The sequence below is a fragment of the Colletotrichum karsti genome, assembly GCF_011947395.1.
Source record: "Colletotrichum karsti strain CkLH20 chromosome Unknown Scaffold8, whole genome shotgun sequence".
Lineage (NCBI taxonomy): Eukaryota > Fungi > Ascomycota > Sordariomycetes > Glomerellales > Glomerellaceae > Colletotrichum > Colletotrichum karsti.
Window position 1 is genome coordinate 1096744 of NW_024065908.1, and position 105846 is coordinate 1202589.

The 105846-nt window shown below is 53.2% G+C and overlaps 35 protein-coding genes across 35 annotated transcripts; 18 read left to right on the forward strand and 17 right to left on the reverse strand.

The window, feature by feature from the left end:
• Positions 1-1261: 1261 nt before the first annotated feature.
• Positions 1262-2292, reverse strand: CkaCkLH20_03451 (uridylate kinase; the record flags this gene model as incomplete). The annotated part of the gene is made up of 2 exons (XM_038886170.1): positions 1262-1923; positions 2079-2292. The coding sequence occupies 2 exons, from the start codon at positions 2290-2292 to the stop codon at positions 1262-1264; spliced, it is 876 nt and encodes a 291-aa protein (XP_038748679.1).
• A 903-nt stretch (positions 2293-3195) lies between these two features.
• On the forward strand, positions 3196-4786 carry CkaCkLH20_03452 (protein disulfide isomerase; the record flags this gene model as incomplete). The annotated part of the gene is made up of 2 exons (XM_038886171.1): positions 3196-3325; positions 3387-4786. 2 exons carry the CDS (start codon positions 3196-3198, stop codon positions 4784-4786), a joined length of 1530 nt encoding a protein of 509 aa, XP_038748680.1.
• A 564-nt stretch (positions 4787-5350) lies between these two features.
• CkaCkLH20_03453 (uncharacterized protein) lies at positions 5351-6884 on the reverse strand (the record flags this gene model as incomplete). The annotated part of the gene is made up of 2 exons (XM_038886172.1): positions 5351-6630; positions 6686-6884. The coding sequence occupies 2 exons, from the start codon at positions 6882-6884 to the stop codon at positions 5351-5353; spliced, it is 1479 nt and encodes a 492-aa protein (XP_038748681.1).
• A 2355-nt stretch (positions 6885-9239) lies between these two features.
• Positions 9240-10074, forward strand: CkaCkLH20_03454 (uncharacterized protein; the record flags this gene model as incomplete). Its single annotated transcript, XM_038886173.1, has 2 exons — positions 9240-9650; positions 9724-10074. 2 exons carry the CDS (start codon positions 9240-9242, stop codon positions 10072-10074), a joined length of 762 nt encoding a protein of 253 aa, XP_038748682.1.
• A 597-nt stretch (positions 10075-10671) lies between these two features.
• On the forward strand, positions 10672-12243 carry CkaCkLH20_03455 (Beta-glucosidase 1B; the record flags this gene model as incomplete). Its single annotated transcript, XM_038886174.1, has 3 exons — positions 10672-10913; positions 10972-11444; positions 11507-12243. The coding sequence occupies 3 exons, from the start codon at positions 10672-10674 to the stop codon at positions 12241-12243; spliced, it is 1452 nt and encodes a 483-aa protein (XP_038748683.1).
• A 333-nt stretch (positions 12244-12576) lies between these two features.
• On the reverse strand, positions 12577-14243 carry CkaCkLH20_03456 (uncharacterized protein; the record flags this gene model as incomplete). The annotated part of the gene is made up of 3 exons (XM_038886175.1): positions 12577-12933; positions 12991-13365; positions 13419-14243. 3 exons carry the CDS (start codon positions 14241-14243, stop codon positions 12577-12579), a joined length of 1557 nt encoding a protein of 518 aa, XP_038748684.1.
• An 877-nt stretch (positions 14244-15120) lies between these two features.
• CkaCkLH20_03457 (putative EXS family protein) lies at positions 15121-16391 on the forward strand (the record flags this gene model as incomplete). The annotated part of the gene is made up of 2 exons (XM_038886176.1): positions 15121-15211; positions 15262-16391. The coding sequence occupies 2 exons, from the start codon at positions 15121-15123 to the stop codon at positions 16389-16391; spliced, it is 1221 nt and encodes a 406-aa protein (XP_038748685.1).
• A 286-nt stretch (positions 16392-16677) lies between these two features.
• On the reverse strand, positions 16678-18201 carry CkaCkLH20_03458 (glycolipid 2-alpha-mannosyltransferase; the record flags this gene model as incomplete). The annotated part of the gene is made up of 4 exons (XM_038886177.1): positions 16678-16739; positions 16847-17000; positions 17186-17624; positions 17681-18201. The coding sequence occupies 4 exons, from the start codon at positions 18199-18201 to the stop codon at positions 16678-16680; spliced, it is 1176 nt and encodes a 391-aa protein (XP_038748686.1).
• A 1959-nt stretch (positions 18202-20160) lies between these two features.
• On the reverse strand, positions 20161-22013 carry CkaCkLH20_03459 (uncharacterized protein; the record flags this gene model as incomplete). Its single annotated transcript, XM_038886178.1, has 8 exons — positions 20161-20542; positions 20596-20740; positions 20796-20944; positions 21001-21272; positions 21321-21413; positions 21471-21691; positions 21749-21925; positions 21974-22013. The coding sequence occupies 8 exons, from the start codon at positions 22011-22013 to the stop codon at positions 20161-20163; spliced, it is 1479 nt and encodes a 492-aa protein (XP_038748687.1).
• Positions 22014-23338: 1325 nt separating this feature from the next.
• On the reverse strand, positions 23339-24792 carry CkaCkLH20_03460 (FAD binding domain protein; the record flags this gene model as incomplete). The annotated part of the gene is made up of 3 exons (XM_038886179.1): positions 23339-23926; positions 23990-24594; positions 24657-24792. The coding sequence occupies 3 exons, from the start codon at positions 24790-24792 to the stop codon at positions 23339-23341; spliced, it is 1329 nt and encodes a 442-aa protein (XP_038748688.1).
• A 444-nt stretch (positions 24793-25236) lies between these two features.
• Positions 25237-26439, forward strand: CkaCkLH20_03461 (uncharacterized protein; the record flags this gene model as incomplete). The annotated part of the gene is made up of 1 exon (XM_038886180.1): positions 25237-26439. The coding sequence occupies one exon, from the start codon at positions 25237-25239 to the stop codon at positions 26437-26439; it is 1203 nt and encodes a 400-aa protein (XP_038748689.1).
• A 626-nt stretch (positions 26440-27065) lies between these two features.
• CkaCkLH20_03462 (mannitol 1-phosphate dehydrogenase) lies at positions 27066-28340 on the reverse strand (the record flags this gene model as incomplete). The annotated part of the gene is made up of 1 exon (XM_038886181.1): positions 27066-28340. The coding sequence occupies one exon, from the start codon at positions 28338-28340 to the stop codon at positions 27066-27068; it is 1275 nt and encodes a 424-aa protein (XP_038748690.1).
• A 915-nt stretch (positions 28341-29255) lies between these two features.
• On the forward strand, positions 29256-30851 carry CkaCkLH20_03463 (cytochrome p450; the record flags this gene model as incomplete). Its single annotated transcript, XM_038886182.1, has 7 exons — positions 29256-29330; positions 29380-29464; positions 29527-29589; positions 29792-29922; positions 29988-30315; positions 30386-30756; positions 30807-30851. The coding sequence occupies 7 exons, from the start codon at positions 29256-29258 to the stop codon at positions 30849-30851; spliced, it is 1098 nt and encodes a 365-aa protein (XP_038748691.1).
• Positions 30852-31224: 373 nt separating this feature from the next.
• Positions 31225-32019, reverse strand: CkaCkLH20_03464 (short-chain dehydrogenase; the record flags this gene model as incomplete). Its single annotated transcript, XM_038886183.1, has 1 exon — positions 31225-32019. One exon carries the CDS (start codon positions 32017-32019, stop codon positions 31225-31227), a length of 795 nt encoding a protein of 264 aa, XP_038748692.1.
• Positions 32020-32506: 487 nt separating this feature from the next.
• Positions 32507-33653, reverse strand: CkaCkLH20_03465 (trihydroxytoluene oxygenase; the record flags this gene model as incomplete). Its single annotated transcript, XM_038886184.1, has 3 exons — positions 32507-32705; positions 32765-32943; positions 33003-33653. The coding sequence occupies 3 exons, from the start codon at positions 33651-33653 to the stop codon at positions 32507-32509; spliced, it is 1029 nt and encodes a 342-aa protein (XP_038748693.1).
• Positions 33654-34059: 406 nt separating this feature from the next.
• Positions 34060-35014, forward strand: CkaCkLH20_03466 (fumarylacetoacetate hydrolase; the record flags this gene model as incomplete). The annotated part of the gene is made up of 3 exons (XM_038886185.1): positions 34060-34230; positions 34286-34363; positions 34427-35014. 3 exons carry the CDS (start codon positions 34060-34062, stop codon positions 35012-35014), a joined length of 837 nt encoding a protein of 278 aa, XP_038748694.1.
• Positions 35015-35576: 562 nt separating this feature from the next.
• CkaCkLH20_03467 (amidohydrolase) lies at positions 35577-37306 on the forward strand (the record flags this gene model as incomplete). Its single annotated transcript, XM_038886186.1, has 4 exons — positions 35577-35871; positions 35925-36080; positions 36153-36461; positions 36531-37306. The coding sequence occupies 4 exons, from the start codon at positions 35577-35579 to the stop codon at positions 37304-37306; spliced, it is 1536 nt and encodes a 511-aa protein (XP_038748695.1).
• Positions 37307-37646: 340 nt separating this feature from the next.
• CkaCkLH20_03468 (2-amino-3-carboxymuconate-6-semialdehyde decarboxylase) lies at positions 37647-39844 on the forward strand (the record flags this gene model as incomplete). Its single annotated transcript, XM_038886187.1, has 2 exons — positions 37647-38636; positions 38975-39844. The coding sequence occupies 2 exons, from the start codon at positions 37647-37649 to the stop codon at positions 39842-39844; spliced, it is 1860 nt and encodes a 619-aa protein (XP_038748696.1).
• Positions 39845-39968: 124 nt separating this feature from the next.
• On the reverse strand, positions 39969-40989 carry CkaCkLH20_03469 (C6 transcription factor; the record flags this gene model as incomplete). Its single annotated transcript, XM_038886188.1, has 2 exons — positions 39969-40661; positions 40720-40989. The coding sequence occupies 2 exons, from the start codon at positions 40987-40989 to the stop codon at positions 39969-39971; spliced, it is 963 nt and encodes a 320-aa protein (XP_038748697.1).
• A 7554-nt stretch (positions 40990-48543) lies between these two features.
• On the reverse strand, positions 48544-49260 carry CkaCkLH20_03470 (uncharacterized protein; the record flags this gene model as incomplete). Its single annotated transcript, XM_038886189.1, has 1 exon — positions 48544-49260. One exon carries the CDS (start codon positions 49258-49260, stop codon positions 48544-48546), a length of 717 nt encoding a protein of 238 aa, XP_038748698.1.
• Positions 49261-49753: 493 nt separating this feature from the next.
• On the forward strand, positions 49754-50393 carry CkaCkLH20_03471 (uncharacterized protein; the record flags this gene model as incomplete). Its single annotated transcript, XM_038886190.1, has 2 exons — positions 49754-49898; positions 50002-50393. The coding sequence occupies 2 exons, from the start codon at positions 49754-49756 to the stop codon at positions 50391-50393; spliced, it is 537 nt and encodes a 178-aa protein (XP_038748699.1).
• Positions 50394-51189: 796 nt separating this feature from the next.
• CkaCkLH20_03472 (cytochrome p450) lies at positions 51190-52984 on the forward strand (the record flags this gene model as incomplete). Its single annotated transcript, XM_038886191.1, has 3 exons — positions 51190-51603; positions 51689-52672; positions 52742-52984. The coding sequence occupies 3 exons, from the start codon at positions 51190-51192 to the stop codon at positions 52982-52984; spliced, it is 1641 nt and encodes a 546-aa protein (XP_038748700.1).
• A 472-nt stretch (positions 52985-53456) lies between these two features.
• On the reverse strand, positions 53457-54831 carry CkaCkLH20_03473 (rieske domain-containing protein; the record flags this gene model as incomplete). Its single annotated transcript, XM_038886192.1, has 4 exons — positions 53457-53892; positions 53964-54136; positions 54197-54495; positions 54552-54831. The coding sequence occupies 4 exons, from the start codon at positions 54829-54831 to the stop codon at positions 53457-53459; spliced, it is 1188 nt and encodes a 395-aa protein (XP_038748701.1).
• Positions 54832-56996: 2165 nt separating this feature from the next.
• CkaCkLH20_03474 (uncharacterized protein) lies at positions 56997-58127 on the forward strand (the record flags this gene model as incomplete). The annotated part of the gene is made up of 1 exon (XM_038886193.1): positions 56997-58127. One exon carries the CDS (start codon positions 56997-56999, stop codon positions 58125-58127), a length of 1131 nt encoding a protein of 376 aa, XP_038748702.1.
• Positions 58128-59614: 1487 nt separating this feature from the next.
• Positions 59615-61398, forward strand: CkaCkLH20_03475 (NUDIX domain-containing protein; the record flags this gene model as incomplete). Its single annotated transcript, XM_038886194.1, has 3 exons — positions 59615-59995; positions 60359-60575; positions 60677-61398. 3 exons carry the CDS (start codon positions 59615-59617, stop codon positions 61396-61398), a joined length of 1320 nt encoding a protein of 439 aa, XP_038748703.1.
• A 379-nt stretch (positions 61399-61777) lies between these two features.
• CkaCkLH20_03476 lies at positions 61778-62941 on the reverse strand (the record flags this gene model as incomplete). Its single annotated transcript, XM_038886195.1, has 4 exons — positions 61778-61895; positions 62014-62101; positions 62459-62642; positions 62828-62941. 4 exons carry the CDS (start codon positions 62939-62941, stop codon positions 61778-61780), a joined length of 504 nt encoding a protein of 167 aa, XP_038748704.1.
• A 1562-nt stretch (positions 62942-64503) lies between these two features.
• CkaCkLH20_03477 (uncharacterized protein) lies at positions 64504-65190 on the forward strand (the record flags this gene model as incomplete). The annotated part of the gene is made up of 3 exons (XM_038886196.1): positions 64504-64535; positions 64621-64696; positions 64756-65190. The coding sequence occupies 3 exons, from the start codon at positions 64504-64506 to the stop codon at positions 65188-65190; spliced, it is 543 nt and encodes a 180-aa protein (XP_038748705.1).
• A 257-nt stretch (positions 65191-65447) lies between these two features.
• CkaCkLH20_03478 (fumarylacetoacetate hydrolase) lies at positions 65448-66288 on the reverse strand (the record flags this gene model as incomplete). Its single annotated transcript, XM_038886197.1, has 3 exons — positions 65448-65875; positions 65929-66140; positions 66203-66288. The coding sequence occupies 3 exons, from the start codon at positions 66286-66288 to the stop codon at positions 65448-65450; spliced, it is 726 nt and encodes a 241-aa protein (XP_038748706.1).
• Positions 66289-67464: 1176 nt separating this feature from the next.
• Positions 67465-74091, forward strand: CkaCkLH20_03479 (g-protein beta wd-40 repeats containing; the record flags this gene model as incomplete). Its single annotated transcript, XM_038886198.1, has 4 exons — positions 67465-68455; positions 71824-72082; positions 73230-73326; positions 73510-74091. The coding sequence occupies 4 exons, from the start codon at positions 67465-67467 to the stop codon at positions 74089-74091; spliced, it is 1929 nt and encodes a 642-aa protein (XP_038748707.1).
• A 2869-nt stretch (positions 74092-76960) lies between these two features.
• CkaCkLH20_03480 (uncharacterized protein) lies at positions 76961-77760 on the forward strand (the record flags this gene model as incomplete). The annotated part of the gene is made up of 3 exons (XM_038886199.1): positions 76961-77022; positions 77151-77270; positions 77418-77760. The coding sequence occupies 3 exons, from the start codon at positions 76961-76963 to the stop codon at positions 77758-77760; spliced, it is 525 nt and encodes a 174-aa protein (XP_038748708.1).
• Positions 77761-80868: 3108 nt separating this feature from the next.
• Positions 80869-82530, forward strand: CkaCkLH20_03481 (uncharacterized protein; the record flags this gene model as incomplete). Its single annotated transcript, XM_038886200.1, has 2 exons — positions 80869-81059; positions 81108-82530. 2 exons carry the CDS (start codon positions 80869-80871, stop codon positions 82528-82530), a joined length of 1614 nt encoding a protein of 537 aa, XP_038748709.1.
• Positions 82531-86064: 3534 nt separating this feature from the next.
• CkaCkLH20_03482 (PCI domain-containing protein) lies at positions 86065-87487 on the reverse strand (the record flags this gene model as incomplete). The annotated part of the gene is made up of 2 exons (XM_038886201.1): positions 86065-86860; positions 86922-87487. 2 exons carry the CDS (start codon positions 87485-87487, stop codon positions 86065-86067), a joined length of 1362 nt encoding a protein of 453 aa, XP_038748710.1.
• A 1007-nt stretch (positions 87488-88494) lies between these two features.
• Positions 88495-90772, reverse strand: CkaCkLH20_03483 (uncharacterized protein; the record flags this gene model as incomplete). Its single annotated transcript, XM_038886202.1, has 5 exons — positions 88495-88970; positions 89023-89392; positions 89443-90035; positions 90091-90661; positions 90728-90772. 5 exons carry the CDS (start codon positions 90770-90772, stop codon positions 88495-88497), a joined length of 2055 nt encoding a protein of 684 aa, XP_038748711.1.
• Positions 90773-93258: 2486 nt separating this feature from the next.
• On the reverse strand, positions 93259-97070 carry CkaCkLH20_03484 (PH domain-containing protein; the record flags this gene model as incomplete). The annotated part of the gene is made up of 6 exons (XM_038886203.1): positions 93259-94561; positions 94609-95977; positions 96033-96099; positions 96153-96536; positions 96636-96769; positions 96962-97070. 6 exons carry the CDS (start codon positions 97068-97070, stop codon positions 93259-93261), a joined length of 3366 nt encoding a protein of 1121 aa, XP_038748712.1.
• Positions 97071-101096: 4026 nt separating this feature from the next.
• CkaCkLH20_03485 (uncharacterized protein) lies at positions 101097-105315 on the forward strand (the record flags this gene model as incomplete). Its single annotated transcript, XM_038886204.1, has 3 exons — positions 101097-103694; positions 103744-104325; positions 104383-105315. The coding sequence occupies 3 exons, from the start codon at positions 101097-101099 to the stop codon at positions 105313-105315; spliced, it is 4113 nt and encodes a 1370-aa protein (XP_038748713.1).
• Positions 105316-105846: the final 531 nt, after the last annotated feature.

Sequence of the window (105846 nt, forward strand, 5' to 3'; positions counted from 1 at the left end):
TTCCGGAAGACGGATGCCTTGCATCGATCCGCAGCTGCAGTTGGCCAGGTATTCCACTGTCCACCAACACAAACAAAAGTCCACAAGTGAGAGCGCAGCATCGCGAGGCAAACGCCGGCCGCCTTCCCGTTGGACCCTGGAACGACGGGTGAGGCTGGGAGGATTTTTACGTATCGAAGTCCCAGAGTCGCGCGGCATGTTGGGTGGCTGGAGCTGGAGAGCTGGACGGAAGCCACCTCCACCTTCACACAGGGTCCCATCGGACTCGTGAGCGAGCGCGCCAGATGCGGTCAATGATCAGCTCCACGGTAGCATCGCCGCTGGATCCCCCAGCCGGTAGGGTAGCTTGGCGGGTGGTGGAGAACCGGATCCTTAAAGGCGAAGACAGAAGATTGATGGGTCCATGGATGCACCTTGTGGCCAGAACGGCAGGCAGAGAGCTTTTGGAACGGTGTCCTCAGGAAAGCTTGCCCCCGAACAGATGCGGAGCCATGGAAGCCCATTGTTAGTTGTGTCTGGAGAGTGTAAGCGATAGAATGAGAAAGGCAAGAGCAGATGACACAGCGAGATCACAAATCAACTCAACACATATTTTGTCAGCGCTGTTGGTTTGGTCTCTGGGCCTGGGTGAAGAAGCCCCCAGAGACACACACTGCGCAAAGTTGGGACGGGCTGAGGGGAAGCTGTGCCATCCAACGATGCGTGTCTCAGAGAAAACCGCCCAGACGCAAGGCGGAATGTGCAGAATAGGGGCCCAGCCAACATTCAAAGGCATGGCAATGGCAGTGGCCACGCATAACAGTGTGGGTTCGAGCGTTTGTCTTTGGATGAAGCACGCGGTCGACTTGATTGACAATCAACTCCAACAGAGCTTAGCGTCGACTTACCCACTACTAAGGCAGACGGCCCGGAAGCAGGACAGGCACGGAGGTATTGAATAATTTGCCGAGCAGCTGGCGTCTATTCGTAGTTTAGCGAGTTGGATACCTACTTGCGTTCCTTCGGCAGTGACGCAACTCCTCAGCTCACCTCAGGCCAGGCTGGCTTGATAATGATTACCTACCGACTTTCAGGGGGGGTCTCTACTCGGCTTTCGAGCAACACCGTGCAACTAGCAAGCAAGGATGTTTTTATGTTCCGAGCCTTTTTTGGTTTATTTAGGTAACTTAGTAATAGTACAACTCTATGTATACAACCGTCTTCCATCAGCAGGTATCTATCTTCTAACATCCAGTGTAAAAGTCTCTCCAGGCCCTCAGACTCAGAATCCGAGTCTCTTGGAGAGCTCAGAGCGGGTCTTGGCGTACACATCCGTCGGCGACGGCGTGGCATCGAGCTTGACGACACGGCCCTCCTTCTCGAAGTAATCGACGACCGGCATCGAAGTCTCGACAAAGGTGCGGAAACGCTTGCGAATGCTCTCGGCATTGTCGTCGGCGCGGCCGCTCGTCTTGCCGCGCTCCAGCAGGCGGCTTTCCATGACGGCCTCGGGGCAGTCGTAGAAGAGGACCAGCTTGGCCGGGCACACCGTCTCCTCGAACTTGACGGCCTGGTCCATCTTGCGCGGGAAGCCGTCGATCAGGAAACGCTTGTTGCCGGACTCCTTGATGGTGGCCGTCATGGCGTTCTCGAGCAGCTGGACCGTGACCTCCATGGGCACGATCAGGCCGTCCTTGATGTAGTCCTTGATCAGCTGGCCGAACTGGGAGCCGGGGCGGTCCTGCTCGGCGCGCAGTAGGTCACCGGCCGAGAGGTGGGTGAAGCCGTAGTCGGAGACGAGCTTGGCGCATTGCGTGCCCTTGCCGGCGCCGGGGCCGCCGAGGACAAAGAGGACGGTGACTTCATCGGGGGAGAAGGTCGGGGTGGATTTCGTAGGGGAGGGGAGCTGCTTGGAAGCTTCGGGGGCTGGGAGGGATGCCATATCTGTAAGGGAAAGCGATTATCAGTATACTTGATGTTTTCTTGGTAGGTTTCGAAGTGAAGATGACAGAAGTTGCAGCTGTCGTTGGGCTGTGGTCGTTGCATAATAAAGGACGCATAATTGTTAGGGACGATAATTGGCGGCTGCTATAACTCACCGGCTCTCTGGTCAACAAGAAGCTTGTAAGCACCGGATCCGACGGCGACGACGGCAAGGAAGGGCCAGAACTTGACACCGGAGGGCTTCTTCGGGGGTTCGGTAGAGTAAGCACGACGCGCCGGGAATCGCTGCTGGAACTTGGAAACAACAGATCGCGAAGAGAAAGCGCGGGTGGAAGCCCGAGAGAGCAGGCGCGGTGTGATTGGATGCATGATGGTGACGTTCTCTGGTGTTCTTCCTTCCGAAACCTGGTGACGGGACCTTTGAAAGGTAGGCGCGTGTATTCGTCCTAAAGTTTTTGGGGGACACGGCAACGGGAGAGAGAGCCAGCACGCACTTCGGTCGCGGTAGGTATCCAATTCCTCAAGGCACTCCCAGGTCCTGCTAGCCAGCTGGATGTGGATACCTATTCGGTTACTCTGAATGGTCGGTTTCGCCAATCAATTGAAGCGGGCAGAAAAGAACGTTGGGGGAGTACCTGAATAGGTAGGGAGTGGCCGGTTTGCCCCTCACGCAATGGAGGGAGAGCACGGGTTGCTTATGGGTTGGGGTAAGTACCGAGAAACCCCCAATCCGTACCTTTTGGACCTTTTCGCCGTTACATCATGCTTCAGGTACATTGCCGATACCAAGTTAAACACCAAAAGGAGGGGCGTCCCCTAATACGCCAATCCACACAGACACTGCAGCCGCCTTAGTGAATGCATGAGCTGACTGCTGCGGTTCCTGGAAAAAGGGACACCTGTTCTCAATTGCCCTTGGTTTAGAAATCCGAAATCTTTCTCCAGAACCTCCACCTCCTACTTAAGAGAGAGCCTTTCCCATTCACTAACCGCTGGAGCTCGACTTGTCCACCTCTCCTCCTCAAGCGTGAATTTTTCTTTCTTCACTGTTCAAGGATATTTCTTCCGGTCAAGAAAGGTAAGACCCTCCTTCTGCCATCCCAAGCTCAACACCTGAAGCCCCCCACTATCGTCGACACCAGAGCAAACGGTCGCAGACAACAGCTATCGCGAAGCTGCCGACTGCCTTGCCCATTTCGCCACATTTCTTTTATCTGTCGTCAACCGACTCGCCATTCACAGAAAGCTAACATCACCTGCCGCAGGGTCAAAATGTTCTGCAAGCGCGTTGCCATGGGCCTGTTGGCCGCCGCTGCCGCGGTTTCCGCCAGCGATGTCACCCAGTTGAAGAAGGATGACTTCAACGACTTCATCAAGACCAACGACCTTGTCCTTGCTGAGTGTAAGCACCTTCCTGCCATCACATCTTTTAGATCCCACAGAAGCTAACTCCTCGCCACCAGTCTTCGCTCCCTGGTGCGGTCACTGCAAGGCCCTCGCCCCCGAATACGAGGAGGCCGCCACCTCCCTCAAGGAGAAGAACATCAAGCTCGTCAAGGTCGACTGCACTGAGGAGGCCGACCTCTGCCAGGAGTACGGCGTTGAGGGCTACCCCACCCTCAAGGTCTTCCGTGGCCCCGAGAGCGTCTCCCCCTACTCCGGCCAGCGCAAGGCTGCTGCCATCACTTCCTACATGGTCAAGCAGTCCCTGCCTGCCGTCTCTCTCCTGACCAAGGACACCCTCGAGGAGTTCAAGACCGCCGACAAGGTCGTTCTCGTTGCCTACATCGACGCCTCTGACAAGGCCTCCAACGAGACCTTCACCAAGGTCGCCGACAAGCTCCGCGACACCTACCTCTTCGGTGGCATCAACGATGCCGCTGTTGCCGAGGCTGAGGGCGTCAAGGCCCCCGCCATCGTCCTCTACAAGTCTTTCGACGAGGGCAAGGCCACCTTCACTGACAAGTTCGACGCTGAGGCCATTGAGACCTTCGCTCAGACCGCCGCCACCCCCTTGATCGGTGAGGTCGGCCCCGAGACCTACTCCGGCTACATGTCTGCCGGCATTCCCCTCGCCTACATCTTCGCCGAGACCCCCGAGGAGCGTGAGGAGCTTGGCAAGGACCTCAAGCCCATCGCCGAGAAGTACCGCGGCAAGATCAACTTCGCCACCATCGACGCTAAGGCGTTCGGTGCCCACGCCGGCAACCTCAACCTCAAGACCGACAAGTTCCCGTCGTTCGCCATCCAGGAGACTGTTAAGAACCAGAAGTTCCCCTTCGACCAGGACAAGAAGATTACTCACGACGGCATCGCCAAGTTCGTCGAGGACTTCTCCAGCGGCAAGATCGAGCCCAGCATCAAGTCTGAGCCCATCCCTGAGTCTCAGGACGGCCCCGTCACCATCGTTGTCGCCAAGAACTACGAGGAGATTGTCCTTGATGACAAGAAGGATGTCTTGATCGAGTTCTACGCTCCCTGGTGCGGTCACTGCAAGGCTCTGGCCCCCAAGTACGACCAGCTTGGTGAGCTCTACGCCAAGTCCGAGTTCAAGGACAAGGTTGTCATCGCCAAGGTTGACGCCACTACCAACGATGTTCCCGATGAGATCCAGGGCTTCCCCACCATCAAGCTCTACCCCGCCGGTGCCAAGAAGGACGCCGTCACCTACTCCGGCTCCCGCTCTATTGAGGACCTCATTGAGTTCGTCAAGGAGAACGGCAAGTACAAGGCTGAGGTCTCCGTCAAGGAGGAGGGCGCCGAGGAGAGCCAGGCCGCTCCTGCTGCCACCGAGTCTGAGAAGAAGGAGAAGGCCAAGGAGACCAAGGAGGCCAAGAAGGATGACGACCACGATGAGTTGTAAAAGGTTTTTCTGGGTTCACAAATGAAATGATACTTTGGGACATCCCTCGGGATTGGGATTATATACCTCTTGCGCGTTAGGTCTACTCTTTGCATTACGGATGCGGGTAAATTGAAGTTATGACATTTATGTAAACGAACGTCACTGTCCTTCGTGTGTACACCCCTGAACCTTTCTACTAAAGGTATCTTTTATGAACCTTTACTAAGTAAGCTAACGCGACTTAACACATGCAGGATCATCAACGTGCCCTTTGCTAACCTTGTGTCTAATGAGACTAGATTCTTGATAGGCTATGGCATGGAGGAATACCGAGTCGTACACTGACAGCACCCGGAGTATCGCATCGTCCGCATGGAGATGAAAAGAGTCGGTCTTGGTAATTGACTATGGAATAAAACGAACGATCTACGTCTAACAATTCTACTTCACTTATACGACCTATCGTCATACGTCATTCGTAAAGAGCGTCCAGCATTTCTCAAATATCCTCCTTCGTAAACCAATTTGCTGATCTTATCCAGATACCCAGTTTCACACCGCCCACGAGACAATGCCAGTATCTCAAGAGTCAAAGATGGCACCATAAGCTGGGATTCCTCGCGACATCATCCCAAACACAACCATCTCGGTCACCTTGGGGTTCGAAATCACATACACCGCCTCGGCATTGGACGCCCGAACAAGCTTGTATGTCTCAAGGACGATGTCCGGGTGCCCGCGCTCCGTCGTATTCCAGATGACGGCCTCCGGGTCGGCCTTGCGCACCGCCGCGACGACCTTGTCGCCGTAAGTCTTCTGCGGGTTCCTCGTGCTCCAGAGGACCCGCCGCGGCGTCACGTCCGCGAACAGCAGCGACAGGCACGGCCCGATGCCCGACCCCGTGGCCACGACGACGATCTGCCGGAAGACGCGCGAGGTGTACAGCAGGCCGTGCAGGGGCGCGCCGCGGATCCAGAGCCTGCGCTCCGCGGGCTTGGAGATCTGCTTCTTGGTCCAGTCGCCCGCGTTGCTGACGACGATGCTGAAGCCGTTGATCTCGCCCGACTCGGCGTCCACGTCCGGCACCGTCGCGAAGGCGTGCCACTCCGTCAGCGGCCTGTCGCTGATCTTGAGCCCGTAGAAGGGCTGCATCGTCCGGTACTTGAAGTGCAGCCGCGTCGCGTGGTCGCTCAGCTTCTCCGGGTAGACCTTGACGCGGCGGAGGCGGGACCAGGAGGCGACGGAGCACGAGGTCGAGACGCAGATGAACCAGAAGTTGGGGGATGTGAGGAGGACGCGGCCGACGGTGGTGGAGTCCTCGCGGGCGGTGACGCGGGCGGCGAAGATGTTGTGCGTCCAGAAGTTGGCGAGGGCGACCCAGCCGGCGAAGCGGTGGAAGGCCTCGAAGTAGTCGTGGAAGCGGCGGCGGATGTTGGGGTGGGCGGAGGTGAGGATGACGAGGAACATGCCGACGAGGACCCAGCTGCAGATCATGTCGACCCTGATGTCGTTGTGGGGGTCCGCGACGTACTCCTTGGTCACCAGGACGGTGTAGAGGATGTACCAGACGACGGCGGCGGTGCCGGCGCCGCTGTGGCAGCCGCCGTAGTGGAAGACCTTTGCGAGGCGCTTGCGGACGGAGAGGGGCCAGGAGTGCGGGACGAGTGTGAAGATCTCGTAGACCAGGTTGACCCATTCTTCCTGGCGGAAGAGGAGGGAGGTCATGAGGTTTGCGGAGGCGGCGTTGCCGACAGTCTTTGGTCTGGGGTTGCCGTCGGCTTGGGCGACGAGGGCGACGAAGACGGCGAGGTTGATTGTGAAGATTGTTGCGAAGGTCTTTCTGTATGAAGAGGCGTACTTGTCTGTGGACATGTGTGAGTATCGTTCTTGGTGTGTTGGGTGGAATTCAGCACTTACACCGGAACTTGCGACTGAACTCGCTGCCGGTCTGGTCTGGAAGTTTCCAGCGGTCTGATGGTGAGGTAGAGCGAGACGTCTCCGAGGTTGATGCCACTGTTGAGGGAGACAAGACGCCCTCGGATTTGACGACACTCTTCTCTTCAGGTTTGCCTTGCGGGCTCTCCATCGAGACACTCTTCTCGTCTTGTGAAGTCATGATGAAAGGCTCAGTATCTTGTACCGTAAGCTTGATATGCTCAGAAAGATGCTGACAGTATACAGACTCAGTTGTATCCGAACTCAACTCAGGGTGTCTTATATATCCCTTTTCAAGCTGTCTTCAAGCTGTCAACTCCAAGCCAGACGATACAGCCATCGAAACTGCCGGCCTTCCTCAACACTCCAGGTCGATCTTCAACTTCTTGCGGAAGGCCATCTGCAAAGAGTCGATCCCAGATGCCTTCCGCTCTCGAATACTACGTCTGTCGTGATAACAAGGTCGACTTCGGGGCCTTGGTGCATGTCTAAGCCCGCTTTAACATGCACACTGATGAAGAAAGGGGGTCAACGACGGGCTGGCGAGAGCTGCCCTCGAGGCCGTGGTCGTGGCCACTATTCTCGTTCCAGTGTGAGCCTCCGATGCAAAAGGACGGTGACCATGGCAGACGTACAGCTAGGTGTTACGGCATTATCTCCATGTGCTCGACTTCCTAAAGAGGACCCTGATGCCAAGAATGACGACAGCAGCTGTAGTGCAACTCATCTGGAGGATCTGATAATCAGTTACAGGCATGTTCACTATGGATGTTGAGTCGTTACTCACATAGTGAAATATGTTTTCTTGCGATGAGATCCTGCTTAATGCTGTAATTTGGGTATCATGATGCCGGGCAGTCCTGTCGTCGTTGTGCTTCCATGGCGCAAGACGGTGGTCGAAATTGATGATTTGGAATTTATGCAACTCTTTCGTGATCTTTGATAATTCTTGTACAATATGAAGAAAACAGAGTTGCCAAGTTGCCTTCCTCAAAAGAATGGTTGAGATAGGAACTTTTTTTTGGCCTGTTGCAACGCCATATGCGGAAGGTGGGTAGGTGGCCGGCCGCTTGAAACGCGGCGAAGGGCCGGCCAGGTCCGCAGGTCTGCCGTCTCCAGGCCGAAGAGGTACGTATTCTTGCTTTTTTACATTACAAAAAGCACGCGGCGATATTTCCGTTCTGGTTGAAATGTCCTTTGGAGATCCACCTCCCAGCCATCGTGGTGTGCAGGGTGAGTTCACGATGGTTTGCACATGTCAACAACACATCCCACGCCCAAAGTGGGGGTCTCATGCGGCTGGAGATGCGTTGTCGTTTTTGACGGCCATCTTCATCACGATTGGAAGGTCATAGTCGTCCTGGATGGTCGTTGACGTGCCTCTTCTGCCAGTATGTTCTGGGATGTTGGGGACCAGGGAAGCTCGCGACTCAACTTTGGTAGAGCCACTGGCTGCGTCCGAACTTATCATGTACTCAGACTCCTTCTCTTTCATTGTGCTCAATGACAAGATATGGCAACCCTCTTGCCTCATTCTCTTCTGCTCTACTTCTGACTTTTGTTGGGACCGGATGCCCCCCGCAGGACGAGGAAGCCCTGTCGGTGCACCCACGGACATGTCCTCGCGCAGACTCTCGACTGACGTGCTATCCGACGATGACGTCCGATGTTGCAGTCAAATGGAGCCTATAGTATCACATCCACGATCATGTCCTGACCAAAGAAATGAAGCAGTGTATCCTGAGATTCTGTTGTCGAGAAGCCTTCTTACATCGCCGAGTCTGCTGTCCACCACCGTTCAAGCGGGTAGCCCAGCATCAACTCATGTAATGAACTTTGTGTTGGGCTGTCAGAAGAAAGCTCAGCCCAAAGATCTGAGCTTCAGATCCGGCGGCTGACAGAATCAGCCCTAAGAAGCTTACTCACATTTACATGATCCAAGCTAGCCGTCTTCCCGGTTAAGCTTGATTCGTAGTCTGGAGCTTAGACACCAATACCCGCTTTCATGTTAGATCTAGGCCGTGACTTTCTCGCAATGGCCTGCCACTTAAACCAGGCACACCACATATTGCCTTAGCTTCCCACACTTCGCGGTAGCCTGAAGCTATTCACATGGTGTTGGATCTTAAGAGCCCGTCAGCCCACAACCCACGACGCAACGACCCACTCGTGGACCCTGGCAAACCTTCAGCGTTCTTCAAGCAACACCGCATTATTGGAAGCAAATGCTTCTTATTCGTGCGTGAGTTTACGACTGGAGCCTTTCAGGGGTCTACGTTCGGTTAAGTGCTTACCTTAGGTCTGACTGTACCCTCAGATTTTATGGATTATGAATACAGGAGCAGAGAATTGTTGATTTGTCAACTCGGACTTTGATCTTATATAAAATTACCACAAGACCCTGTGATCTTAATCACGAAGATTCCCACTGAGCCCATCCCGCAAGCAATCTTCCACAAGCATTTTCCCGAGGACAACTGCTATCTACCAACTCGATTTCAAGACGTTCAACAACCTCGCCATATAACCCACAACTATGTCTTCCAAGCCCGTCATCGTGCTTACGCCCGGAGCATGGCACTCTCCGGAATGCTTCAAGGTGATCCGGGAGGAGCTGCATCGGAGAGGATGGGAAACCAGAGCCACGACGAATGTGTCGGTCGGTTCCGAGCCTCCGACGAAGGGCATGTATGACGATGCCGCCTCCGCTCGTGCGGTCATAGAGGAGCTCGCGGACCAGGGCAGACAAGTTGTCCTCGTCGCGCATTCGTACGGCGGCGTCGTCGGTGCCGAGGCCGTGAAGGGTCTCGGATACAAGCAGCGCGCCGCAGAGGGCAATACCGGCGGCGTCATTGTGATGCTGTACGTGGCTGCGTTCGTTGCTCCGGTTGGAGCCAGTATCTGGAACTTGACCAGGAACGAGAAACAGTCGTGGATGAGAATCGAGGTAGGATCCCGAGCTTGTCCCGAAGACAAACTCTCTGATAGAACTCTGAAATTTCTAACCTCAAAAATTTCAGGACGGCAAGATCCTCGTCGAGAATCCCGAGGAGGTGTTCTACGCGGACGTCGCCCCTGAAATCACGGCCAGCTGCCTTGAGATTCTCCAGCACACAACCACCAAGTCCTTCGAGGAGGGCGTGACGTACGAGCCGTGGCACGACATTCCCTGCGCATACCTCGCCTGCGAGGACGACCAGGCGATCCCGTTCTTTGCTCAGGAGATGATGTCGCAGGCGTTGGGACCGGATGCGCTGAAGGTTACTTTTAAGTCTTCGCACTCGCCGTTTTTATCGCAGGTCTCGGAGACGGCTGATGTTATTGAGCGGGTTGTGAAGAACGGGCTTGAGGCCATCGAGGCCAAGGTATAGGACATAACAGTATGATGTCTCTGTTCCTTGGAGAATGGCATTTAGCGGTAGTCAGCCTCAAAGCCTATTGATGGTATTGGAAAGGTATATGTCGTCTTATACCTCCTTAACAGCTTCTGGGCAAGTCAATACAAGCGGAAGAAGCTACTCAAAGATTACAAGTATTCAGTATCAATTCAAATCTTGTTTCCCAATGTCACTGCTTCCACCGGAAAAACTTGCTGAATCGAGCAACGCCGGAGCTCCTCACACACCCGCCGGAACAGTTAGACAAGCCTATTGATTCAGATATTCGGTGATTCGAAACTTGGCCACAGGCTCAAATGGGTCGAAGTTTCTATGATCATAATACGGAGGAATTGAGGGGGCGGGGTGCCTCCTTAACGCAACTCCGACTTCTTCCTGGGAGTGCTGATCATACACGGTGAGGATCCTTTCCGGCGGGAATATGTATCTTGCTCGATTATTTAAATACGTTTTTATCATGCTTTGAATTACAATCTTTCGTTGGAAATCATCCAAATGTAAGTTAATTTTGAGACTGGTTATTCTCAGTAACCTGTGCAAACCCAAGCAAGACTTTCGTCGACCACAGAAATGTATCCAACACTACCTAAAGACTTCATCTGGGGCTTCGGCACCGCAAGCTACCAAGTCGAGGGTGCCGTCGAAGAAGATAGAAGAGGTCTTTCTACCTGGGACGTCTTCTGCGAGAAGTCCGGCAAAATTGCAGACGGTTCTTCCGGAGAGTTCGCCTGCGACACTTATCATCGGACCACAGAAGATATCGCCCTGCTCAAGTCTTACAACGTCAAAGCCTACAGGTTTTCTGTTTCTTGGTAAGCATTGATGGCAACAAGTACGGAATTTCCGAACAAACGTTCATCTGAATCACAGGTCAAGAGTCATTCCGTCGGGAGGCCGCGACGACCCCGTCAACGAAAAGGGGTTGCGATACTACATTGATCTCGTCGACCAACTCGTCGCAGCCGGTATCCAGCCCGTCGTCACGCTTCATCAGTGGGATCCTCCGCAAGCCCTTCACGAAAGATACGGAGGCCCCTTGAACAAGCATGAATTCGTCGCCGACTTTGCCCGCTATGCCAGGCTCATGTTCACCTCGCTCGGGTCCAAGGTCAAGATCTGGATGACCATCACTGAGCCACTGCAGATAGCCATCAACGGCTACAACAAGGGCATACATGCGCCTGGCAGGTCCAGTGACAGATCTGTCTCGGAAGAAGGAGACAGTAGTCGCGAGTGCTGGATCGTGGGTCACAGCCTGCTCTTGGCGCATGCGACGGCTGTCAAGATCTACAGGGAAGAGTTCCAAGAAGAGGACGGTGGTGAGATAGGCATCACTCTCTATGGTTCGTGATATTATTCACTGGTGAGGCAAACGTTTGAGCCAGAGAAGCTGACTACCCTCCAGGTGAATGGGGCGAACCTTGGGACTCCGATGACGAACGGGATCACCATGCCAGAGACCGCTTTCTCGACTTTGGCCTGCCGTGGTTCGCCGACCCTATATACCACGGCCATTATCCGCAGTCGATGAGAGACCAGCTAGGAAACCGTTTGCCTTCCTTCACACCCGAAGAGGTCGACCTCGTCAAGGGAAGCAACGACTTCTTCGGCCTCGACTACTACACCTCCGCTTTCGTGAAGCACCGAGACGCTCCGCCTACCCCTGAAGACTACAGCGGGAATGTTGAACGGCTCCAGGAGAACAGCAAGGGAGAGTCCATTGGTCCCGAGACGGAGAGTCCCTGGCTGCGGTCTCATCCGGATGGTCTCCGGAAGCTTTTGAACTTCATCAGCGACAGGTACGGTCACTGCAAGATCTATGTGGCTGAGAATGGGACCAGCGTCAAGGGGGAGGATGATTTGCCGTTGGAGGAAGCGTTGGAGGACGACTTCAGGTGCGAATTTTACCGTGCGCACGTTGACGCGCTTGTGAAGGCGAGGGTGGAGGATAGCGTTGATGTGAGGATGTATATGGCTTGGAGCTTTCTGGACAACTTTGAGTGGGCTGACGGGTATCGGGTCCGGTTTGGAGTGACGTATGTTGACTTCAAGAACGGGAGGACGAGGTACCCCAAGAAGAGCGCCAAGGTTCTGCGAGAGCTCTTCGCAGGACTTTTAGCTGGTGGCTCCAGCAACGACTAGAAGATAGAGCTCAGTATCACACGCGGTTGACGTATTATGCATTCAGATGCTAGCTCATGGAAGAAGCCCTTCATGATATTGCCTGATACCGCTGCTTGTCGCTTTGTTGAGGGCCTCGAGATATGGGTCATAGATCTCTATGGACTTGATGTCTAGCTTTATTTTTCTCCCTTCATCGATATCTTTCTGGGTTTACTGAGTACAGATTTGTAGGCCAACTTCCATTCAGTAGTCCTTGTCTGACAGAACGCTTATTCCCAATTTATCCGATTCCTATGTTCGTGCGGTGAACCCGGGTGTCACCAGTGTTCACGCAGAATAAGTCCAGGGTTCTCACGCCGTTGAAACGTCAAGCCGCAGACCACTCGTGGTAGCATCGGCTACACTTGTTGTGGGAGAGACGCCAGACCTCCGGGAGTCAAGCTCCACACCGGACCCTGTGGAGTCTTGAGCCCGGACAACGCCGTGGTGACGGGGCTTCAGCCGTTGTAGATAATGGCCCAAGCCCTTCAACGGAGGGCGATGGAAGGCTTCTTGAATGTTCTCCAATGACCGGCCGCGCGTCTCAGGCATGTAAGCTGCGAGAACGGCGGTTGTTCCAAAGGCCAGACCGCCAAAGAGGAAGTACGCTCCGAACGCGGACTTGTCGAGGAGAATGGGCGTAATCATAGCAACAAGCCAGTTGCAGAGCTAGGTTCGTTTATTAGTAAGACCCGGTCGAACTGTGTCACAAGGATTGGGACCTACAAAGCTAACGCCAGTGGCGAGGCAGTTTGCCGCGGCTCGAGTGTTGCCTGGCTGGATCTCGCTCGCATATATCTTGCCGACAATGCCCCACGTTGCGCAGTATGTAAGGCCAAACGTGAAGACAGACACGATGACGATCCATCGGGCAGCGCCGTAGGGGTGGACAACCCCAGCCGCGTACAATATGCCCATCAAGAGCATGCAGCTTGTGAGACCTACTCCTCCCGAGATGGCCGAAGTTCGTCGACCCCACTTGTCAGCGAACAAGAATGCAGGGACGGAAATGGCCAGCATTAGAATCGCGGATAGCCCCGAGGCCAAGAAGGCAGCCGTTTCCCCGGGAAGTCCAGCTCGTGAGAACAAAATGGGTGCGTACTGTATAGGTAGTCTTAGCATGTGACTGGAGAATGGTGATGGGGTAGTCTTACGTATATAACGCCATCAATTCCAGACAGTTGAACCATTCCGAGGATGAAGAGAGCCAAGACCGTTCTCGCGCGATAGCCTCTTCTGAACAAGAGTGTGAAGCTTTGCCAATGCGACAAACTTAGGCGCTGCTCTGATTGTGATGAGGATAGGAAGTCTCTCTCAGCTTCGGCCGTGGAGAACTCGAGCCTCTCCAGAGCACGCATAGCATCCGCTCTTCTACCATGAAGCAGCAGCCATCTCGGTGACTCGGGTAGGACGAGGCAGGTCAGGCTGAACATGACAGCACAGACGCCCTGGACAACGTATGGCAATCGCCATGCCAAGCTCGAGTCAACGTAGACGGTGCCGTACGCGACAAAGTAACCAAGGCAGACCCCCGCCGTCGACATGAATTGCGGCAGCCCAGCCAGCGTTCCTCTTGATTTGGCGGGGGCAATCTCACAGATGTAGACACTCATGTTGCCCAAGAACACACCCTCGCCGAGACCCGCCAGGGCCCGGCCGAAGAGGAAGTGAGGTAGAGTATAGGCGCTTCCTTGCAGCAGCACTCCGATTCCGAATAGAACAGCGCCGGCGAGGTTCATTTTCAACCGACCGAACTTGTCTGCGAGATGACCCGTGAGCATGGACGGGACCGCGCCCGTCAGCATGATGAGCGAGACGGTGAAACCGACAAGAAAGGGACTCAGGGAGCCGATTGACTTCTCGAACTGGGACATTGCCATGATGGCACCGATGGAACCGGTGTCGAGGCCATTCGCCAGCCCACCGAGTGAGATGGACACTGAGGCGATGACATATTTCGGGATGTGCTTTCGGAACATTGCTGGAAACAGCAAACAACAACTTGTTTCCCAATAATTTTAGTTGTTGGAACCAAGTTCGAGTGACCCAGTAGACAGGACAAAAACCCGCCTCTTTATACCATGCAAGTTGGTTTGCTAGCCATGTGCAGACTTCTGCAAGGCAAATGCAGTGTATGCGACTCGGTTCACTTGAATGGCCGATATGCCAGTACCCCGCAGGTCAACGGGCGTTTTCTAGAAGAACCGAAGTCCCATCAGCCATTGAAATGGTGGTCAGAAAGGCTCTCCAAGCCAGCAGCCACCGCCGATCTGGAGGGTTATCATGCAGGATCGAGATGGGGGTTGACAGCTTGGTAAGCGTCGGTGAGCCTCGGTGAAGCTCCTCCACATTGCGTATCCCACGCCTGTATGGAACATCTTTTGCGCCTGTTGTTACTCCAGCTCAATACCTGAGACATGGCAGACTGTGTTAAATCCAGGAGCGGTTTCAGTTCTGGAAAGACTGGGCATCATTCAACAGCTTCAATCGTCGTTGACGAGTCAAAATTAGATTGAAATTAAGTTGTTGCACATAGCAAATGATTACCCAACGCTAATTAATTGAGTGGACGTCATCCAGCAGAGGTACGTAAGATCTCATCTGCACGGACCATGTGCCACGATAAGATAAGCCGGGGGACAATTCTACTCCTGAACTGGACACGGCGCAGTCTCTCTCCCTCAGCTCGGAGTTGAAGCCCTCGTGATACACTTCCCACCGAGGAGAACCATTTTTTTTTCAAGACGTATGAAGTTTTCTTGAGTTCCCGTCGTTCCTTTTGATCTACTTTTGGCTCCCTAGAGCCCGCCCTTCCTTCCCGTTTTTCGATGCCTTTTCTCTTTCTCACCAAACGCCATGGACGGTGATCCGAAAGTCGAGTCGGAGCTCGACTCCTTCAGCTTGACTTTTCCTCTTCCCTATCGCATTGGCTTCATTATTGTACTGGGTAGGTCGCCAACAAACCGTGATCAAGAAACGAAGCTGATAATAGGATAGCCGTTTGGGGCTGGGGTGCCAACCTCCACTACCTTCACAAGGTCAAAATCGACGTGCCGACCTTGATTCGATACCCTACTCGATCCTCCCCGACAGAAGCGGCGCACCACCTCTCGACGTACCGCCTTGCGACCGTCCTCTCCACCGTCTTCTTCCTCTCGATCTCGACGTTCTGGATCTTCACCCGCCACACCCCCTCCCTCGTCATCGAGTATGACTGGCTACCGATGACCTACTTCGTCGCCCTCGCAGCCATATTCTTCGTTCCGATTCGCAGCTTCTCCCACGGCGGACGGTCGCGGTTTCTCGCGACACTGAAGCGCGTGAGCATCGGAGGCCTGGCGCAAGCTCAGGATGGCAAGTTTGGGGACATCCTGCTTGCCGATGTGTTGACGAGTTACTCGAAGATCTTGGGAGACCTCTACGTCGTCCTCTGCATGTTCTTCACCCCGTCTGGTTCGTCTACCGCACGACCAGACCGCAACTGCGGTGGCACGGTTCTTGTACCCCTCATCATGGCTGTACCTTTCGCCATCCGATTCCGCCAGTGTATCATCGAATATCTGCGAGTACGAAACGCGCCCTACAAGGAGTCGGTCGGTTGGGGAGGACAGCATCTGGCCAACGCTGGCAAGTATGCGACGGCGTTCCCCGTCATTATACTCAGCGCACTGCAAAGAAGTGTGCCGACCGACAAACCCGCGCCCGGCCTGAACAGAGCGTGGTTGGTCGCAGTGATGGTCAATTCTTTCTACTCGTGGTACTGGGATGTGGCCAAGGATTGGGACTTGACGCTCTTCTCATCGGCGCGCGAACGTAACAACCCTGAACATCCTTTTGGACTGCGCCGACGACTCGTATTCCAGCAGCCTATCATCTACTACGGCGTCATTGTGATGGACTTGATGCTACGATGCACGTGGACTGTCAAGCTGAGTGCGAACTTGGACAAGTTCACAGATTTTGAGAGCTCCATTTTCTTGCTTCAGTCTCTTGAGGTGTTCCGAAGATGGGTGTGGATCTTCTTCCGAGTCGAGACCGAATGGCTTAGGAACAACACGTCGGGACTCGCGGTTGATGACATCTTGCTGGGAGATTACCAGGGCAAGTACGATTCCGACGAAGATTAGGGGCCGGGCGAGCCCCTTTGATGAGAAAGATATTGTAATGTACGTGTGTGATTAGGGATGTCTGGAGTTATTGGCCTAGACGGAAGAGCGGTTAAAACCAGCGATCTGGTGCAGGTTCTGTTGGAGTTTGGCTCAATTGACTGAGTCTATAGATTTCTTCGACCAAATTCAATATGTCTACATATGGACATGTATGCCTTATGTTACATGGGGTATCTTCCTCTGAGCCTTTTTTACCGATGACTCCGGATATTGCAATGTTATCAATCCAAGCACCGGCCTTCTCTCACCTCAAGTCTCGCGTCACAACGACCATGACAGCCATGGGCGTCTTACTGTATTTGGCGCCTTCAACTTGTTTAAGCAGTATCCGTTGTAGTTGCTTCTTTTCCTGCCGTCGCACTCGCATCGGCACCCAATTCCACCATCCATTGGTGGAGAGTATGTAGCATTACCAAGTGCGTGTGAACCTGTCAGCTGGCCTTCGGGCGCATTGGCAGGACACTGGTAGACAATGTCATGTCTGTAGCCAAAGTCTTCGAAATGATGCACTTGGCTGGGGTCGAGAAGCATGCCAACGGCCAGCGAGTGTACAGCGGCGTCACCCCACTAAACGCAACATCAAATCCCTGTTAGCGATCTTGTCCGCTGCGACCTGGGCAATTTGCACTTTGCAGGGGTTTAGAGAGAGAAGCATGAGGAAGGGTAAGTTTCTCCCGCCTTCCAGTCTCAACTCATACTCCTTCCTGCCCACAAGTGCTTGGGAGGATTCTAACGTTCACTCGTCCACTTACCCTCTCGAAGTAAAATCCTCCCACGCTGTCCAGCACCTTGAAGAACGCTTGGTATCGTTTGCCGCGGAAAAAGTCAAGATCTGCTATTTCGAAATTACTCCAGTAATGGCAGCCGCTCCAAGAGTCGCCGTACCGATCGCGGTACGGTAGTAGGCTCATGAACGACCTCAGAGGATATGGCAGCCACGATGGCTCCATCATCGCGGTCCACAGCGACGTCGATGCGATATCGAATGCCTCCTTGAACTCAGCGGTGTGTCGGAACAGCGACGGCACCGTGGCCCATTCCTCCCAAAGAGAAATGGTGAAGCCATACACCTTGTTCCGCCGCGCCATCTCGACGAACGGGTCGTATGTTATCGAGCAGTAGAAATCGACATCCGGTTCGAGTCGCCAGTACCACTTGTACTTTCGAAGCACCTCAAGCTGGTAGAAGTTGCTGTCAACCTCCACGTCAGTTTTGTTTCCTCTAATGTCCCGAATAGCTTTACTGACCCTGAATAGAAGCGACACATGTGGTGATAACCTTCCGACCCAGCGTGCATTGTGCCACGCGCCCCTTGCTCGGCAATGCTCTCCTTTGCGGCGGTCTGATTGACCCACGCAGGGAACGTCCAATCTTCATGTGGTATCGTCTCGAACGTCACATCCCCGCTAGCTGTGCTCCCAAGCACCTCAATGAACCTGTCATCGAAGGGCTCGTCGTTGAGGAACACAATCGGATAGTGGAACCATCGGTTGAAGTGTCGCTCGAGAGATGCGACTGTATGGTTTGCTGCCTCAAGCTCGGAATTTCTCGCCAGCATCACGAGTACTCCGTTCTCGCGATCTCCACTCACGTCTGGCTCACGACATGATGTGTAGAAGGGCTCGTCTTGTTCTTCGGTTGGTACTGGCACCCTGAAGCTGCTGCAATGGTAGATCGACTCGAGCAAGCCCACAACAAGTAGCACCCAGACCCAGATTGGCAGGCGATAGGACGTTGGCCGTCGTCGCGGACTCACGTATCGGAGCATGTCCTTTTGTGGGAGGTCGTCAGCGGCTGCATGAGCTTGCTGTTCTCGATTCACGAGCGGACGGGAAATTGAAATCGAGAGGAATGCTTGAAATAAAGCTCTTTGCGCAGCCCAGTGTCAACCAGGGCCACGCAGCTCCGGTGTCTGGATCAAAAGCTACAAGACATACGTACACTATCGGGAGCTGGCGCACGCGGAATGTTATGCCACAAACGCGATCGACTGCAACGGCAAAGCCAATCTCTCCATTGCACATGGTGTAGCTCACGCCATCTCGACTTAGGAAAGCCTGAGGCAGGTCAGAGACAAGATTGACACCAATCTGGAACTTCGACTGTTCTGGTATGTCTAATCCGCATGATTGCCCAAGGGAGAGAATTGAACGGGGGAACTTACCCCTTGGCTAGCTTGGCGATCGTCTCAACGCCATCAGCTCTAACCATGCGATGGCATTGGCTCGTCCCTCTCCAATCTACCCAGTAGTTGACTGGCCATCGGTTTTCAACACGGGTGGCCACGTAACCAACCAAGGTGGAACTGACAGCTTATGCCACTCACAAAAAGGAGGCACTCTTGATCATGTTATTTCGCAATCTTGTTTTAGCCCTCGAGGGAAACCCGTACCGCGTCGTGGTCTCAACCAAGACAGGCCACTTATGATGGAGGGCCAAGGCAGTGAGTGGCTGGCCGTGAAGATAATCATTCAAAGATCCTAGACCATTTCGAATCTCCAAGAACTCACTGCTATGAATAATAGCTGGCCTGGGAAATTGTGGGCGAGTCGGCTGTCCAGACATGCGTCGGACGTGCTGCGCCTTGGACCATGTTCTCCGACATCCGCCTCTACCTAAACACTCAACCGAGACCCGCCAGCAGGAATACCAGGTTCAAGTCTCAGCTTGCGCAGTGGCTGTTCCACATTCCCAATCGGACACGTTATGAGGCGTATCAGTCACGTGGTCCGCCAAAGAGCTCACACGAGGATTCGTTCTTTGGCACGCCCGCCGCAGAAGCCACATCAGAGCTTGACACCTGCCACTCGTCTCAATTCCAGCCTCAGGGATGCCGCCTATCCACACTAAGCTCGCCCTACAGGATCAGTATGGCTTCAGCTAGATTACAAGCGCAAGTCGATCAGGGGGTTAGCCGGCGGAAGCTGAAGCAGGAAAAAGAAAACTCCACACATTTGTTCGCCAGCGGCTAGACTTAGACTGCGCATCCACCCAAAACCCAACATCAAGCAATCATCGATTTTCTAACCGGTGGATGACGGTCCTGACATCGATTTGGGACCACAATATGGTCCCCTGATTTCGGTGCAGAACATGCTGGGTGAGTTCCTATGTTGAGGGCACATCCGCTCAGCACGGCCCATGGGCTTGTCACCGAACCGCTCTGAAAGAAAACGTCACTAGTCGTTCGTAGCGAGCCGCCGAAGTTCGCGAAGAGGGAACAGCTGCGGTGCCAGCGTCCGCTTGCGGCTAGAGTGACGTGGTTTTCTCAACAACTCCAAAGAGGCTTGTCAGGCCATGTGCTATCGGCGATACTGAGTGCGTAGCCCGTACAGCTTCTCAACGGCTGTTCCGACCTTCAATGGTGCGTTCTTCCATCTGTCCGATCCGCCGCAGTTATTACAGAAAGAAGTTATCTAAGTTAGGTCGTTTGGTGTGTTTATTGTAGTTTGAAATAGTAATTAGGCTGAATAATTATAAAACGAACGCCTATATTTATAGTGATATATGAAGATGAACTGGTGCCCGGCTCTAAATGAGCTTTACGGCGGTTTACGAGTGCGAGGTTGTACAACACATTTACCATGAAATTAGCACTTTAGCCCGTGCTATCTCTTAATAGAAACCAGATGTCTTCTTATTGCTAAATTAAACACTTTAATACTAATGCAAGCTGACCCTAACCTGGCGCCATAACCAACTCGGCCACCCTTCCAATTGGAGCAGTTCAGTTCGCAGAGTCGACTTTTCGAAGCTTGCGCTTCGTTAGACTCTTGTTGTCTTCTCCATCTTGCTCCAGCGTGCCTTTCGAGCCTTGGGCATTGATTATGACATCGTTGGAGTATACCACGCCATCAAAGACCTCGTCAATTTCTTCCAACGTTCTGCCTTTAGTCTCAACAAACAAACAGTATATGGCGGCTAGAATCCCCAGGTTCCAACCACCATTTATCGCGTAGTACCGCCAGGAGATTCGTTCGATAGCTAAAGGAGCGGTGTAGAGATTAAGGAAGCTGAACGCGTAGCCGATGGCTTGGGCGACCACCACACCCTTCGCTCGCTGCGAGTACCGCAGTATTTCGGGAGGATAGGTGTATGCCAAGATCATCCTGCACTAGAGTTAGTAACAAACAAAAATGTCAAGGCCAAGACGCTATCTTACCAACTGGTAGAGACTGCAAGCAAGAAAAGTGCAACGACGACAATTGAACCAATGGCGTAAGAGTTGGTTTCTTGATGGACTTCCGTGAGGTAAGATAAGCCAGATAAGAGACCAAACAAAATCACAGTTGCTGATGTGCCGGCAACTGGAATCGCATGTTAGCTCTGCGAGAAGACTTTGTCGGTACTCTGAATACGTACGCAATGGCTTCCGCGCGCCGACCCGGTCGATGAGGAATACGCCAAGGATACTGCAAAAGGCCTTCCACAGCAGGAGAGCCATGTTGATAGTAATAATCGATCTTCTGCTGGAAACACCTAGGCTCGAGATGATGTACGACGAGAAGTACCTGAGCAGAAGGTGTGAGCCATTTTGTCCATGTTGCGAAGACGCCGAGGAACCTACAGAATCATGTTCCCTCCGAGTATTTGATAGAATATGTTTGTCAAAACAGCGATAGTGAATCGTTTCATGTTGGAGGCTGCAGAAAACGTCGGGTAAGCTAACATTTGGAGAATGTTGTTTGTGAACTGCTCACCGGGTGTAATGAGTTCGCACCATGCCCCTTGACCGTCCTTCTCCTGATTGAGAGAAGCTACAATCTCCTGCGCTTCGGCAAGTACATCAACGTTATGAACGTCCCCATCAGCATGCAGGCGGGCGAGAACCTCGGTCGCCTATGACTGGTTAGCAGTTGATATGGCTATGCATCTACTGAACCTGACCTCCTCAACGCGTCCTTTGGAAAATAACCATCGAGGGCTCTCATCAACGAATGGCAAGAGACAGAGTGAGAAGATGGAAGGGACTGCCTCGCCCTGGACATGAAAAGTCAGATATGCCAACTTAGTTGGGGAACTGTCGGGGACACTCACCAACATGATGCCTCTCCATACCCAGTTAGAATCCTTGTCGAAGATTCCTAGTACGATACAAGCAACCAAGAAAGATGTGAATGGCACAGAAACGAGTACCGTGCTAGAGCAGATGGTTCTGTGCTTTGGCGAAGCCAGCTCCATCACCCACATAGGGGCAATGGAGCCGTTGACTAACGAAGCGAATCCGATAATGAACCGACCGACAAGGAGTTGCGGCACTGTTTGACGCTGTTGTCAGTTCTCAATCTGAAAGCTTCTCGGCCAACGCCACGTACCACCTGATGCTGAAGCTTGTAGGATAACTCCAACAATGATGCAGATGGAGCCAGCGGCAAGGCCCATCTTCCGCCCCCAACGATCAACTGCCGGTCCCACCACCGGAGCTCCCAAGACCGAACCAGCGCTGATAATCGCAACGTTGAGACCTATCAGATCGCTGTTGAGGTTGAAGTCTGCATCGAGGCATTAGAAGAGCAACTCAGGTCAAGAAGGAGACCAACAATCATTGTACGGCTTGACCGCGTTCAAATTATTGATCATGCCGGCGTCATAAGAAATAATACAAATATTTAGCATGGCAACTAAAACAATGAGAATATGTGAAAAGACGGGCCCAAGACTAAGCACCGCCATGGTGAAATCGGGTTCAAGGCGGATAAGGTACTGGCTATGTGACAATGTGTTGATGATGCAACTATCTATGTCGCTGCCTCACCGAAACTGATAGCAATCCAGTTGAAGACTGACGACTTCTTGGACACGCCTGCGTTCAATTATATCTCGGTGAGCTGTGCGTTGGATAGATGCTCGCCTCAACCTCCGTGCGATAGCACTGCAACTATCTCGAGGCACTACCGGGATGAGATAAGACGCGTTGGGTTAGATCGCTGAATCTTGACCATCTGCTATCGCATATTTTCTCCGGGCCATTCCACTCCGACCAGAGTTGATTCAGGCAATGTCACAGTGACAGCACAGAATTGCATGGCGAGTCCAAATCGACGCGCGTGTTTCCCGAGCATGCCGAGCCCCTCGGAAAACTTCGGCCGGGCCTTTTGGAGGACGTCCCATCAAGTTTCATGTTGCCGCCAAGTCAACCCGAGATGTGAACGACATTTTCGGGCTATCCTGTTCACCAGCCGGGAAATGATGAGGGCTTCTGACTAGAGCATTATGGTATTTGCCACCGTTGCCCGTAAGAATACAGGTGCGCAAAGGCTGCGCCCTCTCAGTCGGCATGCACGCAAGGTTACCGACGGGTTTTGAGGACCAGTGACGCTAATAGAAAATGCAAGAGGATTGCAAATCGACTTCATTACGACTAAGGGCCTAACTGTTGGACAACTGTAGGAAATATTCATGTTTCAGTGTCAAGGACGAGATCTGCTGGACACAGAACTTTGGAGGATAGTCATTTGCAACGAAAGGCTACATGGGCTGAATTGAAGGCTCACCGCGTGAATATGTTCCACTGCATCTTCGGTATCCATATCATGCTTCCTCCCATGCGCTTTCTAAACTCTCATTGTGTTGAGTGCTGGGTATTACCGTATTGCACTTATATCGCGTTATGTGGAAAGTTGTTTTCAAGGTGTTGCTTGATACGAGCTTTTTTCTTTTTTCGTAGCTCGCGATGTCCTCACTTCTTCTAGCATGCTTCCTCTCGACAGGGTTAGGCTACTTTAAATTATTGTATTTCATGATAATAAAATTCCACTGGTGTATAGGTTTGGATTGAAGCAGCCGTGTTCACGAAGTCAACAGTACATATAATAAGATATATCGAAACGTTCTACTCTAATAATCCATGAGTCTCTGCACCAACTGAAACATCTACATCCACAGACAAGTTAAAATGAAAAGCATCACCAGTATCCGCCCGGGGGTGGAGGCACAGCTACGTCCTTCAGGTGTCCAGTCACCCCGTTCTTGATATCCTTCGCCACCTTGCCAAAGTTGTTCTTGGCGAAATCCAGCGGATCCCATGGCTTCAGCTTCGGGAACCTCTTCTGCGCCCATTCCTCCGGGGCCGCTTCGATGTCGTCCCAGGGAATCTTGTAAAATGCGTCGCGGTTCTTCTGGCCGCTTTCGTGTACCGCGTTGGAACGGTGAAATCGAATCCGCTGGGCAGCTTCTAAGGCCAGCTTGACGTCACCCTTGGACAACTCAAGACACTCGGCCACCGTCACGGCATCCTCGAGTGCTTGAGATGCTCCTTGACCAGCGGTTGGTAGGTTGGCGTGAGCTGCGTCTCCGATGAGGATGGTGCGGCCTCCTTTGCTGACCCAGTTGTCTATGGTTGGTCGGTAAACAAGTTTGAAATCGATGGTTTTACCAATTGGCGTCACATCGAGAAGCGCTTGGGCATCCTTTCCAGGAAAGTAGTCCATCCACTTGACTACATGCTCCCTTTCAGCAATGTTTGACCAAGATTCGGAGGATTCTTTGTCGTCCTGATGTTGTAAATCACGTCAGCAGTCTAGTCCATGCCAATCAAAGGAGTGGAAGCTGCTTACCGGATGAATCAATACCCAAGCAATGTCCTGACCCTTATTCCAGACAAATGCCATGAGGCTCAAGTTGTCATACATCCAGAACCTCACAGTATCCCTGTCCTCGCGGTAGAGATCCTTCAATCCAGGGTGGCTTCTCATGGCCTCGTCGGTTTTGAAGAAGCTTCTGAACACAGCCCATCCACTACTGGTGCCATCTATCTTCTCATCGTCCAGTTGCAGAACCTGTGCACGAGCAATAGACCGAGGGCCGTCGGCTGCTATGACACAATCGGCCCACAATGTTTTTCCCGTGGACAGCCTCACACCAGCACGACGATCCTCCTCCAGGTATTCGCTGACAGCGACGCCGATTCTGATGTCCTTGACAAGAGTCTTCGCATAGCTCAGGAAAATAGAGTGGATCTTGCCACGGTGACCGGCATATGTAATGTTGTGCTCTTTTTCATCTCTTGCCCACGGAACGTTGACGATGAATTTGCCGTCGAATTTGTGGAGCTCCATGGTTCGGATGCGACTACATCCAGTGTCGTGAATCTGCTGGCCAATCTTGCCATCATCCCAACGATGAATGATTCGTCCGGCATTCGGGAAAAAGTCCAGAATATCTTTGCATTATGAAACTTTTGTTATAATGTGAGAAAAGGGCGTGGCGAAGGAGCTGACTTACCTCCTTGGCTGTTGGAGTCAGGATACTTCTCAATGACGGTAACATTCATGCCGCGTTGAGCACATTCGATAGCGGCACCAAGCCCGCCAAAGCCGGCACCAACAATGATCACTTCCAACTTGCTGTTAACTGTCATATTGTTCGTGGGTATTGGATCTGTGTAGAGTCGAGATGAGTGAGGTAGTTCCACCTTCGATAGCGTTGGATCTTACGCTTGAATGATCAAGGGATACAAGAATTCTCTTTTTCACGCCGGCCATAAGGCCATATTTGCCTATCTAGACACGGTTCTGTAAAGACGCCAAGCCTGGCTTACTCCGGAAAAGAAGGAAGGTTGTGGCCGAGGTCCAATTTGCTCTTCTTTCGGGATCCCCCCCGAAAAGCCGAGCATGCAGCCTAGCAGGCACTTGGCGCCATCCTTGTTGAATGTCAATGCCAATTTGCAGAAGTAACAGTTCGCTATGCCCAAAACCCGTCTTCTTATGGAATATAGCTTCAAGACCTAGTATTGTGCCATCATCCATCGACCTCCTTCCTACGCATCTTTGTCAAACCTCGATTCGAAGATACCGCCACATTCATGCCACCAAATCCAGCCACAGCGCCCGCTAGGATGTCAAATACCACTCCAAACCAGGATACAGAGATAGCTTCGTCTAAATCGACGGCTCATGTCACGAAGCACGTATCACGCTTTGAAACTCTGCAGGTGCATGCAGGTCAAACCCCTGACTCTGCGACGTTGGCTCGCGGTGTGCCGATATACCAAACCTACGTCTTCAACTTCCGCAGTTCAGCCCATGCTGCGAGACTTTTCAACCTAGAGGAAGAGGGCGAGATTGCCACACGCACTGGTAACCCTACCACCGCCGTTGTTGAGCGTCGGGTGGCGGCGCTTGAGGGCGGCGTCGCGGCTGTAGCAGTGTCATCCGGCCAGTCAGCAGTCTTCATGACTATGGTTGCCTTAGCCGGGCAAGGGGACAACATTGTAGCAACCAAGCATTATTATCATGGTGCTTACAACCAGTTCTCCTTCCTGCTGCCGGAGTTTGGTGTCGAGACCAGGGTGGTGGAGGAGACGGCCGAAGCCTTTCGAGCCGCCATTGACGGGCGCACGAAGGCCGTCTACATCGAAACTGTCGGGCATCCAAACTTCAATGTACCCGACATCCAAGCAATTGCAAAAGTAGCACACGATAACGGCGTGCCCCTTGTGGTTGAAAATACGGTCGGGTGTGCTTACTTCTGCCAACCCATCCAACACGGGGCCGATATCGTTGTTGCCAGCATGAGCAAATGGATTGGAGGCCACGGAAGCGCCACGGGTGGCATCATTGTCGACTCCGGAAACTTCGACTGGAAAAGCTCTACACGTTTTCCACAGTTCAACAAGCCCTGTCCGGGATTTCACGGACTGAACTTCTCTGAGAGGTTTGGCAGAGAAGCCTTCATTATGCGCATCAGAGGCCAGATTCTGCGGGACGTGGGCTCATGCCTCTCTCCATTTAACAGCCAGCAGTTCGTCCTGGGAATTGAGACGCTCAGCCTACGTTGCGAGAGACACGCACAGAATACCATTGCCCTGGCCAGGTGGCTGGAGAAGCACGACAACGTTCTCTGGGTTTCCTACCCTGGACTCCCTAGTCACCCGCACTACGACCTTGCTCAAAAGTATTTGCCCAGAGGAGCGGGCGCGGTGCTCATGTTTGGAGTTAAAGGTGGTGCGGACGCAGGAGAGCAGCTTGTTGACAATTTCAAAATGATCTCGAACAATCCAGGGTAAAATACTCCGCACTTTGTCTCTCACACATCGTTGCCCTGCTGACTTCTCCAGATACGGCGATGCCAAAACAACTGCGATGCACCCATGGTCTACTACACACAAGCCAATGTTAGCTCATGAAAAGATTGATCTGGGTGTTGCACCTGAGATGGTTCGAGTCTCCGTGGGGATTGAACACTTGGACGACATCACGTATGATATTGAACAGAGCATGCGGGCTAGCCCTGCCGTGGCAAAGGGCGATATATGATCAAGAGGCAATTGAATTAGGATTAACATAAATGATTTATCTGTTTTTTCATATAGACATTTTCCAAACCAAGCGGTGGCATTGTCTGACAAAAAATATAGTATCATGCTATAACGAAATTCATCTCTGTCACACATCATTGAGGGCGCCGACGGCTTCATGGTTTTTTCCCCGGCTATAAGGTTGTCACATGCCACCATATACACTGCAGAACCCGAGATCCCGTCCGCTCTTCCATAGATAAGCCGGTGAGGAATGGAGTGGTAGTCAGATCGTTGTATGTTTCTTGCTCTTTTTGTGTCTCGAAGGCGGACTGTTGCTTAACATCAACCGGCCAGAGGAGAAGGTCAAACGACTTGCAGTGGGAAAAGTAATCTTAAATTTCCAACCATGTAGAGACCACCTCTGTAACATCTTGATCCAAATCGTTATTCCAAATCCAGTTCATCCTACTCTGCAGGTTCTCTTTGATCTTTTCAAGATCATCCCCAGCCGCTTCAAAATGCCATAGATGTCCAGCCTCTCTGCTTGTAGATACTACTCTTTGGGTGCGGTCTACTCTAGCAGCACTGAATGCCGCAAAAGCCGCGGGCAAATCGCCTGCTTTCTCAACGTGTCGAAGGATCCTTCCCAGGACGTATGCGTCCTCTACTGCCATACCGGCGCCTGCTCCCTGAAAAGGGGTAGAAGCATGTGCAGCATCTCCGAGGAGACACAGTCGACCTTTGTGATAGGCACTGGTAGGTGGCATGTCGAAAAGGGCCCAAATGTCTGACTGCCCCATTAGCCGGACGATGTTAAGCACATCCTCGCCCCAGCCATCGAAGCTATTCAACATCTCTGTCTTGGTGGCTGGAATAACCATGGTGTTGTGTTTCCATTCTTGGCGTGACTGGAATGCGACAACGTTCATCATCCTACCTCCTGCCACCGGAAATGTGAGCATGTGGCCGTGGTACCCAAGGTAGGCTTGACAGTTCTTCGCCTTCTCTTCGCCGAGAAGCTCCACTGCCTTATCCATTGGTACCATGCCCCTATAACAGTATTTGCCGGTGTAAGCTGGTTTGGCGAAGGCGTGGTCCTTATCGAAGATGACACTCCGGACTCGACTCTTGATACCATCACACCCAATGGCGGCACTATGGTGGGCTGTCGATCCATCCGCAAATCTGAGAACAACACCTCCTTTCTCCTTATCCTCAACATCAACGACAGTCTTTCCGAATTCCGCGATTCCCGGTGGAAGAAGCTTTTCCAACTCTTCAACGAGATGAGAGCGATTGACCATCCAGCTGCCGGGGTCGGGATGCTCAATTGAGCAGAGATAAGCTCCGGCAACAACACCACGAGCCTTCGCTGCTACATCGGGACCGTCCATGCCAACTCGGAAATCAAACCAAGTGTTTCGTTTCTCTTTGAAAATGTTTTTGTTCGCGCGGGCTTCAACTGCAGAAGCCAACGGCTTTGAAATTTGCCGAAGCGCTCTTACTACATTCGGCCCAAAGGCGACACCTGCACCAACTTCACCGAACATCGGGGCATTTTCGTATATGGTGACTGGAATACTGGTTTCGCTGGTAATACAGAGAGCCAAGCAAAGGCCGCCGATACCGCCACCGACAATTGCGAGATTGAAGTCGCTTGAGGTCATGTCGTTCAAAGTAATCGTGAATTGGTGGGTTGAGATTGGGTGTTCAGGGTTCATAGTTGGCCAGCACGAGCAGTCTTGCTTGAAGGCCTGATAAAGGACGGAAGTTTGATCTCTTGGCTCGGTAAACGCTATTCGGAAAATGATGGAAAGTATACGGCGTTCGCTATTGGTATTCTTAGATCAGATAACGCATCATGTATCCCATCAACATGTGTCCATTCCGATACTTGGGCATGGCCATGCCGCGAAAGTGAGAAGACCGATTCGCCCGAGGGCAGGTTGCACTCATCGGCCGAAAGTCCGCTTCTTAGTACACACACCGGCGTACACCGACCACTCACAGCGTTGGGTGTGTTTGACGACTTTTTGGCATCAATGCTACATCCCTTTCATGGAACTGACGGAAGACTCTGAATCATGTTACTCTGATCTTTTACCAGCATCTGACTCACTCACCTTCCAATCTTCGACGCAGGATCAAGACACTGCAGCTTTCGATGGCTTCAATGGCGGTTGAATTTGAGATTTACTACTCTATCGTGTGGGCAAAGCTGCAGCAAAATGCCATCACTGTGGCAGGATGGACTTTGCTTAGCGCCGTGACCTTAGCAGCCTTGCTGATTTGGTCTCTGGCGGTGGGCAGCAAGATGCCAAAGCTTCCGATTGCGATGGGAGACGAATTACCGAATCAACAGGAAAGAATCGACATGTTCATAAAAGACACCCGGAACTTGTTGATCAGCAGCTACAACAAGGTGAAGCGAGCTTCTTGTCGGCGACAGCAATCCAAAGCTGACAGTTCAACCACATTAGTTTCGAAACCAGGTTTTTGGAATAACAACAACAGAAGGCTGGTTCGACCATAATCGATCACTATCATGCATCTATTCTAACCGAGGCCTAGGCACCAACATCATGATCCCCCTCGACCTTCTCCCTGGGCTCGGAAGCACGAAGTCGTTAAGTTTCGCAGCGTTTCTTGAGGAAGAGGTTAGTGTTACAATTACTTTGAAGACCATTGTGTTCTGACTAGCCAAAGTTCAGCATGAAAAGGTACACCAAAGTCGGGAACCTTGACGAAAAGCAGATTGTCATCTTAAACAAAAAGCTCAACCCTAGTCTAAGTGAGTTGGAACGAACCACACTGTTAAAGAGGATCAAGTCGGGCTGATCTGAAGTTTCCTAGATGAATACGTTCCGGTGTTTGTCAATCTTATCAGACACCACTGGCCTTTGGATGACTATGACGGTAGGTGAAATAAAAGAGCGACCGATATCAGCAACAGTGCAGTGGGTATAGCTTAATGGACACTACAACAATACTGATTCTTTTGCAATAACGTCTGAACACAACTGTACTAATCATTATTGAAAACAGGCCCTGTCGCAGTCAAGCCCTGGTCGCATGTGATGCGTCAAGTATCGCGCGTTTCTGCTCGAATCTTTCACAGTTCTGACGCAGCCGAAGATGACCATTGGCTGGATATTGCCAGTGAACATGTTCACTCCACGGTCGTATGGACAGAGAACCTTAAAAGGTGGCCTGCGATACTTCGTCCCTGGATCTATCGATTCGTTCAAGGTCGAGGAATAATGACGCAGCGCTTTAGCGAAGGTGAAGCTGTGGTAGCTCAAACGCTCAGAAAGAGGAAGGAGAGGAAGGGCGGCCATCTAAGCAATCCTCCCTCGCTTCTGGATTACCTTGCCGATGGTGAACTGGGTGGGGACGATGTCGAAGCACACACTGTCGCGCAGATCAACCTCTGTGTCGCTGCCATCCAGTCCATGGCCTCGACAGTGACTCAATGTCTCATGGACCTTGCGACGTATCCACAGTATCTGCCCGAGCTTCGTGAAGAGATCACCTCAATGCTTTCTCAGAAGAATGGAGTCCTTGACAGACAATCTCTGGCAGATATGATGAAGTTGGACAGTTTCATCAAAGAGACCCAGAGATTGAATCCTCCAGATCTCGGTGAGTGCTCACCTGCATGATGGAGGCTCGAGACGAGTTTTGGTTTAGTAACATACGATTCTACCCGCAGCAAGCTTCCAGCGCAAGGTTATGTCGGACATCACTTTGGCGAATGGTCTTCGAATCCCAAAAGGAGCGCGGATCGCTCTGCCGACGGGGGCAATCAACATGGACAGCCAGTTCTTCGAAGACCCGGAAACCTTTGATGGCTTCCGGTACTACAGGCTCCGAATGGAGAGTGAGGAGGCCCGGAAAAGCAGCCAGATGGTGACAGTGGGAAAGAAAGATTTGACATGGGGCTACGGCAGGCACGCCTGTCCGGGTCGGTATATTGCTGAGGTAGCTATGAAGCTGCTCATCATCGAGTACATCGTGCGTTATGACATCAGTCTTCCCGATGGCATCAAAGAGCGTCCGAAGAACATCGAATTCGAAGGGCTGGTAAGTTTCTAATTACCTTGATAGTTATTTTACTTGCTAATATACGGCAGGTCATACCAGACCCTAATTGGGAGCTGGTTTTCCAAAGTCGGTAAATGCACGGGCGGCGGAAGGCGAGGTTCGACTGAACTATTCTTCGCGGAAACGAGGAAGGACTTATCCTATGCAGATGGAAGTGCGTGATATTTACCGGGTTGAAAAGCCGCATTATTCTAGATAAAGCGGAAACAATGAGACTTTGATATTGGCCGTAACCGCTTACACCACAAGACCCCATCACATCTGCAAACAGTAACTATGACATCGAAAGAATGGCATGGTAGATAACTATGGCGTTCAGTCATCACTTTCAAACAGATTTGAAGATTACGAATTGGCTACCAAATCCAAGATGTGAGATTTACAAGTCTACCTGCCCGAGAGGCGCGCAACAGTCCATGACATCTCACGTGACGATTGGGCTTCTATCTATTTCATGGAAACACCACCATTCACAAACATGTATTCGCCATTGATGTACCTGGAGCGTTCTTCAGCCAAGAATGCCACTGACCATGCGACATCTTCAACAGATGCTGCACCACCCTCCACGGGCGTCTGCCGAATCAGAGCTTCTCTTATCGTCTCCCATTCATCAGGAGTAAAATGATCCAGAAAGCTTTCCGTAAGTACTGGACCGGGCGCCACCACGTTGACCGTACAGCCATACTTGGGCGGTAGCTCCTGTGCCCAAACCCGCGAAATGGCATCGAGAGCGCCTTTCGTAGCTGCATAGATACCCTGCGTCGGCTTTGGCACTCGCGATGCGACTGACCCCACCATAATGATCCTAGAGCCGCCAATCGTGCCTGACATATTTGGAGGCTCCGAGGGATGGTAGGGTGTAAGATGTGGTAGGGCGGCTTGGACCAGAGCGAAAGCCCCGCGGGCGTTCAGATTCATTGCTTGATCCCATGCACTTAACTCGGCGTCCCACACATACGCAATAGGAACTAAGCCCGCGTTGCTGATAAGGATATCGATGTGCCCAAATCTCTCAACAGCCTGGCGGACAAGTTCGGCAGGCCCATCGCCCGACGCGATATCTGCAAGAACAGCGATCCATTCAGTGTCGAGTTTCGATCCGACGTTCTCGCATTCATCCTTCAGCGATGCCGAAGAATAGTTGAGAACGATGTTTGCACCCCGAGCTGATAGCTCCGTAGCAATACCGGCTCCAATGCCCCTCGAGGAACCCGAAATTACTGCTGTTTTGCCATGCATGCTTCCTCGAGGCTGAAGAATCTCGACCATGGCCGTGAGGAGACCACAAAGGTGGTCAATTGTGATGGAGGCGATGCAGATGACGGTGGTGTTTGGGGTGGAGGGATGGATGATAGCTTTGATCTAACTGAAGCCACGGTAATAATTAGATTGAGAAGATGAAACATAGAGAAGTTTAAACATTGAAACTAGAGCCGGAGTTCCATCTCATTTTATTGTTACGTGCATGTTCTGATGTATGTTTTGCCGTCACTGAGTCGACTCTTACACATCCCGCAGGATCTCAAGCTCGGCAAATTATCGCCGAACACCACCGAAACGCACTGAAGCCATGTGCCTCTGCACAATCTTAGAGTACCGCCTTCTTGGTAATCAGACGCAAATTTTACTATTCAATGCAAATAATAGCTATCTTTTCCCTTTCGGCTATCTGGCCCCTATTGGCCCTGTGCGGTTCCAGCCCGGGAGACAATTCGGAGGACAATGATCACGCCTCAATTGGCATCTCGGGAGCGTTCTTCAGACCTGGAAGGTCCTCATACTTCTTTGTGAAAAAGGCACGCGGGATATCTGGGCCCCAGCTCGAGACCGTGGCCGCAACCGCCGGTTCATTGCTGTGTTTGGAATCCTCATTGACCAAGTCCCCATCAACATAATGTTCAACTACAAACCCAGAAGGATCAAACCTGAAGAATAATTAGCAACTGACGCTTTCACTCCATTATCGCTGCGCCTATTTTCTCACCAATAATCAAAGATCTGACTGCCAAGAACATGTCGTCCGACGCCAAAGACGTTGATATGGCCTTGGCGAATGAGATAGTGATGTCCAACCACTTGACTATCGACATCATCAACTTCGAAGCTGCTGTGGTGCGCTTTGATTCCGTCGGTGACCTCTGGAGATCCTGCGATGAAGATGTTCTAGGAACGTACCCGTTCATTAGCAATCTCAAAAGGCTCGGGCGGTGGTGGTGACGAACATGATGGTCTACAAACTCTTTGCCCTTGTCGAGGTGGATGAAAATCATGATCGTCTTGTTGTTTTGGGGGTGGTACAGGCAGTCCGTCTTCTTGAGGTTGAAGGTTTTGCTGTACCAGTCGAACACTTCGTGAAGTCTATCGACATTCACTTCGAACCCGTAGTGACCTAGCTTGTGGACCTTCGACGGCTGGTCCCTGTCCGGTCGCTGGAACTCTCCGAGCCGTCGCTTGTCTTCCCAAGTGTTCCACATCACCGGTTTTGGTACCTCCCTTGGCTCTGGGACCCGGTCCTGCTGCCCGTAAATGAGAGTGATCTCCTCCCCAACAAGATCCTTCAAGATCACCACTTTCCCTCCGCCTGGGGCATCGTAATCAGTTATGGGCGTGGATCCCGGAAGCCTGGCCGCTTTCTCCAGCTCAGACATAGACTGCACAATCCAGGCCCCTCCTCTGAACTTTCTCTTCCCATCGCTGGTCTTCTCCGCCACGTAACAAAATTGATCAATACCAAAACCACGGAAGTAAATTTTGGTTTCCGTCTCGTGCACAGGCGTCAGGCCGAAGTCGATGAAGAACTCCTTAGCTTTCTGCAGATCGGGGTGACCGTATCGCACATGCGACAATCGATCAAGAAGGATTCTGGGGTCCATTGCAGGTGGTATAACTGGTAAAATGATATCAGAATTCCCGGGGCGCAACCAAAGCAGCCTGGACAAGGTACGGTTAAGAACAACGAAAAAATCGTGATAATACCAGGCTGCGTAGAGAACTAGCTCTCCGCATATAACATTATAAATGCCATATCTGAAAATGTCGGGGTCGTCCGAGATCTGCTCGGCATCTCTCGGTGTAGCTGGTTTCATCACGGAACCCTCGGCCGACTGTCCCACCGGACCTTCGCATTGAGAGGCATACCTTCTGCCATGGCCTTTGAGGGCAGACTTATATTTCTAGCAGGCTTCATCGAGACTAGATCCAAGACTGCAAATATACGGACGTAAACCTTTCTCAGAGACAACCACAACCTTATCACAACACAGCTGATATCCACTGACAATGTCGTTTCGTCGACTCGTTCGATTTCTTGACGAAGATGGGAAGGAGATGTACGGGGATGTCACGGATGAAACGCCAGTAGAGCATTTGGAAGGTAGCATCGTGCCGCTCTTGACTGGCAATATCAAGTCCGGGTTTCATGAGTCTGGTCAGAAATCGAAGGTTGCAAAGGTACTGGTATGCGCTTGATGAATACTTTTGGGCGAAGCTGAACATGGTATTCTAGCTGCTGTCACCACTGCCAGAAACGCCCATCATAATATGTGCTGGTGTCAACTACAAGTCCCACGCCAAAGAGACGAAGGTGAGTATTTACACGAAGTGATAAAGTTGCTTCCGACAATTCTCATACTTACACAAGCTACAGTTTCCCCCGCCTAAGAAGCCCGTCATCTTCGCCACCCCTCCTGACCGGCTTGCGGGCCCCTTTGATGATATCCACATTCATCCGGATGCACAAGAACTCCTTGACTACGAAGGAGAACTTAGTGTTATTATTGGAAAGGACGCATATGACGTAAGCGAAGAAGAAGCGTTGGACTACGTCCTCGGATACACCGTCAGCAACGACGTTTCCGCACGCAGTCTACACGCTCCCGATGTTTCTGGCTACCAGATGGGCTATGCCAAGTCCTTCGACAAGTTTGGACCGATAGGACCTTATGTGGTGTCTCCAACTCTCGTATCAGACCCTCAGAATCTGAAGTTGACGACCTATGTAAATGGCGACGTCCGACAGAGTAGTGACACGTCGCAGATGATATGGTCATGTCGGCAGCTAATCTCTTTTGCTTCTCGTGGCCGAACGCTTCGCCAAGGTACTATCATCATGACTGGGACGCCGGAGGGGGTCGGGTGGCATACAAATGGCTGCCTCAAGGATGGGGATGTTGTGAAGGTAGAGATCGGACAACTCGGTTACATTGAGAACAAAATGGTGTTCCAGAAGGAGTAATTCAGATCTGAGAATGCTCATCTACCCACCTCATTCTTTCAAGGGGGTTGCGGAAACACTTTTGCCATATCATAGAGAAGTTTCGTTTCTATCTTGGCAGTCCCTGACAGTCAACATCATCACAAGAATCAAGAACATGTCTCTGTAAATGAATGCAATCATTGAACTCCACACATTTGTTCCAAATGTCTTACTGTATGCTGGTTCACGCCTGGATACCTAGACCGCATTTGTAAGGGACTGCACTGACGTGGAAGCCTGACATCTCAATCATGGGCAGCAAGAGAATCCGAGACGATGGGCAAGGGCCAGAAGACCTCCGCGGCCCAAGCACTATGTAAAGCTCATCGTATGTTGCATATTCGGGTCAATGGCAATTAAAGGGTTCGGGCGTGTCGGCCGAAATTCCCGTCACCGTAGAACGACCCCTGTCAGGGGTGGTCCGATTGGGCTAATTCAATTGTATCTCCTCTCATCGCCTTAAAAGACAACCGAGGAAGACTTCCTGGTGCGTACACTGTAGCATCTTCATCACATTGGTCAATTCCCGTGGCGCGAAATTATGTCCCGAGGACTCACAGCCGCCGCTAGTGGTGCCATCCTCCTAAGAGGTGGCACTGTCCTCTATCATGGTGACCAAGACCATGTGAAACCGTTACGGGATACCGATATCCTTGTAAGAAACAACCGGATCGCCAAGATTGGAAAAAGCATTACCGCCCCAGTTGATGCGGAACTCGTTGATTGCAGAGGGAAGATCATCACACCCGGCTTCGTCGACACACACCACCATCTTTGGCAGACGCAGTTGAAGGGTTCCCACGCAGACCAATCAGTGTTCGATTACATACCGACCGGTACGTTGGTATATCTGTGAATATATCGGGATCATGAATCAGTTGACTGACAGAGGCGTTCGTTTGCACCATGATAGGTTTCTGGCAAAGCTATGTGTACACCCCTAAGGATATGTTCTGGGGTCAGCTAGGAGGCGCGTTGGAGGCCATCGACTCAGGCACGACCTTTGTCCTAGATCATGCTCATGGAAATCAGTCTAATGATCATGGTAAGCGCTCAATGCCAGTGAGGAGTGGCAGCTTAGAGACCGATTTGATCGTTTGTCTGATGCGTTGTATAGCCCGTCAAGCCTTGTCCGCAACCATAGCGTCTGGGATCCGCTCCATATTTGCATATTCTCACGCCCCTTACTTCACCAAATGGGATGCAGAGAGCTGTGAGCTCTCTCGAGACATCATGCCGGAGTTCAGTATGGCTTATATCTTCGAGCTTGCCCAGCAGCAGCCGTTCGGCAACGGGAGAGTCCATATCGGATTCGGCTTCGACTACTGGTTCTTGCCTAAGGAAGCTGTCGTCGGCATCTTTTCCCAGCTTCGTGGTGCAGGCATCAAGCTTTTCACATCTCATTACGCCAAAAACCCCACATTTGGTACATCGAGCCCGATTTTGTTTTTACGTGTCTGCGAGGGCGTCTGAATGTGATCTAATCGTCTTCCAGGAAACCATCCACTCATTCACACACTGGCCGCGTATAACCTCATCAAGACACCAAGTGACATCCTATTGTCGCACGCTACAGGCCTCGATGAACTTGAGAAGGCCAAGCTAGCAGAGACCCAGGTTCCCGTATCCAGCACACCAGATACAGAGGCACAGATGGGATTCGGCTGGCCACTGGCCTTCACACCCGGTATCAACTACACACTGGGCGTTGACTGTCACACTAACAACACCTCCTCCATTTTGTCTCTCGCCCGAACTGCGCTGCAGCTCGCACGTCAGAAGAACACTGTGAAGGAGATGAACGGCGGAGAGGGCGCTCCTCAGCGCATGGACCTGCGTCCAACGGGCAGTACTGAAGATGCATTCAATGCAGCTACCATCAGAGGAGCACGTGCAGTTCTCCTGGGCAATGACATCGGGTCGATTAGGGAGGGGAAACTGGCTGATCTCGTCATCTTCGATGCCGTGGGAAGCGTGGGCATGAGCTGTGTCTCTGAATCAGATCCTCTAACTGCAGTTGTTCGCCACAGCGACAATCGTGATATTGAGGCCGTCATGATTGACGGAGTCTGGAGGAAGAGGGACAGCAAGTTGTGTCCAGTGATCATTGAAGAGACGGGGGCTAGCCTGACATGGCCGGCTATCAGGGAAAAGCTACTGGCAAGCCAACGCGACATTCAGCAGAGGCAAAATAACCTGAATGTCGACAAAGCAAAGGAAGCGCTTATTTCCATGTTTCAGATTGATAAAAGCAAGCTTGTAAAATCTTGACTTGGAAGTTGGACATCTCAACCACAGTTACCACTAGTTGTCAAGTAGTTAGGCAGAATAAAGTAACGGGAATTTCAGACCCAGGCTGATTTTGCGACTGGCCACCGTCTCATCCTCCCGACTCGGGATGAGGGTTTGAAAGTCACGAAGTCCATAGACGGGCTTCCCTTGCGGCGAGAGGGGTTCGGAAAGGTCTCCGAGGGTATATAAGACCTGTCATGCCTAGGTGCCATCGTCTCTGCATCAAATTGCATTATAGCGGTATGAAATTCTTTGCTCAGTCATTAAATTTTGCAGATTTCTGCTGGATACTCTGCAGAATCAATCAAGTATCACGAACATGGCCAACCCGATTCCGCCACTGATCACACTCGAAGAGCACTTCGTCTCGCAGGAGAACTTCAGTGCTCTTTCTGAGCTATATGCCGAACAACTCAAGCACCTCCCCGATGTTGCTGAAAAACTCCTAGATGTCAGCCAGCTTCGACTGACAAGTATGGACAATAATGGTATTTCCACCCAGGTCATATCGCATGCGCCAGGTCTAGGGCCCAAGCCAGCGAGACACAGCTCCTCGGCCAATGACGAGCTTGCTCGGGCAGTAAAAGCCCATCCGGACCGGTTCGCCGCATTTGCCGTGCTTCCAATGGCGGAGCCCCAGGCGGCCGCTGCAGAGCTTCGGAGATGCGTCGGGATGGGTTTTGTTGGCGCTCTTGTGGATGCCCACGTCAACGGCGTTCACTATGACGATAGAAGGTTTTGGCCGGTGTTCAAAGCCGCCGCCGACCTTGATGTGCCGATTTACCTTCATCCGACCTATCCAACACCGACACAGTCGTCTGCCTATGATGGTCAATACGAGCAAGGTGCGGCGCGAAGCCTTGGCAGCAGTGGTTTCGGCTGGCATCAGGAGACAGGGTTAGCAGTGCTCAAATTGTTCGCTGCCGGGCTTTTTGACGAGCTCCCGTCCCTCAAAATCATCATCGGTCATTTCGGAGAGATGCTGCCGTTTATGATTGAGCGGATAGCGAAGCTCTCCGTTCGATGGGGGAACCGGTCGCGACCCTGGCGACAGGTATGGAGGGAGAACATCTGGATTACTACCAGCGGGGTGTGGGATCTAGCTCCTATGGCTTGCATTCTTAGAAACACATCGTTGAGTCACATTCTCTATAGTGTTGACTACCCATTCGAGAAGAACGAGACCGGCTCGTCCTGGATGAGGGAACTGCAGGAAAGTGGGCTCGTTACCCCGGATCAGCTCGAGATGATCGCGCACCGAAATGCCGAGCAGCTCTTAAAGCTCAGAATTCCTCCACGTGAATCTATGGTGTGATGAGGACACCGGGAGCCCCTAGCTAGTTTCAAAGCTTCAAGAATCGCCGCAGAGGTCCGCGTTAAATATCAAATATTCCTTTCCCATTGCCTTTCCCATTGCCTTTATATATCCTGCCGTGGCTCCTATGTTTGCTTTCCAGCCTTGAGTCCCAAATCTCACTGTTTTGTTGGCTTGCTTACATGACCCAATCACTCAAAATTGTTCCAACCGCAATGACAACCTCTGAAAAGTCCACTGTGAAGGCAGTAGCCTTGGCTGGGGTAATGATGCGCAGGGCCTTATTCATTCCCTGTACCAGACCTCTTTGCTGATCAATCCTTCAATCTTAGGCTGGCGGAAAGCTTGGTAGACGTGTTCTTGATGCTCTTGTCGATGCAGGCTTCGACGTGACGGTTTTGGTACGCCGCGAGAGCATTCCTTCTGACTACCCACCTGGTGTTCGCGTCTGCAACATAGACTACGACTCAGTTGACTCCCTACGAGGGGCTCTTCGCGGCATCAATGCCGTCATCTCCACGGTCGGCAAACGGAACGGGCTCGAGAGCCAATATCGGCTCATCGATGCAGCGGTCATGGAGGGTGTGAATCGGTTCATTCCATCCGAGTTCGGCGCCGATCTTCAGCACAAAGAGGTTCGCACATTTCCGACGTACCAAACCAAGATCGAAATCGAAGGATATCTCGAGAAGAGGGCCCGGGAAACCAATCTCACCTACACTTTCATATCCTGCAGCGCGCTATTCGACGAGGGCCTGGATTTGGGTGCATTTGCAGACTTTCAGGCCAGAAAGGTCAACTTCTTTGATGGGGGTGCAACAACATTTAACGCAACGAGAAGCGTTACGGTCGCCCGCGCTGTTGTGGCTGTTTTAAACAATCTCGACGCCACCAAAAACAAAGCCGTCCGCATTCGAGATGTCTCCATGACGCCAAAGGAACTGTTGAATGTCATCCAAGGACTCGACAGAAATGCTGACTGGGGTTCTGTCGCCATTGACACTGGGAAGCTCGTCCAAGAAGCGCACGTTGAGCTAGCTTCGGGGAAATTCAGTCCGAAGGCTTTCGCCGCTTTTGCAATGAGAGCCACCTTTGCGCCAGGATTGGCTGGCCAGTACGGCGATGACAACGATCTTCTCGGAATCAAGGACATTGCGAAGGAGGACCTCGAGAACGCTTTGAAGTCTAGACTCGTAGTTTAAAGTTGAGTTAGGATGAAGGCGACGGAAATATTGTATAGTTTCATTTGTACAATTGAGAATGTGCATCTCTCCTTCCTCCTTCCCCTCGGCATCAATCTTGGCATCTACCCACACGTATTCAGCATTAGCTCTCAGCGAAATATAATCTGCCGTCTTCGCTAGTGAAGTCGCACATGTCCTCAGCTTCTTCCAACTGCCTCAACATCTGGTCGGCCTGAGACATCGCACTCTGGAACTCCTGCAGCTGCGGGCCAGTACCAGAGAAAGTCTCAAGCTGGGCTTGGTTGCCTTGGGTGTAGATGGAATTCCGCCGTGTCGAGAGACCCCCTGCCCTTGTCGGCCCTCCAATGGTGGGGTCTCCTCCTCTGTATGAAGCAGGGTGAGAATGCTTGGCTGACAGAAATGACGACTTCCGACGTCTCATCCCATTCTTTCTTCGTCTTCGAGCTATCTCGATGGTTTTCATGACAGAGCGCCACTGGTGCAGTCGACTATGCTTCGTTGAAGAGTCCCAGCGGAGCACCGCACTCTGTTCTACGACTCTCCAGGCCTTATCGGCGTCCCTACTCAATGGCTGGTTGCACAGTTCAGATAGTAGGATGGCAAAAGCATGCCACTCATTGTAGCACTTGGTCAACCATGACCAATTTGCCAGCACAGGGTCAGTTCGTAATCTGTACGAATGCATCATGCACTCAATAGCCCCCTGGAAGGTTTGGCGCTTTTGTTCCTCGGTTAAGGATACTCCAGTCCCTAACGGGTTGAGTACCATGATTCGAAGATTCGCGATGATGGTTCCGATAAAGGTCATTGTAAGCTGGAAGTATTGTGTTAGTAACTGAATCACTCTCATGAAACATGGACAGCGCGCTTACACAGTAAAGAGGCTCCCGAGATGTTGGGTCTTCAGGGAAGCGACCATATATGATCTTCTGCTGCTTCTCAACCCACGCTTCTTTTTCAGTCGTTGTCATTGACGCAAAGCTTAATCCTGTATCCGGGTCGATGTGGCGTGTGTCGATCATGGTTCGCCACAGATTTGACGCCCAGCTGCGAGCAGCGGTGAAGGACATGTCCGTGATGCCAACTTGTTCCTCTGGGTATTCTGTCATGCCTGGGTACAAAGCGGAGTCGTTCACGTTCATTGGCCGCCTAGAGTTGAAGCTACTGAGCTCTAGGCTTAAGCATCGTTCTAGGTTAGTGAGAACAATTCGATGAGGGCTGAGGATTAACTTACAGTCCAGAGGAACACGAATAGTCCTCCGACGCTGGAGTGTCTAGAACGCAGAGGTTCCACCAAAGACGACGGCGCATCTCTGCTTCAAACGGCGGAAGATTAAGCGTGCTCCCGTCTCGGTGCATACCGAGAGACTGTGATAGACGGACAGCCAAACCTGTCATAGTCCAGGAGTACGTGGGGTCGCGGCAACGAAGTAAAATCAGATAGACAACAAATGTTTGCAGGGTGAGCATGTCGTCCGTTTCCATCAATCTAGACCGGGTGAAGGCTGCGTCTGCATCGCGCCTAAACCTAGCCAGTAACACCGACTGCTCCTCTCCAAAGTGAAGTGGGGTGTCATCCTCTGGCAAGCTGTTCACGGCGCCAAAGTAAATGACGAACATCAATGCTTCCACGCTGGGAGCTAAGTCCTTCGGGTTTTGTATGGCTCCCTGCACCATCGGTTCGATAGACGGTATATGTAAAACAGTAGCGACGGGGTGAATGTTTGACTTGAAAAGGTGCCAGGCCTTGAGTCTGTAATGGTGCGGGGGATGTGCTGCAGAATTTTCCGTCTCTTGAGTGCTGGTACTAAAGATGAAAGAATACTGGGAGATATTTGATGCCAAGGCTGCGCGCGTCTCCTCGTAATCTGATTCTTCTTCGCTCATCATACCGTCACTCATGTCGTCCTGTCATCGAAATATGAGCAACACGAACCGCAAGTGCGATGACATGATAACTTACCTCAGTATGTAAGGCTTCCCAGAAAGTTCCACTCACGTATCTATTTCGACCATCATCCTTGACCAACTTGCCCGTCGAAACGCCGTATGGTGACCAAGACAGGTTCGATTCGGCTTCGACTCTGTCTCCATTTGTTCTAGATGCATGAGTGCTAGAGGATGTGCTGGCTAGAGACTCTGCTTCTTTCGGCGGTGATTGTCCAGCCAAGGCGGTTGCATTGTCTGGCGCGCTGAACGTTGTCGCTGGTACCTGCTGTTCACGACGGACGGCGCCTGTAGATCCTACGGAATAGGGAGGCGTTGGGGGCGCCGGAGATGGATGCTCAGCAACGGTCCCTGACCGTTGGTCTTGAGTTTGGGCTGAAGATACGTCGGTGGAAAGGGTGGTATCGCGAGCTGTGGTAGACGAAGATAAGATGGAAGAGAAAGGCAAGAAAGATCCTCGTTGCACACAATCGGCCAGCGTCTTGAACATGGGCTCCAGGCGATGGAGCTGTTCCCAAAGTTGAGAATCCGTCAACATCTGACGCTCAGCCGATGCGCTGTCAGATGGATAAATGCATTCGGCGCCGAACTTCTTGCAATTATGACATGGTTGCTTCTTATCGCATCCAACCTTTCGACGACGACATGCCATACAGACCCGACGTGGAAGTGCCTGAGTGCGAGGTTGGGTGGCATCTTGTCCTGCTGTATGTTGTTGTGACTGGCTTTGGTCTCCTAATTGTGCAGGGTTCCAAGCAGACACGATGGAATCTGCGGTCTCGTGATTGCCGCGGTATGGTCGGGATTGAATGGTATCTGGTGAATTCATGATTGCTCCCAATTTGCAAATCACAGGAACGAATTTGCGAGCCTCGAACGACGGTATTTGGGATGGAGGGAAGAGCGAGACAGTCAAGCAAGTCTAGCTTGCACCCCAAAAGCATTAAGAGGGGTCGTTCGTCGTCACCTACACGGCTCTGGTGGATAAGGGAGCAATCGGATGGTTGGGATGTTGACAAAGATAACACTGAGGAACCCCCTCCAAGAAAGGGGTCTCATTATCACCAGCCATGTGCAAGGAGCTCGACGGCAGATAGGGAACGCGGGGGAGTGGAGCAGACATGATGCGGGGGTGGACGAATCGACGTACACCTGATTACCACCTCACCCTCCTATCGTTGTGTTGATGAGCCGTCGTCGATCTGTCTGGTTGTTCTACACAATTTGGAGCAAGGCGAGTCGGATGTGGGCCGTGTAGCCGAGTTGAGACATAGGTAGACGGGATGATTTCAGAGGAACATGGTTCACGCCTACGAGTACATTCGGAAAGCAATCAAGAGCAGGGACGAGCCAAAGTCTTAGTAATTAGGTTCCTCGAAACAATGCTGATCTTGTGACCAAGACTTGAATTCAAACGAACAGCACTTGACCCAGTGGAGGCGTCTGACCCCTGTCCATCTTGGCGGTGATGGCTAGCCGCGTAGCTCGGCCGACAGCTCCGGTCCAGGCATTCCGTGGCCAGAGTTTAAGAAAACGAACTGTAGCCTATTTTTGTTGCCGGACAAGATAAGAAATGATGACCTTTTCTCGAATCTTTGATACAACACTTCCTCCCTCCACGATTCATTCGACATAACCTCACTTGTACATCAAGCTATGGCTAGATCTTCAAGCCCAGGGACAGAGTGTTCCGAATGGCTCGTCCGCGTCCCTGACTTTCTAGGGGTCGCGGACCGGAGAGCAGCTGTGTTTCCGTAGGTCGATAACATACCGCCAAGATGGGTATCGTACATGAAATATGAAAGCTGACGAAAGCCGACAACAGTCAACACATTGAGAAGTTGAAAACAGATCCCGCCCAGTTTTGGGTGTTCGGAGGTGGGGCTATCCGTATGCCGCCGGCCGAGCAGGGATGCAAGAAGCTAACATTCGGCGGTGCAGGAGCCACTCTAGCGGAGCCCGTGGACCCCGGCCGGCCCCCGCACATCACCGGCAGCGCCATGTTAATCTTTGCACCCACTCGGGAATCCGTCCTGGATCGGCTAAAGAACGACCCGTTGACCAAGGAGGGCGTTTGGGATATCAACAATGTTCAGATTTACCCTTTCTTTCGCCCCAAGAGAGTTCCCGTATGAGAATGTTGATGGGGACATCGAATGTAGAAATGTCATATAATGAGCATCGCTGTAGATGAAGAAAGCTGTACAGTGTCGATAACCATTCAAGCAATCGATAGTATGCAATATTGTATGCTAAGCCACAGCCAAGATCATCTCATGCATCCAAACGTCGCATATTATGCAGTACGCATGTCTCAAACAATCAAGAAGCCGCCTCGAAGTCCGCATGTCGGGCCCAAAGCTCTCTCCAGAACTCGCCTAGAATCCCGACACTCTTGGGGTCACCTGGAGGCAACAATTGGGTAACAAATATGGCTCCAATGCGCTGCTCGCGATTAATGAACCATCCAATGTTGGGCATGCCATTCCAAGTCAAGGTCCTTGCGGGTAAGTTAGGCACGGTCCCTTGGATAACAAGACCCCCTAGACCAAATGCGACCTGAGGACATCCCGAGCTATCCCCAGTCAATTGTTCATGCAGTGACTGGACAACATTTCCTGTCAGACTTCGAAATCTTATTGGATGTAGAAAGAAGCGTACCTTTTGCTTGAGTAAACCATCGTACATAGGTGATCCGTGCTGGAACTGAGGAGTGAACATCGTTTCCACCGTCTCTGCTTTCAGGAGTAGCGGTGAATCACGCAAGAGGTCCCTTAAAACCGATACAAAATCAGAGGTAGAGGTTATCAACCCCATACCGCCCGAATCATCTTGCGCATCAACTGGGTACGGCGAAGGGATGGGCACCAAGGTTCCTGTGCCATCGCGAAGCCACATCTGAGCGGCGTCCCTCTCAGTATCTGGTCGCTGCCGCAGGTTGAAGGTCGATCGTCTCAGGCCGAGAGGTTTGAATATTTGTTCGTCCATGTAAATGCTCAAAGCCTTGCCGCTCAATCTTTCGATCAAAATTCCAGCCCAGTCGAGGCCCGCACCGTAAACCCAGCTACTCCCGGGTTCGAATAGCAGTGGAAGAGAAAAAGCATCGCGCACTCTCCCACTCATTACCAATGGCTTTTCTCCGCGAGATTCTCGCCAAGCAACCAAAAGCGGGTGCATGGCATCGTAGGAAAGCCCGCTTGTGTGTGTTATCAGGTGGCGTAATGTGATTTTGTTTTCAGCTGGTTTCAGTAGGAAAGATCCCTCAGGGCCTTCGGAGATGATAACTGGGCTTCTCAGCTCTGGCAAAATGCTTCCGACCTCATCATCTAGGCTTATTAACCCCTTTTCGGTGAGTTGCAGCACGCAAATGGTGGTGAGCAGCTTGGTGCAAGAGAACCCAGAGAATAAGGTCTCGAGTGTTATCTCCTCGTTCCTGTCTTTCTTAGCTCGACCCAGGCATCTGCTGAAGACAATACCTGGCAAGAGGGTTTAGAGAAGATACTGGTTACATTTGGAGAAGGCTGACGTACCATTTTGGTTGAAAACGGCGAGCGCAACACCTGGGAGGCCCATGGATGAGTCCTGGGTCAAGGATACCAGTGTCTCCTCACAGGCTAACTTCATGTTCTCAAATGTAGGACGACGGTGAAAAACGTTTGTCTGGTCAATATATTTCAGGATCTTCACAATTCTTTCATACCGGGCTGCCAGATGAATTGTATGCTCATATACTGGACACACTTTGAAGCAATAACTAATGTTGACATCAAGAGGGCTATGCCTTTTTGGCGGCCATTCTCGGCCACTTCGGCCGACGGCCGACAGGGTCATACTTGCCCAGGAATTTGATCCGTTAGTCTGAGAAAGCTCCTCTATGGATCTCTGTATGTCATCGGAAGCTCTGCTTCGCCCTTACACTGCTTGTCTAGTGTCTCGTATCCATTTTGCGTGACGTTAAGGCATTTCCTCTACCTCAACTCGTTCTTGACCAGCGGGCCGGCTTGGTATTCTTCTTATGGCGAATTCAAATGCTTCGTCTTCAGAGCAGCCGTCTCATCCCGATCCCGAGCCAACAGCGCCAGCAGTACCATCAGCGCCGGCTCAGACAAGCAATGCTGGGAGAAAACGACGATCTTGCGATCTTTGCAGCCGACGAAAAGTCAAGTGCGATAAGCAAAAGCCATGCAAGAACTGCGTCAAGTATGGCGGGGAGTGCATTTTTCCGGCAGGCAAGACAGCCCAGACTGAAGTTGCCGTAGCGCCTGAGCTTGTCGCCATGCTACAGCGACTAGAGAAGGTGGTTCAGACTCTTGAACCAAAGGGACCCGGGCAGCGAGAAGGCAATTCAGCATCTTCCCCTCCTCAGCCACAGAGCAGCCGCGAACATGATCACCCCTTCCCCCCTGCTTCTGCACCGGCCATCGAGATTTCCGCGGGTGAAGTCGACGTTGAGGCTCCTGTGCAAGATGACACTGTCTGCTTTGAAGGTCATGGCCAAGCTTTGGACCCGTCAGAAAATAGTGGTCCGGAGACCAAAGATAGTGAACATGGCGGCAGAATAATCGTTGACGCTGGGAGAAACACATACGTCAGACGATGGTTCTGGGAGACTCTCAATGCTGAGGTGAGCGTTGCTGCACTATCGTGCCGCAAAGTCGTGTTACTAATTTCTCACCGCGGATGAACAGGCTTGTAGTGATTCAGGAACGGACGATGAACGCTCAGATGTGGAAGAGTCCAGCGATTCCTTGCCGACGGCTTCGAAAGAATGGCAATCCGGAAACGCAGATCCTACGCACCCGTCGATACAGCACACTGGCAACAAAGAGCGGGTATTGGCTGTGCTCAAGTCGCACACACAACATTTATGGAAGGTATACAAAGAAAGGGTTGAGCCTGTCACCAAACTGCTTCATTTGCCTTCACTGGAGCACTCAATGATTGCGTCTACTGCCTCTGACCCTAGACAGAGTTCGCGGTGCATCCTGCTTTCTCTGCAATATGGTGCTGTGACAAGCTTGAGCGAGGAAGAGTGTGGTGAGAGTTTCAAACTCTCACAGGCACAGGTGCTCTCTTTCATGCGCGAGATAATGGGTCAGATGTTCTCGGACGCAATGCTCATTCATACTGGAGACATACAACCACTGCAGGCACTGGTCTTATACATCATCTTCCTCCGGCACCATGAGCCGCGACTCTCGTGGAACCTCACGGGCTTGGCCGTAAGACTTGCTCAGAATTTTGGAATTCATCGAGAAGGTACTTTGTTTCGACTTTCGAAATTCGACATCGAGATGCGGCGAAGGCTGTGGTGGCAAATCGCGGTCCTCGAGACACCTTCTGCAGAGGATTACTCGGGCGAGTACAGTCTGTAAGTGTCTCCACCCGAGAACGACGTGGCATTATAGTTGCTATCTCTAAAGTATTGAAACAGACTAGAGATGAGTAGCTGTGATACACAGATGCCTCGTAATCTCAACGACACTCAGCTACATCCTACCATGATGGAGTACCCACCCGAAACGAGAGGGATCACAGACATGACGTTCACTTTGGCGCGGTGCCAAATAACCAGCATGTATCGCTGCATGATTGATTCGAGGAGGATCTGCGGAGCTACAGGTAAACCCTACTCACAATTGTCCTTCCAGGAACGATCCGACTGGATCGATGGTTGTGAGTCAGCGTTTTCGCAAAAGTACCTGAGAGAATGTTCTCCCACAGTCGCTTTCCATTGGGTAAGTAATCAAGCTGGCTGAGTGACTGTAGCCAAATGAATTGACACTGAGGATTGAACCCACAGGTCACGGTGATTCTTACGCGCATGCTTTTCCACAAGGTCAGGCTGCACGGGTGTAATCCACTACATGAACCAGACGATTCTTCGGAAACCATTCGTAAAAGGCTATTTCCTGTCGCCGTTGAGGTGATCGAGTTGAACTACAAGCTGAGAACGGATCCACGCACACGCCCGTGGGCCTGGCTCTTCAGCTCGTACACGCAATGGCATTCGTTCTCGTTAGTCCTCGTCTGGTTGCAACAAGACCCCCTCTGCAAGGGATCACGACGGGCATGGGAAGCGATTGAGAAGGCCATTGTTCTCAGATGGGAGCATCCCCTTTCCCTCCTGGGCGGCAAAAAGCCCCAGCAGTGGCGATCGATCATTAGACAACTCCGGCGGGCGCGTTCCATACGGCAAGATGCTCTAGGAAAGAGAAGGAGGCGAGCGTCCCGTGCATCTCAGCTCAAGGGCGCAACGGCAACAGCCACATCGAATGGCGACATGACCGCCAGGCGTTCACCAGCTACGCAGACCTTTTCTCGACCCATCCAACAGCAGCCTTGTCTTTCACCACAAAAGGCATTACATCACACGGTTGGTCCGCGTAACCCCGTACCTGATGTTACCGAAGATATGTACATGTCGCCAGACGCAATGATGTCGGGATTGGGAGACCACCAGTCGAAGAACTCAATTCCCGGCTTCAACTACGGCGATATGTCAGATATGATGGCACCCTCTGATACGATGATGATCGATGAGGAATTTTCAACCGATGAATTTCAGATTTTACCCGACTTCTTGTTCCTTCAGAGCATCTTCCAGAACGCTAGCTAGCTTTTTGAGAATTAAATTGAACACAAAACGACTTCACTTTCCGAGTACACTCTTGCAGCTGTCCGATTTCCTGATGTTGATCGTATTTTATGTTCTCTTGAGCTTCTATGAAACACAAACAAGTCCTCGTCTACTTGAACCCGTTCTGTCCCAATTTGCCCTCTCTGATCTCTCTGTGTATTCCGCTGTTCCCTTCCAACCCAGCGTGAGTGGCTTCGTCCATACCAGGAATCACCATTTCAAAGGTGTCCCGAATGACCGCATATTGGAAGTAACCACAACGAGCGATGGGCTGTGTCTTTCTAACATCCAGTTTGCCGTCTGTGAGCACATCGTCGTGGATATGAACAGCCACAACTCTACCGATGACAACGTCGACAGTTCCCATGGGTGGATTGGCAGGTAGCCTAATAGTCGAGTGATAGACGCACTCAAACTTCACCGGACTATCCCTGACCATGGGAACAGGATGTCCCGGCAGTGAACGACTGTATTCCTTGCGCAGCCCGGCGCGCCCGAACTCGTCCACTGCGTATCCGACTTGTTCTGCGGAGATGTTGACGGCTTCGCGCAAGTCCCATGTTGCGAGGTTCCAGCAGAACTTTCCGGTCGACTCGACATTACGGACCGTGTCTTTTCTCTGCATGTCTGGCTTCTGGTTGGCAGAAAACATGACATAGGGAGGATCAAATGTGAGGTTGTTGAACTGCGAATAGGGTGCAAGATTGTGTACAGTAGAGTCCGTGGCCGAGACGGTCGAGATCCAGCCGATTGGACGTGGAACGACGCAAGCCTTGAAGGGGTCATGTGGAAGGTTGTGCGCAGTCTTGCCGGGCTCGTAGTACATGGTGGTGTTGTAACGGTGGTTTCCGAATTTGTGCAGATGAACTCTCGAAGACCGTCTAATGTCGTTGGCCGGTCAGTGTAAGTACCAACGAAGAATCATGTCAATATCCTCTGACTCGCGGACGATGGGTCGTAAGCGCTTTACAATATATTGATCAAGCCGCAGTGATCTTTTGGCTTTCATTTGGCTCGGCGGGGGTGGAGCACGCTCAGCAGTACGGGGTGGAAAACCCGGCCGAAGAAACGAACCCCGACGATAAAGAACTCGGGTCACTGAGCTTTACTCGTTCGAGCTCCGGAGTTTGGTGTACCTCGGTCCGCCCTAATTAGGGAGTGACTTAAATAAGTACGTCTGCAAGTTCATACACATTATCCTATCGATTTGCTTTTCTACTATCATAACCCGTTCAGCAGTCGAATGTCCAACCTCCACCTCCAAAGTAATATTACCACTAAATCATTTTCTCCGAGTTATTCAAATCCATTTTTCAATTATGGAGGATGACGATGTTGAGATCGGTCCTGGCCGTGACATTCCTACAGACGGTATTCCTGTCAATTTCGTGCCGGCCAAGGCTGGCGAAACTTTCAAGCTAGGACTGATTACCTGTCGCGTGTTGGAAGACGGGTCGCGAACCAGTAAGATACCTCTGACGAGTCCTGATGACCTTTGTGTGGTGAAGGTTTCAGTTTGAAGCCGCCTTCCAAGTAGCATGCTAACGAGGATATTCGGTGTCAAAAGACAATCGCATCGGCGCGGCTGAGTTCACCCTTCCGCCAGGCCTCAAGGGACCGCCGCCGCACTGGCATGAAATGCACGACGAGACCTTCTTGACGACGAAAGGGACCATTCGCTACCACATTCCCAAGCCTGATGGGACCGAGGACATCATCGACGCAAAGGAAGGTGATTACGTGACGGTGCCCGTCCGGGCTCCGCACACGTTCAGCAACCCAACGGAACAAGAGGCCAAATTCTACAACACCTACACGCCCGCCTACTACATCAACTACTTCAAATTGTTGGGAACCTACGTGAAGGAAGGAAAGCCGATTTCTCCGAAGGAGCATTTGGATGCAATGTCAAACTATGCCACGATCCCGGTGCCTCGCAAGTATATGGAAAAAAAGTAGTTAGAACTTAGAGGAAGCTGTATTGAGTCTCTTTATCTACCAAGGAAGCAGTGCATGAACAACAGATCTCATTCATGAACGAAAGTGACGCTCGATGTCATCCGGCATCCTAAACAGTCCCTCTCCGTCTACATGTCGTTTACTCTAATGGTTTGACGAGGACTTTGACTCTCCCACTACCTACGTTAGATATTGCTTTGTTCTATTAATTCCGCGGGCTTCATTTCTATTTTCGTCCTGGTTATTAAAATCTTTCTTCTTTTAATGACATTGCCTTCAGTGTCCCTATCGTTGTAGCTCATATCGTCGCTGTGATCACTATCCGCCCGTGTCTGAATAATGTGGCTTCTCTCATATGTCCCGTCAAATCAAGCACACCTGGCTCAAACATGGCAACCCTCGCACATACATCGGTCGTTATCGTTGTAGGACGCTTGTCTCGGATTCTTTTGGGCTAGCGTATGCAGGACGCGGAGTTTCGGCCGGCGGGAAGCGGTCTTCGCATTTGTTTTTCATATCCGCTCATTGGCCACCGGTCTCTCCCGCATTGAATCCCGCGAACGCGACCGACGGTGATGTACCTTTCGTGTGCCAAGGCACAGGTTGAACGGGACCGGCCGAGACAAATGAGCATACCGGGACACGAGTGTATGGCAGCACGGTGACTGACAGAGTAGGCATATCAATGGTCTACCATCCAACCCCTTTACTCTCACGGGCAGTAAACTTCCGTCCGTGTAAATCCAGAACGGTGACTTCACTTTCCGCATATCATTACTTCTCAAAGCCAAAGACAATGGCCTTGTTGGAGCTCATTATCGTATGCTCTTTGGCCACTGTCGCCTTTGCCATCATCTACGTCTCGGTGGATTATGTTCGCGTCCTCCGACTCAGGCAGAAAATGGCTCCAGGGCCTTTCCCGCTCCCCCTCTTTGGCAATATCTTCCACATCCCACCTGTCAGGCAATGGAAAAGGTTCGAGGAGTGGGCCTTGCAGTATCATTCCCCAATCATCACCATTTGGGATGGCCATACCCCCATCATAATCTGTAATGATGCGTGGTCGATGTCCAAGCTATGTGACAAGCGCGCAAATATCTACTCATCTAGAGCCGTGAAGACACTCACCGGCAAGGTGTTTGGGCTTCACAAGTTCAACCAGGCCGGCCTTCAGTACGGAGAGCAGTGGCGTATACATCGTCGACTTACCGTAAGCAACCCCTTCCCGAGGACAATAAGATAACAACTGGTCGACACTTTCACCGTTCAAGGCTGATCATTCTCGTGTCAAGTAGCACTCTGCCGCCAATTCCCAAGTCGTTCAAACGTATCGTCAGATGCAAGCCAATGAAGCCAAGCTATTAATCAAGGATTGCCTGGAGGACTCTGAGAGATTCGTCTCGAGTGCCTTGCGGTTCACAGTGTCTATCGTGTCTGTCATTGCTTGGGGCAGGCGCATCAGCAGCGAGAACGACACGGTTCTGAAGGTCGCGCAAGCCTTTGTCGGCAGCGCAAACCTCGGTTTCCCGGGGAAGACGTACACAGAGGCTATCCCATTCCTGACCAAGATGCCTCCGTGGCTGAATCCGCTCCCATGCCAACTCAGAAAACTTGCCGAGACCTCTAACAAGTACTTTTATGCCCTGTCTGCAGAGGGAGCGGAGGCGTCACGAGACAACTTTGCAAAGAGGCTCCTCAGGGAGAAGGAAGAGCATGGCCTAAGCAAGGTCGAGATCTCGAACTTGACGGGCAACTTTATCGGCGCTGGCGTCGACACGACAACTAGTGCAATGTTGACATTTATCCTGGCCATGTGTCTTAATCAAGATGTTCAGGCCAAAGCCCAGGATGAAATTGACCGTGTCATCGGCCAAGATCGCTACCCCGATTGGTCCGACGAAGAAAATCTACCGTACGTTGCGGCCATCATCAACGAGACTCTTCGTTGGCGACCCCCGTTTGCGCTGGGAGGTCCTGCCCATGCCCCCATCGAGGATGATGTCTACGACGGATATCTCTTCCCGAAAGGAACCGCCATCATCGGCAATCTCTATGCCATTCAGCGTAACCCTACGGAGTACCCGCAGCCCGACAAGTTCTGGCCAGAGCGATTCCTAGACGGCTTCGACAGACCGGCCTATCCGAACAAGAGAGGCCACAACACGTTTGGTTGGGGACGCCGGGTTTGCAGTGGAGAGGCTCTTGCGCAACAAAGTCTTTACTTCACCATTGTATCCCTGCTCTGGGCTTTTCGAATCCTCCCGGGCCTTGACGATCAGGTGAGTTCGTTGTGTTACTGAAGAACCCTGGCTGTTCCATCTCAACCCTCCAGCTAATACATCGCACAGGGAAGGGAGATTGTGCCAGACCCCAACGCGTACACATTTTCTCAGGTGAACCGACCGATGCCTTTCAAGTTGCGACTGCTGCCCAGGTCGGAGTCTAGTACGACACTTATTAAACAACAGGCCCTGGAGGCCAGATCGGAGCTTCGGGCATACGATGCTGACACCGCCGTCACGTTTGAAAGTGCACAGTCAATTTCTCTCGAAATGCCCATTTCGAAAGCAGAAAAGGCCTCAGACCTATAGTGCCCAGTTTGCATGCGCACGCATCTGGAAAAATGAGAGCAACTGTCAACATGAAAGTCTGCATTGTACAGAAATCGGCATGGCTGGTGATCTTGTAATTGGTTTTTCGTTCCCGAGGCTTTTGTAGATTTATAAATCATGGTTGTCTAAATTACAGGGTCGAAGCATATGTGCAAATATGGAATGTCTGCGATCAAGGAAAGGCCATCTAAGTAAATCATTTATATGCAGAGTGTGTTGGCCTTTTCCAATCACTAGGCGATGTACATCGTCAGCCATCCGAATTGACGCAACGTACGCCATGATCCGTTTGGCAGTAGGACCAGACAATAAAACCTGCTTCAAGATCTGGTCTGGAATCAGCGGCGAACGGTAATTATTGGTACTTCGAGGGACTTCAGTAATCATAGCAGGTGAAACGGCCATGGAATTAGTTACAAATTTCTACATAAGATTGCTTCTGGATCCTCCTTTACCATGCCAATCCTTCAGGGGCAGAGCCGCCACGGAGTGCGGAGTTCTCACAGACACCCCGGCAAAAGGCTTCATCCTGTTCTGCGGAGGACTTGGTCGCCTGAACAGGGCCTCTGCGAGCAGGCCACCACTCCGACCCGCGTTTCTTCTCCTCAGCCACATGCTCGTGAAGCATTCCTTTGACTCTGCCAATGACATAGACAACGGCCTCCTCTACATCAGGATGGAACGGGCCGGTCATGTAAGTATCGCTGTTGAGGTTTGCCTGGGACCCGTTGGCCAGCCACTTATCCTCTGACTCGACCTGACTGAAAAAGTCGAGCTTCTCCTTGACCTGCTCCGGGGTCGCTGATTTAGATCGGTAAACCTCGTATCGCATCAGACTAGTGGTTGCAGACGTTGGGACGATGGACATCATATAGAAGAAGACCGGTCTGGGAAGGAAGTCAGAGTCACTGGCCTGCAATCAAGCCCTTGCTCAACATGGGGAGAGGCATAGACTCACGTCAGAGTGACAGAGGCGTTGGGAAACATGTACGTCGGGCTTACTGAACCCGAGCGCTCCTCTCCCTTCGCGCCCAAGTGCGCAACCCAGTATTTCTCCAGGCCGTAGTTCATCTGCTTGTTGCCCTTGAAAAACGGCGCAAGTCCTGGGTGAGCAGTGGGACAATGGTAGCACTACACGCCGTCAGCAACTATCCAGTACAATACCGGGGCTATCGGCTTCGAGTGACTTACCTCATTGTAGTTCTCAATCAATGTCTTCCAGTTGAACTTGCCCTCCATCGACCAGGTGTGGTCGTACTCATAGTCGCTCATGTCAAAGTTCTGCAGTCGAGGCTGGGTGTCAACGCCGCCGAACTGCTCTTCCCAGCTCAGGGTGGGCTTTTCGGCGGCGTCCAGGTTCACCCAGAAGAACCCCAGACGATCGACGTGACTGTGGACCTTGTACAGCTTGTACTCCTCCTTGTCGAAGTCCTCGACGTGATCGAAGCGGGGAGCCTTGGCCAGGTTCCCGTTCATGCTGTACGACCACCCTGTACAGCCGTTAGCACCAGCACGAACTCTTCCCAGTCGTCGCGAGAAACCTTACCGTGATATTTACACGACAGCACGAACGCTTTGCCTTCGTTCTCGTGGACAATCGGGAACGCCCTGTGGCGGCAGATGTTGAGAAACGCGTTGATGTTGCCCGCTCGGTCCTTGATGATGAAGAAAGGGTAGCCTGCCATTTCGTAGCGGGCGTATTTTCCGGGCTCGTTGAACTGATGAACGTGAGAGACGAGGATCCATGATTTGCTGAATATCGCTCGTCGCTCCAACTGATAGAACCCTGGCTCCCGGTACCAAGAAGCTGGAAGTGTGCTCTGCATATTGATCGATGTAGGATGTGCTTGAAGCCGCTAGACTACGTCCTAAAATTACTGATTTTACGACAGCATACTCTGTAAATTGAGTTCTTTTAGAGCTCGCAGTTAGACTGAAGCTTCAAATCCATCCCGCACCACGTCATGATAGCTGGCTGCTGCTCATTCGTGCAAGCCACCGGCCGAACGATACGGGAGTATACACAGTGGCAAGAGTCGCATGCTGCGGTATCCCGAACAAGCCGAACCCTAGCGACCATGGGTAGGCATGTCGAGAGATTGTTCGAAGATACTGGGCGAAGAACTGTGGTTCGGGTTCTCGGCCGAGCTTTCCGTGCTCCTCGTCAGTCCCGGTCCCGTCCCCGCCTTTGTCGAAGAAGCGGGGCCCCACTGGGACACAGCTGTGAGCGCCATGTTCAGCCGCTGGCCATATCCTGCCGCCAGCACCCCCTGTGGCTTCAACGATGCTACACTTCCCCAGCTTCGAATTCATTCAAAACCCACTGCAAGGACTCTCGTTTTGTGTATCGGGAGTGCGCCTCTCATCAATCACCTGGCTTCCTACTAAAGTTCCAGAATGAATAACAGTCCAGCCGCATATGAGGACTAGTAGGGATACGTCAGGATACAGTGAAAGGATACTTTGGCGAGTGGACTAGGGCACTTCGGCTGCTGAACCATTCATCTATGGAGGTTAGTCAACCCATTCCACAGCTCTCATGTCTTGGGGATGACGACGGTAGTCAATAAATAGCAATTTAGAATTCATTCTATCAACACCATCTATACCTACATCTTACCTACCTGTATACTCATGGCCTAGTCCACTGCAACCCCTGCAAAGACTAAGTTTTACGTGATCGCTGATATCCCATGCTCTATCGCGTGTAATGGCCGATTAGGTTCCTGCTCCTGCGGTTCCGCGTCGACCCCGGACTTGACGGGCTGTCAAAGTCGTAGTTCAAGGGTGGCACAGGGTGCGGGAGCATCAAAGCGTCAGCCCTGTAGATCAACACATGCAGGGACAGCAGTTCTCGAGTAACCTTGACAGGCATACTAAAACAAACATCACGGGCAAACAAGTGGACTGATTTGGCAACCATCTGAAGAGATGTGACCAGAAAGCTGTCTCATTGGATGAGGAGAGGTGGCTCAGCCAAATTGTCAAACAACGACAACAAGCTTGACAGCATCAACGTGGGTGAGTCGGCACCCATGATGCTAGTGGGCCTTGTTTTCCCACGACGTAGAAAACGGCAGCGAGGCCCCCTCGGGACACAGCGTTTGTGTGTTGACGCCCATTCCCGCCTTTAACGCACGTTTAAACCCATACTCATCGTTGATTCCACAACCCTTTGACGACTCGGATCGAGGTAACCTCACCTGATGAAGGCTTATTACCGTGGCTTGGGCTTTACTTTCCACATCACAACCCTTTGTCCAGAGAGTCATTTACCTGGGCTAGCCATTCCCGATTCAGCTGTCGACAGCGACAAAGGCTTCGACTCCAGTTCTAGAAGATCATCTGGCCGCATTCGGAAGCAGTGTCTCGGTCATCAGCTTGGTCATCGAACCGGTGGCTACCAGTGGCATGGGACATATTGCGCCAGACTCCCGGATTTCGTCCTAGACATCGTTCTTGCTACTCTTTTCCCTCTCTACCGCCAACATTACGATCCCGCCGGTTTGTCGAGGAAACAGCCAACATGGAGTCTCGAATTATTCCCAGCCAGTTACCGCCTGGGTTAGAGATCGCCATTCCCCCCGGACACGATCTGCCTCCTCAACAGCCATCGGGCACTTACCAAAAGAAGCCGCTCCCGCCATTGCCTCCTCTGCGGCCTGGTCTTTCACGTCAAGTTTCGGCCTTCTCTGTCGCGTCCAGAACCACCGTCAATAGCTCGAGGTCGCGGAGCAGGGTAAGAACGACGTTGAAAACGACGCCATCACCGTCGCCCGCGCCGTCGGCACAGGAAACGATCGAAAGGCTCGAGAACGAAATCAGCACGATTCTCATCCAACACAGTCCAACGCCCCCGGGGCCTGGCCGACGCACATCAGAACACCGAAGCTGCTCCCCGCAGCCTCGAAGACCTCCGCGAGATGAGGAGATGATTCGAACTCTGGCACCTCGGCGCCTTTCGACGCCGGTCCTTTCGTCGCCGACATTCATGGAACCGATGGCCCTGACACCAGTACCGAGTCCTCGCACGCTGCATCGTTCTTCGGCCAAGATCAAGCAAATCACCGGCCTCGACGTCGATTACAAAAGCTTCACTCCCCCGAGACCAGCCCGATCCCCTGCGAAGTCGGGCAAGTCGACGCCGGCTACGCCGAATAAGTCCAATAGCGTCCGAAGCAAGAAAGAAGGACCCAAAGCAACAACAGAGCCGGCTCGAACGTTGAGTCTGATCGAAGACTACGAGGACGATTCGGAATTCGACAGCGATTGGGATTTCAGCCCTAGTTCGAAGCGAAACTGTGCGTCATGGATTCCTGCGTCTCCCGTGCCGCCTCGCGTGGAGATTCTCGATTTCGACGATGCGAGCCCGCGTCGCCGCGACTCGGAGATTGGGCCCTTGAGGTCGCCGGGAATGCACCATTTCGAGACGCTACCTGCTCGAAGAAACAACCATATGGAAGTCAGCTATGTGGGTGCCAAAGATCTTTACCACGCCACGGCGACTTCCATTGCAAAATCCGCACACAAGAAGGCATCGTCCTCGAGAACAAGTACGGAGTCGGGACGCGATTCCATCGTACCTCCCAAGAACAGGCTGAGCTTCGCAACGAAGGTACTGCAATCCGGCAGGAAGAAACCGCCGATGGGCATTGATACAGCGATAAAGTCGTCCACGCCTCCCGGCCCTATGACGAGCACCGGAAAGGCGCCGGTGAAGGCGCCGGCGGGAGTGCGTCCGGACAACCAGGCTCACTCGCTGGACGACGATCGACTGAGGGTGAAGTACTCGGACGCCATCTCCCGCGTCTTCAGATGGAGCGGCGAACACAGAAGGGTTGTTTCGGAGGGCGCCTCGCCGGTCGACTTGCCCGCCTCGGAGCCGCGCACCGTCGCCACTCCCACGCCCAATGCGGCCACCACCCCTTCTGCCGCAGCATCCGGGACCGGGTTGCCGGCGCCGATGAGCAACTCGCCGAACAGGATGGCCAGGCGCTCGGTACAGAACCTGGCGGCGCATGTCAAGAGGACGGCGAGCACGATTGTTCTGTCCAAGGACGAACGACGGAGGGAGAATTTGAGGCAAAGCATCCGGGTGATACCGGAGGGAAGCGCAACATGAGGAGGGAGCAACATGCGACGGCGCCGGCGTGGCGCTCGGGGCGGCTTCGGTTGGTTGCTGCGCGCATGTTTGGCGTCACGGGAGGGAACGCAGGACGGCACGCCTTCCGTGTTCGGGGAGGAGGGAAAGCGGGTGTGAGTTTGGCCAAACTTTTATGGAGTCGTCAGAAAAGGATTATGGGATGGTGTCCTGTCTCGGTGTTGGTGTTTAGCGTTGCATGGTTTCTGTCCTCCGGCTCTGGACGGGATGTCAACGGCGCCTCTAGACACGATCTATTTTTGTTGAGAAAAGCGTAGTGGTTCATGCAAGAAAGTCGAGAGCTCATGCCTCGCGTACTTACCCGTCGGTGGGTATACCGTCAAACATTGGACATAAGGCTGGAAAGTCCAACTAAATATGATGAAGAATAAAAATAAATGAGAAGAAGAATGAGTCCAGATCGACGGTTCGCGATATGCGCTATCACGTACTTCATTTTTCAAAATGAACGATATGGTAATAGGTGAGTAATAGGTGACGATTAGGGGTCCAGATGCTCATTTTCCCGCAGTAATCCATGCAGCGCCCGGACCGGAGCTATCACAAGCACAGCTCACGCACCTCGGGCTAGGCCTCTCACCAGCCCCTCGGGACCTCCGTCGCCGGACCGCCGCCTACCGAGCTTGGAGAGCATAGACGACACCCAGCATTTTTAACCATTAGCGACCCAATAACATGATATGTGATTACCAACATCGTTCTAGGAACCATCACTTTTTCCCATTCACATCTCAACAAGATCGACACCGATTGTGACTGCAGCGCCTACATCGGCAGTCACCGGTGCCTACCTAGGCATGTGGAGCCGGCTCGGATATCCCAGGCCCCACCTCACTAACCGCTCGCGGGCAAGCCCCACCCCCGCAATTCGGCTCGGCCTTTTTTCCTTCTTCCCCCAAACATCCCGTCCATCAGCTCTTCCCGTCCGTCATCTTCGCAGCAAACATTGACTCCAAAATCAGCAAGCATCTTGGCTTTCTGATCACATTTGACCCTTTTCTTTTCTTTCCCTTCTCCAACCACGCGACGGTCAACCCGCACTGGGAAGCCTAAATCCGCCACAACTCACCCACCAACCACATCAACCGTAGCGGACATCTGTGTCATTTGACAGCACACGGAAAGATAGAACACCAGCCCGTCAACCGCGGTCTGCACGCGCATACTCAAGATTATACTTTTGGAACTTTGGACCGAATTCACCCTACCCATCAACTACCTATCTAAACTACACCACACCAGCTGTGTACCTCATCTCACTCTACCCATCCTCTCTTATCTCACCCCCCTCCATCGCCCTCACTCTCTACCCACCTAAACCTGCTCAACCCGCATCTCGCGCCTCCTCCCAGCGCAGACGCCCTCCTCGTCCAGCATCCAGGACCCCAACTCCCCCGCACCGTACCGCACCGCAGCAGCGAGCAGCTTCAGGTAGGTCCACCCGAGAAATGACCCTCGCCTCCGCGCCGGACCCAACCTCTCCCCCGTCCTTCTCCGAAGACGCAGCAACAACCACGACGACGACGACGACTACATCCAACACGACGACTCCAGCCCTGCAGCAAGAAGACGCCACGCCACCGACGGACCAGGAAGTCCACGAGATCACCGCCCACATCGCCTCAGCCGCCAAGAACCCGCCCGCCGCTACGGCTGCAACGTCAGCAGCAGCTGCTGCTGCTGCTACTGCCGCCGCCACCGGCGTTACTAACGAAGACGACGCCGCCGACAACGGGGTCCTGATCCTTGGGGACCACGACGACGACTTCCAAGAGGTTACGAGCTACTGGGATGCTGAGGCAATGGCTCCCCTAAACGCTGTATCTGCGGTTCGTATTACCCTTCCCTCCCTCTCATCGCACACTCAACACCTTGCATTAGTTTTTGTAGTCGTAGTAGTAGTAAAGACGACACCACCTTATCGTAGTTCAACTACTGCATCTTCACACTTGTCTCGTTCCTAGCCTATCACCAAACTCCCATTACCCTGCAGTCATACTCTCACGCCTTTCCTGTACCTAAACTATGTATGAGAGAGTATATACCCGCCACATCTCTCGCAAGCATCATAATTTGACTTCCCTCGTTTCTTTCTTTTTCTCTCTCTCCTTCCTTTTCTCTTCCCCCTCGTTTGCTTTCCCATGTAGCCTCCCATGTATCTATGCGCGAACCGTATGCTGATGCGCTCACAGGCGGCCATCGCGCGGCTGCGCCGCTACATCCCGCCGCCCTTCCCCCTCTGGGACCGCCTCCCCGTCAGCCGCCGCGCCGCGGTCCTCATCCTCCTGTACGCCGACCGCCGCGGCGACCTCCGCGTCGTCATCACCATGCGCGCCGCCAGCCTGCGGAGCTTCTCCGGCCACGCGGCCTTCCCGGGCGGCAAGGCGGATACCGTCGAGGAGACCCCGTGTAAGTTGCTTCTGACCGTCCTGCAAACGACAAAAAAGAAATAGAAACAGAGAAAAGAAGAAGTATTGGTGTAAAAAGGCAGAGCTGACTTGGACCCAAAGACGAAATAGCCCGCCGCGAGGCGTGGGAGGAAATAGGCCTCCCCATGGACGACGCCCGCATCCCCAAACCCTTCAAGATCGAACCCCTCTGCTACCTCCCCTACAACCTCGCCCGCACCGAGCTCGTCGTCCGCCCCTGCGTCGCCTTCCTCCACGCCGACGAGGAGCCCGACGAGCACCCCAGCCCCCTCGTCGAGGAGCGCATGATCCCCCGCCTCGACGCCAAGGAGGTCGCCGCCGTCTTCTCCGCCCCCTTCCAGAACTTCCTCCGCGCCCGCGACCCCGAGAAGCCGCACGGCAGGGCGCCGCTGCCGCCCGGTCACTGGTACGACGGCAACTGGATCCAGTGGAAGGAGCACCCCTGGCGCGTCCACAACTTCTACGTCCCCGTCGACGACCAGCGCGTCACCACGCCCGGCAACGCCATGGAGGCCGACCACCCGCAGAGCAACCTGGCGGAGAGGCTCGAGGAGGAAGGGGAGAAGGGCGGGCGGTTCAAGGTGTGGGGGCTGACGGCGCACATGCTCGTCGACGCGGCGCGCATCGCGTACGGCAAGGACCCCGAGTTCGAGTGCAACCCGCACTTCGGGGACGAGGAGATCATCCTGCAGGCGGAGAAGGAGGGCAGCCTCGTCGACAAGAAGAGGAAGAGGGATGAGGTCACGGCGGGGTCGGCGGCGACGGAGGAGAAGAAGGAGAAGACGGAGCCCGCCAAGATGTAAGGATGGGAGTATAAACTTGAAATTTCGCATTGGGTATGATTATCTGGAGTTTGTGTGTGTGAGAGAGGGGGGGTGTTTTGTTGTTTTCCCCCTCCCTCCCGTTTGTAGAAACACTATAGAGTCTGCGGCTAGAGTAGCCGCAGCTGCCATGATGAACGAGATCTTGCTTTGCCATGCCCACCTCCACCCCTCTCTTCTCTCTCTCTCTCTCTCTCTCTCTCTCTGTGGCTGCCCGACTGGCAGAATTGATAAGTTTCTAAACGCCCTTGAACTAAACACAGAAATGGTTTGCGCCAGCAATGCCCCAGTAAAAGGAAAGCCCAACGAGGTATATGCCAATTCCCAACAACAAATAATCGATTCCCTCCTCCCGTAACGGTTAATGGCAGGCGTTGTCCTTGGTGGAGGACGTCGAGTTTCCGAAGATGACGTAGCCGACGAAGGCGCCGAGGGCGACGGCGACCATGACCCAGCCGTTGTAGGTCATGAAGATGAGCCTTTTTCGGACATGTTAGCCCACATTGTGATTCATGCGCGTAAGACGTGACTGCCGCCGCTGGGCAAAACCCATCCATGCGCGCACACCGGGATAGTGGAGGGAGAGAGAAAACTCACATGATCATGAATGCGTAAAAGTTCTGCGCGGCGTACAGGGCGGCCTTGATGATGTGTGCGGTCCTGCTGGCCTCCGCCTGTTCGCGTCCTGTCCATAGGAAGGGGGTTCTCTCAGTAACGGTTCCAGCGATGCCTCAAGGATCACAAAGACTCTTAGCTTTCACGGTTGTTCTCTCGATAGTTTTGGTTGGAGGGGGGGGATTTGAATGTCTGCGCTCACCGGGGTCCGCCTCTCGTACGGAAGAACGAAAGAGAGGGGCGCTTTGGTTGGTGTGCGCATGTTTATTTGGGTATTGTGAGAAGCAAGAGTCTTGTGAGGGGGGATTTATGTGTGATATTGGAGGTTGTTTTGGACGTAAGGGTAGATTTGGTTATAGATGTCATATATGTATCTGCATGTAGATATATGCTCGAAATGGAAAACCGCGCGGGAAGGAGAGCTTACTCGGGAGGGAATCGACGCGCTTGTTCACGGACTGCTCGTAGCGGCGGGAGGCGGCGCGGAGGGCTTCGTAGCCGGCGGCGAGGGCGATGACGAGGAGGAGGGAGATGATGAGGCCGCCGGTCGAGCGGACGTGCCATTGGCGGAAGACGATGCAGAGGTTCTTGGTGTCCCAGGTGAAGAGCATCTGTACGTGGAGAGAGGTGGTGGTTAGCTTGCTTGTTCTTGCGCTTCTTCCGCTTGAGGGTGCGAAGGGCCCGGCCGTCTGCGGTGCGGCTTTTCGGAGCAGCAGTTGGACGGGACGCGGAGTTCGAAGGGGAGAGGCCGGTCGTGGGAATCGCGCGAGGAAGGGCGCTTGGTGAGGTAGCTTACGTTCATGCTGCACCGGTCGCCCATACCGCCACCCATGCCGCCGTGTCCGCCCATGTTGCCGTGGTCCATGGCGGCGTGGTCCATGTGGGAGTGATCCATGGCGGCGTGGTCCATTTTGTTTTTCGGTTAAGGGATCGGGTATTCGAGATTTTGAAGCTGTCGAGAAAAAAATCGGCGTTCGAGTCGAGGCTGAGTGGTGTTGTTGTTTGAGAAAGGGGAAGGGGGCCCAAAGGCTCGGGGTGTGATACTGCGGTCGGTTTCGGTTGCGCAATAGGTATCCGTAGGTAGGTAAGCTGCAGTGGGCGATAAGATAAGAGTTTCGCGGGGAAGGGGGTCGCGGCGAAGATATGCGGGCAGATCGGCCAGGCTAGGGAGATGTGCAACGGGAGAAGAGGCAAGGGTGGGAGATATTAATCTTTAGAGGAAATTCTTCTTTTGAAGATTATGGCATTCTTTTTTTCTACTATTAAGTTACACACTGAATCGCAAATGCTGTCGAATACGGGCTGTTCGTCCACCAACTAAAAAAGAAGCGGTGGCGGGCCCCCCCGTGGCTTGAGGAAACTTGCTCATATGTGCGCAGCTCGAGACGGGATGTTCCCTCGTTTCTTTTGTTTGGTCCCTTCTCGTGTCGCCTATCGGCGTAGGGGAAGAAAGGTTAAGCCCGGGAGAGCGTGCTCAAAGGCAGTTTTCTGGGCTGGTGGTGTCAGCGTGGCAGGAAGAGCCGTCGGTCGGGTTAATGTCGATGCGGAATAGGCCCCCTCCTCCAGCTGTTAGTTTGGGGCGAACCGAGATGGACGTCGTGCTGGTGAAGGGAAGGACCTGGCAGTGCTTCGCGGCGGCTAAGGCGTCGTTGACTCGTCTGAATTGTTTTAAGAGGGTGGTTCCGTCGCCCGGGCCTCTCTCCCTCACCGAGAGGGTCAGCAGTTGCTTTCCGTCGGTGCCATCGGGCGCGGATGAGCTGGCAACGCGGTGATGCAATGGCTTCTAGGGCGGACTTCTCTTACAGCGGGACGGTGGGCGAGACAAGACGGGTAGGGCGGGGCTGGGATCCCAGACGTCGCTGATGCTGGGCGTCACATGGGTCGTTCTTTTTCTTCAACCACCTGCTCACTGGACTGAGGGGGTTGGCAAGTCACTGGATCTCACGGCACTGCATCTCTCCTCAGATACAGCGGGGTTGTTTCCGCTGAGGGGTTTACTCTCTGCGTGAGGCTGCTACGGCTCGAGTTGCCGATGATTCACTGATGAGACCACCACCGCCGGGATGTACTCGAGTTGCACAATACAACGGAGCCGTTTCGAGGACCTCGAGTCTTCGAATTAGTAAGATGGTGGCTGAAAGGGATCCGAGGCGCGGGCGGAGTTATCTTTGCGTTGCCCAGTGGCTCCAAATGGAAAGTCTTAGGTCCGGATGTGAACGGCTTTAGCGGAGGCTGATAAATGCCTTTGTACTGCGAAGAAAACCGTCATTATCGACAAAGCCTAAATTGTCCTGCGCTGAATGTTCATTCGCCACGTGAAGAGAGGGGATTATCTACACAGCACCCTCACTCCAAGTTTGAAAGTGTCGAGTCATCAACCTACATATAACTCACCTCATAATTCAACTCTGATTTTATTGATACCAAGCCAAGAGTGAGAATCGCAACTCGCGACTCAACAAACTTCTCACAATGCTCTCCACCCCTGTCAACCTCCCCAAGTGGTAAGTCCGACAACTACGGAAAAAACGAGCATGATATGACGATATCGAAGCTATTCGCGCAAATCAACTCACTAACTCGCCGCAGGTTGGAAGAGAACTCGCACCTCCTCAAGCCGCCAATCAACAACTACTGCGTCTACAATGAGGACTTCACCGTCATGGTACGCCCACCCTTCGCAAAACCTCACCCCACTTCTGCAAGACTCACAAAACATCACAGATCGTCGGCGGCCCCAACGCCAGGACCGACTACCACATCAACCAGACGCCCGAGTGGTTCTACCAGTACAAGGGCGCCATGATGCTCAAGGTCGTCGACGACGGCGTCTTCAAGGACGTCATCATCCGCGAGGGCGACATGTTCCTGCTGCCCGGCAACACCCCTCACAACCCCGTCCGCTTCGCCGACACCGTCGGCGTCGTCCTCGAGCAGCGCCGCCCCGAGGGCTCCCTCGACCGCATGCGCTGGTACTGCGACTCCTGCCGCGAGGTCGTCCACGAGGCCGCCTTCCACTGCACAGACCTCGGCACCCAGATCAAGGCCGCCGTCGAGGCCTTCAAGGCCGACGAGCAGGGGAGGACGTGTAAGAAGTGCGGCGTCGTCGCGGAGGCGGCGCCGAGGCCCGGGTCGATTAAGGATCCGAACTTGGAGTGAGTTCTTGTGAGATGGGAACGGAGTTGGGGGTGCACAGGGAGTTGAGGATGCACGTCGAGTTGAAGATGATGCAGCGGCGGCTGGGGTGAATTTGCTATCGGCGAGCCAGATCGGTCTCTATATAAAAGTACATTTGATTCTATGCTGAAAGATCGGGGCTGTATACCAGTCCCGTGGTCATATTGCCGTTTCCAACTCTCTGCCTCGCCGTCTCGCTCATAACCTCTTTAATTCTGGCTTAAATCATGACAGCATGCTCATGTCTCAGCAAAGACGTAAGAGCTAGGCGACTCCTCAACAGCAACCTCAATCTTGCCCTCCGCAAGCTCCTTGCCGCCGACACGGATACCGGCGCGGATGACGTCGCCAGGGACGGCCGGGCCCACGCCGGCGGGGGTGCCGGTGAGGACGATGTCGCCCTGCTCGAGGGTCATGACCTTGGAGATGTCGCTGAGGATGCGGGGGATCTGGAAGAGCATCAGGTTGGTCGAGGCGTCCTGCTTGGTCTCGTTGTTGACCTTGAGGAAGAGCTCGACGTCGTGCGGGTCCGAGATGGCCGACTTCTTGATGATCTCGCTCATGGGCAGGAAGGTGTCGAAGCCCTTGGCGATGTCCCAGGGGAGACCCTTCTTCTTGGCTTCGTTCTGGGCGTTGCGGGCCGTCATGTCGATGGAGACGGCGTAGGCTGTGAGGACGTTAGCGGTGGTGGACTTTCGAGGCAATTTGAGAGAAACAAACCCTCAATGGCGGCCAGGGCGCCCTGGTAGTCATCGGGCTTGAGGTCCTTGACCTGCTTGCCGAGGATGAGGGCGAGCTCAACCTCGAAGTGCATGTCGACACCCTTGGGCCTCAGGACGGGACCGGCGCCAGGGAGGAGGATGGAGGAAGTCGGCTTCAGGAAGAAAAAGGGCTGCTTGGGGCGGGTGTTGTTGAGCTCCTTGACGTGATCGCTGGGAGTGCGTGTTAGCTGGTCCGGTTACACAACTCAATTGATTGGTCGCGGGCTGCTCACGCATAGTTGCGGCCGATGCACACGACCTTGCCGGCCTTCTTCAATGAGGCGGCGGTTGCCATTGAACGCTTGAAAATCATCGACATCTTGGCGGATTATGAATTGAGATCTGAGATGAGTTTCTGTCAGTCTTTCGAGGCTCTTTAGTGACTGGTGGTTGGCGACGTCGGAGGTCGTAACCGGAGGTTCATCGGAGTCTCGGCTCACACCCCGATGAACCTCGGGAGAATACCCGGGAATGGAGTCGATTGAGGTTAGTTACTCACCAAAACTAGATATCTGTAAGAACAAAAAGATCAGTATTTAGAATAGCGCTTAACAGTTTAAGATGATGCTTGGGTATTAAAACACTCTGCTCTTACTCACTCTGACTGGCCCGCGGTTGCTCTTGCTGGAGATGTGTCTGAAGCTCTGGTGGGGATCCGCCCTACAGGCCGGTCGGGGAAAGCAGGAAAGCCCGGACTCTGAGTGGCTCTGAATCCGGATAAGATAAGATAAGATAAGATAGGATAAGATAGATACCCATATCTGATAAGATACAGTACCTTGCGGAAGTCATCCAACAACCACAACAACTCTTTGCATCAACGCTCCAACAACTCCAGTCTTCGGTACATGTCCAAAGATCTCTTTACTGCTAAGCTCACAAAACTTCCAGAGTGCACCGATTTCTCACATCATCATCTATTCGATACATCTTGGCCATCTTGAACCTCGTACAGCATCAGCACCGGTAGCAAGCGCTACGACGGAGGCCTGAACGTCGATCGGAATTGGCGGGCTTACCCGAAGTCTCAAATAAGGCCAAGACGACGTGTTCACCATGGCACCCGCGAGTGCCTCTTCGGGCCGCCCAAGATTTATTACATTCTATACCAAGCCCTGTTTCTGACAACAGGCTTACACCCAAGCATATGCAAAGGGCCGCTGATTGCCGCGGGCAACACCCACTTCAGTGACAGCCTGCTTGAGGCACACCTTTTCAACAGATGGCCACCAATCAGGCCGCAATGTTTCCATGCGCAATAGATCATCCTGACAACCAATTAGCAACTTGTGCGTGCTTACAGTAGGTCCAGCACATCAAGCGGCAAAGCGGCAAAGCCCGACTAATATTGGGAGGCCACTGGCAGTTCAAACCGGGGTGCGGGGCTTCGCATCAGATCTACCTGGGTATGTAGCCGCAAAGTAATCCATCGTCCTCACAACCACCCGCACCCAACATCAAGCGAGGAAGCGCAAACTTGGGATTGACGCGCATCATGTCTGTCTCGACCCCGCGGGTTGTCGCGAAGGAGGACTACACCGTGGGATGGGTTTGCGCGATCCCGGTAGAGATGGCCGCCGCAAGAGGCATGCTTGACGAAACCCACGCCAGGCTTCCCGAGCAAGACCCGGCCGACCACAATGCCTACACGCTGGGCCAAATTCAAAGCCACAATGTGGTGATCGCCTGCCTCCCTTCGGGAATGACGGGTACCACATCTGCCGCTACCGTCGCCAAGGATATGCTGCGAACTTTCAAGTCGATTCGGTTTGGCCTCATGGTTGGGATTGGAGGTGGTGCTCCATCCTCAGAGCATGATATCCGGTTGGGCGACATCGTGGTTAGCCGGCCATCTGGAACTAGCGGCGGGGTCATACAATATGACAGAGGCAAAGCCTTGCAAGGTGAATTCCTGAGGACTGGGTCGCTCAATGCGCCGCCAAAGGTCTTGCTGGCCGCGCTCGCCAATCTCCAAGCCGATCACATAGTCGGAGAAACTCGGATCCCCGAGTTTTTGTCGAATCTCGCTAATAAGAACGCGAGGACAAGAAAGACATTCAACTATCCCGACGGATCGGATGATTGCCTATTCATGGCAGATTATCAGCATGAAGCTGAGACAGCCTCCACGTGTTACCAGTGCGACCGTTCGCGATTGGTTCAGCGGGCAGTCAGAGATGATCAGGATCCCCAGGTCCACTACGGAAACATTGCCTCAGGTAATCAGGTCATCAAGGATGGGATGGTGCGAAAGCGGTTGCAGCAGGAACATGACGTTCTTTGCTTTGAGATGGAGGCCGCAGGACTAATGACGGGCTTCCCATGCATCGTCATTCGTGGCATCAGCGACTACGCAGATTCTCATAAGAACGATGCATGGCAAGGATATGCCGCTGCAACGGCTGCGGCCTTTGCGAAAGAGCTTCTGTTGGTCATATCACCAGCTCAGGTTGAGAAGGAGAAATCCGTTCCTCAACTAGTCTCAGGTATGTAAGCGTTCTTGAGATAGTACAGACGGGTGCCCATGCTTGATCTCCGGTTTACCCCCAATATATTCAAAGAGACAATATTTCTCAAGAACTTTCCAGGTTTCTTCCAATAAAGTGTTCAATTGCTAATGAAGACTACACATAATAGATCCTGAACTTCATGAGCGTATTTCTAAAGTAGACGAATCCATCAAGACCGAGGCAAGCAACCAGAAAGTCAGATACGACGAAAATCAACGCGCTACTTGCCATCAAGCTTTCAAGACGTCCGCGTACGAAAGCTTCAAAAACTTGAGCCCTGAACGAGTGCCTGGCACGTGCATGTGGGTTTTGAAGCATGAAAAGTACAAACGGTGGCATCAAAGCTCCCATGACGACCTACTCTGGATTTCAGCTGACCCTGGCTGTGGGAAATCTGTGCTAGCAAAATCTCTTGTCGAGAACGAGCTACGGAATACAAGCAAGCATACAGTCTGTTACTTCTTCTTCAAGGATAACGCAGGACAAGTCAGTCTTGCAACTGCCCTTTGCGCTCTGCTTCACCAGCTTTTCAACAGCCAGCCACATCTCATCAAACATGCTATGGGCGCGTTCTTGAACAACGGAAATGCCTTGCAACATGAGGTTGATGAGATGTGGCGTATTTTATTGGCGGCAGTCGCTGATGAGGATGCTCACTCCGTGACCTGCATCTTGGACGCCCTCGATGAGTGCGCGAGGAACGATCAGGAAAAACTCATCCAGCTTTTGACGGGTTTCTATTCTATTCGAAGTGCAAGATCGACGGCGAAAGCGCATCTGAAATTTCTGGTCACCAGCCGAGCCTACCGGAACATTGAGGATGGTTTCAATGCCATTCCACCTCAGCTGCCTTCCATCCGTCTTGCTGGCGAAGACAGAAACTCCGATATCTCTCATGAAATCAGCCTTGCCATCCACCGGAGAGTGTCTGAAATTGCTAATAAACATCGTTTGGACCAAGATGTCCATGACGCACTTCTTCAAAAGCTTCAAGCCACACCTCATCGAACCTACCTTTGGTTATACCTCGCCACGGAAGAGATTCTTCATAGCAATAAACGGACCAAGGCAGCCTTCATGCGAACGATTGACTCGCTGCCTGAGACTGTCGAGGAGGCTTACGAACAAATTCTGAAAAAGCATGATGAGAAGCATCGAGAGCATGCCCAAATCCTGCTTCGCATTGTCGTTATTGCTTGCCGACCTTTGTCACTCGTCGAAATGGATGTAGCGTTTGCGCTGGCGACAGACTCTCGAAAGGCTCAAAACCACAAAGGTCTCGATCTAGACAAATGTGGGTTAGAGCAACGCATTCGGGATCTTTGCGGTCTATTCGTTTTTGTCAACGACAAACGGATATATTTAATCCACCAGACAGCGAAGGAATTCCTTGTGGCAAAGACTCCTACTAGCCAGTCTATCGGCGGCAGGTGGAAAGGGTCATTGGACGATCGACTCTCGAATGAGATTATGGCGCGCATCTGCGTTCAATATCTTTCGTTTGCCGATGTACAGAAACGAATGCTCGGAAACTTGACGTCCCCTTGGGAATGGAAAGAGGAAGTGATGTATCGTCAAAGCGACAATTCTTTTCTACATTATTCCGCCATAAACTGGCCAGTCCATGTCAGCAACGCACATATTGACGATGAGCAGCTGCTTGTACAGATTATCAGTGTTCTGTACAATGACAACGAGCCTCGCTTTGGGCGGCTGTCTTCAGTTGTTCTGAAATACGATCTCTATACGCCACCATTTACAGAAGAGATCAAATGGAGAAGCATTCATCTTGCTGCTTTCAATGGGCATACTGAAATTCTACATCGGTTGCTGTGTAATACACAAGACGTGGATGTTGAGGGTGGAGGTGGCGCAACAGCGTTGGAGCTAGCGTCTTTACGAGGCCACAACGAAATCGTGGAAAGACTACTTGTCAAGGGCGCCGATGTCAATAAACAACTCCCGGGGCGAGGCCATAACGCTCTTCAAGCGGCTATCAGCGCTGGCCATGAGAGAACAGTTGACCTTCTTCTCAACAAGGGTGCAGACATTACGCGGAGCAACATCTCAGATGCAATCTTTTATAACCGCGACATTATCACAAAGCTCTTGATTGACAAGGGCGCAGATGTCAACGCTGAGGCAACGAACGGTTTGACTCCATTAGCGGAGGCCTCTGCGTGGGGCACCTACACAATAGTCCAACTTCTCATCGAGGCTGGAGCAGATATCAACAGTCAACCAGGGTGTCTGGGAAACCCTCTGGTGTCCGCGTGTTCGGAGGGCTGCCAAAAAACTGCTCGTTTGTTAATCAGCAAAGGTGCGAAGATTAATCCACCAAATAAGGCAAATTGCAGCGCTCTTGAAGTAGCAGCAAGCCTGGGCCATCTTCATACTGTCAGAATGCTTTTAAAGGAAGGGGCAGACATAAACTTCACTAATTACGCCGGATCTACACCACTATGTGAAGCGGCCGTTTATGGGGATGTGTTCTCTGTGCTTCTCAAAAACGGAGCTAACATACACGCTCCAAGTCTCAACAACAGCCAAAAAGCTGAAGTGCTTAGTGCACTGCTCAAAAGGCCTGAGAACTGGGAGTATCTCACACAGTCAAAAGCCATGGTGGACCTGCAATATGAGAAGAGACGCTTACCATTACACATCGCGTCAGAGAAGGGGGACATCAAACTCGCCAAATTCTTTCTCGATCTCGGAGCTAGCCCTCATGAACCAGCAAATGATAAACAAACACCATCACACAAGGCAGCACAGTTTGGTCATACCAACATATTATGCTTGCTTCATGAGAATGGGGCGACCTTGGATATCGCCGACAAAGGTGGATTGTCTCCCATTCATGTTGCATGTAATTATGGACAGCTGGAGGTGGTTAGATTCCTCCTAGATCATGGAGTCAACGCCAATATCACTGACAACAGTCGACGCACACCTCTGCATGCTGCGGTATGGGCAGGGCATGTTGACGTTGTTAGACTCCTACTTCAGAGGGGAGCTAGCATCAACAACGTTGACGCTGTTCGATGCACACCGTTACATACGGCGGCGTCAGCAGGACATATCGATATTGTCAACATTCTACTCGAGAGCGGGGCTGATCCAAGCATCAGGACGCTGAGAGCCAACACGCCGCTGGAATTCGCACAGCAACATGGCCACAAACAGGTTGCAGAGGCACTGCTTCGCCATTCTGAAGTTCTCAACAAACAGGACAGTGAAGCGTACATAACCGTCATTCTGGGTGGGGACAGCGACCAGCTTCATGGATGGGGACAGCGACCAGCTTCATGGATGGGGACAGCGACCAGCTTCATGGATGGGGACAGCGACCAGCTTCCTGGGTGGGGACAGCGACCAGCTGGATAGCGAGCAGCTGGGTAACGAGCAGCTGGATGCCAAGGTAACGAATTCTGAAGGTCTCAATAAGCACAACAGTGAAGCGGACAAAACTGTCATCCTGGATGGGGATAGCGAGCAGCCGGATACCAAGGCAACGCATTCTGAAGCTATCAACAAGCAAGACAGTGAAGCGGATATGACCGTCATGCTGGGTGGGGATAGCGAGCAGCCGGATACCAAGGTGATGTACTCCTTATTTTGCTGTCTCTGTAGTTGATGGCAGCGGTTATCAGATAGCAGAGGTCTTCTGAATTACGGTCATATGATGTTGCATCATCCACTGGTTTTGGTTGTTGCTCGACACGAACATGAGCCTGGACCAGGATCCAGCCAACGACAATTGCGAAGAAATATGTAGACATAACTTACAATATTCACTACATGGTGAGAGCGTTCCCTGTCTCATGTCGGTTGCGATCCGTGATCATGTATGGGAAGAAATATGACGGCAACAGGTGAATGGAGACGGCCACTATACACATTGATCGCACATAATTGATTGTACCCCAGTGTTAAACCACTTGTTCTTTACGAGCGAGGACAGCGAAGTGGTTTCCCCAGATTCGATGTACGTACTCACGAGATCTGATGTTTCAACTGGCATCGGCGGGGAACTGCGCGTCGGGGAAAGCAGGCAAGAATTCCGAGCCCTGAATGGTCACTGGCCGTGAAGATGACGACAGACAGGGAAGGGCCCGGGGTTCCGGCGCTTGTGGCTGGAGTGTCCAGTGTGGGGTGTTTCCTCCTCCCCGCATCCGCGAAGATGGTGAGAACAGGGACGTCCAATGGGAGATGGATGAGGACACTTTGCCTTGTTTCCGGCGGGGTATTTCTCTTGCTTCTCTGCAACCTCTCGATCCGTCCCCAGGCTGGCGTTGGAAGATTCCGTCCATTGGAATTAAGCCTGTTTATCAGCAATATTACGCCGGTGAATGCGCCACAGCAAGTAAGCTCTAGCACGACGATAATTAGCTGCAGAAGCTCCCGCACTCCGCGCTCTGTCCCGTACTGTCCTCTCAGACACGAGCAACCTTAACCCGATTCCGGTACTTGCAAACCAACCATCCATACCGCTAAACGTCCTGTACCTGGCATTGGAGAAGAAAAAAGTCAGACACGTCTTGAAGGAACGAGGTGACGGCGTCGGTGGGTTCCATTCTCCGTCCCTGCTCAGATCCACCTCCCAGGCTGTCTTTACCCTTCGGGCGCCTGCTAAATCCCACCAGCAATATCCACTTCTCCAGCAACGCCTTTGCATTCCTTGGACCTTTAATTAACGTCACTCCTCCATCCATCCCACTTCGCACGCGACCGACGCTCAGGAGAACCTCAGGAGAACCTGCACACACACGCAGCAGCAGCAATCGCCCGCCATGGAGAGCCTCCAGCTGGCGCAGATGCTCGCCGACCTGAGCAGCCTCAACGCAGCGGTAAGTTTTTCTTCCTTCGTCCCTTTCGTCGATCCATATGACTCGCCCATGTCATTAACCATTCCCCCACGTTGCGCTTCGCTCGCAGGGGGGGATGGGAGACGAAGATCCGCAATAAACTTTTCCGCAATCGACGGTCACTCCTCCTTTTTCCTGACAAGCCTTTCCGCTGACGATCCAAAGGAACCCAACGCAGCAGCAGCCCTCGTGACGGCGAACAAGGCCATCGAGACGGTCGAGAAGAGCACCGGCATCACACCGACACCCAGACGACCGACCGACGAGCTCCGCCGCGTCCACAGCTCGCAGACGGGCTCCCGACCGGGCACCGGCACCGCGACGCCCGCCCGCGTCGACAAGTTCGGCCGGCGCATCATGATGAGCCCGCCCGTCCTCTCGCGCTCCAACTCGGCCCAGGGCTCCGTCCCCGGCACGCCCAAGGGGGTTTCTGACGTACGTGCACAATTTCACCACCAACACCACCACTACCCCCAACACCACCTCGAAGTACCCGGAGGACAGACGAGAGCTCACCAGCAGCTCCCGGAACAGGGCGAGGACGACCTCGACAGGGCCTCGACGCTCATGGCGCTCTACGAGATCCGGGCCAAGCTCAAGCAGCAGGACAACAGCAGCTTGATGAAGGCGAGGGAGAAGATTGCCGACCTGGCGCAGAAGCAGCAGCAGCAGCAGCAACAGCAACAAGGCGGCTCTGGGAAGAAGGAGCCGGAGAAGATCACCTCCCGGTTCACGTTCCCCAAGTAGTGGCACGCACGAGCGGACGCATACGATTTTCTTACCTTTTCATGAGCGGCGGTATGGCGTTTTAGGGTCTGCTTTGTCCTCTTTTCCAGCAAGAAAGGGTTGTCAGCATGGAACGCTACCTCTCTTAAAAGTCACGACGGATCGGTGTTATGGGTTGCACGAAAGGTCCCTAGTTGGATACTAGGCACGCGTTACGGTTTGGACGGGATGTTCTCGCGGGAGGGGGGTTTGTCTTTGATCAAGAACGACTGGGCTCTTGGTCTTGGGTCTCTTCATCTGGCTATTGAAGAAACCTGGAAAATGGTGTGGGCTGGCTGGGAAAAGAAAACTGAAGGTCGTCTATTTGAGGACGCAGCCTCCGGATGAGGGGTATCGAAGTTGAGTGTATCGCGGGGCTTACAGTACGTCCTCGAGACTGATCAGCGCAGTGTTTGTGTGTTCGTAGAGACTACAGACTACACTATCTTCTAATATCAAGAGCACTAAAGAGGACTCATCACTTCTACTATGCAGTGACAGCCGCCTGAGAGATAATCTTAGACGCTCAATGACCAAGAACGGTAAGAAGTAGTCAAGACGGACCAACCAAGAGCCAAGCCCGGCGGTGCGCCGGTAAGCCGCGGCGGGGGGTTCCAAGGCCGACCCCAACGGCATGGCGTCTACAAAGACTGGCGAAGAGCTGCGGTAAACGGACAAACAGAGTTGGTTGCCAATGATCCGGAAACATACTTGGCGTTTGGCAGCTGCGGTGGAGGGATGGTGAATGGAATCTGGTGTAGCTCATTGCAACGGCCGGGACCATGAGTTCAGTCGTCAGGTCCGCCAGGCGTCAGGACTGACATATCGACCGGGCCAAGCCCTTGGCAGCTCTTCTTCCAGCTCGTGGACCGTTCTTAGGCGATTAGTCAACAGTGTCGCGAAGTTCCATACGGTCTCCATCGCCTCACAAGGGAGTCGGAGCAACTTAGCCTTTCAACGGTTCTTCTGCATCCATCTTAGTTCAGAAGATGCCTGCTCGGCGGGGACACCAGATGTTTCCCCAGTGGACCCTCATAAGTCCAGTGAATGGGTCCGCATCAGCAGCAGCGCCCCCCCGAGAGTCCGGGACACGCGGGTCGCCGGTTTTAAGGTTAGTTTGGCAGTCGCACTCGCGTCAAGGCTGGGGAGGGAGGGGCTTTCCCGGGTTCCGACGGCCGGAAAACGTTGGAACCTAGGAAACGTGATCTCCCGTCCTAAGGAAACAGCTGTGGAATATTCCTGATGCCGTATATGCGTGCGGCATTCTGAGTGGGCGGGGGAAAGATGAGATGAAGCGGCAGAGAAACAAGTCTAGCCGGAGATATTATGCTGCGGCCGCCCGTTCTTGTCTCCCGGGTATCTTCATTCCTCGTTCCGGGAATGTCGCCGCCGGCTGGCGCATTTGTAAGTTTTCCACTTCAGTGAGATAATCACTGCTTGCAGCTGCGCCGGGAACAAGCACTGCTGAAGCAGATCGCGCAGAAACGAGGATCTTGACGAATGGGGACTTCAGTAAAGAATCGATAAGCAATCAGGTGCATCGCCCAGCCGATGGAGGCACCGATGGAAGATTCCTCTTGGATGATTCCAGATAGGTATTTTGGACGGCGCTGAGTGGTCGTCGGATGGTCACGCTACCGCGACCGCGCCACAAGTTGACGAGGAACCCCGGCGGACATGCCCACAGGTTGGGTGACGGGTGGTGGTGGACGGGGAGGGGAAAGCCAAGCCTCGTTTGTTCTGCTGGTGATGTCAGGCGCCGGACGGGGTCTGCGCCCGCCGTGATTCGCTGCTCCGTGCTGAGAAGAGCGCTGTCGCTGGGCTATTGATACACAGCCCGCTGGCGGGTGACGGTGACGGGTTGCTGGAGTGCCGTGGACGGTGGACTGACCGACTGACTAACGGGTCGGGCGAACTGGACCCTTGAAATGTTTTTGTCATGATTCCATTTCTTCGTGGGGGTGAGGTAGATTGACCGAGGATGTTTTGGAGAAGATATATCGGCGCAGTATGTTTGGTGCTGATGAAGCTGAAGTGATTTGGAAGATGTAAGGTGTTGGGTAATCTTGAACAAACGGAGGAGACATGGAAGTTGTGAGGCAGCCCGACGGAGGTGTTGGAGTCACGGCGTGTGTCATTGAGTGCCCGTCTACCCGAAGGTTCCAGTTCCGGGCAAGTAAAGTCTGAGGTGGGCAATACGGAGCAGGCCACGCAATTACTCGGGGCAAAGTCACTTTTTGCCCAGCCTCCAAGAAACCGTGACGCTGGCTTTGTCTGCTTGGCTTTACTTCATCGGTACTCCGTACCGCCAACGAATATAATTCATCCCTCCCACCCTACTTCCTCAAGTCTCGCTCGTTCCCGTCCGAAATTTCCTTCCTGGAAAACCGTAAAACCTTGCCTATCACGACTTCTCTCGCGCGCACCTAATCAAACCAAACCAAATCCGACCTTCATTTAGGATCGATCGCACGGCGAACCTGCATAACGTCCTAATAAACAACAAACGACACACCCTGCCCAGCCTTACCGCACCCCGCCGCCAGGCAACACAGCGCAGCGCAGGGCCTTATTTCATCCAACCTTTACCCGATTCACTCGTGCGAAGGGGTCCAGTCCACTGAGGTTTTCTGGACGTCAGGCCAACCGCCATCACGTCATTGAACATCATCACAACCACCACCAGACCTTATTAAGGAACTCGCGCCACGACATCTCGACTTTGGAATTCCACGATCGATAATCGAATTCGGAGCTCAACAGAGTCGACGACTTTTTTTTGAACCGCGACGTCCCCGTCGGTTCGATTCGAGAAATTCAATCGGCGCATCAACACCACACCACCGTCACAATGACGGACTTTCACATCCTCCCTTACCCGCTCCCCGAGGCAGTCTCAGCCCACGAGAAGAGGTAAGTTCGTCGTCTATTTCTCCCCGTCGGCACATCGCGATCTGCCACCGATCGGCAACGACAGCAGATTGCGATGGTCGCTCCACCTCGCGAGAAAAAACATTCAGACACTGACATCCGTTCTGCAGAGACATTGTATGCTATTCCAGTGGAAGATGCTACGAACGTAGTTCGTGGTACTACTGGGGCCGCTGGGTCCTCGCCGCTGTCGTCGTGGGAGTCGCAGTCCTCATCCTCGTCATACTAGGGTACGTTACATCCATCCTCTCCCTAACCCCCTTGCCCTCATCATCACCATCGTCATCGTGAGAAGCCCACTCTCCGGCCCCCATCTCGCCTATCCCGATCAAACAACCTCGAACGGTCTCAGGAACAGTCGACTGACTCCAAAACAGATGCATGAGCTCCCGCCGTCGCAGAAAGCGCGGCATGGCCCCCCTCTACGGCACCGGCTGGATGAGCAACAACGGAAAGTACCAGCCTGGCCAGGGAACCTACGCGCACAACCAGCCGTACAACCCCCAGCAGGGCGGCTACGCCGGCTACGGCCAGCAGCCGTACGCGAACCCGCCCCCGGCCTACGGACAGCAGCAGCCGCAGTACACCGGCACCACGTTCAACCCCAACGACGGATACTACGGCAACAACAACGAGGGCATCCAGCTGCAGCAGCCGCAACACGCCTACCAGCGCGACGGAAGCTACGCGCCCCCCGCGGGCCCTCCTCCGGGAAAGTAGATCTGAGATGACGGAGATGGAGAGAAGAATGGTCAGGAGGAGAAGCTGTTGGACGCGAGGGATGGTACGAGATGCTTTGCGAAATGATACCTCGATTGCGGAAAAAACCCGGCGGCGTTTTCAGGTTATTTAGGCATGGGACTTTGGGGGTTACGACAACCGACCTTGTAAGAACGAAACGTCGCGGGGGTAATTATCTCCTTTCACGGCCTCGTCGCCAGGATATGTTGACCTGGCTGTATGATATTTCTTAGTAAAAGATTACTTTTCTATCCTCATTTGCAGACTGCGTATTCTGTCCCTCGTGATATGAGCTTGGTGTTCTAACCTCAAGAAAGGAAGAATGTCTGGACAGCAGCATATAGGATGCCCATCGAGCAGAAGAACCAACCCAGGTCTGCCATTGGTTCATCTGGGACATCAGACGGTCCCTGATTCCTAAATCCGTCGGGGTGTCGACGTCCGTACTTCCAGAACACACTTCTAGAAATATGCCTAGCTTGTTTCCCTAGCCTTATGGACAGTCAAATCTCGGCGCCGAAGCCCGGACTTGAGGTATACTTAGTAAGATGAGAAGACGCCGCAAGATCTCACCACATGGTCCGAGGTGGCGTCCATGGTATGAATCCTGGACCAGATCCTACAGGGCAGAGAAAGCTGCAGGCGTGGCTTCTTCAGTTCAGCATTACTCCGTACAGCCATTCCACAAAAGCCAGAGACGAACCGATTCCCGCTTGAAACAGTCAGTATGGCCGCTGAGCCCCCTTTCGGTGGTACCCAGGCGTGATATCTCGGTTTCGCATGAGGCCCGGTCTCGGGACCTATCCGTAGGACCTGGGAAGACGGAGCTCCGATGTGGCGAGAGGTGAGGCTTCTTGCTGTGGCGTTCTGGGAATAAGCGTCGGTCGTTGCTCCCTCCCATCCTCCGAGGCAAGTCTCAAAATCATATGCAGCATCTGCAGACGCACGGATCACTGTCAAAGTCAGCATGAATGCCTGAGGCTGTTATGACAGAGAAAAAAAGGGCAGTTTCACAATGTCGACCCTGCAGCAACGCTCCCCCCTCTAGCGTGGATGTCCCGCGTGCGCGAAACTCGCCAACCCGTCAGCGCAGCGCGGCCAAAATTGCTGGTTGACGAACCCAATCATTTCCGACCCCTGACCAACAACTGCCTCTCCCCCTGTCCTTAAGAAGGAGGACCGCTGAGTCTAAGGGACCGGGGAGGGAAACCCGCGAAAAAAGCAGTGTGTGTGTGAGCGGTAGGTTCGGCGGCACTTGCGCGATTACAGGGGACCTACCTGCTAGCGGTAGATTTTCCTAATTCTCATTTCCATTTTTTGGCTGGCGCACGCGCGCATTGGCGACGGATTGCTGTGAAGAGAATGCGAGCGAACCATTCACCCCACCAAAGTTCGTCTGAGGGCACGCAACTTTCCTGGCAGCTCCCAGGCGCAGGCACCACGACCGGCACAGGCACGCGCACCGCAGCTGCTGCAATCTGCATCGGTCATCCACTTTGAACCACCTGGAAAAAGGCAGGGGGCTCAACGCTAGAGCGGCATGGCGCTCGATCGCAATTCAAATTTCCCGCTCCAAAATCCACCCGAGTGCTCCTCCTCCCTGCCATGCCATGCCGCATGAGATCTTCTCTCGCCGTTTGCTGCCCGCTGACGAGCCCTTCTCTCCTCTCGCTCGCTCTCTCTTTACTCCGTAGGTATTCACATTGTCAACTCCTTTGTGTGATTTGCCCACGTCGCCTCGGTCTGTTTGGAAACAGTCCACAAGTACTGTCACTGTTCATCTCCATCTCTCTTTTAGGGCCACCTTGATCGGCCGCAACCTTCGTGGGAACCGTTAGCTTTCTGGGAAAGTAGTGCGTGCGTCACGTCAATCCTTTCCCGTTCCTTTCTTTTCCCAACGCTTCTCGTCATTATCTATCCTTCCTCCCTTCCCTCCGCCTCCGACCTTTTGACGTCCGGGAAGAAGGGTAATTCTCGTCCCATACACGGCGGCCTCTGATCTTTTTTCGACACCCTTTGGTGGTGCATTTTTCTCGAACCCCTCAGGCTGTGTCCTGTTCCTGTTCCGTTCACTCCTTTATCATTGCCTTCGTCCCAAGTCGCCCGTTCCCGAGGCTGTTTGACGCTGCCTCCTGTCTCTCTCTCAGTCACTTGCGAAGGACCAACAGACACACACAGGTTAGAAGAAAAACAATTCAGGCATTCCTCTTTCGACTCCGCCCGTCCGCCACATCGGAACTTATTATTCCAACACGCACTCGTCTCACGAAAACAAGCCCTCCTCAGCCTCAGCCCACCATCCGCCCTGGGATATCCGTGTTTCTCTCGACAAGCAAGCCCGCGTATACCATACGAAATATCGGAACCTCCACCCCTATTTTACGCCAAACACTGCGTCACTCGTCCAATAACAGCGCCTGCCCCCAGTCGCAATCCGTTGGCCACGGATTGCTGTTTCTTGGGGTCATCCCGTCAACCGTGTGGTGCTTATTGACTGCACCGCCCAGTTTCAGCGCCATTTTGAGACGAAAACCTCTGGGCTTCCCTCGATCCGCCGCTGCGATTCGCTGCGCCTTCCACCACCACCCGTTCATTCCCACCAACCTACCTACGCAAGGGGGGCGAACAACCAACGCTTTGCCCTTCCCGCAGTGACGACGTCCGTTCAACTCTCCCTCTTTACGGCAACACACAGGCGCTTTCCAATTCGTTGCCTTTCCAGCCCCGGTCTGTGAGAGGGAACTCTTCACTTTCGTTCAAGCCTGCCGCTTTCGTTTACACTTTTGCCTCTCTTCGACCTCTTTCGTGAACCGCCCTGTTACACCTGCGTCACCCGAATCTCAAAAGTCCACAAGCGGCTCGCCTTCCATTCCCTTGACAGCACACAGAGGATCACCGTGTGTTCAGCCGATCAAACGACACCGAGAATCCCGTCTTTTATGAGATGATGGAGCTATAGTCTTGCTACTATTCCGCAACCTAATTTCTCTTTCTCCGACCAACCGACCTCGACATACCCCGGCTTTGAGGGTGTCCTACCGAGAATCGCTCGATTTGTTGGAGAGAATTCGGCATCCTATTTTCAAGATGCCTTCGATCGATGTTGCTATGGCCCGGAGCCTCCGGGGAGGAGCGTGGGGATCAGTAATGTCTAGCGTGGCGGCGACCATCGAAAGGCGCCAGATCATGTCAACGGTCGAGAGCGCTGGGAACCAGATCAAAGATGTGAAGACGGCATTTTCAAGTTGGGATAACTGCATGGCAGCCAGCTTTTGCAAGTAGGTTTACAGAGCCCGATTGGGACTGGAGGATGCTGACTAGCGCAGGTGGCCAGTAATCGGAGTCATGATTGTCGGCGGCCTGATCATCTTTTCGATCGTATGGTGTATCATTCGTTGCGCCTGCTGCGGTCTGTCGTGCTGTTGCCAGTGCTGCTACTGCTTGAAGTGTTGCGGCAACTGCTGCGGCTGCTGCGATACTCCGAAAGGAACCCCTCACAAATACCTCGACGAATCGTACGGACCACCGAACCAAGGATACAAATCGCAAGCACCCATGAACGCACCTGTCGCGCCGTTCTACAACAACCAGCCTACTCACACCGCACACTCGACTGCGCCGGTGGCCACCGGAGCTGCCCCCGCACCGCCCCAGTATGCCGAATTCGAAGTCAGCAAGTCCGGTAACGCGGGAGACGGCGATGCTCTCCCTGCCATGCCCAGCTGGGAAGGAGCAGGATCCAAGAAGGTTGCAGTTGAGGAAGAGGTGGAACTCGAGCAGATGAAGAAGCCAGCGGCATCGCCCAACCCGCAAATGCCTCTTATGGCACCCAATGCCATGTCCCACCCGAACAGTCCAATGCCTGGCGACAGGAGCCCCTACGGACAAAACGGACAAGCCGGAGCCAGCGGCTACTTCGCCAACGGAAACCAGCCCGCCGATCCCTATGCGATGAACAACAGGGGATTCAACAACTACGATAATGCGTACGGACAGTCGAACTCGTCTTTCGGAGTTGACCAGTACGGAGCCGCAGCCGCAGCAGGTGCGGCTGGAGGTATGGCCATGGGCCAGGGAAGACGGACTCCCGCCAATGACTTCAACAACAACGGCTACGGGCCGCAAAGAGGTCAGACGTACCCCCCGCCTCAGCAAGAATTCGACCAAGGCTTCGGTGGTTATGAACAAGGCGGCTACGGACTTGGCCGCCCTCCACGCAACGGTCCCAGTCCTGCCCCGAACAGGAGCTTCACAGCCCCCCCTCGCGGTGGACCTAGTCCCGCACCAGCTGGTTACCGCCGTTCCCCGGGTCCTGAGTACCGCGGCTCTCCCGCCCCTCCTGCCGCCGAATACCGCAGATCCCCGGCTCCCCAAAATGATTACCGCCGGTCCCCCGCGCCTCAAGATGACTACGACCAGTACGGCAACGACAACTATGGCCGCCAACAATACGGCGCCGGCGCTCGTCAGTACTCTTCGGAGTCCACCCGCCCCCTCGCAGCGCCCCAGCGCAGCTACACCGGAGACATTCAACCCCCTTCCTCCCCCGGCCCCCAAAACTCGGGCGGCTTTGACTTCCAATCCGGATTCAGCCGTCCTCAGCAGTACAACTATAACCGCGGCCCAGCCGGCAGCCAACAGCTGCACGAAGAGCCCGAAGAAGAACAGCGGCCCCCTCAGAGCAGCGGCGGCACGTACCCAGGATACAAGGCCTACCAGCCCACCAAGGAAGGCTGGAGCGGCGTTTGAGCGAAATGAATAAAAAGCATTGATCACGATACCTAAAAAGGGGAACATTTTTGCATACGTGGCGAACAAACGACAACCCACGCGCTGTCTATTTAAAGACTAATGCAGTCAGAACTCATTCATCCATCCGAGGCGGCGTTACTTTGAGTTTTGATTAAAGTGGTTTCGTCATGGGGTCACCCCTGAATGCCGCCCACTCGTTCGCAAACCACACTGGTCGTCTGTTTTGCGACGCACGAAGACTTTGGGGGTTCTTTCAATGGAGTTTTCGGGCATACACAAAGAGCCATTTTGTTCATGAGAGGGAGGGGTGTATAATGGCAAATGTCAGAGTACTTTTGTTTTCTGTTTTCTCATGTTTGCTGTTTTTTTGCGTTACCCATCTTGACTTTCCCTTGCGTCACGTTTTCGGAGAGGGCCTTTTTATTTGGTCGTTTGCATTCTCGTGGATTGGCCCGTCCACACACATGGTCACACCTTTTTTCTACTCTCTTGCCATTGGTGGCGCTGAACGAGCCGCGGGCTGGCGTCGTGTTCACTCGCCGACTTTGGACGATTTTTGAGTTTTGCGGGAAGCAGGGGTAGATGGGGTTGGGGGAGGATGTGACGGGGAAAGATGGATGAATACCCTTTTTTTCGAGTGGTTACTCTAGGATGAGGATCAATTGAAGATATCCAATCACAGAAGTGTCTAGTGTGAAGAATACCTGGCGATGACTGTGATCGAACTCTGATGCCGTTACAGAACGGGAGCTGAGTCTGGCTGGGTTGTAAGTAACGGTCTCCGAGGAGGACCTTGTCTGAAAACACCACCGTTACGCAAAAGCAACGATGTGTCGATGTTGTTTCGTAGGTATATGAGAGAAGTGGAGAGGGGGACACAGCATTACGAGTACGGCCTTGAGAAGAGAAAAGCATAACCATGACATGGTTTCGTGCCCTACTTACTCCTTGCTACCGGCTTTCTCGTATGGATGAATACGGTCTTATGAAGGTCCATATTTCTTCGTTCGTATCCGATTCTGGTCCGAGAATCCGGGCATACGTGCATAGAGGAAAAGACTCGTGCTGTTGGCTTTGAGCTTGATTGTTGAAGACGGGGGAAGCTTTGTCTGCGGGAGATGTATCCGCTTCTCGATACACTAGGTTTCATGCGAATAACGCCTTGCACATATCTTACTATGACTAGCATCAACACGATATGTCTGGGAAGGTCATCCGCCTGAACGCGTCAATGACCCATCTCGAGATGTATAAAGCTGCCTTCTCCCACCTGGTTGTACTAGTGCTCAACGGCATCTTGCCCTTTTCGTATCCATCTACACAGGCTGGAGCGACAACTACTGCCGCTGGGCTTGATAGAAGATGGCGATGATCAGAGTATTGACGCAAGTCAAGCACATGTCCACGCCTCATCAGGGGATAGATGTATTCTCAAGAAAGTCCATCGTCGTTTCCCGTCTCTCTGCTTTCTTTCTCGTGTGTTCTGGCGGTATCATCCCGGGACGGTAAGTCTCAGTGAATCGAAATCCATTACCATCTCCTAATGTATGACTTCGGAACGTGGACGGAGTCACGAGGAGTCGCAACTTCAAAACGCAAGCACGACGAGATGGATCGGGGTCCTCTGGACAACGCCGGCCGACCTTCACTCCCCGTGCTGGAGGAGCGCTGGCTGAGGCTTTATATCACGACGGGGAGGCATGCCATGTTCAAAAGCTAACCAGAGACCGGGAGAAACAGAGCTGTGCGCCCGCTCGTGGGCTGTGTGAGTCGAGCCGGTCTCATCGTTCTCCTCTTGCATCTTCAGACGCGGTTAGCGGACAAGACTGTGAGAATTGCCAATAGTTGCTTCCAGCAATCAACTTGGTGGCGTGTTGTATGTGACTTGTGATACTACGATGCGCTTGACCCTGTCGAAAACAACCACCTGGATCGGCCGTGACAGATGTAGCGTGGTTTTGCTGTATCTTCTATCCGAGAGCAACATGTTTTCACCGAGGGCTACCAAGGTGATAAAGGACCCAGATATCGGAAAACAAATTGCTTCGTCTGGACACGTTGACGGGCAAGCTCTCGAGATATATAACGCTGCTTCGTCCGCCTTCCACTTCACACAGCAGCCCGACAGCCATGAAAAGATTGACGGCTGCAGCTCTGCCATCAAGGCCAGTGAGTGTGCGAACTTATGATACCGTGACGGAGAATGAATGATCAGGGCTTGCTGCGGCCATCTGCCGAACGACCTTTGGAAAGGTGGCAGCGCGTAGAATGTCTGACGACTTGCTCATCATCCGCTCTCTTCCGCTTCCGGTTTCTCTACTCGGGTATTCTTGATGGTATCATCTCTCATCGTTTCTCCTTGGCAACAAGCGCACTGCTTCTCTAGTCAGGTAGGAATGTGTGTAGAATAGCAACGTCAACTTGATCGTAGCGAAATGGCCGACGATGTAGACATATACGACGCATCTAGGCTCGAGACCGAACAATCACACGGTGTTGAGGAGATCCATTTACACGCAGCAAGGTTGACGCTTTTATAACGCAGAGGCGCTGTATTCAGTCGTGACTTTGCTGACTACTTGAGCTGAAAGGGCAGTGCCGAGTCTCTCGTTTTCCCCCTTCCTTAGATACGGATGGCGGAGGACCTATATCAACACAGAACTCCAGGCTTGTCATCGTTGAAGCTTGTGCAGTGCTCTCCAGGCTGTCGACCCCGGCTTCCGGGTTTGACAACCACCCATCAGGCCACAACTCGACCAAAATGGGGAAATCCTTTTGATAGACAGACGCACGATGGTGGTTAAACCCATATTGCCTGTCACCTGGCGGGTTGGTACGTCCGTATAAACCGAAGGCCATGAACGACAGGAAAGCCAGAGAACCGTCATAACTTTCCCCCCTTTTCAGTTTCACACATGCTCAAGAAGCACACAAGGCCACATGACATACACTGCACCGAGGAGAGCGTTCAAAATCCCGTCTGTATCCTAATCTCGTTACGCCGGTTCATGTTCAGGAGTCCCCTATCCGAAATAGTTAAAAGACCTCCCCCCTCGCGTCCCCTGTGTTTTCGGTCGACGTTCCCGGGAAGGGTGTTGTAACGAAATGGGCATCATCATAAAGTCCTTCGATACAACCAACTTCCCGAAAACCCGCGCGCGTCTGTCCCCTAAGATCTAGAGGTCACCTCCCCCCCGCCTTTTGCGGCTCATCAAGCTCTTCTATAACCCGGCCAGCCCTCCAAAAAAAGACAGCCATTTCTTTCTTTCCTCGCCGTAATTACATAAAAAACAACGTGCGTGGTTCCCGGTTTTTTGCTTTCCCGCCTCGTTGAAAACGCTCGTTTTTGTCTTCTCCTGATGCCCGGGAATAACCCTCCCAATTTTTGTCCCATACCGTGACGCTATGAAGGGGCAAAGGCAAAGAAACACAAAATTGAACGTCGCAGAGATGTTTTAGGAACCCTTCATGAAAACTTGTGGCCCGACGACTCCCACGCCCCCATGATCATTTGCGACCGCTTTCCTTTCTTTAATCGTCGTTATCCGTCCTCTCCTTGGGCTCCCTGGGCTCCCTGGGCTCCCTGGGCTCGCGCTGCTGTCCGTCGCCGCGGCGCTGGCCGCCCCTCTGCCCGCGGCGGTCGCCGCCCTCCTTGTCGGGGTTCTGGAGCTTCCTCTCGGCCTCCTGAGCCTCGCGCTCCTTCTGGGCCTTGGCGTTGGCCTGCTCCTTGCGGATGACGTCGTGGAGGTTGGCCAGGGTGCCCTTCCAGCTGTCGAGGCGGGTGGCGAGCTCCTGCCATTGGCGGGTGCCGAAGACGCGGTAGGTGACCTTGTGGACGAGGAAGACCTGGTCCTGCTGGGAGAGCTTGCCCTCGACGAGGCCGGCGCGGATGACGTCGATGGCCCACATCTCGACGTCCTCGGCGGGCACCTGGAGGGCCTTGGCGACGGCGGCGTACTCGATGCGGCGGGAGGTGGTCTGGGCGGCGAGGGAGGCGAAGGTGAGGAGGCGCATCTTGCGGTGGAGGCGGTCGTGGTCGAGCTTCTCCTTCTCGAGCCAGCCCTGGTGCTCGTCGTTGAAGTCGTTGTAGTCCTCGAGGTCCTGCTCGGCGACGATGTCGAGGAGCTGGGCGTAGACGGGGTGGGTGTCGCTGAGGTTCTGGACGGAGGGTATGCTGCGGATGTCGGCGAAGAGGAAGTGTGTGCTGGACAGCAGGGCGCTGCGGACCGCGCGGAGGGACAGGCGCTGGGCGTCCTCCGAGCTGAGCTCCTCCTTGTCGTCGGCGTCGAAAGTGCGCAGGGCCTTGAGAATGTACTCGTAGCTCTCCCTGTTGTTCCGTCACGGTCAGCATTGTTTAACGTCTCTCATCCGAAAGGAATCAAACTCACTCCTCCTTGCCGGCCTCCTTAGCGACCTCGGCAATCTCCTCGTACATCTGCCTCTGGAACTCGGCGCTGGTGGACCAGTCCTCGAACCAGCCGGGGATGTGCTTCAGGTAGGGCTGGATGGTGTCGAACATGGAGTTGGCCTTGAGGAAGCGCAAGATGGCCATGAAGACGTTGAAGCGTATCGGGTTCTCGGGGGCGATGAGGTTGAAGATGGTGCTGAGGGCGTTGAGGCTCAGGCCGACGCCGTTGACGGGGCTGGAGGCGATGGGCTTCGAGAAGGCCTGGCAGAGGGTGGGCAGGTGGTTCTTGGGCTCCTCGGACTGGAGGACGAGGTGGACCATGAGGTTGGAGGCGGCCGTGAACTCCTTCTCGGGGACCGACGTCAGCGCCGCGGACGCGCGCACCAGCTTGGTCAGGACCTCCTCCTTCTTGGCCTCGTTGTCGACGAGGGGCTTGATGTCGTCGGCGATGTGGAGGTAGTCGGCCATCTCGCGGGCCAGCTCCTGGAAGGAGCCGTCCACGAAGATGAGCTGCGGCTGCGCCTGTGTCTTCGCTCCCGCCGCCATGATTGCTGCTGCTGCTGTTGCTGCTTGGGGTCTCGGTGGGATCTGGAGGGAGGGGGAGGTTTTCTCTCTCGGGGCAACGCACTGCACGTGGTTTTTGGGATGCGGAGGCTTTTGGGCAAATTTGGCGGGAAGAGGAGTGAAGAGAGGGACCCCGGAAAAAAAAGAGAATGCGAAAGTGTGTAGAGGGGGCGTGGCGTTTGGGAAAACGGAGACAGGGGGTCGGTCTGTCGTGCGGTGAGTCGATTGCGAAGGCCGTTCGTCCTCTGCGATTGTTGGAGGGGTGTTTAGGACCACAGGGCAATTTTTTTTTGTGCGGGTGCGGGGCTAGGCGAAGCTGTGAGGCGGCGCAGGGGAAACACCGGTGCCCGAGGCGGGGTACCAGGGAGTTGGGATGACGCTGCCGTCTTGATTCACCGAGCCGGTATGACGCCGGAATTGTTATGAATTGCGAAGGCAGATAAACAGCAAACTTTTTAAAAAAATTGGTCACAAAACTTCATATTCAAAGGCCATGGCGTAATATTGCTGACACTCACGGGTGTTGGTGTCCAACTCGGCCCCACCCCGGTCAACGCTTCCGCGTAGCCCCACTACTGGACGGCGCCCCGTTTCCCATCCGGAGCCGGCATAGCGGCGGCTATTCCCGTCCTCACGCGTTGATAGAACTGCAAGTTGAGTTAGGTCGTCCAAACCTGCTGCGGTATTATCACCCAGTACATTGTGGTAAATTAGTTGTGTTATATTGTTGTCAGATGATAAATATCATGTGTCCAACGCCAAACTTTTGTCCCCCCCTTAAGTCTTGCGCAAGGCCAACAACATCAATTTCCATCTAGCATCATCCACGGTCCACAGTTCGCGAACACCATGTAACACAATGATGATCTGAGCGGCCCGAACAGTCAAGGAAACAAAAGTATACCCTTCGCCCAATGTATCCATGTAACTGACGCGACCCGTAACCTATCCCTGCTCCTAACAATTCAAATCAAAGTTATTACAATCCATTAAATCCCCTTGCTCGAAGTCTTGTTCGAGCCGTACTGCGTCTCGTTGGAGCCGTTCTGCGCTTCGTTGGTGGAGATGTCCTTCTTCGAGTAAATGCTGTCACCATCTGCACCAAACAGAGGCTGGTCACCCTTGCCGCCCATCTCCACGAACTCCTCGACATGACGCTGCGATGCAGGGTCGGCCTCCTTCGGTGCCATCTTCTTCGTCGTGTTCTTCGAATAAATCTTCACTGGCTTCTGGTTCGGTCCAGGAATTCTTTCTGCGACATCCACTGAGTTCAACGTACTGAGCAGCGTCCGCTCTCTGACGACACCACGTCGGTGAACCTCCAAGCCTTGAATGCCACCGACCAGACCATCGGTGCTGTCGTTGACACCTGGCGGCTTTTGTGTCATCCAAGGGTGATTGAGACACTGGTCGATGGTGAAGCGCCGCTCAGGGTCCACCACCAACATCGAGTCAATCAGATCAACTGTCACGGTGTGAGTCAGCCTGCCACCATTTCAAAGAGCGTATACACTTACGAGCTGGGTCGCCAACTGAATCCCAGTATGGTGACGGATAATCAAATCGACCGCCCTTGATCTGCTGAGACAATGTAAAGGGGAAGTCTTTCGAGTACAGCTCGTCCGAGAACGGGGGGAAGCCGCAAAGGCAGATGTACATGACAACACCGAGGGACCAAATATCGACCGCCTTGGTGTACTTTCGGTGCCTACCCTCAGCCAAGATCTCTGGGGCGACATAACTTGGTGTTCCACACAGCGTCGTTGTGAATGACTCTTCACCAATAATCTTGGCCAAACCAAAGTCTGCAATTTTGACGTGCAGGTCTTTATCAACCATCAAGATATTTTCTGGCTTGATGTCGCGGTGGACAATGTTCCGGTCATGCTGGTTTCTGTCAGCACACTGCACCAAAAAGTCAAAACCATTCTGCTTACCAGGTACTTGATGCCCTGGAACAATTGGGTGAAGAGTTTGCGCGTCTCATCCTCCGAGAGCTTTTGCTTCATGACAATGAAGTTAAACAGTTCTCCCTCTGGCGCCAGCTCCAGGACGAGATATACCGCGTTTCGTTCGTTAAAAGTGTCCTTCAGGCACAGCACGTTGGGATGACTGACACCCATGAGGACGGCGATCTCTTGTTGCAAACCCTCCTGCTTCGACCTCTCCTCCATACCTGGTGTCTTTGTGAAGATCTTGACAGCGTACCTTTGGCCAGTAGATTTCTCGACACAAAGAAAGACTTCGGCGAAGTGACCCTTGCCCAGCTTCTCCAACAGCGTGTACTGCTGGAGAAACGCGCTTGTTTGCCTGGTCTTGGGGTATCTGAAGATGAAGCGCGCCTTGTCGAGCACGGCAATCTCGTCTTGCTCCTGGAGCTCTCCCCGCTTGTTGCGGCCAACATTGGCTTCGTTCACAAACGTTCCGTTACTAGACAAATCCTCCAAGATGGCCACGGTGTCGCCACCCTTGTTCTCGGTGAATATCAAGCAGTGCCGATTTGATACAACCGGGTCATCAACCACAATATCTGCCATCCGTCAGTATTGCCACCCATCTGCTAGGAGCAGCACCACAAAGCTTACCGCACTCCGGATGACGGCCAATCAAGTACCCGCCCGAGGCGACCCCCTTTATCTTTGTCTTCTCGTATGCCTCTTCTTCCTTCTTCAACGGCGACTTCCCCTTCTTGTGATCAGGCGTTGAGTCTTTTGCGGTGAGGGTGTCTGGCAGCGGACAAGCGGCCCTCTTCTTCATCACCAAGCACTTGCCGTACTTGGTGTCGAGCGGGAACAGGTAGCCCCAAACGCCCTCCTTCACCTCGTCCTGGACCTCGTCCGATAGGGCATCCTTATTATCGGCCGGGTATTGTGAGAAGGCCTGGGTATCCTGGGGCGGGGAGGAATGGCTGTTCACGGCCTGGGACTGGGAGTTATCGTCTCTGTCACGGTGGATTACCTGGCTGGGACGTCCCTCGGGCGGCGTCGCGGTTGGCTCCTTATACGCATCACGATCGTCGCGGTCGTCCGAGTTGTCAGACCCTTTAGTAACGGGCGACGGCAGGTGGTGTTTTTGGGAAACGGGGGTCTTGTCGACTGATGGCCTCTCGGCGCGGCGGGGCTTCTTCGCATCCGTTTCTGACTCTGGCAGAGAACCCTTTGACAGGGGAAGACGGTTTAGGATCGCACACCAGAAGGCCGGGCAAAACAACAGGCGACTCACTCTTGGACGTTTCAATTGGCTCTTCTCTGTAGGAGGAGGAGCCATGGCCTCGGTTGTTGGAGACAATTACGGCGCGTCTCGCCGGTTTCTCTAGCTCGATGGCAAGTGGTATTCGGAGGCAGCAGAGGAGGATGGATGGGTAAGTGAATTAATGGATCCGCCCAGGTGAGATGTGGCGATCTCTGTATGACACGGCCAAGTAGGGATACAGAAGCGGACTCGTACACAACGACGACCCGGGGTATAACGTGTGCGCGTGTGAATGCGGTAACTTGTTTGATGTAGGTGTGGGAGTGTTGCCTAAGGGAGAGCAGAATGGCGAGGTTCTCATTAATAAACCAGAGCGCAAGAAAGGCAAGGCCAACGCCGAAGGAAGAAGCGACGGTACGTGCAGCCTGGAAATGGGGAGCTACCGAACCGGGACTTCCAACAAAGGTGGAGAGGGGACCTGGGGACCTTGGACCTGAACCTGGCTGGACTGAATTGGACTCGAGGTGAGGTCAGGCCAGTGGGAAAGAAAAAGTACCAGGCAGAGGCAGCCCTGGCACCAGGCACTCCAAGCTGCCAGTGCACGCCTACGCCCTGTGCGAGCCGCCCGTAAGGTCCTGGTCAGGACCTCCCCTGCTGTCTCTGGGGACCTTCCACCTGGGCCGTACGGCTGAGTCTGCCACCACAACCACAACCACAACCAGGCAGGGCCCTTCCTTCCAACCTCGGATCGGGGGCCGTGCAAGGGAAAGTGGGTCGCCGACTCGATATGACTGTGACCGCACTCGATATATTGACTTTTCCGAGAGAGCTGCAGCCTAGAATTGCGGTCCATCGATTATTCCGTAGGATTTGGCTGAAGCTTTCTCCCTCCCTCAAAGCCTTTTTCCACTTCGGAATTAGCATCAAGTGGCAAAACAACAAAAGAATCCGGTTCATTACTCACAATATCAAGCTTCCAGCGTCTGTCAGCAGCAGCACCAGCAGCAGATCTCCCCAAAACCTGGAGAGCGTATCATCCAAGTCCTTGTTCCAGTCAGCGGGCTTGCTTCTGGGGCGGGCCAAGGGTGGTGCCACAAGGTCCCCGTCCCGGTTGGTTGGTCGGCAGGTCGCAAGCCGAACGAGTGAAGTGAGCGTGCCAGTGACGACGACGCTGCAGGGTCGCAGGAAGAGCTCTCTGGCAGGTCGCTGCGGGTGAAGCCAAGGGGGAACTCGAAAAATAAATTTGTGGGGTTGATGGGCGTGTTGATCAGCTCAGTGTTCGAAAAACCGGAGATCTGGGTGAATATGACGACCTCTTTTGTCACGTATGCTTCTCTCTCCCTGGATCGTGATGACCGAGAACAAAACCTCCCAAAGACAATCACATCGCCGCGTGAGAGGACGGCGCCCAGCCCTTTTCATATTGGTTTTTCCGAACCTCCACGAGAGCAGGTGGCGGGAGGGTATGGCCTCGTTCGTTCGTGTCTTGTGCCCATCCCGTCCGTCTGCCGACTAATTATCTCCAAAAACTAGCGGACTACCACCCGCAGATGATAGTTCTCCATATGAATCATCCGGCCGGTCGTCCATCTTTACAAGGATCAAGAGTTCCGACTTTTTGGTCACCCCTCTGTATGTTCCACGTAGCCCGGAAACGAAGCTCCCCTAGCAGAGTAGATGGAAGCTCTTCGTCCGCCGTTCGTCTGACAGGTCCCTTGTCTCCCTCGACTCTGGTTGGTGAAACGCCTTAATGCGATTTCCCGTGCTGTCACCTCGACTTGCCATCCGAGACAAATCGTCACGCGTCGCTTTAGCGGGGAGCTCAAATTGAGAGCTTGACGCGGCCGTCACATGCAACCCTACGCGAAATCCCCATATGTTGTGGCTATGACGCCGACCTCGAGGCGTGATTCACTTTCGCTAACCCACGTGGGTGGCTCACCTGTCGCCAAGGGCCGTAGAGATTATCGTTGCCGCTACTCACTTGGCCTCAGTTCACCGACTCACCGAGTTTGCGTCGCTTCCATTTGTGCCTCCAGTCCGAGTTTCGCTTCAAGGTCAGGACGAACTGTAGATTTGATGTAGACTGCGGTGTTCATCATCTCATTACTATTACTATCCATACACACAAGACAAACGCGCGCGCACACCGGTCATCTCTCTCTTAGCACCCCGGCTTTCCAATAGAGGACTACTCCAATGTGTCTGCTTCGCAAACATCTGTCGTCAAACGGTACACATGCTACATATGAGAAATTGTTCCCCTCACCATCTCCTGCAGTGCGTTGATCAGCACCCCGTCGGGCAAGAACACCACAGGATCAAGAGGTATCTCCTGGTAACGACAGTAAAATACGCCAAGCGTTTCTTTCCGTGACCTAGCCCATGCCGGAATACCATCATACATCGTCGCACTCTCAATACTCGTCGTCCTCATACTGAGGACACCGATTCTCGCCAGAAGGGGGAACGGAGAAGGAAGAGGAAGTACGCCTGGGTGATGGATACGAGAACGCAAGACACATGTCGAATTGCGCAAGTCGTTCGAGACACCCGGGTCGCTACCTCTCCGGGATCGGACTCTTGGCCAAGCGGCCTCCTGCGCTCACTCGCTTTTGAAGCCGCGACTCTCTTTCTCGTTGGAGCTTCTCGTTGGGACTCATGGTACCGGGTAGCGTTGGTACCGTGTCGCTCGAGAAGCCAGTGTTTCGACCCCGTTTCTCTTCAATATAAAGCTGAGCGCTTCGGCTCAGTGGGAATGCCGGTAATGACGCAGGTATTTCTGCTCCGTTCTGTATAAGCATCTCGGCGACTGGGAAAGGCGTCATTCTCTCCGCCTCCGATGGTTGCCCGGGGTTCGGTGAAGGAGATGCCGGATCAGCCGCTGCCAAGGCTAAAAAGACGGCATGTGTCCCTCGCGAGCGGTCCGTGACGTTCGGGCTCGCCTTGAGTGCCAAGGCGTAAATCACCTGTTGAATCTCGTTCCTCTTGATGGCCGCCAGCAAAGTATCTTCGGGCGTGGGATAACGCGATAATGTCGCCGATATAGGTTCCACGAACGCCCTGTCCACGTACTTTGCTGTAATGAACCTCAGTCGTTGCTCTCGCGATGCTTGGGGCCCTGGCTTCATGCCGGGCTCGAGCTTCGCCTCCCAAATCATGTTTGACACCCTGTTTCCAACAAGCAACAAGAGCTCGACAATATCGGTGGTGAAGGAGTTGATGTCGAGAGTCAGTGACCGCACCTTGCTGATGTGTGTACCGAGAGAGCGATGGATGCCACTGCACTCAATGCAAACGATAATGGCCAAGTTGATCGAAACCCATTCGACCTTGGCTCCCGATCCGCAATCGGCACACCAGCAGTTGCCCTGGTCGTTATCGCGGAGCAGCTGCAGCAGCTTGTCAGGATTATCGTCGTAGCTCGAACTCGTAGACCGATGAGTCGTCGGCCGCGCGCCAACAGTTATTCGGCGCATGGGCGCGCCGCTATTGGAATGTGAGTGATGGCTGTTGTGGCCAACAGATGGGCTCTTGCCCGTCAGAATGGAGCCGATATCCTTTCGAATAGACCCCGTGTCCGAATTGCCTGGACCGGACCTGTCCCTCGCAATTCGACCCTCGACAGCACTTTGAAGTGCGTTGTTGATGGCTAGGATCCAGCTGTTCATATCCTCCTCGGAAGTGGCCTGGTAAACTCGTTTGTACTGCGGCGTAATGACTTCGAAGCAGAATCGACGTTCCGCGTTGCGAGCCTCTCTCACGGAAGCCATTCTCAGGTCGATTGGGTCCATGTGCAGATCCAATTTCTGCTTCCAGTTGCTGTACTCAGAGAGCTTACCCTGATCTAGCACTATCCAGAATCTACCGCAAGTCAGCCCGAGCACGGCTCAATCGCATGATGTACTTACTTATGCCAGCCCTGTTTATTCAAATTGCGGGGGTCAACGTGGTTGCCGGATTTGCTGAGAGACCATAGCAAACCTTCTTTGCGCTGTGCACTGCTTGCGCTTGCAGTTCCGTAGTCCTTCTCTTCCAAGTCACGGATGCCCTTGAATTTTGAAGGCTGTGCAGGACTTCCGACTGATGAGTTACCCAGACTGCCTGGAGATCTTGACAGCTCAGGAGAAACCATGGCCACGGTAGAAGCTGATCCCGACGTGAGTCCGACTTTCAACTGAGAGCCGGTGCTGTCCGCGCGGCCCAGGTCGCTGTCAGACATATACGCGTTTCCGTTGGATCCTGTTCCTTGGCCTGATATCGTATTGGCGATTGGAACTGGCTCCGGTTCATTGTATGGCTGATTGCCCTTCTCCAGCAGTCTTCTCTTCTCCTCTCGCTCACGCCTCTGGTATTGATACTCTTTGTCGGCCTCTTGCACCTCGTTTGAGAGAGCCTCCAGCTGGGGCAGCAGGGTATCGATTTTCTTGGCAGCATCGAGAAAGGTTCTCGTCTGTGCGTCGGCGTACCTCGTAAGGTGGGAAAGGACCTCCTGCTCCTTGCGTCCGCCATGAAGATCTTGCATGAAGCTGGAGTAGTCGAACCGCTTAAGCTCAAAGTTACGGCGTTTCGTCTGATACTTGGAATCACTCTCCGCGAGCTTCTTAGCCTTGACTGAATCGTGACGCTGGCCGAGATATCGCGAAACGTAAGCGTAGTAGTCTTTGCTCTCCTCTTCAAAGTCTCGCTTCTTGGCCTCCGCTTGTTTGATGTCGACCGTGTAAAACTTCTCCAATGGATCGATGACAATTCGTTTCAGGTTAACCGTATTTTGTCGCTCGTAGGACAGAATTTCCCTGGCAATTTTGTCGAAGTAATGTTCGATGGCCGGTTGAACCGCGTTAGCGTTGGTTGATGACGCTTCGCGGAGGGTGTCGATGAACTCAGAAAAGTTCTTGTTCGCCTCGTTTTGAGCCTCCTGTGCTTGCTTGGCCATCTTCAGTACACGTTTCATCTGAGTTCGCATGTTGCCTGTCTTTTGCTCCAGCGACTTGATCGTCGCCCTGAAAACCGGTCCGTCATCTGGTACCAGAACATCGTCGGTCGGCTTGGGACACGCGACATCCACCTTGACCGGTTCCTGTGCAGGTGGGTGTTGCACAGGAAGGAGTGTAGACGATGACGTGTTGACTGGCAGAGGTGAAGAGGGTTCCTCCAACTCGGCGTTGCTAATTCGTGAATCGACGGACTGCGAAGATGCGACTCGGATTTTGGGCGGTGCATTCAAAAAGAACGGGGGAGACGGTGAGTTGGGGTGGCTTAGAGGCAGAGTTGGTGCGTCTACGGTTCGTCAGTCGCCAGGCGCAGACGCCAACACAGAATCACGGGCACTTACTGGACACAAAGTACGAGAAGCTGGCCAAGGTGTGCAGGCGATGGGCTCGAGGGTCATACTCGACGAACTGTCGACAGGATTAGGAGGTGCAACAGGTAGAAATTCGGGCGGGCGGCATACGCTGCATGAGTTCCTCCATCCACCGCCTCTATCTTCGATGCTTCTTGGAGGTTTCCACTTCCAAGTCCATTCGAACGAAACGGAGGGAGTTCCCCCAGTTCCAAAGTCTCCTACTAACTCAACATTGGAATTCTTGTGTAGGTTCGGATCCGCGTGGAACTCGCGCGTTACGAGGTTTTCGACCTCTCGTGGGGTGGAAGCGTATACATATGTCAGTCCACTGATCTGGGTGTCGATGTTGGCAACGGCGTCGGCAGCGCCGCTGGTCACGAATTGCTGTCCCTGGCGAATGATAAAGGTAAAGGTGAAGACTAGCTCATCGTCATGGTTGAGCTTGAGGATGAAATTCGGAGCGCCGCCCGGGCTGGTAACGACTTCGGTGTCCTGCGAGGCGACAGTCAGTGCATGGAGCGCAGGGCGAGGCGGGCAGGGCAGGGCAGGGCAGGGGCAGTATTGGGGGTGCCTGTGTTTGCGCCGACGAACCTGAATGAATTCTATAGGACTGCTGTCGCCCAAGGGTCGGGCCGCAGATACTCTGGTGGCAGGAAATGAGTTGGGAACGATGTTTATAGAGGAACGCCTTCGGGGGTTCGAAATGACGAGAGAGGATATGGATACTGCTCGACCATGTTAGCGGAAAGCGACTGCGATGCGCCGCCAGGCTGCGTGCATGAGCAAGCAAGCCGGTCGGCGGATGGGGGTCTGTGGGAGATACGCACGTCGATTCTGGTCCCTCAGATAGAGGGCGGCCCCATCATCGGGCTTGCTGCTAACGATGCCCATGTTGAAATGCTCATCCGGGGGTTAACGTCGCATGTAGGAGGAGAAAGTCGAGGTTGCGGCGGTAAAATGACGGCCTCTGGGATCGTGGGCGGGCTTCGCAGCGCGGGGTCGCAAGTCGGCCAGGATCGTGGACATTTGGCGGCGCGAGACAAGGCCAAGCCACACCTACGAGGAGGCGGTACGAGACTGCAGACGGGGCTGCCAGCTTTGAGATACCGGAGGCGACAACGGCCTAAGCCTAAGCGGAGGGAGCAATGGGCAGTCGGAGGGCGACGGGGTTGGAGATGGCTAACGGGGGCTAAAATGACAACGGTAGCAGCGGAACGAGAAGTGGAAGAATAGAAGGGGGAGTATGAGAGAGTCATGGAAATGTAAAGGTGACGGGAGTTGAATGTTGCGATATCAAAAAGACTGGAGGTGGGAGGAGCGGCTGCGGAACTGGGCTGCGGCATGTCTGCCTCAGAGGCCTGCCATTGCTGCTGCCGCTACTGCTTTTGGATTTGCTCATCGGATGGTCGTGGATACCTTGGCGAAGGGCAACGGCAAGCTTATGTCGCCGGTACATGTACCTTGCAGCATCCACATGCACAGCTGGACAGGCACATTTTAGCCCTTACTGCGTAGAGGTATCCGTAGGACGAACGGGTACAGAGTATCAGGATTCAGGACCATCAAGCTGAAGCCTGGAGTCAAGGTACCACTGCAATGTCCTCTGAATCGGGTACTTTGTTGGGCATTCATAGGGAGTTGGAGACTCCCGTCCCGTTGTGACGTTGAATCAAGCCCACGGACTCCAAGGTTCCAGAGGCAAAGACGAGATTGGCGCCGATTCATATTCATCCCGACCCTTGCTCGCCGGCCTCATATCCACTCTTTGCACTCTGCACTGGTCCTGCGTCAAATCACTGGCAAACTACATTCATCGAGTTTACCCAAAAAAGTTTACCCGACCTTTGTGTACGCGGGTAGCGCAGGTAAGGATACAACAAGCAGGAGAAAGAAATGCTGAATGTCATCTCTAGCGCATTTCAGCAATTCAGTTCCCTGCCCAGGATATCGCAACCACGGCGGCCTCTCATTAGCGGTCTCGAGGTGGGGTCATCAGCGCAATGTCCGTCAACAGTGACCGCAGCACATGGGATCACCACACCACTTGCCATGCACAGTGAGTGCTCCAGACAATCTGACTGGACGACGCCCCTCTGCCGTTGCTGTGCTCCACCCTCCCTCATCGCCCCTCCCAGCTTGGGGAAGCGAAGCTAAAGGTAATATGTCCTTGGAAATATGCCAACGCCTTGAACAATAATTACCTAACGTGATATCTTCAATCGTTCTTGTCGGGTTTTGTTTAGTCTTCGTTTCCTGGGCCATCGATTACTACTACCTCGACAGACGGGCTGCAATTCCGAGGGCAGCTTACGTCAAGCGCATGCTCTCCCTTAGCATGACATTGGCATCATGGGTTGTACCTTGGAGGTGCCGCCATTCTGACGAACCTCGGAGATGGACCCTTTGAATTCACACAGAACCAACTCGACAGGAATATCCAGGTCTCAATTCGTAACCTCACAAGCAGCGATTTCCAAGAATTCGTCGCATCAGAAGAAAAAGGGGCAGCCCACGGTTGTGCGAGGGGTTTTGGAGGGACTTCCCAGTTGGCCAGACCAGCTCCAAAGTCAATCGCTGATCCCTTCTAGCATCATTTCCGCATGAGAACCGCACACGAGCGCGTCGATCGATCAGCTCAAGTCAGGTTCGCGGGATTGGCTTTCCCCGAACTCACGAACCTTTCGACCTACCTTACCTCTGGGACGCCCAAACTCGGCACCAGCAGCCGCCCACGCGACCTGAGGAACCGACAAACCGTTTCAGCGATACATGCACCTGCGCTGAAGTGCAGCAGGAGATGCTCCTGGCTTGGCGGAAGAAACGTGCGACGGGCCAAAGGGGCTGCCAGCTAGTTTCCTGTGAGATGGTCTGGCTGGTGCGAGCTTATGCGCTGTGCCGCCTTGACGATCTGAATGACTCTTTCCATTTCACCTTGTGGACTGCCAGCTATTGTTGGAGTTTGTCCAACTGTACGGTCATACATTCGGCCGCTCCGCAAACACGTCCGATGAAGCCCTTGAGTGAGCTTGACGTCGGGCATCGATTGTGGCCCACGACGGCGCCAACAGTCGCAATCGACAGTGTGTGAAATAAACAACGGACCATGCGATCCCTGGTTTACCCAACCGCCGGCAAGGAAGATCCCTCAGATAAAACTGGGACGGACGCCTCTATCATTCAAAGTCGCGTTCGGATTGTCTGCCGCCTGCATTCTGCAGCTGTTGAGGTGCTTCTGCTGCCGTCGCCGCTGCCGCTGCCGCTGCCGCTGTTGCTTGGCAGTAGTCTTCTTCGTCGTTCTGTGTCGTGGGCCGGTCAGACAAGCTCGTTCAGTGTGTCTGTTGCAGTCTTCAGCCGATGTTTCTCCCGTCATCGGCTGTCGTCTAGAAGCAAGTGTTCGTATTCTAGGACAGACTAGCACAAAACTTTGTGCCCCAGGCTGTCCACAAGCCGTGGCTCAGTAGCGATGTTCGTCAGAGTTCCGTATTCAACCTAGAAGTCACAGGTGCTTGTGATGTGCGCCTCCATGATTGGCTGTTAATGGCCTGTCTGCCCTTGAGATATGAGTGATAAGAGCCAGGAAATGAAGACGTGTCGCCGGTGCATTAGAACGGACATGCGCGTTCAGGCCGCTCATCTGTCGTCCGGACGAAGCAATGATTCGCTGGTGCGGGCGACCATGGAGATGGCCATTTCTTGGGGCGGATGTGGATGTGATGTGGTGGAGAAAGAAAAGATAAATTCCTTCACAATGCGCAGAAACACATGATGTCGATGTTGTTTTCTCGGGACAAACAGGGTTGCATGTATCGATAGATGTAAGATTCGCTTGAACTCAGGTCTGCCCAGACCAATCAACATTGGTCTTCCAAGACATGACGATGAGGTGTCGTTGTGTTGTTCGAGTCCGTTCTGATGCGGACCACACACATGTTCCAGTTTGTGTGATTGGATGTTATCAGGGATGGGGATGAGAATGGAGGCGGCTCCTTCGTGGTAAAAGAACGACGCTGGTTGAAACAGGTCTCGAGGGCGGCGGCGGTAAGAAATATTTGAGATGCTCCTCCTTGCTTTGTTACCGGTCATCTCTAACTGTCTTCCTTGCCTGAGAAGGCCAAGGATTCATGATGGAATGGAAGTGTGTGAGACGTGCCCGGGCCGGTAAAGTAGCTTTTCATCCTGCACTGCTTCCCTTTCATGAGATACCACTGATACCTACCTTACCTTCAGGTTTCTTTAAGCTTCGCCGCATTGCTTCTACCGCCGAGGTAGTTCAGCCTGAGTACCTAGGTAAGGTAAGGTAGGTAGCCGTAGAGACGGTGGCTCTCGGGCTGGCCCTACCCTCGATGCTCGAAAGAGAATGTCGTATCGTCAGGCCAGAGCTGCAGTGACCTGTTGCCCTGTGGCCTGTGGCCCGGTCCCGTCCACTATTCACGGGTCCCGTCAGGCATCATCGATACCCGATACGTGCCCGTTTGCCCTGTTGTTTTCGGAGTGAGCACTCAGTGGCACCTCCTCACCTTGCTCGCCGCCCTCAGAAGACCATGACTGGGCCTGCTTAGCGCCGCGCAGGGCCGCAGGTACCACCGTGCCACCTTTTTCCTGAAAACTACAAGGGGTCCCGGCAGTCACCACAATCCCCTTTTCTGCCAATGACGTGTGTCACCTGCTGGCCAAACATCAACCCCAAACCTTCAGAGGGTCCCCAAGCGGCTGCTCGACCGAACAACACCACCACCACCACCATTACCACCGACTGACCACGGCCACGTCCTGTCGTCCATTTGTTATCTTGCAAAAAGACGGCCACCTGACGATTTTGCCCCCGCCTCTCCGAAACCTCTCTTTGACGGCCGCCGAATCGCTCACTTTACGACACACGAATCCATCACGATCTCCGACCGCCACGACTGCCCACCGCCCCCCCTTTACCCTGTACTATCTGGCCATTCTGCGCTGGTTCGAGAATGACTACTATTTCGAAATAATCTCAGCCTCGATCCCATCGTATGCGTCCGATCTTCGACCCCACCAGTTTCCGGACCTACTGCGATCATGTCGTCCGCTTCTAGGAGCTCGTGGATGCCGAGCCGTGGTCTGAATCGCCAGAGTACCAGACCAAGAGGTTTCTCTAGGGGTGCCGTCGTTGTAAGCCACGACGATGCATACACGTTTGCACTCCGCGTCGCCTACCTCAACTACCTCCTGCAACCCAGGCAGAAACGAAAGCAATACGTCGCCGCCCCGAAACCTGCCCAACGATCCCACACCAGCGTCACCGAGCTGGTCGGCCAGTTCGTTTCTGGCAGTTCTAATAGCATCAAGCTCCCGCACGGCTTTCAGAAACCTCTTGAAAAGAGAATTAAGAATGTTCTCACAGGAAAAGAGCCGATGCAGGGCTTCAACGATGCAGCCCTCAAGCGAAGTTTCGCCGAGGCGTACACAGCATTTACCGAAAAGAGCTTCCAAAAGTCTGTCGAGAAGGACCGAAAGCTGGAGCCATACGTCCTCATGTTCTACTCGTCCGCCACAAAGGCCAACCAGAAGTATGCCGCCCTGACATCCACGGTGGACGACTCGTGGAAGGAAGTCGCCGATAGGCACATGGCCATGTTCATTCGACTGGTGGCGCAGACCCTCCGCGATCAGGGACACGACAGAGACAGGCCCGAACTGATGAGCCGTTTGCACACGCTGGAGAACAAGCTGCTCACCAGAGACCAGAACCTTTCAATCGACACGGGTCAGGATGGAGGTCACACCATCGAGGTTGTCGTTCCCCTTAGTTACGACGTGAAGGACATGCCAGTGGTTCTGACGGTTGCCCGCATATTTGGCCGGTCCAACTCTGAAGTTCAAGCCGATATCGATGCCAACCGCCAGGTTTGGACTGAGGAGTCTGCGCTCAAAGACGTCAAGGCCTACCAACAGCGCCTGGCTTCTGATGCACCTGGTGCGTTGAGGAGCGAAGATTTTGACCTTGAGGACGCTTTTCAAGAATGGAAGAGAGCTGAGGCCCCACATCTGTCTCAAATCATTCTCGATATCCTGACTGTCAGACCAGAGCTGGCGAAGACGTCGTCAGGAGCGGACAAGCCACTTCCAGGTCGGCCAATGTCCATGTTTGGCGATGAGCAGGCGTTTTCCGAAATCAGCAAGGCAATCTCAAGTCCCGATGGTTCCACTCTCGGCTTCGACAGCTCTCTTGGTTTTGGCTCGTTGGGACTCGACGACTCAAACCGGGGATTTGATGAGGCCGTATACACATTTATTCCCACAGATGCGAGAGCATTCTACAAGGCTATTCTGCAGGTCTGCATGACGTACGATCAACTACACGCTGACCCTGTCGCCGAATGGAGCCCAATCTCCAAACAGTCCACGGATCTGCTTATTGAGCTTTGCGTCTACTGGCGTATACCGCAGTTCTCGAGATTGGTCGCGTTCGTTGAAGTGGTTTCCAAGAAGTTCCTCGACAGAGAGATCGGTGCGGATGAGTTGTCTGTCGCCATCGAATATGTCAAGTCCTCCTCGCCTGAAGTGAAGAAGCCGCCGCACCTTCACCAGTACAACCTTGGGCTCGCCTCCATCGACCAGAGTCGTTGGACAATGCACGATTTCACTGTCTATCAGCAGACCTTGCACGCCCTTCACGACGCTCTCCTTCGAGATCTGTACGACCTCATGGTTCGCTGTTATGAATCCAAGCCACCGCCTATCGTATCGATAATGATGCTTCTCGAAGAACACATTCTGCAGGACCCGTCATTCTCTCCCAAGCCAGAGCAGGTGCAGGAATTCGCCAATCATCTCACAGAGGGTTTGAAGCGTGCTGCGACGGAAGTTTACAACGCATTCGTCCACGACAAACTGCCTAACCACGCTGCCGAATGGGAATTTTCGCATGTCATCGAACTTGGAAAGGCAGTCACCAAGCTCTCCGATAAGATTAAAAAGCGGTACAGAAACATCCCAGATATTATGGGCGTGCAGCCGTGGCAGGTCTTGGTTGAAGTGATGTTCCCAAGTTTTGAGCGAGACGCGCAACACATCATTGAGCGTACGATTGCCGTCTCCAAGGAGAGGGGAGAAGAAATCAACATGGAGGACGGATTCAGCCTGTACAAGGAGCTGGTCGGGTTACGGCAAACTCATCATGCAGCTCTGCCCGATAAGCCTTTCGAGTTCCAAATTGAGGAGCTACTTGTGGACTTTGTCTGGAGATGGGTCAAGAACGCCGAGACCATGATGGTCGAGTTTGTCGACAACGCCATCAAGCTTGATTCTTTCCAAGTTCGCTCTCAAAACCCCGAAGACATCGCCACTGACGCCGAACGTCACAGTTCATCCATTATTGACATGTTCATGTTCTTCAGGCAAACCACGGAACAGGTGTACCAGCTCGAGTGGGACAGCGATGTCCATCATGCCAGATTCATGACTGCTCTTGCTAGGTCCTTCGCAGCTGGCATTGGACAGTACTGTGAAGAGGTTGAGAAGAGGTTCGCCAAGGAGATGGATAGGCCAACTGTTCAAGATACGGCCGCGGCAAACAATAAGACGACACAAGAAATGTTCAAGCAATACGCCCAGATTGCTCGGGATGCCTGGAACACTAAGGAGGCACCTGAGCCTTTCCAATTTTACGCAGAGGTACAGGACCCTCCCAACCCCTACAGCTCACCAGGCTAACATATCGCAGTCATTCGTCAAGCTCAACAACATCGAGTACGCAATGCAAGAGCTTGATAAGCTCGAAAAGAGCATGAATGTCGATGCGTGTGCCGATGTTCTACGGAGAGCGGAGGGTGTCAAACAGCAACCAAGACGGCCTAACAAGTACGTCTTCACAATCAAGGTTGTCGAAGCCGAAGACCTGAAGGCCTGCGACCCTGGTGGCTACAGTGACCCCTATGTGGTGCTTGGAGACGAGTACCAAAAGCGTCTATACAAGACGCGGATCGTGTACAGAAACTTGAATCCGCGATGGGACGAATCGGTCGACATCACGGTATCAAGTCCGCTCAACATCATCGCCACCATTTGGGATTACGATACCTTTGGTGATCATGACTTCGTTGGCCGTACGTCTTTGAAGCTGGACCCCATACACTTCAGTGACTACTTGCCTCGGGAGTACTGGCTCGATTTGGATACCCAAGGCCGGGTCTTGCTGCGTGTCAGCATGGAGGGAGAGAGAGACGACATTCAGTTCTATTTTGGGAAGGCATTCAGGCATCTGAAGCGGACGGAGAGAGACATGGTTCGCAAGATTACGGATAAGGTATGCGTGCTACTGATTTGCTTGACGATGTTGGCAACTCAACTAACTCTGCCCCAGCTCCGTGCTCAAATTAGCGCGACAATCTCTCACGACACGCTCCGAAGTCTACTCAAGGGAAGCGGCATTGGCTCTTCCGTGACTGCGCTGTGGAAGAAGCGCTCCTCTACGATGCCCGTCGTGGCGACAACCGCGGCCGATATCGAGGGTGCACTGCAACCACTGTTCCATTATTTTGATCAAAACTTTGCCGTCATGAAACAGACCTTGACGGATGCGACGATGCTTGCAGTCATGACGCGCCTTTGGAAAGAGGTTCTCATGGCGGTTGAGAATCTTTTGGTCCCTCCTCTATCCGAAAAACCCTCTTCGCAGAAACCTCTAACCCAGAAGGAATCAGACATCGTCTACAAATGGCTGCAAATGCTCTTCGACTTCTTCAACGCCAAGGACGAAAGTGGCGAGCAGCTCGGTGTGCCGCAGGATGTGTTGAAATCGCCTAAGTGGCACGAACTTGCCGCGCTGAACTTCTTCTACTTTGAAGACACGCAGAACCTCATCCGGGAGTCGGAGCGCATGGCGGCTGCCAACGCCCAGCGGGCGCAACAGATGCTGCTGCAAGAGAAGCACGAGAACCGACTGTCCGCGCCGGCAACATTTGGACCGACTTTTAGTGGCGGACCTGGCGCTTTCGCGAGTATGGGCACGATTCGCCGCGGCAAGTCGATCATGATGAGTCGAAACCTGGGGACGATGCGACGGGCCAAGGAGGAGAAGCGCAAGGAGGCCCAGGCGGATCCCAGCGACGATATGATTCTTCGCATCCTCCGCATGAGGCCCGAGGCGGTTGGGTATCTCCGGGAGAGGCACCGACAAAAGGAGCGCCAGGCCGCAGCCGCCGCAGCTGCGCTGATCGTCAAGAACAGCGTCAACCAAGGATGGAACACGGGCGGTGCCGGCGCTTACGGCCGCAACAATCTGCCCCGGAGGTGAGGGGAGTAGGATCGATGGACTCTTTTGTTTCTTCTTGGACGGAGGTGGCGTTGGCTCCCTGATACACCTTCATATTTATTTTGCTTTTTGCGTGTCTTGTTTGTTTGCTGTAGAGAGGGGGTGGGATGAACATTTCGATACCATTCAGAAGGAAAGAAGAACCCGTCATTCAGGAGAGGTAGGGTGGGAATGGGGGCGAGCATGACATACGACGACGCAGCAACGGCATTGTTATCCTTTTCCAGCCCAAAATTCTTTTGGTAGCGGTCAAAGGCATCACGACAAAAAATGTGTAGATACCCCGCTACGATTCTTAATAACCCGAGTCGGCGCCTTTGAATTATCTGGGAGACACACGGGGGGTTTTCAGGTTTCTTGCGCTTTTCTTTTCTTTGGTTGGGGTTAGTTAGACTGCAGTTGGTAGTAGGCCAGGAGCAATATGACATACATCAAAACATTGCCTGTGATTTATTCTCATAGTGCTATTGTCGTTTGCTTTGTTTTGTTGGTTCAGGTTGTGATATGTGCTGA